At 43.9% G+C, this 117,500-nt stretch overlaps 2 protein-coding genes and 26 gene segments (V, D, J or C); 1 reads left to right on the forward strand and 27 right to left on the reverse strand.

The window, feature by feature from the left end:
• Positions 1 to 6,368, forward strand: part of LOC117826736 (NACHT, LRR and PYD domains-containing protein 3-like) — a 13,049-nt gene extending 6,681 nt beyond the window's left edge. Inside the window, exons 5-10 of the mRNA XM_034703018.1 lie at positions 921 to 1,094; positions 2,099 to 2,272; positions 3,549 to 3,722; positions 4,555 to 4,728; positions 5,173 to 5,373; positions 6,124 to 6,368. Of these exons, the coding sequence (XP_034558909.1) occupies positions 921 to 1,094; positions 2,099 to 2,272; positions 3,549 to 3,722; positions 4,555 to 4,728; positions 5,173 to 5,373; positions 6,124 to 6,136 (910 nt within the window). The 3' untranslated portion in view covers positions 6,137 to 6,368. The remainder of the gene's footprint in view (positions 1 to 920; positions 1,095 to 2,098; positions 2,273 to 3,548; positions 3,723 to 4,554; positions 4,729 to 5,172; positions 5,374 to 6,123) is intronic.
• Positions 6,369 to 7,840: 1,472 nt separating this feature from the next.
• Positions 7,841 to 8,578, reverse strand: LOC117826986. The segment is given in 2 exon segments: positions 7,841 to 8,372; positions 8,464 to 8,578. Coding segments are annotated over 2 exon segments (441 nt in total).
• Positions 8,579 to 10,202: 1,624 nt separating this feature from the next.
• Positions 10,203 to 21,225, reverse strand: LOC117826737. Its single transcript, XM_034703019.1, has 7 exons — positions 20,980 to 21,225; positions 20,368 to 20,718; positions 16,480 to 16,668; positions 15,784 to 15,954; positions 14,512 to 14,589; positions 10,940 to 11,056; positions 10,203 to 10,703 (listed from the first exon to the last, which is right to left on the reverse strand). The coding sequence occupies exons 1-7, from the start codon at positions 21,026 to 21,028 to the stop codon at positions 10,333 to 10,335; spliced, it is 1,326 nt and encodes a 441-aa protein (XP_034558910.1). The 5' UTR covers positions 21,029 to 21,225; the 3' UTR covers positions 10,203 to 10,332.
• LOC117826990 lies at positions 14,080 to 15,386 on the reverse strand. The segment is given in 2 exon segments: positions 14,080 to 14,589; positions 15,081 to 15,386. Coding segments are annotated over 2 exon segments (423 nt in total).
• On the reverse strand, positions 15,574 to 16,305 carry LOC117826987. The segment is given in 2 exon segments: positions 15,574 to 15,954; positions 16,083 to 16,305. Coding segments are annotated over 2 exon segments (435 nt in total).
• LOC117826989 lies at positions 19,303 to 20,352 on the reverse strand. The segment is given in 2 exon segments: positions 19,303 to 19,814; positions 20,121 to 20,352. Coding segments are annotated over 2 exon segments (423 nt in total).
• A 2,030-nt stretch (positions 21,226 to 23,255) lies between the features above and the next one.
• On the reverse strand, positions 23,256 to 24,118 carry LOC117826988. The segment is given in 2 exon segments: positions 23,256 to 23,767; positions 23,896 to 24,118. Coding segments are annotated over 2 exon segments (435 nt in total).
• A 5,078-nt stretch (positions 24,119 to 29,196) lies between these two features.
• Positions 29,197 to 30,041, reverse strand: LOC117826739. The segment is given in 2 exon segments: positions 29,197 to 29,576; positions 29,883 to 30,041. Coding segments are annotated over 2 exon segments (423 nt in total).
• Positions 30,042 to 33,756: 3,715 nt separating this feature from the next.
• Positions 33,757 to 34,456, reverse strand: LOC117827084. The segment is given in 2 exon segments: positions 33,757 to 34,250; positions 34,342 to 34,456. Coding segments are annotated over 2 exon segments (441 nt in total).
• A 2,226-nt stretch (positions 34,457 to 36,682) lies between these two features.
• On the reverse strand, positions 36,683 to 37,589 carry LOC117827089. The segment is given in 2 exon segments: positions 36,683 to 37,242; positions 37,479 to 37,589. Coding segments are annotated over 2 exon segments (411 nt in total).
• Positions 37,590 to 40,064: 2,475 nt separating this feature from the next.
• LOC117827085 lies at positions 40,065 to 41,288 on the reverse strand. The segment is given in 2 exon segments: positions 40,065 to 40,937; positions 41,066 to 41,288. Coding segments are annotated over 2 exon segments (435 nt in total).
• LOC117826740 lies at positions 41,269 to 42,071 on the reverse strand. The segment is given in 2 exon segments: positions 41,269 to 41,654; positions 41,815 to 42,071. Coding segments are annotated over 2 exon segments (435 nt in total).
• A 2,936-nt stretch (positions 42,072 to 45,007) lies between these two features.
• On the reverse strand, positions 45,008 to 45,740 carry LOC117827086. The segment is given in 2 exon segments: positions 45,008 to 45,389; positions 45,518 to 45,740. Coding segments are annotated over 2 exon segments (435 nt in total).
• LOC117826742 lies at positions 45,721 to 46,512 on the reverse strand. The segment is given in 2 exon segments: positions 45,721 to 46,106; positions 46,267 to 46,512. Coding segments are annotated over 2 exon segments (435 nt in total).
• Positions 46,513 to 52,865: 6,353 nt separating this feature from the next.
• On the reverse strand, positions 52,866 to 53,721 carry LOC117827088. The segment is given in 2 exon segments: positions 52,866 to 53,256; positions 53,563 to 53,721. Coding segments are annotated over 2 exon segments (423 nt in total).
• LOC117827083 lies at positions 53,603 to 54,504 on the reverse strand. The segment is given in 2 exon segments: positions 53,603 to 54,156; positions 54,366 to 54,504. Coding segments are annotated over 2 exon segments (483 nt in total).
• Positions 54,505 to 61,523: 7,019 nt separating this feature from the next.
• On the reverse strand, positions 61,524 to 67,135 carry LOC117827090. The segment is given in 4 exon segments: positions 61,524 to 61,660; positions 61,814 to 62,152; positions 66,530 to 66,745; positions 66,843 to 67,135. Coding segments are annotated over 3 exon segments (426 nt in total).
• On the reverse strand, positions 62,641 to 63,523 carry LOC117827082. The segment is given in 2 exon segments: positions 62,641 to 63,346; positions 63,443 to 63,523. Coding segments are annotated over 2 exon segments (489 nt in total).
• Positions 65,335 to 66,313, reverse strand: LOC117827087. The segment is given in 2 exon segments: positions 65,335 to 65,848; positions 66,155 to 66,313. Coding segments are annotated over 2 exon segments (423 nt in total).
• Positions 67,136 to 68,671: 1,536 nt separating the features above from the next.
• Positions 68,672 to 69,506, reverse strand: LOC117826969. The segment is given in 2 exon segments: positions 68,672 to 69,160; positions 69,289 to 69,506. Coding segments are annotated over 2 exon segments (435 nt in total).
• Positions 69,507 to 71,697: 2,191 nt separating this feature from the next.
• On the reverse strand, positions 71,698 to 72,428 carry LOC117827248. The segment is given in 2 exon segments: positions 71,698 to 72,077; positions 72,206 to 72,428. Coding segments are annotated over 2 exon segments (435 nt in total).
• Positions 72,429 to 76,878: 4,450 nt separating this feature from the next.
• LOC117827249 lies at positions 76,879 to 78,187 on the reverse strand. The segment is given in 2 exon segments: positions 76,879 to 77,390; positions 77,882 to 78,187. Coding segments are annotated over 2 exon segments (423 nt in total).
• Positions 78,188 to 80,051: 1,864 nt separating this feature from the next.
• On the reverse strand, positions 80,052 to 80,828 carry LOC117827247. The segment is given in 2 exon segments: positions 80,052 to 80,477; positions 80,606 to 80,828. Coding segments are annotated over 2 exon segments (435 nt in total).
• An 11,622-nt stretch (positions 80,829 to 92,450) lies between these two features.
• LOC117827250 lies at positions 92,451 to 93,432 on the reverse strand. The segment is given in 2 exon segments: positions 92,451 to 92,967; positions 93,274 to 93,432. Coding segments are annotated over 2 exon segments (423 nt in total).
• Positions 93,433 to 100,876: 7,444 nt separating this feature from the next.
• Positions 100,877 to 101,738, reverse strand: LOC117827183. The segment is given in 2 exon segments: positions 100,877 to 101,256; positions 101,563 to 101,738. Coding segments are annotated over 2 exon segments (423 nt in total).
• LOC117826744 lies at positions 101,717 to 102,674 on the reverse strand. The segment is given in 2 exon segments: positions 101,717 to 102,168; positions 102,429 to 102,674. Coding segments are annotated over 2 exon segments (501 nt in total).
• Positions 102,675 to 106,913: 4,239 nt separating this feature from the next.
• Positions 106,914 to 107,646, reverse strand: LOC117827180. The segment is given in 2 exon segments: positions 106,914 to 107,440; positions 107,532 to 107,646. Coding segments are annotated over 2 exon segments (441 nt in total).
• Positions 107,647 to 109,125: 1,479 nt separating this feature from the next.
• LOC117827182 lies at positions 109,126 to 110,536 on the reverse strand. The segment is given in 2 exon segments: positions 109,126 to 109,998; positions 110,305 to 110,536. Coding segments are annotated over 2 exon segments (423 nt in total).
• Between the last annotated feature and the right edge of the window lie 6,964 nt (positions 110,537 to 117,500).

A 117,500-nucleotide genomic window follows, 5' to 3' on the forward strand; every position in this document is an offset into this window, starting at 1 on the left:
CAAATAATGTTTTTGAACATAGTTTTGTTTTTAACAGTCATGGATGTTTATTTTTCACTCAGAGGTATATTAAAGCTTAATGACACACTGTTTTTCATATTCTATATACATTTTTAATCTTACTAGTCATGTTACCAGAGGCTTGAAGCTCTTTCTGAAAGTCTGAAATGATGTTCTGCTGGCTTTAATAGTTTGGCTGAACAACATGAGTCTGTATAGATGGAGATAATAACCATCATCATCTATATAGCCAATCACAAAACAGGGTTACAAAGTGCTTTACAAATAAGAAAGAAAGTGAAAGACAATAAAAGAGAAATGTGAGGGAGGACAATGACTAAAAGGTTAAGAATAGAAAACTGCAAGGAAGTAACAGCAATAAGAAGTGAGAGAGATATAAAGGTAGATAAAAAGATTATGACCGCCAACAGATAAAAGGAAATAAAACAACAAGAAGAATTAAGAATAAAAACAACAAAAGATAAAAGAGTTATTTTAAACCTGTCGGTCTTTACTGGCTGTCACTGTGGTTATTAGGTATATACATGTATGTTCCTACCTGTCTGTCTCACTGTACAACAAGTTTGTGGGAGGGGGGGGGGGTGTTCCTGTTCATGGATGTTTAAGAAAAACAAAAAACCACTGTATGGAACTACACTGTGATTTCTACCTGCTTTTTGAAAAATAAAAATTATTTTAAAAAAAAGATAAAAGATTTAAACAATCAGAAGATCAGAAATATGAAATACAAAATTATTCACATATTTGAACGTGCATCCTGCTGAGTTCAGGTGTTTGGAGTTTCCATTTTCTAAACGTCTTCATTCTTAACCTTCTTCAGCTCTGAACAGATTTAAACATGAAATAATGTCAAACAGGTTCATTGTGTTCTAAAGGTTCATCATTTATTCTTTATGCAGATTGAGGATCTGCAATTTGTCAGAGATCAGCTGTGCTTCTCTGGCCTCTGCTCTGACGTCCAACCCCTCCCATCTGAGAGATCTGAACCTGAGTAACAACAAGCTGCAGGATTCAGGAGTGGAGCATCTGTGTGGTTTTCTGGAGAGTCCTGACTGCAGACTGGAGATTCTGAGGTCAGACTCCATCTTTTACCTCTGTGCTGAGATGAATCTGATGTGAAAGCTTTGTGGACTCTAGATTTCAGACATAAGGCTGCTATTATCCACTCTGAGAGTCTTTGTGCTAAAGTCTGTTTTCTTCCTCTCTGGTTGAGTCCAGTGACTGGCAGAGAAATGTTGAGTTCATCATACAGACCATACAGATGTTTGTTCTCTTTAAATGTCCTCATCATACAGACCATACAGATGTTTGTTCCCTTTAAATGTCCTCATCATACAGACCATACAGATGTTTGTTCTCTTTAAATGTCCTCATCATACAGAACATACAGATGTTTGTTCTCTTTAAATGTCCTCATCATACAGAACATACAGATGTTTGTTCTCTTTAAATGTCCTCATCATACAGACCATACAGATGTTTGTTCTCTTTAAATGTCCTCATCATACAGAACATACAGATGTTTGTTCTCTTTAAATGTCCTCATCATACAGACCATACAGATGTTTGTTCCCTTTAAATGTCCTCATCATACAGAACATACAGATGTTTGTTCTCTTTAAATGTCCTCATCATACAGAACATACAGATGTTTGTTCTCTTTAAATGTCCTCATCATACAGAACATACAGATGTTTGTTCTCTTTAAATGTCCTCATCATACAGACCATACAGATGTTTGTTCTCTTTAAATGTCCTCATCATACAGAACATACAGCAGCAGACTTTAACTTGAAGCTCAGGTTTGATGTTGACTCTTCAACACGTGCAGTGATGAGGAGCTGAAGTCAGTAACTCTTTATTGAAGTAGCAGCATATTGTCTGTAATATTAATGAGAGCTCTGTTTTTGTACTTCACATATTTGAACGTGCATCCTGCTGAGTTCAGGTGTTTGGAGTTTCCATTTTCTAAACGTCTTCATTCTTAACCTTCTTCAGCTCTGAACAGATTTAAACATGAAATAATGTCAAACAGGTTCATTGTGTTCTAAAGGTTCATCATTTATTCTTTATGCAGATTGATGGACTGCAGTTTGTCAGAGATCAGCTGTGCTTCTCTGGCCTCTGCTCTGAAGTCCAACCCCTCCCATCTGAGACACCTGAACCTGGTAGAAAACAAGCTGCAGGATTCAGGAGTGGAGCAGCTGTGTGGTTTTCTGGAGAGTCCTGACTGCAGACTGGAGACTCTGAGGTCAGACTCCATCTTTGACGTCTGTGCTGAGATGAATCTGATGTGAAAGCTTTGTGAACTCTAGATTTCAGACATAAGGCTGATATTTAAATGTCCTCATCATACAGACCATACAGATGTTTGTTCTCTTTAAATGTCCTCATCATACAGACCATACAGATGTTTGTTCTCTTTAAATGTCCTCATCATACAGACCATACAGATGTTTGTTCTCTTTAAATGTCCTCATCATACAGACCATACAGATGTTTGTTCTCTTTAAATGTCCTCATCATACAGAACATACAGATGTTTGTTCTCTTTAAATGTCCTCATCATACAGACCATACAGATGTTTGTTCCCTTTAAATGTCCTCATCATACAGACCATACAGATGTTTGTTCTCTTTAAATGTCCTCATCATACAGACCATACAGATGTTTGTTCTCTTTAAATGTCCTCATCATACAGACCATACAGATGTTTGTTCTCTTTAAATGTCCTCATCATACAGACCATACAGATGTTTGTTCTCTTTAAATGTCCTCATCATACAGACCATACAGATGTTTGTTCTCTTTAAATGTCCTCATCATACAGACCATACAGATGTTTGTTCCCTTTAAATGTCCTCATCATACAGACCATACAGATGTTTGTTCCCTTTAAATGTCCTCATCATACAGACCATACAGATGTTTGTTCCCTTTAAATGTCCTCATCATACAGACCATACAGATGTTTGTTCTCTTTAAATGTCCTCATCATACAGACCATACAGATGTTTGTTCCCTTTAAATGTCCTCATCATACAGACCATACAGATGTTTGTTCTCTTTAAATGTCCTCATCATACAGACCATACAGATGTTTGTTCCCTTTAAATGTCCTCATCATACAGACCATACAGATGTTTGTTCCCTTTAAATGTCCTCATCATACAGACCATACAGATGTTTGTTCTCTTTAAATGTCCTCATCATACAGACCATACAGCAGCAGACTTTAACTTGAAGCTCAGGTTTGATGTTGACTCTTCAACACGTGCAGAGATGAGGAGCTGAAGTCAGTAACTCTTTATTGAAGTAGCAGCATATTGTCTGTAATATTAATGAGAGCTCTGTTTCTGTACTTCACATATTTGAACGTGCATCCTGCTGAGTTCAGGTGTTTGGAGTTTCCATTTTCTAAACGTCTTCATTCTTAACCTTCTTCAGCTCTGAACAGATTTAAACATGAAATAATGTCAAACAGGTTCATTGTGTTCTAAAGGTTCATCATTTATTCTTTATGCAGATTGATGGACTGCAGTTTGTCAGAGATCAGCTGTGCTTCTCTGGCCTCTGCTCTGAAGTCCAACCCCTCCCATCTGAGACACCTGGACCTGACTAACAACGAGCTGCAGGATTCAGGAGTGGAGCAGCTGTGTGGTTTTCTGGAGAGTCCTGACTGCAGACTGGAGACTGTGGGGTCAGACTCCATCTTTTACCTCTGTGCTGAGATGAATCTAATGTGAAAGCTTTGTGGACTCTAGATTTCAGACATAAGGCTGATATTATCCACTCTGAGAGTCTTTGTGCTAAAGTCTGTTTTCTTCCTCTCTGGTTGAGTCCAGTGACTGGCAGAGAAATGTTGAGTTCATCATACAGACAATACAGATGTTTGTTCCCTTTAAATGTCCTCATCATACAGACCATACAGATGTTTGTTCCCTTTAAATGTCCTCATCATACAGACCATACAGATGTTTGTTCTCTTTAAATGTCCTCATCATACAGACCATACAGATGTTTGTTCCCTTTAAATGTCCTCATCATACAGACAATACAGATGTTTGTTCCCTTTAAATGTCCTCATCATACAGACCATACAGATGTTTGTTCTCTTTAAATGTCCTCATCATACAGACCATACAGATGTTTGTTCCCTTTAAATGTCCTCATCATACAGACCATACAGATGTTTGTTCTCTTTAAATGTCCTCATCATACAGACCATACAGCAGCAGACTTTAACTTGAAGCTCAGGTTTGATGTTGACTCTTCAACACGTGCAGTGATGAGGAGCTGAAGTCAGTAACTCTTTATTGAAGTAGTAGCATATTGTCTGTAATATTAATGAGAGCTCTGTTTCTGTACTTCACATATTTGAACGTGCATCCTGCTGAGTTCAGGTGTTTGGAGTTTCCATTTTCTAAACGTCTTCATTCTTAACCTTCTTCAGCTCTGAACAGATTTAAACATGAAATAATGTCAAACAGGTTCATTGTGTTCTAAAGGTTCATCAATTATTCTTTATGCAGATTGATGGACTGCAGTTTGTCAGAGATCAGCTGTGCTTCTCTGGCCTCTGCTCTGAAGTCCAACCCCTCCCATCTGAGACACCTGGACCTGGGTCACAACGATCCGCAGGATTCAGGAGTGGAGCAGCTGTGTGGTTTTCTGGAGAGTCCTGACTGCAGACTGGAGACTGTGGGGTCAGACTCCATCTTTTACCTCTGTGCTGAGATGAATCTAATGTGAAAGCTTTGTGGACTCTAGATTTCAGACATAAGGCTGATATTATCCACTCTGAGAGTCTTTGTGCTAAAGTCTGTTTTCTTCCTCTCTGGTTGAGTCCAGTGACTGGCAGAAACATGTTGAGTTCCACATTTAACCCTTTGATATCAGAGGAAAGTCCTGCCCTGTTTCATTGACTCTGAGCCTCTTAAACAGCTGACTCATGTTTTATTCCATCTCCAACATATTGATGAAACGCTTTGATTGCTCCTGACTGAAGAGTTCAACTGAAAGTGTTTAAAGTTCATGACTTCACTTTTTATGAAGACATGTTGTAGATGTTTACTGAACAGATTTAAACATGAAATAATGTCAAACAGGTTCATTGTGTTCTAAAGGTTCATCATTTATTCTCTATGCAGATTGAGGCTCTGCAGTTTGTCAGAGATCGGCTGTGCTTCTCTGGCCTCTGCTCTGAAGTCCAACCCCTCCCATCTGAGAGAGCTGGACCTGTGGGGAAACGATCTGCAGGATTCAGGAGTGGAGCATCTTTCTGATCTTGTGAAGAGTCCTGACTTCAGACTGGAGACTCTGGGGTCAGTACATCGTTCCACTCAGTTCAGGTTGGTGTTTTTTAAAGTTATATTTTTGGACATTTTAATGGACAGGACAGATGAAGGAGACGTGGTGAGGAGAGAGAGGAGGAGGACATGCAGTAAAAGGTTGAGGCTGGAATCAAACCTGCGACGAGGGCTATAGCCTCTGTACGTGGGGCGCGTTCTTAGACCACCAGGCCAACGGCGCCCCCAGTCCTTGTTGTTGTTGTTTTTTATGAAGGTATATTTTTGGGCTTTTTCTCCTTTAATGGACAGGACAGCTGAAGAGAGACGGGAGATGTTGGGAGAAGAGAGAGGAGGAGGCTGGAATCGAACCTGTGTCCTCTGTGACCAGGGGGACTCCCAAAGGTCCAGAGGCTCTGTTGGTACCAAGTCTCACTCGTGACAGGAAGTAGTTTTCTCTGTTTGTTAGCATTAGCTCGCGGTTTACACACCTGCTCCACCAGGTGACTCTGGGTCTCTCCTGCTCTCCAGTTAGCCTCCTTCTCCTCCTTAAAGTCCGGCTCATGAAGGAGTCCACGTGTGTCCCAGTAAACATCGTTGTCTCTGTCAGAGTCACCTTTGAAGCTGCAGACCTGAACAGCTGATCAGTGCGCTGCAGGCGGAGGAGCACGTCTGTGATGCGTCTGCAAATAGTGCAAACACAAAGTTTCTGCTGCTCATCCTGAAGGCCTCAGATCTGCCTGACAGCTGATGAAGGGACTCTCTGTGAACACTGATTTATGTCTTCTGTTGTCCGTCTTCTTCTCTCACCAGGTGGAGTGATTGATCTCTGTCAGGGTGTGAGAGGTCAGAGAGGAGGATGTGTCCACAGAGGATCAGCTGAGTCCTGGTGATCCAGAGAGGTTGGAGCAGCAGCATCTTGTGTTCAGTAAACAAACTGAACTGACTGTGATCTGGAGTCTCTTAAATACTTCTTACCCTGCAGAGTCCTTCTCACCTGTGTGCTCAAAGTGATCAATGTCCTCCTCCGTTTGAAACTCACAGGTGTACTCCTCTTTAACGCCCTGTGGAATCTTGATTAATATCCTCTATTATAATCATGCATTTTCCTTAAATATAATCATGTTTTTCTTATTATGCTCATGTATTCTTCTTTTAACAATTATATTCATATGTTTTTCATTTTATATGTTTTATTGAAGAAACCAGCAAATAGTAAGGCATAAGGCCAGAGATCTGTGCAGATCTCTGAATAAAGGTGAGACTGAGGTCAGAGCCCCAGCTTCTGCAAGATTCAATGTAGGTTCAGCTTAGAGGTGGAAAAGTTCATCTATTTATAAGTTGTATTGCAAAGATCAAAGAACCAATCCTAGCTTTATATTACATTTAAAGGTAAGCGAAGGGGATTTTTGGTAACTATGCTAAACGTGTTGTTAGGTAAAAAAGCCGACGTACGCTTTTAAGAATTGTTGATATGTGCTTTTGATAACCAAATGTCATAAGATGAATAGGAATATGTGCAGACGTGTGCTTTTTGAAAATCACTAGACTAAGGTAAATGTCTCTGTTGCTTCCTGAGTATTGTATTTACCCGACATGACCTTTGTCTCACCCTTGATTGCAATTCACCCACACCTGTTCCCCCCCCTTTTTCCCCCCCTTTCTTTTGTTTTTCCTTACATATGAACAACTGTATTAAAGGTCATACGTACACATGTTTTCCCCCCTCCCTTTTTCCTCCCTTATGTTTGAAGAACTATAAAGTATTGATCATCTCTGTCACTCAGCGGAGAACTTCAGATGCTCTTGAGTATGCTGTAACTTCTCTCTCATGCTGCATGAATAAACTTTGTGTGTAAACTTTGATACTGAGTTCGAAGCCTCATTTCTGGTCACTGCTCCGCTGGACGATCGCCTCACGGCCGGGTCACCCTACCACAGCCCATATAAGGGCATGAGCCTGCAGAGCCTCACAGAGAGATCCACAGGCTCCAGAGGAGGGACGGCAGGGCTGCACAGATGAAATAATAATCCCATCAGACGCTCTGAGTGAGAAGAGTTCAGACACCAAGGAGCTGCTTTGTTTTTATATTCAGGCTTCAGTCACCAAGAGGGACGTTAACGTTCTATATATAAATTCATATATAGATCACCTGTATTATATTGATCATTTCTATATAAATTGTATTGAATTAAAAAAAAGAAACATCAGTAATCTGAGAACACCGTCTCAGTTCTGTTAATCCTCCATCATCTGTTCTTTTAGTCTTTGTTTATCCTTCCCTGCATGTCGTCTCTGAACTCAGTCATGAATAAAGTCACCAAACAAAGCTTCCTTCAACCGTATCAAAAGCAGCACTGAGATCAAGTGATACCAAAACTGAAATTCTGCCATTGTCTGTGTTTAAATGAATATCATTGAGGACCTTGACAAGAGCGGTCTCTGTGCTGTGATGGGAATCCTGATTGGAAGACATCAGAACAGTCATTTATCATTAGATCATTGTTCAATTGTTGAAAAACTGCTTTTTCAATACACAACAAAACCTTCTGTAGCTCTGTGTTTGAACCATTCTTCATTTCCCTTTTTACATCGACAGAAAAATACACTCATGATTTAGTCTCCATCACCACACTCAATTTAAGTTGGAGAGGGAGAGACGCCCTCTAGTGGATGTTGTGGAGTATTGTGTTGTGTTTGCTCCAAAGGTTTTTGTACAGAGTGTTGGTGTTTCCTGTCACAGTGGGCCTCAGAGCACAGTAGTACACAGCAGAGTCAGTCAGCTGAAGCTTCTGGATCTTCAGAGGAACTGATCCTGAGTTGGACGAGGAATTCAGTGTGGAGGAAAATCTCTTCTTAAACTCATCTGGTGTGTTTCCTTCATCTCCTTTGAAGCGACTCAGGATGAATGTGGGGCTGTTGTTTCCCTCCTGTTTGTACCAGAAGAGATAACTATTTGAAAAGCTGCTGGTATATTGACAGCTCAGTGTGACTGTCTCTCCTTCAGGAGCAGTCACATCTCCTTCTGGTTGCAGCACGTTGTCTTTTTGTCCTCTGCATTCTGTTAAACAGCAACAAGTAATATTAGATCAGTGTTAAAGATTGATGTCAGTGCTGGAATGATATCAAATAAACAGAGTTAGAGTTCATACCAAGACACACAGCAGCCAGCAACACTGAGATAAACAGAGGCATCATATCTGCAGTGTTAATAACTCTGAGCTACAGCAAGTCTAAAGAAGGCTGTGATCTCTCTGTTGAGTCTACATCAACACTAAGTTGGAGGATTAGGAGGAGGAGCCTGATCACAGTGACAGGTCTCATTCTCAGCCCTGAGTTATTCCATCAACTAACAGCTGTAACCAATCACAGCCTGACCTCAGTATTTATGAAAGGTTTAGAGAAACTGGTTAGGTCTGAGATCCTGAGGCAAGCTGAACATGTACTGGATCCCATGCAGTTTGCATACAGGCCTCACAGAGGAGGAGAGGATGCTGCAGTCACTCTGCTGAACAAGCTTCTCAGACCTTTGGATGGTAATGGACTCATGCCAGGACTCTTGTTTGTGCTCCTCTGCTTTTAATACCATCCAACCCCCCATTTCAGCTCCAAGGCTTTAGATGAGTTTGATTTCAGGAACAGTCTGGTGGGCTGGATCCTTGACTTTGGAACTAACAGGACACACAGAGTGAGCGTAAACGGTTCCTTGTCTGACCCCGAGTGCTCCTCTACAGGCTCCCCACGAGGGTTCCTGCTGTCTCCTCTACTGTCCATCCTTTATACAAACATGTGCCAGAGCAGATGTAACAATAGGACCATTCTAAAAGATGCAGATGGTTCTGTTGTTGTTAGTCTGGTTCACGATGATGAGACCAGCCACGGCCCGGTCATTGATCAGTCTGTACAGTGGTGTGAGGAGTCTTACCTGCAGCTCAACATATCAACAACCAAAGATATGCTCATTGATCTCAGGAGGACACTCACACCAGCTAAATGTTTTATCTTTACTATATTATTCTCTTGGATAAACATTGCACACGTTGATTTAGAACCAGCAATAATCATCTTGAGATGTTGAAGTATTAGACCGTAATGATTTAGTGTTTTCAGACAGAGTGCTGAGCAGAGTGAACTCTGGGAGAAGTTTATTTGACATGTTTGTGGTTTGTCTTTGAAGGTTCATCCAGTAGGTTATTCATGAATGTGTATTTGGTCCTCCCTCAGTGTGTGATGAGCAGCTGGAACCACAGTGACTCTGATAAAACACAATCCTTCTGATATCAAGCTGTGGTTTGAATACCACTTCCCTCCTCTTTGAAGAGCAGTCAGATATCTGTGTTCAGGTTTTTGTACAGCCTCTTCTACACTTTGTATCACTGTGTGTCTAAAGCACAGTAGTAGAGAGCTGTGTCTGCCAGGGTTAGCTTCTTTATGGTCAGTTCAGTTGAGCTTCTTGTTGTTGCAGATTCATATCGTGTGTCTGGAATATATTTGGAACTGCTATATGATCTCGCTCCTTTCCAGAGTATAAACTGAGGTGCCTGAAGGTCAGACTGATGTCTGTACCAGTGGAGCTCAGGATAATCTGATGTTGTCTCATAGATACATGAGAGTTTCACAGGTTGTCCTTCTGTTCCTCTGACTTCTTCTCTGACAGGAGAGATTGTGTCTGCAGTTATAAACCCTGTAAAGTAGAGGAAATGAAGCAGTTATACTAACACTGTTAATCAGTGCAAACTGTCAAATGTACAGTGTTGCTGTGAACCATCTCAGCTGTTCAGAGATTTGTGCTCTGAACCCCAGTTTACATCAATGTTTAGAAATCTTTCTATCACACCAAATAAAAGAGCGCTCAGAATAATCCACGGCCAACGCCCCATCTCTACCAGGTTTGAATCTACAGGAGGAACAGGCTGATGTTCATCATTCAGAGTGACAACTGTTCTCTTCACAGCAGCCTTTTTATTGTCAGGATGGTTGAACACAGAGGAAGAGCAACACCTGCTTGATGATGTCTCCCTCTAGTGGATGTTGTGGAGTATTGTGTTGTGTTTGCTCCAAAGGTTTTTGTACAGAGTGTTGGTGTTTCCTGTCACTGTGGGCCTCAGAGCACAGTAGTACACAGCAGAGTCAGTCAGTGCAGCAGAGGAGATCTCCAGATCTACACGTTTCTCCTCTTTGTTAATGTCAGCTAAGAAACCAGAGTCAGGTGGATGAATGGATCTGTCCTCTGTGATGTAGAGCAGGAACTCTGGTCTGGTTCCCTGGTTTTGTCTGTACCACTGGATGTTGTTGATAAGACCTTCATATGAACAGGTCAGGTTGATGTTTCTCCCCTCTTCAACATGTTCTTCAGTTGATTCTGGTTTTATAGTGACCATGGAGGCCAGGGCTGTAAAATGAGTATTGTTCATGTCAGTCTGTTAGCCACATCAAGAGACTTCAGAAACAGTTCCTTCCTTCATTTGTTTTCTTTGATCATTGTGAGTTTCTTCCTAAACTAAAAGTCTTCTTCTGTCTCTTGAAAATGTAGCTCACACAGAAATATCTGCACGTACACATTGTTGATCAGATATGTGTTTGATACAGCAGGTGAAATTACAGTCAGAAGCTTTTTGTAACACTCACCTATAAAGTGATAGAAAAGTAGAAAGGAGTAAAGGAACATGTCTTCAGAGTTCCAACAGATGATGATGATGATGTTCTTCCACTGCTCCAGGATGTTAAAGCCAAGACGCCTCCTTGCTGCAGAGGCGTTCCCTCAACATGAAGCTGAGTGGGATTTTACATCCTCCATCATTTCTGCTCTGGTGAGAGAGATCATCTCATTGGTTGAGGCAAGGGGAAATGGGCGGGCCAGAGAAAAAGCTTTGAGATTGTCTGTCAGTTCATTCAGTGGGATTATTTCTGCATCCAGAGATAGAACATGTCTTCATTTCCATCTTAGAGCACAACAATAAAGCAACAGAGCACTTGTTCTGAGGGGATGGAGGGCTGAACATGAAGAAGTTACAAAGTGAGACCAAACTGGACCATCAGCATTTAAGGGCCCAATTACTGCTTTCTTCCAAAGCATTTGATCATGAATTTATTCCACTGATGTGAAACTGGACTGTGGCTGACCAGGGAAATCCCAATGCAACAGCCTTACAGATTTGAACCAGGAGGGACACACTGCAAATTCAGAAGTTATTTAACATCTGAGATTACAAAGTGTCAGAATGAGAGAGAAATACCAGACATTGGATGGACTGATTCTCTGGGTTTATGGGCTTTGTCCTTTTGACTGTTAAATATGTGCCCATGACAGACGTTCTCCAAGAACAGACCTCTCACTCAGTTCAGACCATGTTCGTTTTGTGCAGCCAGTTATACAACCCCAATTCCAATGAAGTTGGGACGTTGTGTTAAACATAAATAAAAACAGAATACAATGATTTGCAAATCATGTTCAACCTATATTTAATTGAATACACTCCAAATACAAGATATTTAATGTTCAAACTGATAAACTTTATTGTTTTTAGCAAATAATCATTAACTTAGAATTTTATGGCTGCAACACGTTCCAAAAGAGCTGGGACAGGTGGCAAAAAAGACTGAGAAAGTTGAGGAATGCTCATCAAACACCTGTTTGGAACATCCCACAGGTGAACAGGCTAATTGGGAACAGGTGGGCGCCATGATTGGGTATAAAAGGAGCTTCCCTGAATTGCTCGGTCATTCACAAGCAAAGATGGGGCGAGGTTCACCTCTTTGTGAACAAGTGCGTGAGAAAATAGTCGAACAGTTTAAGGACAATGTTCCTCAACGTACAACTGCAAGGCATTTAGGGATTTCATCATCTACAGTCCATAATATCATCAAAAGGTTCAGAGAATCTGGAGAAATCACTGCATGTAAGCGGCAAGGCCCAAAACCAACATTGAATGCCCGTGACCTTCGATCCCTCAGGCGGCACTGCATCAAAAACCGACATCAATGTGTAAAGGATATCACCACATGGGCTCAGGAACACTTCAGAAAACCACTGGCAGTAAACACAGTTCGGGGCTACATCCGTAAGTGCAACTTAAAACTCTACTATGCAAAGCAAAAGCCATTTATCAACAACACCCAGAAACACCGCCGGCTTCTCTGGGCCCGAGCTCATCTAAGATGGACTGAGTGGAAAAGTGTTCTGTGGTCTGACGAGTCCACATTAGTGGACGTCGAGTCCTCCAGGCCAAAGAGACAAAGAACCATCCGGACTGTTATGGATGCAAAGTTCAAAAGCCAGCATCTGTGATGGTATGGGGCTGTGTTAGTGCCAATGACATGGGTAACTTACACATCTGTGATGGTATGGGGCTGTGTTAGTGCCAATGGCATGGGTGACTTATACATCTGTGATGGTATGGGGCTGTGTTAGTGCCAATGGCATGGGTAACTTATACATCTGTGATGGTATGGGGCTGTGTTAGTGCCAATGGCATGGGTGACTTACACATCTGTGATGGTATGGGGCTGTGTTAGTGCCAATGGCATGGGTAACTTACTCATCTGTGATGGTATGGGGCTGTGTTAGTGCCAATGACATGGGTAACTTACACATCTGTGATGGTATGGGGCTGTGTTAGTGCCAATGACATGGGTAACTTACTCATCTGTGATGGTATGGGGCTGTGTTAGTGCCAATGACATGGGTAACTTACTCATCTGTGATGGTATGGGGCTGTGTTAGTGCCAATGACATGGGTAACTTACTCATCTGTGATGGTATGGGGCTGTGTTAGAGCCAATGACATGGGTAACTTACACATCTGTGATGGTATGGGGCTGTGTTAGTGCCAATGGCATGGGTAACTTACTCATCTGTGATGGTATGGGGCTGTGTTAGTGCCAATGACATGGGTAACTTACACATCTGTGAAGGTATGGGGCTGTGTTAGTGCCAATGAACGACTTGTTTTGAGAGTCCTGTGAACAGACCGTTGCAGTAATCTAACCTGCTAGAAATAAATGCATGTACCTCAGCATTCCTCTAACTGACTCTTAGCTGCCAGGGAGAGAAAGTGAAGATGAGAGCTGACACTATGTCTTTCTTTACGTTCTCTACTCAGTGTGTGATGAGCAGCTGGAACCACAGTGACTCTGATAAAACACAATCCTTCTGATATGAAGCTGTGGTTTGAATACCACTTCCCTCCTCTTGAAGAGCAGTCAGATATCTGTGTTCAGGTTTTTGTACAGCCTCTTCTACACTTTGTATCACTGTGTGTCTAAAGCACAGTAGTAGAGAGCTGTGTCTGCCAGGGTTAGCTTCTTTATGGTCAGTTCAGTTGAGCTTCTTGTTGTTTCAGATTCATATCGTGTGTCTGGAATATATTTCCAGTCACTCCGTGATCTCGCTCCTTTCCAGAGTATAAACTGAGGTGCCTGAAGGTCAGACTGATGTCTGTACCAGTGGAGGAGAACATAATCATCTGTTGTCTGATAGTTACATGAGAGTGTCACAGGTTGTCCTTCTGTTCCTCTGACTTCTTCTCTGACAGGAGAGATTGTGTCTGCAGTTATAAACCCTGTAAAGTAGAGGAAATGAAGCAGTTATACTAACACTGTTAATCAGTGCAAACTGTCAAATGTACAGTGTTGCTGTGAACCATCTCAGCTGTTCAGAGATTTGTGCTCTGAACCCCAGTTTACATCAATGTTTAGAAATCTTTCTATCTCACCAAATAAAAGAGCGCTCAGAATAATCCACGGCCAACGCCCCATCTCTACCAGGTTTGAATCTACAGGAGGAACAGGCTGATGTTCATCATTCAGAGTGACAACTGTTCTCTTCACAGCAGCCTTTTTATTGTCAGGATGGTTGAACACAGAGGAAGAGCAACACCTGCTTGATGATGTCTCCCTCTAGTGGATGTTGTGGAGTATTGTGTTGTGTTTGCTCCAAAGGTTTTTGTACAGAGTGTTGGTGTTTCCTGTCACTGTGGGCCTCAGAGCACAGTAGTACACAGCAGAGTCAGTCAGCTGAAGCTTCTGGATCTTCAGAGGAACTGATTTCTCCTTGATTGCAGCATTAAATCTGTCTTTGTCGAACTCAAGAGCAAATTCTGTTGTATCTGCATAAAGTTTCAGCATGTACTTTGGGAAATCACCAACTTTTTGTTTGTACCAGAACAAACTGGGATTCGTTCTAGTTGTCTCAAAAGTACATTCAAGTGTGACGTTGTCTCCTTCAGTAGCAACGACCTCTCCTGATGGCTGGGTCGCTCTCTCTTCTCCTTTACACTCTGAGGAGACGAGAACAGAAACAGATGAAGAGATGAATTCAAAGATTTTCAGGGAGAAACATCAGAAGGTTTAAAGAATCCCCAAACTAGACCGTCTGAAACACAGACATGTTTAATATTCAGGATTTGAACTCTCAATAATAAAGTGAAGAAAAGGAGTTTTACAGAGAGACATGCTGACAGAATTATTTTCCTTCTATTGATCCATCAAACTTAATCAAGCAGTTAATGTTTAACACGTCAATGCCAGTTTATTTAATAAAGCACATATCAGCAACAAGGAAATCAAAGTGCTTCACAGCAGACATGAAGACATCCTGACACCGGGCAGAAGAAAGACTTTAAAAGAGGACATTTAAAAACTCTGAAAGGGAACCATGAAACATCAAAGACAGGTTCAAAGTAAAACAGTTCAAACTGAAGGTTTTAAAGCTGAACGTGTTCCCTTCAGCTAAAACAGAAGGTCACACATGTCATGTTTTCTCTCTCACCAAAGAAAAGAGCAGCCAGAATGATCCACAGCCAACGTTTCATCTCTCCAACAAGGATTCAATCAACAGGAGGAACGAGCTGGAGCTCAGTGTTCACTGTGACAGTACCTGTGTCCTCAGCAGCACTTCTTATTATTGGAGAGAGGTTCAACTCAGTGCTCACAAAGTGCATCCCTTCTGGATGATGACGCCCTCTGGTGGAGGTTAAAAGATCAGCAGCACAGTTTGGAGGAGAGGCTCCTATCAACCTGTCTCTGAACAGTCTCTCAGTTTGAAACACTGTTATTACACGTGTAATAACCTGGTTAAATTCAACACTACATCTTATTACTTTATGTAGTTACATACATTTAACATCACAAATGACAGAGTTGATATCATTATTTTAAAAACACCAAAGTCAGAACTTAATTTATCTTATCTTATCAAACAACAGCAATCTGATCTTTATTAGAACATTCTGTCAAAGTTTACCAGAGAGAGAGAGACGCCCTCTAGTGGATGTTGTGGAGTATTGTGTTGTGTTTGCTCCAAAGGTTTTTGTACAGAGTGTTGGTGTTTCCTGTCACTGTGGGCCTCAGAGCACAGTAGTACACAGCAGAGTCAGTCAGCTGAAGCTTCTGGATCTTCAGAGGAACTGATTTCTCCTTGATTGCAGCATTAAATCTGTCTTTGTCGATCCCAGGAGCAAATTCTGTTGTACCTGCGTAAAGTTTCAGCATGTACTTTGGGAAATCACCAACTCCTTGTTTGTACCAGAACAAAGTTGGACTCCCACTAGAGGTCTCAAATGAACATTCAAGTGTGACTGGATCTCCTTCCAAAGCAGTGACATCTCCTGCTGTCTGAATGACTCTGTCTTCTCCTTTACACTCTGGAGAAGAAGAGAACATAAAAAGAAGAGTTCAATTCAAAATGTATCAAAAGAAAAACTAGTTTGAAGAAGTAATCAGTTTGTAAAAAACACAGCAACATGCAAAAAGGAATCAAATCATCTTGTACTTTGTGACTGAGCAAAGAAAAGAGCAGCCAGAATGATCCACAGCCAACGCTCCATCTCTACAACAAGGATTCAATCAACAGGAGGAACTAGCTGAAGCTCTTTAATCCAGAGTGACTAGAACTCTCTTCTCAGCAGCAGTTATTTGAAGGCAGGTGCTGGAGAAGTGGAGCAACTACTTGATCATTTGGCCCTCTAGTGGAGGTTAAAGCACATGAAGACAATGTTCCACCAGCATGTCAGAGAGACACGTTGTGTTTTTGTACAGAGTGTTGGTGTTTCCTGTCACTGTGGGCCTCACAGCACAGTAGTACACAGCAGAGTCAGTCAGTGCAGCAGAGGAGATCTGGAGATCCACACGATCCCCACTTACTGTAAAAGACAGTCCAGGAACTGGACCTGATAATGGTGTTCCTGTCCCTAAGTGAGAGATGAGGAACTGTGGTGGTTCTCCTGGATCTTGATGATACCAGTAAAGTTCATCTGCAGCAGTTGCTTGTCTGGAGTATCTGAAGGACAGAGTAACAGAGCTGTTCTCTAAAGCGGACTCTTCTTTCCTCTCTGCAGTGAGATCTTCACAGCTCACACCTGGAGACACAAGGCAGTGCATCAATTGAATCTTCATCAGATGTTACTGAAATGAACTCTTTTCATAAAGCATAACTTATCTTAACTTTAACATACAAAATGTCATCAGTAGAGTTCTTTTCAAAGTTAGATATCTTTCTTATCAAACATTCACACATACTGAAAATGACTGAAACCATGAACACAGCAGCAGCAGCAAGTTTGTCCATGTTAGCAGAGAGAAATGCTGGAACTGAAGGATCAGTAGGAGTCACTTTGGTGAGCTGTGTTTGGTCTGATGATCACAGCTTCAATCACACAGGTCTCTGTCATGAAGCTCCTCTGCAGTCAGGAGGAGGAGACTCATATGTTCAAACTATTCATTTCTGAAGCTCTTCATCACAAATGTCTCATGAGGGAGAAGACTCTAGACCAGGGGGTCTCAAACTGTTTGGAGCCAGGGACCCCTTACAGGTGAGGAAACTGTCCAAGGACCCCCTCATGATTGTAACACAGATTAAACACATTAGTGATGTGTCCTGATCAGAAGCTGCGGCTCTGAGAGTCCATGCTTTATAGTGGATCAGAAGAGCCGGCTCACATCCAGAGAGAGCCGGCTCCCAGTTAGTTCCTGTCCCTGCTTAGCTCTCTCAGTGCTCAGCCCCAGCTCTGCTCACAGCAGAACTTTGTTTTGATTGGTCAGCATGGCGGCCATGCGGCCAATCACGTGTGAGGATATAGGATCCAGGTGATGGAGGGGAGGCTGTGTATCGTGGCTTCATCTGTTCCTTCAGAGAGGGTTAGGGTTAGGGTTCTTCTCAAAGACCGGGCAAATACTCACTGAGAGGAGAAACCGGATCAGACCATCCAAGCTGAGGACATTAATAATGTTTGATCCAGTTTGGTTCTGGTTCTGTTTGCTTGAGTTCAGTTCTGGATTGGTTCTGGCCCGATTCTGGTTTGGTCCGGTTCTGGTTCGGTTCTGGTTCGGATCTGGTCCGGTTCTGGTTCGGTTCTGGTTCGGTTCTGGTTTGGTTTGGTTCGGTTCTGGTCCGGTTCTGGTTTGGTTCTGGTTCGGTTCTGGTTCGGTTCTGGTTTGGTTCTGGTTCGGTTCTGGTTCGGATCTGGTCCGGTTCTGGTTCGGTTCTGGTTCGGTTCTGGTTTGGTTTGGTTCGGTACTGGTTCAGTTCTGGTTCAGTCCTGGTTCAGTTCTGGTAGGGTTCTGGTTCGGTTCTGGTTCGGTTCTGGTTCGGTTCGGTTTAGTTTGGTTCTCGTTCGGTTCTGGTACGGTTCTGGTACGGTCCGGTTCTGGTCCGGTTCTGGTTCGGTCCGGTTCTGGTTCGGTCCGGTTCTGGTTCATTTCTGGTTCGGTTCTGGTTCGGTTCTGGTCCGGTTCTGGTACGGTCCGGTTCTGGTTCGGTCCGGTTCTTGTTCGGTTCTGGTTCTCTTTGGTTCTGGTTCTCTTTGGTTCTGGTTCTAACCCTAACCCACCCTAACCCTAACCCTAACCCTAATCCTAATCCTAATCCTAACCCTAACCCTAATCCAAACCCTAACCCTAATCCAAACCCTAATCTAAACCCTAACCCTAACCCTAATCCAAACCCTAACCCTAATCCAAACCCTAACCCTAACCCTAATCCTAATCCTAACCCTAACCCTAATCCAAACCCTAACCCTAATCCAAACCCTAATCCAAACCCTAATCTAAACCCTAACCCTAACCCTAACCCTAACCCTAACCCTAATCCTAACCCTAATCCAAACCCTAACCCTAATCCTAACCCTAATCCAAACCCTAACCCTAACCCTAACCCTAACCCTAACCCTAACCCTAATCCAAACCCTAATCCAAACCCTAACCCTAACCCTAAACCTAACCCCTAACCCTAACCCTAATCCAAACCCTAACCCTAATCTAAACCCTAACCCTAACCCTAACCCTAACCCTAACCCTAATCCTAACCCTAACCCTAACCCTAAACCTAACCCCTAACCCTAACCCTAACCCTAACCCAAACCCTAATCCAAACCCTAACCCTAACCCTAAACCTAACCCCTAACCCTAACCCTAATCCAAACCCTAATCCTAATCCTAACCCTAACCCTAATCCTAACCCTAATCCTAACCCTAACCCAAACCCAAACCCAAACCCAAACCCAAACCCAAACCCTAACCCTAACCCAAACCCTAACCCAAATCCTAACCCTAGAGTCGGCTCTTCTTTGGGAGTCGAGTTCAAAGAGCCGGCTCTCTGTAAAGAGCTGAACTTCCCATCACTAAAGCTCATGCTTCCTACCATTTGCACTCTTAGTTCCTCTTGGAACTATTTGTATTGTAAAAGGTATCAATGTAAATCCTTCAGACCTGTACCATAGTGATAAACAGAGAACACTTCAATCTGAATCCAGTAAATCCCACTTGTATCCTTTAAAACAGAGGGTCATTTCATTCCTTGTGGACTCAACATGACAGCATTTAGACTTTTCAACTAATTGATCTGAAACACTTTCAGAACATTAACAGGAGCAAGACTCACATATCCCTTCAGACACCAGATGGTATCAGAACAATGGTGGATCTGCTGTTTGTAATGACTCAGCACAATTTATCATTTATTAGAAATGTATTCTAATTATTTCACAGACCCCCACGCTATGGTTCAAGGACCCCCAGGGGTCCCAGGACCCCACTTTGAGAACCACTGTTCTCTTCACAGCAGCCTTTTTATTGTCAGGATGGTTGAACACAGAGGAAGAGCAACACCTGCTTGATGATGTCTCCCTCTAGTGGATGTTGTGGAGTATTGTGTTGTGTTTGCTCCAAAGGTTTTTGTACAGAGTGTTGGTGTTTCCTGTCACTGTGGGCCTCAGAGCACAGTAGTACACAGCAGAGTCAGTCAGCTGAAGCTTCTGGATCTTCAGAGGAACTGATTTCTCCTTGATTGCAGCATTAAATCTGTCTTTGTCGGTCCCAGGAGCAAATTCTGTTGTATCTGCATAAAGTTTCAGCATGTACTTTGGGAAATCACCAACTTCTTGTTTGTACCAGAACAAATAGGGATTCGTTCTAGTTGTCTCAAACATACAGCCAAGTGTGACTGGATCTCCTTCAGAAGCAACAACATCCTCTGCTGGCTGGGTCACTGTGTCTTCTCCTTTACACCCTGAAGAGGAACAGAGCATGCAGAGGAAGAGATGAATAATAAAAACAGTTGACTGAAGGAGAACAAACAGAAGGTTTGAAGAATTAGCTGACCCTAGAGGTACACAGACACAAAGAATAGCATGATGGAATAGCTATGGTAACAACTGACTCATGGAGGTTAATACTAGTGACGTTTGCAAAGTGAGAAATACTGAAGAAATATCCTTTTCTGCTTTTTGTCCAGGTCACTTCAATCAAATCAGTAAATGTGTAGCTCTGTAGAAAGGTCAAGTGTTCTGGGAGGAAACATGTGGAGTTATCTTACCAAAGAAAAGAGCAGCCAGAATGATCCACAGCCAACGCTCCATCTCTACAACAAGGATTCAATCAACAGGAGGAACTAGCTGAAGTTTGTCAGTCTGTCAGTGTGACAGTACTTCTCTTCTCAGCAGCAGTTCAGAATGAGCCAATGGATGAACTCAGTGTTGATGTGGAGTATGAACTACTTGATGATGTCTCCCTCTGGTGGAGGTAAAAGTATCAACACAAGCAGAAGCTGTTAGCAGAGAGACACGTTGTGTTTTTGTACAGAGTGTTGGTGTTTCCTGTCACTGTGGGCCTCAGAGCACAGTAGTACACAGCAGAGTCACTCAGTGCAGCAGAGGAGATCTGGAGGTTGACTCTATTTCTCTCCTCATTCAGGTTCACAGTCAGTCCAGGGTGTGGAGGTTTAGCTGTCACCACAGAAGGGTCTGGAGTGTTTGTGATCAGGAGAAGGAACTTAGGAGGTGATCCAGGATCCTGTTGATACCACTGGAGATCATTAGCTTTAACTGAGTAGTTACAGGACAGAGTAACATCATCACCCTCTGATGACAACACTTCAGCACTGCTGGCAGTAATATCATCCTCCAAGGTGTTACCTAGTGAGGGAAAAATACATGATCATCAACACAACATCAGGAATCCTTTGGTTTAAAGACATCACACAGTGGATCTCTTTAGTGCAAACTAATGATGCTGTGAGCTCTTTAGTCAGCAGGGATCTGTGAAGAAGTGATCATATCTAAATGAGTGTTTTTGAAATGTTTCATGGATCTACGGCTCAACCAAAGTCTAAAGTGGATCTGTAATACTTTAAAAAGCTCTTTATATCTCAGCTTTCTTATAAAAAACATACGCACCAAGGAGAGTTAACACCATGAACACAGCAGCAGCAGCAAGTTTGTCCATGTTAGCAGAGAGAAATGCTGGAACTGAAGGATCAGTAGGAGTCACTTTGGTGAGCTGTGTTTGGTCTGATGATCACAGCTTCAATCACACAGGTCTCTGTCATGAAGCTCCTCTGCAGTCAGGAGGAGGAGACTCATATGTTCAAACTATTCATTTCTGAAGCTCTTCATCACAAATGTCTCATGAGGGAGAAGACTCTAGACCAGGGGGTCTCAAACTGTTTGGAGCCAGGGACCCCTTACAGGTGAGGAAACTGTCCAAGGACCCCCTCATGATTGTAACACAGATTAAACACATTAGTGATGTGTCATGATCAGAAGCTGCGGCTCTGAGAGTCCATGCTTTATAGTGGATCAGAAGAGCCGGCTCACATCCAGAGAGAGCCGGCTCCCAGTTAGTTCCTGTCCCTGCTTAGCTCTCTCAGTGCTCAGCCCCAGCTCTGCTCACAGCAGGACTTTGTTTTGATTGGTCAGCATGGCGGCCATGCGGCCAATCACATGTGAGGATACAGGATCCAGGTGATGGAGGGGAGGCTGTGTATCGTGGCTTCATCTGTTCCTTCAGAGAGGGTTAGGGTTAGGGTTCTTCTCAAAGACCGGGCAGATACTCACTGAGAGGAGAAACCGGATCAGACCATCCAAGCTGAGGACATTAATAATGTTTGATCCAGTTTGGTTCTGGTTCTGGTTCTGTTTGCTTGAGTTCAGCTCTGGATTGGTTCTGGCAAGATTCTGGTTTGGTCCGGTTCTGGTTCGGTTCGGATCTGGTCCGGTTCTGGTTCGGTTCTGGTTCGGATCTGGTTCGGTTCTGGTTCGGATCTGGTCCGGTTCTGGTTCAGTTCTGGTTCAGGTCTGGTTCAGTCCTGGTTCAGTTCTGGTAGGGTTCTGGTTCGGTTCTGGTTTTGTTCGGTTTGGTTTGGTTCTGGTCCGGTTCGGTCCGGTTCTGGTTCATTTCTGGTTCGGTTCTGGTCCGGTTCTAGTCCGGTTCTGATACGGTCCGGTTCTGGTTCGGTCCGGTTCTTGTTTGGTTCTGGTTCTCTTTGGTTCTGGTTCTAACCCTAACCCACCCTAACCCTAACCCTAACCCTAATCCTAACCCTAATCCTAACCCTAATCCTAACACTAACCCTAATCCAAACCCTAACCCTAACCCTAATCCTAACCCTAACCCTAACCCTAATCCTAACCCTAATCCTAACCCTAACCCTAACCCTAATCCAAACCCTAACCCTAACCCCACCCCTAACCCTAACCCTAATCCTAACCCTAACCCTAATCCTAACCCTAATCCTAACACTAACCCTAATCCAAACCCTAACCCTAACCCTAACCCCTCTAACCCTAACCCTAACCCTAATCCAAACCCTAACCCTAACCCTAACCCCACCCCTAACCCTAACCCTAACCCTAACCCTAACCCTAATCCTAACCCTAACCCTAACCCTAATCCTAACCCTAATCCTAACCCTAACCCTAACCCTAACCCTAATCCAAACCCTAACCCTAACCCTAACCCTAACCCTAATCCTAACCCCTAACCCTAACCCTAACCCTAATCCTAACCCCTAACCCTAACCCTAACCCTAACCCTAACCCTAACCCTAACCCTAATCCTAACCCCTAACCCTAACCCTAACCCTAACCCTAACCCTAACCCTAACCCTAACCCTAACCCTAATCCTAACCCTAACCCTAACCCTAACCCTAATCCTAACCCTAATCTTAACCCTAACCCTAACCCTAACCCTAACCCTAACCCTAACCCTAATCCTAATCCTAACCCTAGAGTCGGCTCTTCTTTGGGAGTCGAGTTCAAAGAGCCGGCTCTCTGTAAAGAGCTGAACTTCCCATCACTAAAGCTCATGCTTCCTACCATTTGCACTCTTAGTTCCTCTTGGAACTATTTGTATTGTAAAAGGTATCAATGTAAATCCTTCAGACCTGTACCATAGTGATAAACAGAGAACACTTCAATCTGAATCCAGTAAATCCCACTTGTATCCTTTAAAACAGAGGGTCATTTCATTCCTTGTGGACTCAACATGACAGCATTTAGACTTTTCAACTAATTGATCTGAAACACTTTCAGAACATTAACAGGAGCAAGACTCACATATCCCTTCAGACACCAGATGGTATCAGAACAATGGTGGATCTGCTGTTTGTAATGACTCAGCACAATTTATCATTTATTAGAAATGTATTCTAATTATTTCACAGACCCCCACGCTATGGTTCAAGGACCCCCAGGGGTCCCAGGACCCCACTTTGAGAACCACTGTTCTCTTCACAGCAGCCTTTTTATTGTCAGGATGGTTGAACACAGAGGAAGAGCAACACCTGCTTGATGATGTCTCCCTCTAGTGGATGTTGTGGAGTATTGTGTTGTGTTTGCTCCAAAGGTTTTTGTACAGAGTGTTGGTGTTTCCTGTCACTGTGGGCCTCAGAGCACAGTAGTACACAGCAGAGTCAGTCAGCTGAAGCTTCTGGATCTTCAGAGGAACTGATTTCTCCTTGATTGCAGCATTAAATCTGTCTTTGTCGGTCCCAGGAGCAAAATCTGTTGTATCTGCGTAAAGTTTCAGCATGTACTTTGGGAAATCACCAACTTCTTGTTTGTACCAGAACAAATAGGGGTATGGGTCAGAGGTCTCAAATGAACATTCAAGTGTGACTGGATCTCCTTCCAAAGCAGTGACATCTCCTGCTGTCTGAATGACTCTGTCTTCTCCTTTACACTCTGGAGAAGAAGAGAACATAAAAAGAAGAGTTCAATTCAAAATGTATCAAAAGAAAAACTAGTTTGAAGAAGTAATCAGTTTGTAAAAAACACAGCAACATGCAAAAAGGAATCAAATCATCTTGTACTTTGTGACTGAGCAAAGAAAAGAGCAGCCAGAATGATCCACAGCCAACGCTCCATCTCTACAACAAGGATTCAATCAACAGGAGGAACTAGCTGAAGCTCTTTAATCCAGAGTGACTAGAACTCTCTTCTCAGCAGCAGTTATTTGAAGGCAGGTGCTGGAGAAGTGGAGCAACTACTTGATCATTTGGCCCTCTAGTGGAGGTTAAAGCACATGAAGACAATGTTCCACCAGCATGTCAGAGAGACACGTTGTGTTTTTGTACAGAGTGTTGGTGTTTCCTGTCACTGTGGGCCTCACAGCACAGTAGTACACAGCAGAGTCACTCAGTGCAGCAGAGGAGATCTGGAGATCCACACGATGGTTTTTGTCACTCATTGCAGCAGACAGTCTAGGAACTGGATCTGATATTATCCCAGCTGATGTGTGAGAGATGAGGAACTGTGGTGGTTCTCCTGGATCTTGTCTATACCAGTAGAAATAATCATCTCCAGCAGCAGCTCTGGAGTATCTGAAGGACAGAGTAACAGAGCTGTTCTCTAAAGCGGACTCTTCTTTCCTCTCTGGAGTGAGATCTTCACAGCTCACACCTGGAGGAAGAAATGAACTCTCTGTGATTTCCTGCTTTAAAGGGTTGTCCTGTTAAAGTGAAGGATTGATCTGTGTAGGATTAGTAGTCTCACCTACCTGTTAGTAGGATCAGAAACACTCTGGAGAGCAGACTGAAGTGCACTGACTCCATCTCAGAGATGTGAGCTGACTGTTAGAACCAACACTGTGAATGTTCTGAAGCTCACTCAGAGTGTGTCTCCTCCCTTCACCTCCTCCTCAGATACAGAGTGTACCCTGCTGTGATGCTTCTTCTTCTAATGATGGAAGAAGTCAGGTGATTGGCTGGCAGGATGATGCTTGTTCAGCATGAATGTCTTTTATTTGGGTCAGTGTGTTTATTTCTGGCTTCAGCCTCCATCTTTTCTGTCTCTGCTTCCATCTGTGTTTGACATTTACTCTTATTATTGGCCTTTTCAAAGACAGCTGACTTCAGCATTAGAGTCACCATTAATCTGTTCATAGAAAAGACGGATTATTACTCACTTATTATTATTTACAAAGTTAGATTTTTGGCCTTTTTGCCTTCACCGTATGGGACAGCTGAAGAGAGACAGGACATGTGTGGAGCAGAGAGCGGGGGAAGACATGCAGGAGATGGTCGACCGGCCGGGAATGGAACCAGATCTCCTTTGGAACTAAAGGGAGACTAAGCTGAGACTTTTTACAACTTCTTTCTGGAGGCAAGAATGAGAAACAGGAGACATAAGCTATCGTCTCATTGTGCTTTCAAACAGATCTCCTTGTTGTCTAGGAGACAGAAATGAAACACTTAATCTCGCCCTTCCGATGGGCAATGCAGGGCTTTGTATACCTAGGTATATTTGTTACTCCTGTGCTTCAGAATATGTACAAAACCAACTTCCATCCTCTGTTGAAACGTATCCATGATGACTTAGAAAGATGGGCCTCTTTACCTCTTTCAATGTTGGGAAGGATCTCTCTGATTAAGATGAATATCTTGCCACGGCTTATTTATAAATTCCAAATGATTCCTATTATGCTAAATAATAACACCATTAAGGCAGTTAATAGTTGGTTTAGAACTTTTATTTGGAACCGTAAAAGACCACGGCTTAAACTTCCAAAACTGCAACTGCCACTAGATAAAGGAGGGCTGGGAGTCCCCAATATTAAACTATACCAGCTAGCTTGTCAATTTCGATACTTAGTAGACTGGGTACAAAATGATCCAACGTCTGTCTGGTTAGATATTGAATCCTTCAATCTGGGCAAACCTTTGACACTGGCCAGTCTACCTTTTATTTTAAATCGGAAGCAACTGGACATCGCAGATGGTAACTTTCTCATTAAATCTACACTTAAAGCATGGGACATGATTAGGAAATGGGAACGTAGAACTGATGTTCTATCACCAATTACTCCAATGAGAGACAACATAGATTTTGTCCCAGGCCTGACAGATAGTGGGTTCTCTGTTTGGGAAAAGGCAGGCATTAAAATTTTGACAGATCTGTTTGAAGGAGACATTATGATGTCATTTGACCAACTGAGGTTAAAATATAGACTACCTTCAACACATTTCTTTAGGTTCCTACAGGTTAGACATTTCATTCAGAACACAGCTGGTTGTAGATTTGTACTTGAAAGATCACCAACTGAGAAACTACTTTATAACACAGATGGTAATAGGTTTATAGTGAGGCGATGCTATGAAGCACTTAACATATCCTGTAAAGCAGTGTTTTTCAACCTTTTTTGAGCCAAGGCACATTTCTTACATCAAAAAAATCTGGAGTCACACCACCAACCAAAAGTGTTACAAAATGACACATTTAGTCTCTCAATTTATGAATCTATTTATCTGAGAGAGAGACTTTAGCTACTTCTTTAACTGCATCAGGGCGAAGCATCTCATTTACAATGGCTTTTGCAGGTAGTTTTAATATCTCTGCCACAGTGTGTGGCTTTTTGATTTGGCTACTAATTCAGTTACTAAGTAGCTAGCTTTGAGAGCTCTCTCAGACACCGTATAGTTTTTCTCATAAAAGTTGCCTTTTCCACAACCCATATTACGCTCTTCATCCAGGTTAGAATTTTGTCCAGGGCCAAGTTTGGAGTTTACATTTTTCCTTTTTGAATATTGATCCATCACTGTTGTACGCCTACGTCTTATCACATACACCTCTCAAGCACATCATTAATTCTATTGTCTTAAATTAACAAGGTCATTAGTGTGCTTTATTGCCACCCAGTGGGTGGGTAGTGCAGGTCAGTATGAAGAGTATTGAATTACTCCGGCAGTCACTACACTGCGGGCACAGGCGCACTACATGGCAAATTATTTGCAGTATATGAATAATATATTTTTTGGACTAATTAAGTGAAATTGGGAAATGTCCCACGGCACACCTGACGATCTGTCACGGCACACTAGTGTTCCACGGCACAGTGGTTGACAATCACTGCTGTAAAGTACAAGATACTATTTTGCAGACATGGGCTCATGATCTTGGACTAGAGTTTGATGAGGCTACAGAGGCTAATATATGGAAGTCGGCAAGTAACATATCTATATGTAATAGGGCTAAAGAATTACAGTTCAGATTGCTGCATCGCCTTCAGATTTCACCTCAACTCAGACATAAGATGAACCCTGATAAGTCGGCATTGTGTATAAAGTGTAACAAAGAGGTTGGAAGTTTTTTACACATGATTTTGACTTGTGTACATATACAGGATTTCTGGGCGAATATAGTCTTGAAACTAAGTTTGATCTTCAACAAAGAGCTGGATTCTGACCCTGCCTGTTTCCTATTGGGAACACCACACCCTCAAGTCAAGGGGATTCATAGTCAAAAAGAGCATACTGCTGAAATGGATCTCAAATAAACCACCAACTATTTTAGAGTGGCATAAAGTTGTATTTGATCTTCTACCCATGGAGTATCTGACTTATTGGTCGAGGGGCAAAATTGGTGTTTTTTATCTTGTATGGACTCCATTCCTTGAATACGTGGGACCAAGGATAGCTAACATATTCTGGAAGGTCCTCCCCAGACCAAGAAATAGTCTCTGAGTGCCGCTAGATGGTCTTGTTGTCTGTGTTTTTTATTATTATTGATTTTATTTTATTATTATTATTATTTTATTTTTTTCTCTCTTCTTTCTCTTTTTAATATTGATATTATTGTGTTTGTGTTTATTCCTCCATCTCATTTGTATATCTGCTAAATTGATGGGTTTTTTCTCTTGTTACTTATGATGTCTCATCCTGCCTGTTAACTGGGACTGTGCTGTGACCTTCAACCTGGTTGGGAGGGTGATAAAAATGGAAATTTTTTCTATATCTCTGTATGCATATTGACTTTACAATGATCAATAAAGATATGTTTAAAAAAAAAAAGAAATGAAACACTTTGAGATCTCTCTAAATGTCTTTTCCTCTGGGGACTCGTGCAGCAGCATTTTGAATACGCTGAAGTTGCTGAACGACTTGTTTTGAGAGTCCTGTGAACAGACCGTTGCAGTAATCTAACCTGCTAGAAATAAATGCATGTACCTCAGCATTCCTCTAACTGACTCTTAGCTGCCAGGGAGAGAAAGTGAAGATGAGAGCTGACACTCTGTCTTTCTTTACGTTCTCTACTCAGTGTGTGATGAGCAGCTGGAACCACAGTGACTCTGATAAAACACAATCCTTCTGATATGAAGCTGTGGTTTGAATACCACTTCCCTCCTCTTTGAAGAGCAGTCAGATATCTGTGTTCAGGTTTTTGTACAGCCTCTTCTACACTTTGTATCACTGTGTGTCTAAAGCACAGTAGTAGAGAGCTGTGTCTGCCAGGGTTAGCTTCTTTATGGTCAGTTCAGTTGAGCTTCTTGTTGTTGCAGATTCATATCGTGTGTCTGGAATATATTCATCACTCCATGATCTCGCTCTTTTCCAGAGTATAAACTGAGGTGCCTGAAGGTCAGACTGATGTCTGTACCAGTGGAGCTCAGGATAATCTGATGAAGTCTCATAGATACATGAGAGTTTCACAGGTTGTCCTTCTGTTCCTCTGACTTCTTCTCCTCCAGGAGAGATTGTGTTTCCATCTATTCGTCCTGTAAAGTAGAGGAAATGAAGTCATTGAAGTTCCTCTGTCCATGTGGCTCAGAGGAGAGAAGAGTGTTACTGTGAGGACAGAAACAACTCAACTCTGAAGTCAAGTTTCTATAAATATGAGTCAAATAATAAAGCGTGTCCTTTCTATCTTACCAAAGAAAAGAGCAGCCAGAATCATCCAGAGACAACGTTCCATCTCTACAACAAGGTTGAAATCAACAGGAGGAGCTAGCTGATGTTCAACATTCACTGTGAGAAGTGTTGTGTTCTCAGCAGCAGGTTTTATTAACAGAGTCTTTGATGGTACAGACGTAGTGCACCACCTTCCTGATAATGTCTCCCTCTGGTGGAGATGAACATTTGAGTCCAACAGTGTGGACAAAGGACTGAGAGCAGGCTGTCTTTGAACTGTGTGAAGGTCTGTAACAGCAGCACTTCAAATGTTGTTTACCAGTTTAATATTGAACTGATTTTAATAAGAGCCTAAAAATCAACAATCAATAACATGGAGATAAAACTAAGAGGACCTAGAACATAGCTCTGTAGTACACACATCATACTGCTGCTCTGCTTTCTAGTTGTTGGCCTCAGTGGAGTTTCTTTACCAGAGAGAGACGCCCTCTAGTGGATGTTGTGGAGTATTGTGTTGTGTTTGCTCCAAAGGTTTTTGTACAGAGTGTTGGTGTTTCCTGTCACTGTGGGCCTCAGAGCACAGTAGTACACAGCAGAGTCAGTCAGCTGAAGCTTCTGGATCTTCAGAGGAACTGATTTCTCCTTGATTGCAGCATTAAATCTGTCTTTGTCGGTCCCAGGAGCAAAATCTGTTGTATCTGCATAAAGTTTCAGCATGTACTTTGGGAAATCACCAACTTCTTGTTTGTACCAGAACAAAGTTGGACTCCTATCAGAGGTCTCAAATGTACATCTAAGTGTGACTGGATCTCCTTCAGAAGCAACAACATCCTCTGCTGGCTGGGTCACTGTGTCTTCTCCTTTACACCCTGAAGAGGAACAGAGCATGCAGAGGAAGAGATGAATAATAAAAACAGTTGACTGAAGGAGAACAAACAGAAGGTTTGAAGAATTAGCTGACCCTAGAGGTACACAGACACAAAGAATAGCATGATGGAATAGCTATGGTAACAACTGACTCATGGAGGTTAATACTAGTGACGTTTGCAAAGTGAGAAATACTGAAGAAATATCCTTTTCTGCTTTTTGTCCAGGTCACTTCAATCAAATCAGTAAATGTGTAGCTCTGTAGAAAGGTCAAGTGTTCTGGGAGGAAACATGTGGAGTTATCTTACCAAAGAAAAGAGCAGCCAGAATGATCCACAGCCAACGCTCCATCTCTACAACAAGGATTCAATCAACAGGAGGAACTAGCTGAAGTTTGTCAGTCTGTCAGTGTGACAGTACTTCTCTTCTCAGCAGCAGTTCAGAATGAGCCAATGGATGAACTCAGTGTTGATGTGGAGTATGAACTACTTGATGATGTCTCCCTCTGGTGGAGGTAAAAGTATCAACACAAGCAGAAGCTGTTAGCAGCATGTCAGAGAGACACGTTGTGTTTTTGTACAGAGTGTTGGTGTTTCCTGTCACTGTGGGCCTCACAGCACAGTAGTACACAGCAGAGTCACTCAGTGCAGCAGAGGAGATCTGGAGGTTGACTCTATTCCTCTCCTCATTCAGGTTCACAGTCAGTCCAGGGTGTGGAGGTTTAGCTTTCACCACATAAGGGTCTGGAGCGTCTGTGATCAGGAGAAGGAACTTAGGAGGTGATCCAGGATCCTGTTGATACCACTGGAGATCATTAGCTTTAACTGAGTAGTTACAGGACAGAGTAACATCATCACCCTCTGATGACAACACTTCAGCACTGCTGGCAGTAATATCATCCTCCAAGGTGTTACCTAGTGAGGGAAAAATACATGATCATCAACACAACATCAGGAATCCTTTGGTTTAAAGACATCACACAGTGGATCTCTTTAGTGCAAACTAATGATGCTGTGAGCTCTTTAGTCAGCAGGGATCTGTGAAGAAGTGATCATATCTAAATGAGTGTTTTTGAAATGTTTCATGGATCTACGGCTCAACCAAAGTCTAAAGTGGATCTGTAATACTTTAAAAAGCTCTTTATATCTCAGCTTTCTTATAAAAACATACGCACCAAGGAGAGTTAACACCATGAACACAGCAGCAGCAGCAAGTTTGTCCATGTTAGCAGAGAGAAATGCTGGAACTGAAGGATCAGTAGGAGTCACTTTGGTGAGCTGTGTTTGGTCTGATGATCACAGCTTCAATCACACAGGTCTCTGTCATGAAGCTCCTCTGCAGTCAGGAGGAGGAGACTCATATGTTCAAACTATTCATTTCTGAAGCTCTTCATCACAAATGTCTCATGAGGGAGAAGACTCTAGACCAGGGGGTCTCAAACCTTTTGGATCCAGGGACCCCTTACAGGTGAGGAAACTGTCCAAGGACCCCCTCATGATTGTAACACAGATTAAACACATTAGTGATATGTCCTGATCAGAAGCTGCGGCTCTGAGAGTCCATGCTTTATAGTGGATCAGAAGAGCCGGCTCACATCCAGAGAGAGCCGGCTCCCAGTTAGTTCCTGTCCCTGCTTAGCTCTCTCAGTGCTCAGCCCCAGCTCTGCTCACAGCAGAACTTTGTTTTGATTGGTCAGCATGGCGGCCATGCGGCCAATCACGTGTGAGGATATAGGATCCAGGTGATGGAGGGGAGGCTGTGTATCGTGGCTTCATCTGTTCCTTCAGAGAGGGTTAGGGTTAGGGTTCTTCTCAAAGACCGGGCAAATACTCACTGAGAGGAGAAACCAGATCAGACCATCCAAGCTGAGGACATTAATAATGTTTGATCCAGTTTGGTTCTGGTTCTGGTTCTGTTTGCTTGAGTTCAGTTCTGGATTGGTTCTGGCCCGATTCTGGTTTGGTCCGGTTCTGGTTCGGTTCTGGTTTGGATCTGGTCCGGTTCTGGTTCTGGTTCGGTTCTGGTTCGGTTCTGGTTTGGTTTGGTTCGGTTCTGGTTCAGTTCTGGTTCAGTTCTGGTAGGGTTCTGGTTCGGTTCTGGTTCGGTTCGGTTTGGTTTGGTTCTGATTCGGTTCTGGTCCGGTTCTGGTACGGTCCGGTTCTGGTTCGGTCCGGTTCTGGTTCATTTCTGGTTCGGTTCTGGTTCGGTTCTGGTCCGGTTCTGGTCCGGTTCGAGTACGGTCCGGTTCTGGTACGGTCCGGTTCTGGTTCGGTCCGGTTCTTGTTCGGTTCTGGTTTAGTTTGGTTCTGGTTCTCTTTGGTTCTGGTTCTAACCCTAACCCACCCTAACCCTAACCCTAACCCTAATCCAAACCCTAACCCTAACCCTAATCCTAACCCTTACCCTAACCCTAACCCTAACCCTAATCCTAACCCTTACCCTAACCCTAACCCTAACCCCACCCCCAATACTAAATTTGATATTAACTAATAATTTTAAATATAATAAACAAATATATAAATTAATTTGAGTTATGTCCATATATTAATAGTCTTTAAAAATAGCTTATAAATAATTAATGTATTTATTTCATTAATTCATTATAGTAATAGAAATTAAAAACAGTTGGCAACTATGGGGTTAACATTACTGGGTTAAAGCAAGTTGGTTAATGCATAAAATAAACTTGTGTTGCATTTGCCTTTTTAGAAAGGCCTATAAATTAAAAGGAAAGGGAGAGCCTTTCTCACTTTTGCTCTGGCCTTTTATAGGAGAACTGCTCCATTTTTGCCTGCATTCATTTTAGTACTTTATGCCCTGGCCTGAAGAAGACCCAAGGGGTCGAAACGTTGCGCATGGGCATAAATTAATTTAGTTTTATGGAATTCAATTTTGTTTAAAAACTCTTGCAATTTAATTTTAATTGCATTATTTTATTTTGGATTTCATTTTTTGATAAAAAGTTCAGAAAAACACTAAAAAAATAATAAAATAATAAAAAATATATTAAAAAATATAAAAAATAACAAAAAAGACAAAAAAATTATATAGTTTAAAAACGATAAAAGCGTCACCATGAGCTCGGCTCATGGTGAGTGGCAGGAAGTACGGTATGGGAAGAGGGGTGGTCGCCCCCAGTACCGTACTGACCACGATGACCGTAGACCACCACCATACCGGCCCCGGCCGACTTGGGGAGGGTGGGGTGGGGCACCTTGGGGGAAGGACCGTGCACCTCCTGCCCCCCGTTACGGGGGACAGGTTCGCTTCCCCTCACCTAACCCTAATCCTAACCCTAACCCTAACCCTAATCCTAATCCTAATCCTAACCCTAACCCTAACCCTAACCCTAATCCTAACCCTAACCCTAACCCTAATCCTAACCCTAACCCTAACCCTAACCCTAACCCTAATCCTAACCCTAATCCTAACCCTAACCCTAATCCTAACCCTAACCCTAACCCTAACCCTAACCCTAATCCTAACCCTAACCCTAACCCTAACCCTAACCCTAATCCTAACCCTAATCCTAACCCTAACCCTAACCCTAATCCTAACCCTAACCCTAACCCTAACCCTAATCCTAACCCTAACCCTAACCCTAACCCTAACCCTAATCCTAACCCTAATCCTAACCCTAACCCTAACCCTAATCCTAACCCTAACCCTAACCCTAACCCTAATCCTAATCCTAACCCTAACCCTAGAGTCGGCTCTTCTTTGGGAGTGGAGTTCAAAGAGCCGGCTCTCTGTAAAGAGCTGAACTTCCCATCACTAAAGCTCATGCTTCCTACCATTTGCACTCTTAGTTCCTCTTGGAACTATTTGTATTGTAAAAGGTATCAATGTAAATCCTTCAGACCTGTACCATAGTGATAAACAGAGAACACTTCAATCTGAATCCAGTAAATCCCACTTGTATCCTTTAAAACAGAGGGTCATTTCATTCCTTGTGGACTCAACATGACAGCATTTAGACTTTTCAACTAATTGATCTGAAACACTTTCAGAACATTAACAGGAGCAAGACTCACATATCCCTTCAGACACCAGATGGTATCAGAACAATGGTGGATCTGCTGTTTGTAATGACTCAGCACAATTTATCATTTATTAGAAATGTATTCAAATTATTTCACAGACCCCCACGCTATGGTTCAAGGACCCCCAGGGGTCCCAGGACCCCACTTTGAGAACCACTGTTCTCTTCACAGCAGCCTTTTTATTGTCAGGATGGTTGAACACAGAGGAAGAGCAACACCTGCTTGATGATGTCTCCCTCTAGTGGATGTTGTGGAGTATTGTGTTGTGTTTGCTCCAAAGGTTTTTGTACAGAGTGTTGGTGTTTCCTGTCACTGTGGGCCTCAGAGCACAGTAGTACACAGCAGAGTCAGTCAGCTGAAGCTTCTGGATCTTCAGAGGAACTGATCCTGAGTAGGACGAGGAATTCAGTGTGGAGGAAAATCTCTTCTTAAACTCATCTGGTGTGTTTCCTTCATCTCCTCTGACGCGACTCAGGATGAATGTGGGGCTGTTGTTTCCCTCCTGTTTGTACCAGAAGAGATTATTACTTGTTGAACTGCTGGTATATTGACATCTAAGTGTGACGGTGTCTCCTTCAGGAGCAGTCACATCTCCTTCTGGTTGCAGCACGTTGTCTTTTTGTCCTCTGCATTCTGTTAAACAGCAACAAGTAATATTAGATCAGTGTTAAAGATTGATGTCAGTGCTGGAATGATATCAAATAAACAGAGTTAGAGTTCATACCAAGACACACAGCAGCCAGCAACACTGAGATAAACAGAGGCATCATATCTGCAGTGTTAATAACTCTGAGCTACAGCAAGTCTAAAGAAGGCTGTGATCTCTCTGTTGAGTCTACATCAACACTAAGTTGGAGGATTAGGAGGAGGAGCCTGATCACAGTGACAGGTCTCATTCTCAGCCCTGAGTTATTCCATCAACTAACAGCTCTACACTAAACACATCATCCTGCTTGTGGTGGATTCTTGGATTATTAACTTGACTCTCATACAATGAAGACTCAGGAGACTCTGATGGCTTACGTTCTGATAGTTCGTGTCGAGCTCTGCAGAGGAGAAATGACATTAACAGCACACAGGCAGGAGAGTGCAGAGCAATGCAAAGTCCGTTCTTTCAGAGCATCCCTCTGGTCTGGTATTTCTCCCCTCAGATGAAGCTACAGTGAGATACTCAGACCTAGACTATGGTTATCATCAGAGTTTGTAGAGGCGGCGGTGTTCTAGCTTGGAGACTCTGAGTCTCACCAACAGATATGATCAGGATTGACTTTTTAGACCATTCAGTTTATTCATTGTTCTTCATTCTTATTCAGACAAACAGTGACCAAAACACAACAGAGTAGAACAAAACATAGAACAAAACCATGCCATGACAGGAAGAGCTGCACCTACATTTACAATGTAACATGCACATACACATACAGGGAAGGGGGTGGGATAGGATCCCAGTGTGTCAGTCTAAGCCTATAGCAGCAGAACTAAGACCTGGTCCAAGCCTGATCCAGCTCTAACTATAAGCTTTATCAAAAAGGAAAGTTTGAAGCCTACTCTTAAAAGTAGAGAGGGGGTCTGCCTCCCGGACCCTGACTGGTACATGATTCCAAAGGAGAGGGGCCTGATAACTGAAGGCTCTACCTCCCATACTACTTTTAGAGACTTCAGGTACGATGAGCAGGCCTGCATGTTGGGAGCGTAGTGGTCTAGAGGGGTCACTATGAGGTCTTTAAGATATGAGGGGGGCTGATTTTTAAGATCTTTGTAGGTTAAAAGAAGGATTTTAAATTCTGTTCTAGATTTTAAAAGGAGCCAGTGTAGATCTTCCCCTTACACCTTACTCACACATCTACAGGTTGCTGACGTCTGAATACAGATGAAGTATCTATAAGGTAAATATTGTGTTGACCGGACTCTCTAAAGGCCACCCAGGGGTCCCAGGTCTTGTGAAACAGCTGTGGGCTACCTCTGATGGAGCAGGTTGTTTTCTCCAAAGGAGCACATGAACTGACCTCATTAATCCATTGAATAATGTTTGGAGGGTGGACATGATTCCACTGAGACGTGATGCATTTCTTGGCAGCTGTAGTGGCTAGGCTCACCAAACCCTTTAAACTTTGGGAGGGGAGCTTGAAGTGGGTCAAGTCCCCGAGCATCACTATCATAGGTGTGTGATCAGGATTTAGGAAGAGGACCTTGATTGTTATGGCAGCTTTCTCTTATCACCCAGCTCTGTCTTCTGACTCTGAGAGACTCTACAACTCCTAGGAGAGAGGATACTCTGCTCCTAAAGAGGCCTGGGACCTGAAGATGGACCTAGCAGGCCTCAGCATAATCTTACACCAGGAGACACTCAGATCTGAACATGAATAGATCCAGAACGCTACCAAGATCCCATCACACCAATCATTGGAGGTTTTCTTTTCAGGGGTGTGTCTCCCTCTAGTGGATGTTGTGGAGTATTGTGTTGTGTTTGCTCCAAAGGTTTTTGTACAGAGTGTTGGTGTTTCCTGTCACTGTGGGCCTCAGAGCACAGTAGTACACAGCAGAGTCAGTCAGTGCAGCAGAGGAGATCTGGAGATCCACACGATCCCCACTTACTGTAAAAGACAGTCCAAGAACTGGACCTGATAATGGTGTTCCTGTCCCTGTGTGAGAGATGAGGAACTGTGGTGGTTCTCCTGGATCTTGATGATACCAGTAAAGTTCATCTGCAGCAGTTGCTTGTCTGGAGTATCTGAAGGACAGAGTAACAGAGCTGTTCTCTAAAGCGGACTCTTCTTTCCTCTCTGCAGTGAGATCTTCACAGCTCACACCTGAACAAAAGAAGAATAAATCAGTCTTTCTAGTTGTTCAAACAATCATTAATGATTACCAATGAGGTTATTCTGATATCAAAGTGGTTCAAGAAGCATCAAATCAAATATTTGAAGAATACTGGACAACAACAAGTAAGAGTTAGAGCTCTGTTCTAAAATGAGTTCTCATTTGGAAAACCATTCCACGTTGGTAACTCCACACGTACCCATGACAGAAGACAAAAGCAGAACAGCAATGAGTTTGTCCATGCCTCATAGGGAAGATACTGTAACTGAAGGATCAGTATGAATACAGTTTAGTGAGTTGTGTTCAGTCTGACGGTCTCAGCTGGAACCAAAGTGTTCTCTGTCATGAAGCTCCTCTGAAGTCAGGAGGAGGAGATTCAGACTCTAGACTGGATCATCACATACCAGGAACACTTGAACAGAGAGAGACGCCCTCTAGTGGATGTTGTGGAGTATTGTGTTGTGTTTGCTCCAAAGGTTTTTGTACAGAGTGTTGGTGTTTCCTGTCACTGTGGGCCTCACAGCACAGTAGTACACAGCAGAGTCAGTCAGTGCAGCAGAGGAGATCTCCAGATCTACACGTTTCTCCTCTTTGTTAATGTCAGCTAAGAAACCAGAGTCAAGTGGATGAATGGATCCGTACTCTCTGATGGAGAGCAGGAACTCTGGTCTGGTTCCCTGGTTTTGTCTGTACCACTGGATGTTGTTGATAACACCTTCATATGAACAGGTCAGGTTGATGTTTCTCCCCTCTTCAACATGTTCTTCAGTTGATTCTGGTTTTATAGTGACCATGGAGGCCAGGGCTGTAAAATGAGTATTGTTCATGTCAGTCTGTTAGCCACATCAAGAGACTTCAGAAACAGTTCCTTCCTTCATTTGTTTTCTTTGATCATTGTGAGTTTCTTCCTAAACTAAAAGTCTTCTTCTGTCTCTTGAAAATGTAGCTCACACAGAAATATCTGCACGTACACATTGTTGATCAGATATGTGTTTGATACAGCAGGTGAAATTACAGTCAGAAGCTTTTTGTAACACTCACCTATAAAGTGATAGAAAAGTAGAAAGGAGTAAAGGAACATGTCTTCAGAGTTCCAACAGATGATGATGATGATGTTCTTCCACTGCTCCAGGATGTTAAAGCCAAGACGCCTCCTTGCTGCAGAGGCGTTCCCTCAACATGAAGCTGAGTGGGATTTTACATCCTCCATCATTTCTGCTCTGGTGAGAGAGATCATCTCATTGGTTGAGGCAAGGGGAAATGGGCGGGCCAGAGAAAAAGCTTTGAGATTGTCTGTCAGTTCATTCAGTGGGATTATTTCTGCATCCAGAGATAGAACATGTCTTCATTTCCATCTTAGAGCACAACAATAAAGCAACAGAGCACTTGTTCTGAGGTGATGGAGGGCTGAACATGAAGAAGTTACAAAGTGAGACCAAACTGGACCATCAGCATTTAAGGGCCCAATTACTGCTTTCTTCCAAAGCATTTGATCATGAATTTATTCCACTGATGTGAAACTGGACTGTGGCTGACCAGGGAAATCCCAATGCAACAGCCTTACAGATTTGAACCAGGAGGGACACACTGCAAATTCAGAAGTTATTTAACATCTGAGATTACAAAGTGTCAGAATGAGAGAGAAATACCAGACATTGGATGGACTGATTCTCTGGGTTTATGGGCTTTGTCCTTTTGACTGTTAAATATGTGCCCATGACAGACGTTCTCCAAGAACAGACATCTCACTCAGTTCAGACCATGTTCGTTTTGTGCAGCCAGTTATACAACCCCAATTCCAATGAAGTTGGGACGTTGTGTTAAACATAAATAAAAACAGAATACAATGATTTGCAAATCATGTTCAACCTATATTTAATTGAATACACTCCAAATACAAGATATTTAATGTTCAAACTGATAAACTTTATTGTTTTTAGCAAATAATCATTAACTTAGAATTTTATGGCTGCAACACGTTCCAAAAGAGCTGGGACAGGTGGCAAAAAAGACTGAGAAAGTTGAGGAATGCTCATCAAACACCTGTTTGGAACATCCCACAGGTGAACAGGCTAATTGGGAACAGGTGGGCGCCATGATTGGGTATAAAAGGAGCTTCCCTGAATTGCTCGGTCATTCACAAGCAAAGATGGGGCGAGGTTCACCTCTTTGTGAACAAGTGCGTGAGAAAATAGTTGAACAGTTTAAGGACAATGTTCCTCAACGTACAACTGCAAGGCATTTAGGGATTTCATCATCTACGGTCCATAATATCATCAAAAGGTTCAGAGAATCTGGAGAAATCACTGCATGTAAGCGGCAAGGCCCAAAACCAACATTGAATGCCCGTGACCTTCGATCCCTCAGGCGGCACCGCATCAAAAACCGACATCAATGTGTAAAGGATATCACCACATGGGCTCAGGAACACTTCAGAAAACCACTGGCAGTAAACACAGTTCGGGGCTACATCCGTAAGTGCAACTTAAAACTCTACTATGCAAAGCAAAAGCCATTTATCAACAACACCCAGAAACACCGCCGGCTTCTCTGGGCCCGAGCTCATCTAAGATGGACTGAGTGGAAAAGTGTTCTGTGGTCTGACGAGTCCACATTAGTGGACGTCGAGTCCTCCGGGCCAAAGAGGAAAAGAACCATCCGGACTGTTATGGATGCAAAGTTCAAAAGCCAGCATCTGTGAAGGAATGGGGCTGTGTTAGTGCCAATGGCATGGGTAACTTACACATCTGTGATGGTATGGGGCTGTGTTAGTGCCAATGGCATGGGTAACTTACACATCTGTGATGGTATGGGGCTGTGTTAGTGCCAATGACATGGGTAACTTACTCATCTGTGATGGTATGGGGCTGTAATGAACGACTTGTTTTGAGAGTCCTGTGAACAGACCGTTGCAGTAATCTAACCTGCTAGAAATAAATGCATGTACCTCAGCATTCCTCTAACTGACTCTTAGCTGCCAGGGAGAGAAAGTGAAGATGAGAGCTGACACTCTGTCTTTCTTTACGTTCTCTACTCAGTGTGTGATGAGCAGCTGGAACCACAGTGACTCTGATAAAACACAATCCTTCTGATATGAAGCTGTGGTTTGAATACCACTTCCCTCCTCTTTGAAGAGCAGTCAGATATCTGTGTTCAGGTTTTTGTACAGCCTCTTCTACACTTTGTATCACTGTGTGTCTAAAGCACAGTAGTAGAGAGCTGTGTCTGCCAGGGTTAGCTTCTTTATGGTCAGTTCAGTTGAGCTTCTTGTTGTTGCAGATTCATATCGTGTGTCTGGAATATATTTGTGACTGCTATATGATCTCGCTCCTTTCCAGAGTATAAACTGAGGTGCCTGAAGGTCAGACTGATGTCTGTACCAGTGGAGGAGAACATTCTCCTCTGTTGTCTGGTAGTTACATGAGAGTTTCACAGGTTGTCCTTCTGTTCCTCTGACTTCTTCTCCTCCAGGAGAGATTGTGTTTCCATCTATTCGTCCTGTAAAGTAGAGGAAATGAAGTCATTGAAGTTCCTCTGTCCATGTGGCTCAGAGGAGAGAAGAGTGTTACTGTGAGGACAGAAACAACTCAACTCTGAAGTCAAGTTTCTATAAATATGAGTCAAATAATAAAGCGTGTCCTTTCTATCTTACCAAAGAAAAGAGCAGCCAGAATCATCCAGAGACAACGTTCCATCTCTACAACAAGGTTGAAATCAACAGGAGGAGCTAGCTGATGTTCAACATTCACTGTGAGAAGTGTTGTGTTCTCAGCAGCAGGTTTTATTAACAGAGTCTTTGATGGTACAGACGTAGTGCACCACCTTCCTGATAATGTCTCCCTCTGGTGGAGATGAACATTTGAGTCCAACAGTGTGGACAAAGGACTGAGAGCAGGCTGTCTTTGAACTGTGTGAAGGTCTGTAACAGCAGCACTTCAAATGTTGTTTACCAGTTTAATATTGAACTGATTTTAATAAGAGCCTAAAAATCAACAATCAATAACATGGAGATAAAACTAAGAGGACCTAGAACATAGCTCTGTAGTACACACATCATACTGCTGCTCTGCTTTCTAGTTGTTGGCCTCAGTGGAGTTTCTTTAACAGAGAGAGACGCCCTCTAGTGGATGTTGTGGAGTATTGTGTTGTGTTTGCTCCAAAGGTTTTTGTACAGAGTGTTGGTGTTTCCTGTCACTGTGGGCCTCAGAGCACAGTAGTACACAGCAGAGTCAGTCAGCTGAAGCTTCTGGATCTTCAGAGGAACTGATTTCTCGTTCATTGCAGCATTAAATCTGTCTTTGTCGAACTCAAGAGCAAATTCTGTTGTATCTGCATAAAGTTTCAGCATGTACTTTGGGAAATCACCAACTTCTTGTTTGTACCAGAACAAAGTTGGACTCCCAATAGCGGTCTCAAATGAACATTCAAGTGTGACTGGATCTCCTTCCAAAGCAGTGACATCTCCTGCTGTCTGAATGACTCTGTCTTCTCCTTTACACTCTGGAGAAGAAGAGAACATAAAAAGAAGAGTTCAATTCAAAATGTATCAAAAGAAAAACTAGTTTGAAGAAGTAATCAGTTTGTAAAAAACACAGCAACATGCAAAAAGGAATCAAATCATCTTGTACTTTGTGACTGAGCAAAGAAAAGAGCAGCCAGAATGATCCACAGCCAACGCTCCATCTCTACAACAAGGATTCAATCAACAGGAGGAACTAGCTGAAGCTCTTTAATCCAGAGTGACTAGAACTCTCTTCTCAGCAGCAGTTATTTGAAGGCAGGTGCTGGAGAAGTGGAGCAACTACTTGATCATTTGGCCCTCTAGTGGAGGTTAAAGCACATGAAGACAATGTTCCACCAGCATGTCAGAGAGACACGTTGTGTTTTTGTACAGAGTGTTGGTGTTTCCTGTCACTGTGGGCCTCACAGCACAGTAGTACACAGCAGAGTCACTCAGTGCAGCAGAGGAGATCTGGAGATCCACACGATGGTTTTTGTCACTCATTGCAGCAGACAGTCTAGGATCTGGATCTGATATTATCCCAGCTGATGTGTGAGAGATGAGGAACTGTGGTGGTTCTCCTGGATCTTGTCTATACCAGTAGAAATAATCACTGAGAGCAGCAGCTCTGGAGTATCTGAAGGACAGAGTAACAGAGCTGTTCTCTAGAGCGGACTCTTCTTTCCTCTCTGCAGTGAGATCTTCACAGCTCACACCTGGAGACACAAGGCAGTGCATCAATTGAATCTTCATCAGATGTTACTGAAATGAACTCTTTTCATAAAGCATAACTTATCTTAACTTTAACATACAAAATGTCATCAGTAGAGTTCTTTTCAAAGTTAGATATCTTTCTTATCAAACATTCACACATACTGAAAATGACTGAAACCATGAACACAGCAGCAGCAGCAAGTTTGTCCATGTTAGCAGAGAGAAATGCTGGAACTGAAGGATCAGTAGGAGTCACTTTGGTGAGCTGTGTTTGGTCTGATGATCACAGCTTCAATCACACAGGTCTCTGTCATGAAGCTCCTCTGCAGTCAGGAGGAGGAGACTCATATGTTCAAACTATTCATTTCTGAAGCTCTTCATCACAAATGTCTCATGAGGGAGAAGACTCTAGACCAGGGGGTCTCAAACTGTTTGGATCCAGGGACCCCTTACAGGTGAGGAAACTGTCCAAGGACCCCCTCATGATTGTAACACAGATTAAACACATTAGTGATGTGTCCTGATCAGAAGCTGCGGCTCTGAGAGTCCATGCTTTATAGTGGATCAGAAGAGCCGGCTCACATCCAGAGAGAGCCGGCTCCCAGTTAGTTCCTGTCCCTGCTTAGCTCTCTCAGTGCTCAGCCCCAGCTCTGCTCACAGCAGAACTTTGTTTTGATTGGTCAGCATGGCGGCCATGCGGCCAATCACGTGTGAGGATATAGGATCCAGGTGATGGAGGGGAGGCTGTGTATCGTGGCTTCATCTGTTCCTTCAGAGAGGGTTAGGGTTAGGGTTCTTCTCAAAGACCGGGCAAATACTCACTGAGAGGAGAAACCGGATCAGACCATCCAAGCTGAGGACATTAATAATGTTTGATCCAGTTTGGTTCTGGTTCTGGTTCTGTAAGTTCGGATCTGGTTCGGTTCTGGTTCGGTTCTGGTTCGGTCCGGTTCTGGTTCGGTCCGGTTCTGGTTCGGTCCGGTTCTGGTTCTGGTTCTGGTTCGGTTCTGGTTCTGGTTCGGTACTGGTTCGGTTCTGATTCGGTTCTGGTTTGGTTTGGTTCAGTTCTGGTTCAGTTCTGGTTCGCCTCTGGTTCGGTTCGGTTTGGTTCTGGTCCGGTTCCGGTTCTGGTTCGGTTCTGGTTCGGTTCTGGTTCGGTTCTGGTTCGGTTCTGGTTTGGTTTGGTTCAGTTCTGGTTCAGTTCTGGTTCGGTTCTGGTTCGGTTCTGGTTCGGTTCTGGTCCGGTTCCGGTCCGGTTCCGGTTCAGGTTCGGTTCTGGTTCGGTTCTGGTTCGGTTCTGGTTTGGTTTGGTTCAGTTCTGGTTCAGTTCTGGTTCGCCTCTGGTTCGGTTCGGTTTGGTTCTGGTCCGGTTCCGGTTCAGGTTCGGTTCTGGTTCGGTTCTGGTTCGGTTCTGGTTCGGTTCTGGTTCGGTTCTGGTTTGGTTTGGTTCAGTTCTGGTTCAGTTCTGGTTCGCCTCTGATTCGGTTCGGTTTGGTTCTGGTTCGGTCCGGTTCTGGTTCGGTTCTGGTTCTGTTTTGGTTTAGTTTGGTTCTGGTTCTGGTTCTTTTTGGTTCTGGTTCTAACCCTAACCCTAATCCAAACCCTAACCCTAACCCTAATCCTAACCCTAACCCTAATCCAAACCCTAACCCTAACCCTAATCCAAACCCTAACCTTAACCCTAACCCTAACCCTAACCCTAATCCAAACCCTAACCCTAACCCTAACCCTAACCCTAATCCAAACCCTAACCCTAATCCAAACCCTAAACTTAACCCTAACCCTAATACAAACCCTAACCCTAACCCTAACCCTAATCCAAACCCTAACCCTAATCCAAACCCTAACCTTAACCCTAACCCTAATACAAACCCTAATCCTAACCCTAACCCTAATCCAAACCCTAACCCTAACCCTAACCCTAACCCTAATCCAAACCCTAACCCTAACCCTAATCCAAACCCTAACCTTAACCCTAACCCTAACCCTAGCCCTAACCCTAACCCTAATCCAAACCCTAACCCTAACCCTAACCCTAACCCTAACCCTAATCCAAACCCTAACCCTAACCCTAACCCTAACCCTAATCCAAACCCTAACCCTAACCCTAATCCAAACCCTAACCTTAACCCTAACCCTAATACAAACCCTAATCCTAACCCTAACCCTAATCCAAACCCTAACCCTAACCCTAACCCTAACCCTAATCCAAACCCTAACCCTAACCCTAATCCAAACCCTAACCTTAACCCTAACCCTAACCCTAATCCAAACCCTAACCCTAACCCTAACCCTAACCCTAATCCAAACCCTAACCCTAACCCTAACCCTAACCCTAACCCTAATCCAAACCCTAACCCTAACCCTAATCCAAACCCTAACCTTAACCCTAACCCTAACCCTAACCCTAACCCTAACCCTAACCCTAACCCTAATCCAAACCCTAACCCTAACCCTAACCCTAACCCTAACCCTAACCCTAATCCTAACCCTAATTGTAATCTAAACCCTAATCCTAACCCTAACCCTAACCCTAATCCAAACCCTAACCCTAACCCAAACCCTCACCCTAACCCTAATCCAAACCCTAACCCTAACCCTAACCCTAACCCTAATCCTAATCCTAACCCTAACCCTAACCCTAACCCTAACCCTAATCCTAACCCTAACCCTAACCCTAACCCTAACCCTAACCCTAATCCTAATCCTAATCCTAACCCTAACCCTAACCCTAACCCTAACCCTAATCCTAACCCTAACCCTAACCCTAACCCTAACCCTAGAGTCGGCTCTTCTTTGGGAGTCGAGTTCAAAGAGCCGGTTCTCTGTAAAGAGCTGAACTTCCCATCACTAAAGCTCATGCTTCCTACCATTTGCACTCTTAGTTCCTCTTGGAACTATTTGTATTGTAAAAGGTATCAATGTAAATCCTTCAGACCTGTACCATAGTGATAAACAGAGAACACTTCAATCTGAATCCAGTAAATCCCACTTGTATCCTTTAAAACAGAGGGTCATTTCATTCCTTGTGGACTCAACATGACAGCATTTAGACTTTTCAACTAATTGATCTGAAACACTTTCAGAACATTAACAGGAGCAAGACTCACATATCCCTTCAGACACCAGATGGTATCAGAACAATGGTGGATCTGCTGTTTGTAATGACTCAGCACAATTTATCATTTATTAGAAATGTATTCTAATTATTTCACAGACCCCCACGCTATGGTTCAAGGACCCCCAGGGGTCCCAGGACCCCACTTTGAGAACCACTGTTCTCTTCACAGCAGCCTTTTTATTGCCAGGATGGTTGAACACAGAGGAAGAGCAACACCTGCTTGATGATGTCTCCCTCTAGTGGATGTTGTGGAGTATTGTGTTGTGTTTGCTCCAAAGGTTTTTGTACAGAGTGTTGGTGTTTCCTGTCACTGTGGGCCTCAGAGCACAGTAGTACACAGCAGAGTCAGTCAGCTGAAGCTTCTGGATCTTCAGAGGAACTGATTTCTCCTTGATTGCAGCATTAAATCTGTCTTCGTCGGTCCCAGGAGCAAATTCTGTTGTATCTGCGTTAAGTTTCAGCATGTACTTTGGGAAATCACCAACTTCTTGTTTGTACCAGAACAAATAGGGGTATGTGTCAGTGGTCTCAAATGAACATTCAAGTGTGACTGGATCTCCTTCCAAAGCAGTGACATCTCCTGCTGTCTGAATGACTCTGTCTTCTCCTTTACACTCTGGAGAAGAAGAGAACATAAAAAGAAGAGTTCAATTCAAAATGTATCAAAAGAAAAACTAGTTTGAAGAAGTAATCAGTTTGTAAAAAACACAGCAACATGCAAAAAGGAATCAAATCATCTTGTACTTTGTGACTGAGCAAAGAAAAGAGCAGCCAGAATGATCCACAGCCAACGCTCCATCTCTACAACAAGGATTCAATCAACAGGAGGAACTAGCTGAAGCTCTTTAATCCAGAGTGACTAGAACTCTCTTCTCAGCAGCAGTTATTTGAAGGCAGGTGCTGGAGAAGTGGAGCAACTACTTGATCATTTGGCCCTCTAGTGGAGGTTAAAGCACATGAAGACAATGTTCCACCAGCATGTCAGAGAGACACGTTGTGTTTTTGTACAGAGTGTTGGTGTTTCCTGTCACTGTGGGCCTCACAGCACAGTAGTACACAGCAGAGTCAGTCAGTGCAGCAGAGGAGATCTGGAGATCCACACGATGGTTTTTGTCACTCATTGCAGCAGACAGTCCAGGAACTGGATCTGATATTATCCCAGCTGATGTGTGAGAGATGAGGAACTGTGGTGGTTCTCCTGGATCTTGTCTATACCAGAAGAAATAATCACTGAGAGCAGCAGCTCTGGAGTATCTGAAGGACAGAGTAACAGAGCTGTTCTCTAAAGCGGACTCTTCTTTCCTCTCTGCAGTGAGATCTTCACAGCTCACACCTGGAGACACAAGGCAGTGCATCAATTGAATCTTCATCAGATGTTACTGAAATGAACTCTTTTCATAAAGCATAACTTATCTTAACTTTAACATACAAAATGTCATCAGTAGAGTTCTTTTCAAAGTTAGATATCTTTCTTATCAAACATTCACACATACTGAAAATGACTGAAACCATGAACACAGCAGCAGCAGCAAGTTTGTCCATGTTAGCAGAGAGAAATGCTGGAACTGAAGGATCAGTAGGAGTCACTTTGGTGAGCTGTGTTTGGTCTGATGATCACAGCTTCAATCACACAGGTCTCTGTCATGAAGCTCCTCTGCAGTCAGGAGGAGGAGACTCATATGTTCAAACTATTCATTTCTGAAGCTCTTCATCACAAATGTCTCATGAGGGAGAAGACTCTAGACCAGGGGGTCTCAAACCTTTTGGAGCCAGGGACCCCTTACAGGTGAGGAAACTGTCCAAGGACCCCCTCATGATTGTAACACAGATTAAACACATTAGTGATGTCATGATCAGAAGCTGCGGCTCTGAGAGTCCATGCTTTATAGTGGATCAGAAGAGCCGGCTCACATCCAGAGAGAGCCGGCTCCCAGTTAGTTCCTGTCCCTGCTTAGCTCTCTCAGTGCTCAGCCCCAGCTCTGCTCACAGCAGAACTTTGTTTTGATTGGTCAGCATGGCGGCCATGCGGCCAATCACGTGTGAGGATATAGGATACAGGTGATGGAGGGGAGGCTGTGTATCGTGGCTTCATCTGTTCCTTCAGAGAGGGTTAGGGTTAGGGTTCTTCTCAAAGACCGGGCAAATACTCACTGAGAGGAGAAACCGGATCAGACCATCCAAGCTGAGGACATTAATAATGTTTGATCCAGTTTGGTTCTGGTTCTGGTTCTGTTTGCTTGAGTTCAGTTCGGGATTGGTTCTGGCCCGATTCTGGTTTGGTCCGGTTCTGGTTCGGTTCTGGTTTGGATCTGGTCCGGTTCTGGTTCTGGTTCGGTTCTGGTTCGGTTCTGGTTTGGTTTGGTTTGGTTCTGGTTCAGTTCTGGTTCAGTTCTGGTAGGGTTCTGGTTCGGTTCTGGTTCGGTTCGGTTTGGTTCTGATTCGGTTCTGGTCCGGTTCTGGTACGGTTCTGGTACGGTCCGGTTCTGGTTCGGTCCGGTTCTGGTTCATTTCTGGTTCGGTTCTGGTTCGGTTCTGGTCCGGTTCTGGTCCGATTCGAGTACGGTCCGGTTCTGGTACGGTCCGGTTCTGGTTCGGTCCGGTTCTGGTTCGGTCCGGTTCTGGTTCGGTCCGGTTCTGGTTCGGTCCGGTTCTGGTTCGGTCCGGTTCTTGTTCGGTTCTGGTTTAGTTTGGTTGTGGTTCTCTTTGGTTCTGGTTCTAACCCTTACCCTAACCCTAATCCTAACCCTAATCCTAACCCTAATCCTAACCCTAACCCTAATCCTAACCCTAACCCCAACCCTAACCCTAACCCTAACCCTAATCCTAACCCTAACCCTAATCCAAACCCTAACCCTAATCCTAACCCTAACCCTAATCCTAACCCTAACCCTAACCCTAACCCTAACCCTAACCCTAATCCTAACCCTAACCCTAATCCTAACCCTAACCCTAACCCTAACCCTAATCCAAACCCTAACCCTAACCCTAACCCTAACCCTAATCCTAACCCTAACCCTAACCCTAATCTTAACCCTAATCCAAACCCTAACCCTAACCCTAACCCTAACCCTAATCCTAACCCTAACCCTAACCCTAACCCTAACCCTAATCCTAACCCTAACCCTAACCCTAACCCTAATCCTAACCCTAACCCTAACCCTAACCCTAATCCTAACCCTAACCCTAACCCTAATCCAAACCCTAACCCTAACCTTAATCTTAACCCTAATCCTAACCCTAATCCTAACCCTAACCCTAACCCTAACCCTAACCCTAATCCTAATCCAAACCCTAACCCTAACCCTAATCCTAACCCTAACCCTAACCCTAATCCTAACCCTAATCCTAACCCTAACCCTAACCCTAATCCTAATCCTAACCCTAACCCTAATCCTAACCCTAACCCTAACCCTAATCCTAACCCTAATCCTAACCCTAACCCTAATCCTAACCCTAATCCTAACCCTAACCCTAATCCCAACCCTAATCCTAACCCTAACCCTAATCCTAACCCTAATCCTAACCCTAACCCTAACCCTAATCCTAACCCTAACCCTAACCCTAACCCTAATCCTAACCCTAATCCTAACCCTAATCCTAACCCTAACCCTAACCCTAACCCTAACCCTAATCCTAACCCTAATCCTAACCCTAACCCTAACCCTAATCCTAACCCTAACCCTAACCCTAACCCTAATCCTAACCCTAATCCTAACCCTAATCCTAACCCTAACCCTAACCCTAACCCTAACCCTAATCCTAACCCTAATCCTAACCCTAACCCTAATCCTAACCCTAATCCTAATCCTAACCCTAATCCTAATCCTAACCCTAACCCTAATCCTAATCCTAACCCTAACCCTAATCCTAATCCTAACCCTAATCCTAATCCTAACCCTAACCCTAATCCTAACCCTAATCCTAACCCTAATCCTAACCCTAACCCTAACCCTAATCCTAATCCTAACCCTAATCCTAATCCTAACCCTAACCCTAACCCTAACCCTAATCCTAACCCTAATCCTAACCCTAATCCTAACCCTAACCCTAATCCTAATCCTAACCCTAACCCTAATCCTAACCCTAACCCTAACCCTAACCCTAATCCTAACCCTAACCCTAATCCTAACCCTAACCCTAATCCTAACCCTAATCCTAACCCTAATCCTAACCCTAACCCTAATCCTAATCCTAACCCTAACCCACCCTAATCCTAACCCTAATCCTAATCCTAACCCTAACCCTAACCCTAGAGTCGGCTCTTCTTTGGGAGTCGAGTTCAAAGAGCCGGCTCTCTGTAAAGAGCTGAACTTCCCATCACTAAAGCTCATGCTTCCTACCATTTGCACTCTTAGTTCCTCTTGGAACTATTTGGATTGTAAAAGGTATCAATGTAAATCCTTCAGACCTGTACCATAGTGATAAACAGAGAACACTTCAATCTGGATCCAGTAAATCCCACTTGTATCCTTTAAAACAGAGGGTCATTTCATTCCTTGTGGACTCAACATGACAGCATTTAGACTTTTCAACTAATTGATCTGAAACACTTTCAGAACATTAACAGGAGCAAGACTCACATATCCCTTCAGACACCAGATGGTATCAGAACAATGGTGGATCTGCTGTTTGTAATGACTCAGCACAATTTATCATTTATTAGAAATGTATTCTAATTATTTCACAGACCCCCACGCTATGGTTCAAGGACCCCCAGGGGTCCCAGGACCCCACTTTGAGAACCACTGTTCTCTTCACAGCAGCCTTTTTATTGTCAGGATGGTTGAACACAGAGGAAGAGCAACACCTGCTTGATGATGTCTCCCTCTAGTGGATGTTGTGGAGTATTGTGTTGTGTTTGCTCCAAAGGTTTTTGTACAGAGTGTTGGTGTTTCCTGTCACTGTGGGCCTCAGAGCACAGTAGTACACAGCAGAGTCAGTCAGTGCAGCAGAGGAGATCTTCAGGTCAAACTGCTTTGAGTCTTTGTCATGTTTGGAAGACATCCCTGCTGGTCCCTCTGAATGTTCTCCTATTAGTAAATGTGGATATGATCTGGACTTGTGTTGATACCAGAAGAGGTAAGTTGAAGAGCCAGAATACTTGCAGGAGAGAGTCACACTGTCTCCCTCAGAAACCAGCATTGTATCTCTGAGTGGTCGTATTAAATCCTCAGAGGATCCTAGAAAAGAAAGAAAGTAACATCTTACTGTGACGCTAAATATAAATTCATATACTTAGTTTCTGTTTTAAAGAGATGTGTTTATCAAATCAGGTCCAAGTTTTCCAATGTCCTCCATCAGGCTCCATCTTCTCAGCACTTACCAGTATGAAAGGAGATGATCATCATCCAAATGAAATGAAGCTGCATTGTTGTCACTTGTAGTTAATGAACAGTAGAGACAGCAGTAGAGGGAACACAGCTGCTCTTCAGTTCCAACATGAAACAGTTCATATTCTTTGTGTTGCTCCTCCTCCTCCTCTGACTCTGTCATCAGAGGAGGTCAAACTGAAGCAGAAATCTGTACACAACACCTGACTGAGTCTGTAGAGAGACAACTTTACAGAGTGTGTGTCTGAACCCAGTTTAACAGTCTGGAAGAGTCCAATGTTTCAAGTCATTGAGAGCAGATCTTCAAATAACAGGTACCATCCTCTAACTGGGACTAGGACTGTCTTTATACTGAGGGGTTGTGTGTTTATGGCTTTTTGAAATGATATCAATCAGTGTTGAACTTGGCTGTCAGCCATCCTCAAATGTAGCAGAGAGTAGACAAGAAGAGAGAGAGGAACAAATAGAAACATACACAAACATCATGTATATCATGGTTTCAGCCCCCTTTACTCTGATCCCCCCTAAATGAAATCCAGTGCCACCACCTTCCTCCAGAAGTCACCTTACTACTAAATAGAGTCCACCTGTGTATACTTGAATCTCAGTATAAATACAGCTGCTCTCTGAAGGCCTCAGAGGTTTGTTAGAGAACATTAGTGAACCATCAGCATCTTGAAGACTAAGGAACACACCAGACAGCTCAGCAATAGAGTTCTGGAGAAGTTTAAAGCAGGGTGAGATTATTCAAACATATCCCAAGCTTTGAACTTCTCCCAGAGCACTGTTCAATCCATCATCCAGAAATGGAAAGCGTATGGCATAACTGCAAACCTCCCAAGACGTGGCCGTCCACCTAAACTGACAGGATGAGCAAGGAGAGCCTCGATCAGAGACGGTAACTCTGGAGGAGCTGCAGGGACCCACAGCTCAGGTGGGAGGATCTGTCCACAGGACAAAGATTAGTCGTGCACTCCACAAGTCTGGCTTTTATGGAAGAGTGTCATTGTTGAAATAAAGCAATGACATATCCTGTTTGCAGTTTGCCAAATGCCATGTAGGGGACACAGCAAACATGTGGAAGAAGGTGCTCTGCTCAGCTGATCCCAAAAGGGGACTTTTTGGTCTCCATGCAAACATGATGTGTGGCAGAAACAGAACACTGTGCATCATCCTGAACATGACATCTCCACCGTGAAGCATGGTGGAGGCAGCATCAAGCTGTGGGGAGGCTTTTCTTCAGCAGGGACAGGGAAGCTGTCAGAGCTGATGGGAGGATGGATGGAGCTGAAGACAGGACCATGCTGGAAGAAAACCTGTTAGAGGTTCTAAAAGACTTGAGACTGAGCCGGAGAATCACCTTCCAGCTGGACAACAACCCTAAACACACAGCCAGAGCTACAATGGGATGGTCTAGATCAAATGTACTCATGTGTTAGAATGACCCAGACAAAGTCCAGACCTGAATCCTGTTGAGGATCTGTGGCAAGTCCTGAAGTCCATTCTGACTGAAGTGGATCTGTTTTCTAAGAAGAATGGGCAAAGATTGCATTCTCTAGAGATGTGCAGAGCTGCTAGAGACAAACCCCAAAAGACCTGCAGCTGTAACTGCAGCGTAAGGGGGTTCAACAAAGTCTTGAGTCAGGGGGTCTGAATACATATGCACGCCACACTTTACAGATTTTAATTTGTACAAAGACATGAACACCACATATCAATATCCTTTCACTTCACACTCATGCACTACTTTGTTTTGATCTATCACATAAAATACCAATACAATACATTTCAGTTTGTGCTTGTGACATGAGGAAATGTGGAGAAGTTCAAGAGGCAGGAATACTTTTACAAGGCTCTGTAAATAGGCAGACAACAACTTTGATGTTTCCACCATCTATTTCTTCTTGTGTGCTGATTTGTTCTGTTGAAGAATATTCCACTCTGATTGTCATGAATGTGTATTTGGTCCTCCCTCAGTGTGTGATGAGCAGCTGGAACCACAGTGACTCTGATAAAACACAATCCTTCTGATATGAAGCTGTGGTTTGAATACCACTTCCCTCCTCTTTGAAGAGCAGTCAGATATCTGTGTTCAGGTTTTTGTACAGCCTCTTCTACACTTTGTATCACTGTGTGTCTAAAGCACAGTAGTAGAGAGCTGTGTCTGCCAGGGTTAGCTTCTTTATGGTCAGTTCAGTTGAGCTTCTTGTTGTTGCAGATTCATATCGTGTGTCTGGAATATATTTGTAACTGCTCTGTGATCTCGCTCCTTTCAAGAGTATAAACTGAGGTGCCTGAAGGTCAGACTGATGTCTGTACCAGTGGAGCGCAGGATAATCATATGTTGTCTCATAGATACATGAGAGTTTCACAGGTTGTCCTTCTGTTCCTCTGACTTCTTCTCTGACAGGAGAGATTGTGTCTGCAGTTATAAACCCTGTAAAGTAGAGGAAATGAAGCAGTTATACTAACACTGTTAATCAGTGCAAACTGTCAAATGTACAGTGTTGCTGTGAACCATCTCAGCTGTTCAGAGATTTGTGCTCTGAACCCCAGTTTACATCAATGTTTAGAAATCTTTCTATCTCACCAAATAAAAGAGCGCTCAGAATAATCCACGGCCAACGCCCCATCTCTACCAGGTTTGAATCTACAGGAGGAACAGGCTGATGTTCATCATTCAGAGTGACAACTGTTCTCTTCACAGCAGCCTTTTATTGTCAGGATGGTTGAACACAGAGGAAGAGCAACACCTGCTTGATGATGTCTCCCTCTAGTGGATGTTGTGGAGTATTGTGTTGTGTTTGCTCCAAAGGTTTTTGTACAGAGTGTTGGTGTTTCCTGTCACTGTGGGCCTCAGAGCACAGTAGTACACAGCAGAGTCAGTCAGCTGAAGCTTCTGGATCTTCAGAGGAACTGATTTCTCGTTGATTGCAGCATTAAATCTGTCTTTGTCGATCCCAGGAGCAAATTCTTTTGTATCTGCATAAAGTTTCAGCATGTACTTTGGGAAATCACCAACTTCTTGTTTGTACCAGAACAAAGTTGGACTCCTATCAGAGGTCTCAAATGTACATCTAAGTGTGACTGGATCTCCTTCAGAAGCAACAACATCCTCTGCTGGCTGGGTCACTGTGTCTTCTCCTTTACACCCTGAAGAGGAACAGAGCATGCAGAGGAAGAGATGAATAATAAAAACAGTTGACTGAAGGAGAACAAACAGAAGGTTTGAAGAATTAGCTGACCCTAGAGGTACACAGACACAAAGAATAGCATGATGGAATAGCTATGGTAACAACTGACTCATGGAGGTTAATACTAGTGACGTTTGCAAAGTGAGAAATACTGAAGAAATATCCTTTTCTGCTTTTTGTCCAGGTCACTTCAATCAAATCAGTAAATGTGTAGCTCTGTAGAAAGGTCAAGTGTTCTGGGAGGAAACATGTGGAGTTATCTTACCAAAGAAAAGAGCAGCCAGAATGATCCACAGCCAACGCTCCATCTCTACAACAAGGATTCAATCAACAGGAGGAACTAGCTGAAGTTTGTCAGTCTGTCAGTGTGACAGTACTTCTCTTCTCAGCAGCAGTTCAGAATGAGCCAATGGATGAACTCAGTGTTGATGTGGAGTATGAACTACTTGATGATGTCTCCCTCTGGTGGAGGTAAAAGTATCAACACAAGCAGAAGCTGTTAGCAGCATGTCAGAGAGACACGTTGTGTTTTTGTACAGAGTGTTGGTGTTTCCTGTCACTGTGGGCCTCACAGCACAGTAGTACACAGCAGAGTCACTCAGTGCAGCAGAGGAGATCTGGAGATCCACACGATCCCCACTTACTGTAAAAGACAGTCCAGGAACTGGATCTGATAATGGTGTTCCTGTCCCTGTGTGAGAGATGAGGAACTGTGGTGGTTCTCCTGGATCTTGATGATACCAGTAAAGTTCATCTCCAGCAGTTGCTTGTTTGGAGTATCTGAAGGACAGAGTAACAGAGCTGTTCTCTAAAGCGGACTCTTCTTTCCTCTCTGCAGTGAGATCTTCACAGCTCACACCTGAACAAAAGAAGAATAAATCAGTCTTTCTAGTTGTTCAAACAATCATTAATGATTACCAATGAGGTTATTCTGATATCAAAGTGGTTCAAGAAGCATCAAATCAAATATTTGAAGAATACTGGACAACAACAAGTAAGAGTTAGAGCTCTGTTCTAAAATGAGTTCTCATTTGGAAAACCATTCCACGTTGGTAACTCCACACGTACCCATGACAGAAGACAAAAGCAGAACAGCAATGAGTTTGTCCATGCCTCATAGGGAAGATACTGTAACTGAAGGATCAGTATGAATACAGTTTAGTGAGTTGTGTTCAGTCTGACGGTCTCAGCTGGAACCAAAGTGTTCTCTGTCATGAAGCTCCTCTGCAGTCAGGAGGAAATTCAGACTCTAGACTGGATCATCACATACCAGGAACACTTGAACAGAGAGAGACGCCCTCTAGTGGATGTTGTGGAGTATTGTGTTGTGTTTGCTCCAAAGGTTTTTGTACAGAGTGTTGGTGTTTCCTGTCACTGTGGGCCTCAGAGCACAGTAGTACACAGCAGAGTCAGTCAGTGCAGCAGAGGAGATCTCCAGGTCAAACTGCTTTGAGTCTTTGTCATGTTTGGAAGACATCCCTGCTGGTCCCTCTGAATGTTCTCCTATTAGTAAATGTGGATATGATCTGGACTTGTGTTGATACCAGAAGAGGTTTGTTGAAGAGCCAGAATACTTGCAGGAGAGAGTCACACTGTCTCCCTCAGAAACCAGCATTGTATCTCTGAGTGGTCGTATTAAATCCTCAGAGGATCCTAGAAAAGAAAGAAAGAAACATCTTACTGTGACGCTAAATATAAATTCATATACTTAGTTTCTGTTTTAAAGAGATGTGTTTATCAAATCAGGTCCAAGTTTTCCAATGTCCTCCATCAGGCTCCATCTTCTCAGCACTTACCAGTATGAAAGGAGATGATCATCATCCAAATGAAATGAAGCTGCATTGTTGTCACTTGTAGTTAATGAACAGTAGAGACAGCAGTAGAGGGAACACAGCTGCTCTTCAGTTCCAACATGAAACAGTTCATATTCTTTGTGTTGCTCCTCCTCCTCCTCTGACTCTGTCATCAGAGGAGGTCAAACTGAAGCAGAAATCTGTACACAACACCTGACTGAGTCTGTAGAGAGACAACTTTACAGAGTGTGTGTCTGAACCCAGTTTAACAGTCTGGAAGAGTCCAATGTTTCAAGTCATTGAGAGCAGATCTTCAAATAACAGGTACCATCCTCTAACTGGGACTAGGACTGTCTTTATACTGAGGGGTTGTGTGTTTATGGCTTTTTGAAATGATATCAATCAGTGTTGAACTTGGCTGTCAGCCATCCTCAAATGTAGCAGAGAGTAGACAAGAAGAGAGAGAGGAACAAATAGAAACATACACAAACATCATGTCCCAGTAGAAACAACAACACCATCAAATCTTGTTGCAGATTCACTGAAACATGAAATCAATAGGCAGACAGCAGCTTTGATGTTTCCACCATCTATTTCTTCTTGTGTGCTGATTTGTTCTGTTGAAGAATATTCCACTCTGATTGTCATGAATGTGTATTTGGTCCTCCCTCAGTGTGTGATGAGCAGCTGGAACCACAGTGACTCTGATAAAACACAATCCTTCTGATATGAAGCTGTGGTTTGAATACCACTTCCCTCCTCTTTGAAGAGCAGTCAGATATCTGTGTTCAGGTTTTTGTACAGCCTCTTCTACACTTTGTATCACTGTGTGTCTAAAGCACAGTAGTAGAGAGCTGTGTCTGCCAGGGTTAGCTTCTTTATGGTCAGTTCAGTTGAGCTTCTTGTTGTTGCAGATTCATATCGTGTGTCTGGAATATATTTCTCATCAATCCATGATCTCGCTCTTTTCCAGAGTATAAACTGAGGTGCCTGAAGGTCAGACTGATGTCTGTACCAGTAGAGGTAAACTATCTCCTCTGCTGTCTGATAGTTACATGAGAGTTTCACAGGTTGTCCTTCTGTTCCTCTGACTTCTTCTCTGACAGGAGAGATTGTGTTTCCATCTATTCGTCCTGTAAAGTAGAGGAAATGAAGTCATTGAAGTTCCTCTGTCCATGTGGCTCAGAGGAGAGAAGAGTGTTACTGTGAGGACAGAAACAACTCAACTCTGAAGTCAAGTTTCTATAAATATGAGTCAAATAATAAAGCGTGTCCTTTCTATCTTACCAAAGAAAAGAGCAGCCAGAATCATCCAGAGACAACGTTCCATCTCTACAACAAGGTTGAAATCAACAGGAGGAGCTAGCTGATGTTCAACATTCACTGTGAGAAGTGTTGTGTTCTCAGCAGCAGGTTTTATTAACAGAGTCTTTGATGGTACAGACGTAGTGCACCACCTTCCTGATAATGTCTCCCTCTGGTGGAGATGAACATTTGAGTCCAACAGTGTGGACAAAGGACTGAGAGCAGGCTGTCTTTGAACTGTGTGAAGGTCTGTAACAGCAGCACTTCAAATGTTGTTTACCAGTTTAATATTGAACTGATTTTAATAAGAGCCTAAAAATCAACAATCAATAACATGGAGATAAAACTAAGAGGACCTAGAACATAGCTCTGTAGTACACACATCATACTGCTGCTCTGCTTTCTAGTTGTTGGCCTCAGTGGAGTTTCTTTAACAGAGAGAGACGCCCTCTAGTGGATGTTGTGGAGTATTGTGTTGTGTTTGCTCCAAAGGTTTTTGTACAGAGTGTTGGTGTTTCCTGTCACTGTGGGCCTCAGAGCACAGTAGTACACAGCAGAGTCAGTCAGCTGAAGCTTCTGGATCTTCAGAGGAACTGATTTCTCCTTGATTGCAGCATTAAATCTGTCTTTGTCGGTCCCAGGAGCAAAATCTGTTGTATCTGCGTAAAGTTTCAGCATGATTCATCTCATCCCGACCTACAGGCAGAAGTTAAAAACGGCTAAGCCTGTAGTTAGGACTGTGAAGAAGTGGACGGAGGAGTCAAAGCAGGAGTTACAAGCCTGCTTTGATTGCACTGATTGGAGTGTTTTTGAAGCTGCATCAGGAAACCTCAATGAACTCACTGACACTGTGACTTCATACATCAACTTCTGTGAGGACATGTGTGTGCAGACCAGGACCTTCCGCACATACAACAACAACAAGCCCTGGTTCACACCTCAACTGAGGAAGCTGCGTCAGGCCAAAGAAGAGGCCTACAGGAGTGGGGACCGGGACCTGTTCAAGCAGGCCAGAAACAAACTGACGAGGGGGATCAAGGTAGCTAAGAGGAGCTACACTGAGAAGTTAAAACAGAGCTTCTCTGCCAACGACCCCTCAGAAGTTTGGAGAGGCCTGCGTGAAGTTACAAGCTACAGGAGACCCTCCCCCCACCCTGAAGGTAACAAAAGACTAGCTGACGACCTGAACAGCTTCTACTGCAGGTTTTCACACCCCACACCCGAACACTCTGATTTACCTGGCCCCCCCACAAGCCCCTCCCCACCCCCCTCTGACCCCCCACCTGCGCTGACGATCTGTGAAGATGAGGTAATCCAGCTCTTCCAGAGACAAAAGACCAAGAAGGCTCCAGGACCAGACGGCGTGTCCCCCTCCTGCCTGAGAGTCTGTGCTGAGCAGCTGGCCCCCATCTTCACAAAGATCTTCAACACATCGCTGGAGCTGTGTGAAGTGCCCTCATGCTTCAAAAGCTCCACCATCATCCCAGTCCCAAAGAAACCCACCATCACAGGACTCAATGACTACAGGCCTGTCGCCCTGACGTCTGTGGTCATGAAGTCCTTCGAGAGACTAGTGTTGAGCCACCTGAAAGACATCACAGGCCCCCTGCTGGACCCCCTGCAGTTTGCCTATCGGGCAAACAGGTCGGTGGAGGATGCAGTCAACATGGGTCTTAACTACATCCTGCATCACCTGGACTCCCCCAGGACCTACGCTAGGATCCTGTTTGTGGACTTCAGCTCAGCGTTCAACACCATCATACCAGACATCCTGCACCAGAAACTCACCCAGCTCACAGTGCCGGCCTCCATCTGTCAGTGGATCACCAACTTCCTGACGGACAGGAGACAGCAGGTGAGGCTGGGGAGCATCAAATCCAGCACCCGGACCATCAGCACTGGCGCCCCACAGGGATGTGTTCTCTCCCCACTGCTCTTCTCCCTCTACACCAATGACTGCACCTCAGGAGACCCTTCGGTGAAACTCCTGAAGTTTGCAGACGACACCACCGTCATCGGTCTCATCCAGGACGGAGACGAGTCTGCTTACAGACAGGAGGTGGAACAGCTGGCCCTCTGGTGTAGTCAGAACCATCTGGAGCTGAACCCGCTCAAGACGGTAGAGATGACAGTGGACTTCAGGAGAAGCCCCCCCCCACTCCCCCCCCTCACCATCCTGAACAGCACTGTGTCTACTGTGGACTCTTTCAGGTTCCTGGGATCCACTATTTCCCGGTACCTGAGGTGGACCTCCCACATAGACACAATCAGGAAAAAGGCCCAGCAGAGGATGTACTTCCTGCGTCAGCTCAGGAAGTTCAACCTGCCCCAGGAGCTGCTGATCATGTTCTACACCTCCATCATCCAGTCTGTTCTGTGTACCTCCATCACTGTCTGGTTTGGCTCTGCAACCAAACTAGACAAACACAGACTGCAGCGGACTATAAGGACTGCAGAGAAAATCATCGGTGTCGACCTGCCCCCGATCCAGGACTTGTACCGGTCCTGGGCCAGGAAACGGGCAGGTAGCATCACCGCTGACCCCTCACACCCTGGACACAAATTCTTTAAACTCCTCCCCTCCGGCAGGCGCTACAGATCACTGTGCGCCAAAACAACCCGCCATAAGAACAGTTTCTTCCCCCAGGCTGTCACTCTGATGAACACTAAACCATAACAGTGTCAGACCTGTCAGATAAATACTCTCTGTAAATATACATGTAGATATACAATGCAACAATTCTCAAGCAGAATTCCATATTTCTATTTTTTGTATTATTTAACTACTATTTTATAATGTAAAACTACCTCTGCAACTCACCACTGCACTTTATCATATTATTCTAGCCTGTACATATTAGTCAAGCTATTTGTTGTTTCTTTGTATTTATAGCTAAGGTTATTGTTATTATATTTTATTTTATTTTTTATTGTAGTTCTTATTCTTATTCTTATTCTGCCTTGTACAAAGAGAGCACAGTTTACTGAAGTCAAATTCCTTGTGTGTTCAAGCATACTTGGCGAATAAAGCTGATTCTGATCCTTGTTGTCTAGGAGACAGAAATGAAACACTTTGAGATCTCTCTAAATGTCTTTTCCTCTGGGGACTCGTGCAGCAGCATTTTGAATACGCTGAAGTTGCTGAACGACTTGTTTTGAGAGTCCTGTGAACAGACCGTTGCAGTAATCTAACCTGCTAGAAATAAATGCATGTACCTCAGCATTCCTCTAACTGACTCTTAGCTGCCAGGGAGAGAAAGTGAAGATGAGAGCTGACACTCTGTCTTTCTTTACGTTCTCTACTCAGTGTGTGATGAGCAGCTGGAACCACAGTGACTCTGATAAAACACAATCCTTCTGATATGAAGCTGTGGTTTGAATACCACTTCCCTCCTCTTTGAAGAGCAGTCAGATATCTGTGTTCAGGTTTTTGTACAGCCTCTTCTACACTTTGTATCACTGTGTGTCTAAAGCACAGTAGTAGAGAGCTGTGTCTGCCAGGGTTAGCTTCTTTATGGTCAGTTCAGTTGAGCTTCTTGTTGTTGCAGATTCATATCGTGTGTCTGGAATATATTCACCACTCCATGATCCCGCTCTTTTCCAGAGTATAAACTGAGGAAGCACTCTATTAATTTTCATTGTTATGCTGATGACACTCAGCTCTATTTATCAGTGAAGCCAGAAGAAACCAATCAGTTATCTAAATTAGGAGCTTGTCTAAAAGACATAAAGACCTGGATGACCAGAAATTTCTTACTGCTAAACTCAGGAAAAACTGAAGTGATTGTTATTGGCCCCAAACACCTCAGAGAGACTTTTTCTAATAATATAAGTACCTTAGACGGCATTAGTCTGGCATCCAGCACCTCGGCTAGGAATCTAGGAGTCCTATTTGATCAAGATTTATCCTTCAAGTCCCAAATTCAGCAAATCTCAAGGTCAGCCTGTTTTCACTTGCGCAATATTTCTAAAATTAGAAACTTCCTATCTCAGAGCGACGCAGAAAAACTAGTCCATGCATTTGTTACCTCCAGGTTAGATTACTGTAACTCCCTCTTATCAGGCTGCCCCAATAAGTCTCTAAAGATTCTTCAGCTAGTTCAAAACGCTGCAGCTCGAGTATTGACTAAAACTAGGAAGAGAGAGCACATCTCTCCAGTGTTAGCTTCTCTACACTGGCTCCCAATAAAATGTAGAATAGAATTTAAAATCCTTCTTTTAACCTACAAAGCCCTTAAAAATCAGGCACCCTCGTATCTTAAAGAGCTCATAGTGCCCTATTACCCCTCTAGAACTCTACGCTCCCAACATGCAGGCTTGCTAGTTGTACCTAAAATCTCTAAAAGTAGTATGGGAGGTAGAACCTTCAGTTATCAGGCCCCTCTCCTTTGGAATCATCTACCAGTCAGGGTCCGGGAGGCAGACACCCTCTCCACTTTTAAGAGTAGACTTAAAACTTTCCTTTTTGATAAAGCTTATAGTTAGAGCTGGATCAGGCTTGGACCAGCTTTTGTCATGCTGCTATAGGCCTAGACTGCCGGGGGAACTGGCACACTGACACACTGGGATCCTAGCTCACCTTCTTCCCCCCAACCCCTTCATCACTTACTTTAACTCTGCCTGTCCCATTAAAGTTACTAACCATAGACCTTTCTGGAGTCCCTGAGCTCCATTGTCTCGTAGATTCCTCTGAGCTGCCGTTGACGTCCTCCTGCTGTGGACGATCTGGACTCCAGCTGATACGGACGTGCTGGACTCCAGCGGCAACAGCTTCTACGACTCGTCTCATCACTATCACCTCTCTCTCTTACTCCCCTCTATCTGTCTTTCCAGACCCAACTCAGTCGAGGCATGATGGCTGTCTAACATGAGTCTGGTTCTGCCTGTTAAAAGGAAGTTTTTCCTCACCACTGTAACTAGCTAAATACTGCGATGTGCAATGCTCATGGTGGATTAAGGTGGGGTCAGACTGAGTCTTACCCTGTCTTGGTGTTGGGTCTCTGTTCATAATTTGACATAGTGTGGTCTAGACCTCCTATGTTTGTAAAAGCGTCTTGAGATAACGTTTGTTGTGATTTGGCGCTATACAAATAAAGATTGATTGATTGATTGATTGAGGTGCCTGAAGGTCAGACTGATGTCTGTACCAGTAGAGGTAAACATAATCATCTCCTGTCTGATAGTTACATGAGAGTTTCACAGGTTGTCCTTCTGTTCCTCTGACTTCTTCTCTGACAGGAGAGATTGTGTCTGCAGTTATAAACCCTGTAAAGTAGAGGAAATGAAGCAGTTATACTAACACTGTTAATCAGTGCAAACTGTCAAATGTACAGTGTTGCTGTGAACCATCTCAGCTGTTCAGAGATTTGTGCTCTGAACCCCAGTTTACATCAATGTTTAGAAATCTTTCTATCTCACCAAATAAAAGAGCGCTCAGAATAATCCACGGCCAACGCCCCATCTCTACCAGGTTTGAATCTACAGGAGGAACAGGCTGATGTTCATCATTCAGAGTGACAACTGTTCTCTTCACAGCAGCCTTTTTATTGTCAGGATGGTTGAACACAGAGGAAGAGCAACACCTGCTTGATGATGTCTCCCTCTAGTGGATGTTGTGGAGTATTGTGTTGTGTTTGCTCCAAAGGTTTTTGTACAGAGTGTTGGTGTTTCCTGTCACTGTGGGCCTCAGAGCACAGTAGTACACAGCAGAGTCAGTCAGTGCAGCAGAGGAGATCTCCAGATCTACACGTTTCTCCTCTTTGTTAATGTCAGCTAAGAAACCAGAGTCAGGTGGATGAATGGATCTGTCCTCTCTGATGGAGAGCAGGAACTCTGGTCTGGTTCCCTGGTTTTGTCTGTACCACTGGATGTTGTAAATAGCACCTTCATATGAACAGGTCAGTTTGATGTTTCTCCCCTCTTCAACATGTTCTTCAGTCCTGTTTGGTGTTATGATGCTCATGGAGGCCAGGGCTGTAAAATGAGTATTATTCATGTCAGTTGGTCTCCCAGAGATTGTGACACCAAGAGAGTGAAAAACAGTCCTTTACTTGATCTGTTATCCTGGAACATTGTGAGAGTGTTCAAAGAGCAAACGTCTCTCTCAGTCACTGAAAACGTCACCTTACCCAGTTCAACCTGTTCTTATGAAATGTTGACCAAATATCTGGTTCCAGCAGTGAAAGTTTGATGTGTGTTCTAACACTTACCTATGAAAGTAGAGGAAAGTAAAAAGAGGTAAAGCCACATGTCTTTGGAGGAGTTGAAACAGACAGCAGGAGAGTAATGTTCTTCTACTGTTATAGAATGAAAACACAAAGAAGCCTCTTTGCTGCTCAGCTCTTCTCCTCAACGCTGAGCTGACTGAGCTCTCAGTTTCTCCTTTCTGATCTGGAGAGAGAGGGATTCTCATTGGTTGAGTTCCACAGCAGTGGGCGGGGCCAGAGAAGAACTTTTAAAGAGATGGTCTGCCTTCCAAAGAAACACCTCTAGTTGGTTTGATTTCAGAAACTTCATCTCAGAAAGATTGATTCATTGGAGAGTGAATCACTGATGTTTGACAGTGTACCACGCCCTCTAGTGGACCTCCTGGAGGTCTGGTTCCTTTGCTCCAAAGGTTTTTGTACAGAGTGTTGGTGTTTCCTGTCACTGTGGGCCTCACAGCACAGTAGTACACAGCAGAGTCACTCAGTGCAGCAGAGGAGATCTGGAGATCCACACGATGGTTTTTGTCACTCATTGCAGCAGACAGTCTAGGATCTGGATCTGATATTATCCCAGCTGATGTGTGAGAGATGAGGAACTGTGGTGGTTCTCCTGGATCTTGTCTATACCAGAAGAAATAATCATCTCCAGCAGCAGCTCTGGAGTATCTGAAGGACAGAGTAACAGAGCTGTTCTCTAAAGCGGACTCTTCTTTCCTCTCTGCAGTGAGATCTTCACAGCTCACACCTGGAGGAAGAAACATCATTATATTATTACTTTTGAAAGTCAAAGATTGATGGTTCAGCAGATGATATTATGGTCATGCTGATTAATCCAACATACCTGATAGAATAGAGAGATAAAGCAGTGAAACAACACAAGTGTGTAACGTCTGCATGTTGACTCAGTGTTTGTGTTTTTAGTCTTGCTGTCTGCTGATGTTGAAGTTCCTCTCTCTGCTATAGTTCAGTAACAGCTTAGCTCCTCCTTGGATCAGTCTGTCTGCTCTTAGATCTGTGATTCTCACTCCTTCACTTACACTCAGTGTCAGAGAGATAGCTGCAATGATTTAGAGTCCAACTCCTCTTCTTTGTTTTACAAACACAAGACAGACTGTAGCTGTGCATCTGAAGTCTTTTGATTTGATCCTCAATGATATAAAGTCTGTGGATGAACATGAAATGAGCTGAAAGAAAGTCTTCAGCTCTACATCACAGAATGAGAAGGACCTGATTTCCTGAGACCCTTACTTTGATGCTGAAGTAAGGACAACATTTTAGGCAAGGCAAGGCAAGGCAGCTTTATTTCTATAGAACATTTCATACCTGAGGGCAACTCAATGTGCTTTACATTCAAACATTAACAGCATTGGAAACATTCAGACAGGCATTAAAGAACAGAATTAAAATGACAAATATAATAAAACAGAAAAGAAAAGGAACATTAGAAATATATTTCAAACAATACAATAAATCAATAATGAGCTAAGATAGGAAGGCAGTGGGAAATCAAAAGGTCTTAGTCTTTGATTTAAAGAGGTGAGAGTTGGAGCAGACCTGCAGCTTTCAGGGAGTGTGTTCCAGATATGTGGAGCAGAATGACTAAACGCTGCTTCACCATGTTTCCTTCTGACTCTAGGGACTGAAAGCAGACCAGGACCTGAGGACCTCAGAGGTCCAGGTGGTTCATACAGTAGCAGCAGATCAGCCTAACCCATTCAGGTCTTTATAAACCATCAGCAGGATTTTAAAGTCTATTCTCTGACAGACAGGAAGCCAGTGTAGAGATCTAAGAACTGGAGTGATGTGGTCTACTTTGTTGGTCCTTGTTAGGACTGGAGCAGCAGCATTCTGTATGAGCTGCAGTCCTCTGATGGACTCTTTAGGGAGTCCTGTAAAGACCCCGTTACAGTAGTCTAGTCTGCTAAAGAGAAACACATGGAGGAGTTTTTCTGCATCCTGCTGAGACATGAGTCCTTTAACCCTTGATATATTCTGAAGGTGATAGTAGGCGGACTTTGTAATGGTCTTCATGTGGCTGCTGAAATGAAGGTCTGAGTCTAAGACTACACCAAGGTTTCTGGCTTGGTTTGAACATTTCATCTGTGCAGATTGGAGCTGAGCAGTAACCTTTAACCTTTCTTCCTCCAAAAACAATCATTTCAGTTTCTTCTTTGTTGAACTGAAGAAAGTTCTGTCTGGTCCAGTCCTTGATTTGTTCAATGCATTTCCTCAGTGTTTGTATGGGACTATAATCCCCTGGTGATATGGTGATGTAAATGTGTGTGTCATCTGCATAGCTGTGGTATTTTATTTGGTTGTTTCTTATTATCTGACCTAAGGGGAGCATGGAGATGTTGATCAGCAGAGGCCCCAGAATGGATCCCTGAGGTACTCCACACACCATTTTCATCCACTCAGATGTGTGATTACCTTTAGACACAAAATAGTCCCGCTCATTTAAATAGGACTTAAACCAATTTAGTACTGCACCAGAGAGTCCCACCCAGTGTTCAAGTCTGTCCAGTAGTATCTTGTGGTCAACCGTATCAAAAGCAGCACTGAGATCAAGTCATACCAAAACTGAAATTCTGCCATTGTCTGTGTTTAAATGAATATCATTGAGGACCTTGACAAGAGCGGTCTCTGTGCTGTGATGGGAATCCTGATTGGAAGACATCAGAACAGTCATTTATCATTAGATCATTGTTCAATTGTTGAAAAACTGCTTTTTCAATACACAACAAAACCTTCTGTAGCTCTGTGTTTGAACCATTCTTCATTTCCCTTTTTACATCGACAGAAAAATACACTCATGATTTAGTCTCCATCACCACACTCAATTTAAGTTGGAGAGGGAGAGACGCCCTCTAGTGGATGTTGTGGAGTATTGTGTTGTGTTTGCTCCAAAGGTTTTTGTACAGAGTGTTGGTGTTTCCTGTCACTGTGGGCCTCAGAGCACAGTAGTACACAGCAGAGTCAGTCAGCTGAAGCTTCTGGATCTTCAGAGGAACTGATTTCTCCTTGATTGCAGCATTAAATCTGTCTTTGTCGGTCCCAGGAGCAAATTCTGTTGTACCTGCGTAAAGTTTCAGCATGTACTTTGGGAAATCACCAACTTCTTGTTTGTACCAGAACAAACTGGGGTATGTAACAGTGGTCTCAAATGAACATCTAAGTGTGACTGGATCTCCTTCAGAAGCAACAACATCCTCTGCTGGCTGGGTCACTGTGTCTTCTCCTTTACACCCTGAAGAGGAACAGAGCATGCAGAGGAAGAGATGAATAATAAAAACAGTTGACTGAAGGAGAACAAACAGAAGGTTTGAAGAATTAGCTGACCCTAGAGGTACACAGACACAAAGAATAGCATGATGGAATAGCTATGGTAACAACTGACTCATGGAGGTTAATACTAGTGACGTTTGCAAAGTGAGAAATACTGAAGAAATATCCTTTTCTGCTTTTTGTCCAGGTCACTTCAATCAAATCAGTAAATGTGTAGCTCTGTAGAAAGGTCAAGTGTTCTGGGAGGAAACATGTGGAGTTATCTTACCAAAGAAAAGAGCAGCCAGAATGATCCACAGCCAACGCTCCATCTCTACAACAAGGATTCAATCAACAGGAGGAACTAGCTGAAGTTTGTCAGTCTGTCAGTGTGACAGTACTTCTCTTCTCAGCAGCAGTTCAGAATGAGCCAATGGATGAACTCAGTGTTGATGTGGAGTATGAACTACTTGATGATGTCTCCCTCTGGTGGAGGTAAAAGTATCAACACAAGCAGAAGCTGTTAGCAGCATGTCAGAGAGACACGTTGTGTTTTTGTACAGAGTGTTGGTGTTTCCTGTCACTGTGGGCCTCACAGCACAGTAGTACACAGCAGAGTCACTCAGTGCAGCAGAGGAGATCTGGAGATCCACACGATCCCCACTTACTGTAAAAGACAGTCCAAGAACTGGACCTGATAATGGTGTTCCTGTCCCTGTGTGAGAGATGAGGAACTGTGGTGGTTCTCCTGGATCTTGTCTATACCAGTAGAAATAATCTCCAGCAGCAGCTCTGGAGTATCTGAAGGACAGAGTAACAGAGCTGTTCTCTAAAGCGGACTCTTCTTTCCTCTCTGCAGTGAGATCTTCACAGCTCACACCTGGAGGAAGAAATGAACTCTCTGTGATTTCCTGCTTTAAAGGGTTGTCCTGTTAAAGTGAAGGATTGATCTGTGTAGGATTAGTAGTCTCACCTACCTGTTAGTAGGATCAGAAACACTCTGGAGAGCAGACTGAAGTGCACTGACTCCATCTCAGAGATGTGAGCTGACTGTTAGAACCAACACTGTGAATGTTCTGAAGCTCACTCAGAGTGTGTCTCCTCCCTTCACCTCCTCCTCAGATACAGAGTGTACCCTGCTGTGATGCTTCTTCTTCTAATGATGGAAGAAGTCAGGTGATTGGCTGGCAGGATGATGCTTGTTCAGCATGAATGTCTTTTATTTGGGTCAGTGTGTTTATTTCTGGCTTCAGCCTCCATCTTTTCTGTCTCTGCTTCCATCTGTGTTTGACATTTACTCTTATTATTGGCCTTTTCAAAGACAGCTGACTTCAGCATTAGAGTCACCATTAATCTGTTCATAGAAAAGACGGATTATTACTCACTTATTATTATTTACAAAGTTAGATTTTTGGCCTTTTTGCCTTCACCGTATGGGACAGCTGAAGAGAGACAGGACATGTGTGGAGCAGAGAGCGGGGGAAGACATGCAGGAGATGGTCGACCGGCCGGGAATGGAACCAGATCTCCTTTGGAACTAAAGGGAGACTAAGCTGAGACTTTTTACAACTTCTTTCTGGAGGCAAGAATGAGAAACAGGAGACATAAGCTATCGTCTCATTGTGCTTTCAAACAGATCTCCTTGTTGTCTAGGAGACAGAAATGAAACACTTTGAGATCTCTCTAAATGTCTTTTCCTCTGGGGACTCGTGCAGCAGCATTTTGAATACGCTGAAGTTGCTGAACGACTTGTTTTGAGAGTCCTGTGAACAGACCGTTGCAGTAATCTAACCTGCTAGAAATAAATGCATGTACCTCAGCATTCCTCTAACTGACTCTTAGCTGCCAGGGAGAGAAAGTGAAGATGAGAGCTGACACTCTGTCTTTCTTTACGTTCTCTACTCAGTGTGTGATGAGCAGCTGGAACCACAGTGACTCTGATAAAACACAATCCTTCTGATATGAAGCTGTGGTTTGAATACCACTTCCCTCCTCTTTGAAGAGCAGTCAGATATCTGTGTTCAGGTTTTTGTACAGCCTCTTCTACACTTTGTATCACTGTGTGTCTAAAGCACAGTAGTAGAGAGCTGTGTCTGCCAGGGTTAGCTTCTTTATGGTCAGTTCAGTTGAGCTTCTTGTTGTTGCAGATTCATATCGTGTGTCTGGAATATATTTGGAACTGCTATATGATCTCGCTCCTTTCCAGAGTATAAACTGAGGTGCCTGAAGGTCAGACTGATGTCTGTACCAGTGGAGTGAAACACCTTCATCTCCTGTCTGATAGTTACATGAGAGTTTCACAGGTTGTCCTTCTGTTCCTCTGACTTCTTCTCTGACAGGAGAGATTGTGTCTGCAGTTATAAACCCTGTAAAGTAGAGGAAATGAAGCAGTTATACTAACACTGTTAATCAGTGCAAACTGTCAAATGTACAGTGTTGCTGTGAACCATCTCAGCTGTTCAGAGATTTGTGCTCTGAACCCCAGTTTACATCAATGTTTAGAAATCTTTCTATCTCACCAAATAAAAGAGCGCTCAGAATAATCCACGGCCAACGCCCCATCTCTACCAGGTTTGAATCTACAGGAGGAACAGGCTGATGTTCATCATTCAGAGTGACAACTGTTCTCTTCACAGCAGCCTTTTTATTGTCAGGATGGTTGAACACAGAGGAAGAGCAACACCTGCTTGATGATGTCTCCCTCTAGTGGATGTTGTGGAGTATTGTGTTGTGTTTGCTATCATTAGATCATTGTTCAATTGTTGAAAAACTGCTTTTTCAATACACAACAAAACCTTCTGTAGCTCTGTGTTTGAACCATTCTTCATTTCCCTTTTTACATCGACAGAAAAATACACTCATGATTTAGTCTCCATCACCACACTCAATTTAAGTTGGAGAGGGAGAGACGCCCTCTAGTGGATGTTGTGGAGTATTGTGTTGTGTTTGCTCCAAAGGTTTTTGTACAGAGTGTTGGTGTTTCCTGTCACTGTGGGCCTCAGAGCACAGTAGTACACAGCAGAGTCAGTCAGCTGAAGCTTCTGGATCTTCAGAGGAACTGATTTCTCCTTGATTGCAGCATTAAATCTGTCTTTGTCGAACTCAGGAGCAAATTCTGTTGTATCTGCATAAAGTTTCAGCATGTACTTTGGGAAATCACCAACTTCTTGTTTGTACCAGAACAAAGTTGGACTCCCAAAAGAGGTCTCAAATGAACATTCAAGTGTGACTGGATCTCCTTCCAAAGCAGTGACATCTCCTGCTGTCTGAATGACTCTGTCTTCTCCTTTACACTCTGGAGAAGAAGAGAACATAAAAAGAAGAGTTCAATTCAAAATGTATCAAAAGAAAAACTAGTTTGAAGAAGTAATCAGTTTGTAAAAAACACAGCAACATGCAAAAAGGAATCAAATCATCTTGTACTTTGTGACTGAGCAAAGAAAAGAGCAGCCAGAATGATCCACAGCCAACGCTCCATCTCTACAACAAGGATTCAATCAACAGGAGGAACTAGCTGAAGCTCTTTAATCCAGAGTGACTAGAACTCTCTTCTCAGCAGCAGTTATTTGAAGGCAGGTGCTGGAGAAGTGGAGCAACTACTTGATCATTTGGCCCTCTAGTGGAGGTTAAAGCACATGAAGACAATGTTCCACCAGCATGTCAGAGAGACACGTTGTGTTTTTGTACAGAGTGTTGGTGTTTCCTGTCACTGTGGGCCTCAGAGCACAGTAGTACACAGCAGAGTCACTCAGCTGAAGCTTCTGGATCTTCAGAGGAACTGATCCTGAGTAGGACGAGGAATTCAGTGTGGAGGAAAATCTCTTCTTAAACTCATCTGGTGTGTTTCCTTCATCTCCTCTGACGCGACTCAGGATGAATGTGGGGCTGTTGTTTCCCTCCTGTTTGTACCAGTAGAGATAATTATTTGTTGAACTGCTGGTATATTGACATCTAAGTGTGACTGTCTCTCCTTCAGGAGCAGTCACATCTCCTTCTGGTTGCAGCACGTTGTCTTTTTGTCCTCTGCATTCTGTTAAACAGCAACAAGTAATATTAGATCAGTGTTAAAGATTGATGTCAGTGCTGGAATGATATCAAATAAACAGAGTTAGAGTTCATACCAAGACACACAGCAGCCAGCAACACTGAGATAAACAGAGGCATCATATCTGCAGTGTTAATAACTCTGAGCTACAGCAAGTCTAAAGAAGGCTGTGATCTCTCTGTTGAGTCTACATCAACACTAAGTTGGAGGATTAGGAGGAGGAGCCTGATCACAGTGACAGGTCTCATTCTCAGCCCTGAGTTATTCCATCAACTAACAGCTCTACACTAAACACATCATCCTGCTTGTGGTGGATTCTTGGATTATTAACTTGACTCTCATACAATGAAGACTCAGGAGACTCTGATGGCTTACGTTCTGATAGTTCGTGTCGAGCTCTGCAGAGGAGAAATGACATTAACAGCACACAGGCAGGAGAGTGCAGAGCAATGCAAAGTCCGTTCTTTCAGAGCATCCCTCTGGTCTGGTATTTCTCCCCTCAGATGAAGCTACAGTGAGATACTCAGACCTAGACTATGGTTATCATCAGAGTTTGTAGAGGCGGCGGTGTTCTAGCTTGGAGACTCTGAGTCTCACCAACAGATATGATCAGGATTGACTTTTTAGACCATTCAGTTTATTCATTGTTCTTCATTCTTATTCAGACAAACAGTGACCAAAACACAACAGAGTAGAACAAAACATAGAACAAAACCATGCCATGACAGGAAGAGCTGCACCTACATTTACAATGTAACATGCACATACACATACAGGGAAGGGGTGGGATAGGATCCCAGTGTGTCAGTCTAAGCCTATAGCAGCAGAACTAAGACCTGGTCCAAGCCTGATCCAGCTCTAACTATAAGCTTTATCAAAAAGGAAAGTTTGAAGCCTACTCTTAAAAGTAGAGAGGGTGTCTGCCTCCCGGACCCTGACTGGTAGATGATTCCAAAGGAGAGGGGCCTGAGAACTGAAGGCTCTACCTCCCATACTACTTTTAGAGACTTCAGGTACGATGAGCAGGCCTGCATGTTGGGAGCGTAGTGGTCTAGAGGGGTCACTATGAGGTCTTTAAGATATGAGGGGGGCTGATTTTTAAGATCTTTGTAGGTTAAAAGAAGGATTTTAAATTCTGTTCTAGATTTTAAAAGGAGCCAGTGTAGATCTTCCCCTTACACCTTACTCACACATCTACAGGTTGCTGACGTCTGAATACAGATGAAGTATCTATAAGGTAAATATTGTGTTGACCGGACTCTCTAAATGCCACCCAGGGGTCCCAGGTCTTGTGAAACAGCTGTGGGCTACCTCTGATGGAGCAGGTTGTTTTCTCCAAAGGAGCACATGAACTGACCTCATTAATCCATTGAATAATGTTTGGAGGGTGGACATGATTCCACTGAGACGTGATGCATTTCTTGGCAGCTGTAGTGGCTAGGCTCACCAAACCCTTTAAACTTTGGGAGGGGAGCTTGAAGTGGGTCAAGTCCCCGAGCATCACTATCATAGGTGTGTGATCAGGATTTAGGAAGAGGACCTTGACTGTTATGGCAGCTTTCTCTTATCACCCAGCTCTGTCTTCTGACTCTGAGAGACTCTACAACTCCTAGGAGAGAGGATACTCTGCTCCTAAAGAGGCCTGGGACCTGAAGATGGACCTAGCAGGCCTCAGCATAATCTTACACCAGGAGACACTCAGATCTGAACATGAATAGATCCAGAACGCTACCAAGATCCCATCACACCAATCATTGGAGGTTTTCTTTTCAGGGGTGTGTCTCCCTCTAGTGGATGTTGTGGAGTATTGTGTTGTGTTTGCTCCAAAGGTTTTTGTACAGAGTGTTGGTGTTTCCTGTCACTGTGGGCCTCAGAGCACAGTAGTACACAGCAGAGTCAGTCAGCTGAAGCTTCTGGATCTTCAGAGGAACTGATTTCTCCTTGATTGCAGCATTAAATCTGTCTTTGTCGGTCCCAGGAGCAAATTCTGTTGTATCTGCATAAAGTTTCAGCATGTACTTTGGGAAATCACCAACTTCTTGTTTGTACCAGAACAAAGTTGGACTCCCAAAAGAGGTCTCAAATGAACATTCAAGTGTGACTGGATCTCCTTCCAAAGCAGTGACATCTCCTGCTGTCTGAATGACTCTGTCTTCTCCTTTACACTCTGGAGAAGAAGAGAACATAAAAAGAAGAGTTCAATTCAAAATGTATCAAAAGAAAAACTAGTTTGAAGAAGTAATCAGTTTGTAAAAAACACAGCAACATGCAAAAAGGAATCAAATCATCTTGTACTTTGTGACTGAGCAAAGAAAAGAGCAGCCAGAATGATCCACAGCCAACGCTCCATCTCTACAACAAGGATTCAATCAACAGGAGGAACTAGCTGAAGCTCTTTAATCCAGAGTGACTAGAACTCTCTTCTCAGCAGCAGTTATTTGAAGGCAGGTGCTGGAGAAGTGGAGCAACTACTTGATCATTTGGCCCTCTAGTGGAGGTTAAAGCACATGAAGACAATGTTCCACCAGCATGTCAGAGAGACACGTTGTGTTTTTGTACAGAGTGTTGGTGTTTCCTGTCACTGTGGGCCTCACAGCACAGTAGTACACAGCAGAGTCACTCAGTGCAGCAGAGGAGATCTGGAGATCCACACGATGGTTTTTGTCACTCATTGCAGCAGACAGTCCAGGAACTGGATCTGATATTATCCCAGCTGATGTGTGAGAGATGAGGAACTGTGGTGGTTCTCCTGGATCTTGTCTATACCAGAAGAAATAATCACTGAGAGCAGCAGCTCTGGAGTATCTGAAGGACAGAGTAACAGAGCTGTTCTCTAAAGCGGACTCTTCTTTCCTCTCTGCAGTGAGATCTTCACAGCTCACACCTGGAGACACAAGGCAGTGCATCAATTGAATCTTCATCAGATGTTACTGAAATGAACTCTTTTCATAAAGCATAACTTATCTTAACTTTAACATACAAAATGTCATCAGTAGAGTTCTTTTCAAAGTTAGATATCTTTCTTATCAAACATTCACACATACTGAAAATGACTGAAACCATGAACACAGCAGCAGCAGCAGCAAGTTTGTCCATGTTAGCAGAGAGAAATGCTGGAACTGAAGGATCAGTAGGAGTCACTTTGGTGAGCTGTGTTTGGTCTGATGATCACAGCTTCAATCACACAGGTCTCTGTCATGAAGCTCCTCTGCAGTCAGGAGGAGGAGACTCATATGTTCAAACTATTCATTTCTGAAGCTCTTCATCACAAATGTCTCATGAGGGAGAAGACTCTAGACCAGGGGGTCTCAAACCTTTTGGAGCCAGGGACCCCTTACAGGTGAGGAAACTGTCCAAGGACCCCCTCATGATTGTAACCCAGATTAAACACATTAGTGATGTGTCCTGATCAGAAGCTGCGGCTCTGAGAGTCCATGCTTTATAGTGGATCAGAAGAGCCGGCTCACATCCAGAGAGAGCCGGCTCCCAGTTAGTTCCTGTCCCTGCTTAGCTCTCTCAGTGCTCAGCCCCAGCTCTGCTCACAGCAGAACTTTGTTTTGATTGGTCAGCATGGCGGCCATGCGGCCAATCACGTGTGAGGATATAGGATCCAGGTGATGGAGGGGAGGCTGTGTATCGTGGCTTCATCTGTTCCTTCAGAGAGGGTTAGGGTTAGGGTTCTTCTCAAAGACCGGGCAAATACTCACTGAGAGGAGAAACCGGATCAGACCATCAAAGCTGAGGACATTAGTAATGTTTGATCCAGTTTGGTTCTGGTTCTGGTTCTGTTTGCTTGAGTTCAGTTCTGGATTGGTTCTGGCCCGATTCTGGTTTGGTCCGGTTCTGGTTCGGTTCTGGTTTGGATCTGGTCCGGTTCTGGTTCGGTTCTGGTTCGGTTCTGGTTTGGTTTGGTTCGGTTCTGGTTCAGTTCTGGTGCAGTTCTGGTTCAGTTCTGGTAGGGTTCTGGTTCGGTTCTGGTTCGGTTCGGTTTGGTTTGGTTCTGGTTCGGTTCTGGTCCGGTTCTGGTCCGGTTCTGGTACGGTCCGGTTCTGGTTCGGTCCGGTTTTGGTTCATTTCTGGTTCGGTTCTGGTTCGGTTCTGGTCCAGTTCTGGTACGGTCTGGTTCTGGTTTGGTCCGGTTCTGGTTCGGTTCTGGTTTGGATCTGGTCCGGTTCTGGTTCTGGTTCAGTTCTGGTTCGGTTCTGGTTTGGTTTGGTTCGGTTCTGGTTCAGTTCTGGTTCAGTTCTGGTAGGGTTCTGGTTCGGTTCTGGTTCGGTTCGGTTTGGTTTGGTTCTGGTTCGGTTCTGGTCCGGTTCTGGTACGGTCCGGTTCTGGTTCAGTCCGGTTCTGGTTCGGTCCGGTTCTGGTTCATTTCTGGCTCTGTTCTGGTTCGGTTCTGGTCCGGTTCTGGTACGGTCCGGTTCTGGTACGGTCCGGTTCTGGTTTTGTCCGGTTCTTGTTCGGTTCTGGTTTAGTTTGGTTCTGGTTCTCTTTGGTTCTGGTTCTAACCCTAACCCACCCTAACCCTAACCCTAACCCACCCTAACCCTAACCCTAATCCTAATCCAAACCCTAACCCTAACCCAAACCCTAACCCTAACCCTAACCCTAACCCAAACCCTAACCCTAACCCTAATCCAAACCCTAATCCAAACCCTAATCCAAACCCTAATCCAAACCCTAACCCTAACCCTAATCCAAACCCTAATCCAAACCCTAACCCTAATCCAAACCCTAACCCTAACCCTAACCCTAATCCAAACCCTAACCCTAATCCAAACCCTAACCCTAATCCAAACCCTAACCCTAACCCTAACCCTAATCCTAACCCTAATCCAAACCCTAACCCTAACCCTAATCCAAACCCTAATCCAAACCCTAACCCTAACCCTAACCCTAACCCTAATCCTAATCCAAACCCTAACCCTAATCCAAACCCTAACCCTAACCCTAACCCTAATCCAAAACCAAACCCAAACCCTAACCCTAACCCTAACCCTAACCCTAACCCTAACCCTAATCCCAACCCTAACCCTAACCCTAACCCTAACCCTAACCCTAATCCAAACCCTAATCCAAACCCTAACCCTAACCCTAACCCTAACCCTAATCCAAACCCTAATCCCAACCCTAACCCTAATCCTAACCCTAACCCTAACCCTAATCCCAACCCTAACCCTAACCCTAACCCTAATCCAAACCCTAATCCTAATCCAAACCCTAACCCTAGTCCAAACCCTAATCCTAACCCTAACCCTAACCCTAACCCTAACCCTAACCCTAATTCAAACCCTAACCCTAACCCTAATCCAAACCCTAATCCAAACCCTAACCCTAACCCTAACCCTAACCCTAACCCTAACCCTAATCCAAACCCTAACCCTAACCCTAACCCTAACCCTAACCCTAATCCCAACCCTAACCCTAACCCTAACCCTAACCCTAATCCCAACCCTAACCCTAACCCTAACCCTAACCCTAACCCTAATCCTAACCCTAACCCTAACCCTAACCCTAATCCTAATCCTAACCCTAACCCTAACCCTAACCCTAACCCTAATCCTAACCCTAATCCTAACCCTAACCCTAACCCTAACCCCAACCCTAACCCTAACCCTAACCCTAACCCTAACCCTAACCCTAATCCTAACCCTAACCCTAACCCTAATCCTAACCCTAACCCTAACCCTAACCCTAACCCTAATCCAAACCCTAATCCTAACCCTAACCCTAACCCTAAGCCTAACCCTAACCCTAACCCTAATCCAAACCCTAATCCTAACCCTAACCCTAACCCTAACCCTAATCCAAACCCTAACCCTAACCCTAACCCTAACCCTAACCCTAAGCCTAACCCTAACCCTAAGCCTAACCCTAACCCTAACCCTAATCCAAACCCTAATCCTAACCCTAATCCTAACCCTAACCCTAACCCTAATCCTAACCCTAACCCTAACCCTAACCCTAACCCTAACCCTAATCCAAACCCTAACCCTAACCCTAACCCTAACCCTAAGCCTAACCCTAACCCTAACCCTAACCCTAAGCCTAACCCTAACCCTAACCCTAATCCAAACCCTAATCCTAACCCTAATCCTAACCCTAACCCTAACCCTAATCCTAACCCTAACCCTAACCCTAACCCTAACCCTAAGCCTAACCCTAACCCTAAGCCTAACCCTAACCCTAACCCTAATCCAAACCCTAATCCTAACCCTAATCCTAACCCTAACCCTAACCCTAATCCTAACCCTAACCCTAACCCTAACCCTAACCCTAAGCCTAACCCTAACCCTAAGCCTAACCCTAACCCTAACCCTAACCCTAATCCAAACCCTAACCCTAACCCTAACCCTAACCCTAACCCTAACCCTAAGCCTAACCCTAACCCTAACCCTAAGCCTAACCCTAACCCTAACCCTAATCCAAACCCTAATCCTAACCCTAATCCTAACCCTAACCCTAACCCTAACCCTAACCCTAATCCTAATCCTAACCCTAACCCTTATCCTAACCCTAACCCTAGAGTCGGCTCTTCTTTGGGAGTCGAGTTCAAAGAGCCGGCTCTCTGTAAAGAGCTGAACTTCCCATCACTAAAGCTCATGCTTCCTACCATTTGCACTCTTAGTTCCTCTTGGAACTATTTGTATTGTAAAAGGTATCAATGTAAATCCTTCAGACCTGTACCATAGTGATAAACAGAGAACACTTCAATCTGAATCCAGTAAATCCCACTTGTATCCTTTAAAACAGAGGGTCATTTCATTCCTTGTGGACTCAACATGACAGCATTTAGACTTTTCAACTAATTGATCTGAAACACTTTCAGAACATTAACAGGAGCAAGACTCACATATCCCTTCAGACACCAGATGGTATCAGAACAATGGTGGATCTGCTGTTTGTAATGACTCAGCACAATTTATCATTTATTAGAAATGTATTCTAATTATTTCACAGACCCCCACGCTATGGTTCAAGGACCCCCAGGGGTCCCAGGACCCCACTTTGAGAACCACTGTTCTCTTCACAGCAGCCTTTTTATTGTCAGGATGGTTGAACACAGAGGAAGAGCAACACCTGCTTGATGATGTCTCCCTCTAGTGGATGTTGTGGAGTATTGTGTTGTGTTTGCTCCAAAGGTTTTTGTACAGAGTGTTGGTGTTTCCTGTCACTGTGGGCCTCAGAGCACAGTAGTACACAGCAGAGTCAGTCAGCTGAAGCTTCTGGATCTTCAGAGGAACTGATTTCTCCTTGATTGCAGCATTAAATCTGTCTTTGTCGGTCCCAGGAGCAAAATCTGTGTTTTCTGAGAAACATCTCAGCATGTACTTTGGGAAATCACCAACTTCTTGTTTGTACCAGAACAAAGTTGAACTCCCATAAGAGGTCTCAAATGAACATTCAAGTGTGACGTTGTCTCCTTCAGTAGCAACGACCTCTCCTGATGGCTGGGTCGCTCTCTCTTCTCCTTTACACTCTGAGGAGACGAGAACAGAAACAGATGAAGAGATGAATTCAAAGATTTTCAGGGAGAAACATCAGAAGGTTTAAAGAATCCCCAAACTAGACCGTCTGAAACACAGACATGTTTAATATTCAGGATTTGAACTCTCAATAATAAAGTGAAGAAAAGGAGTTTTACAGAGAGACATGCTGACAGAATTATTTTCCTTCTATTGATCCATCAAACTTAATCAAGCAGTTAATGTTTAACACGTCAATGCCAGTTTATTTAATAAAGCACATATCAGCAACAAGGAAATCAAAGTGCTTCACAGCAGACATGAAGACATCCTGACACCGGGCAGAAGAAAGACTTTAAAAGAGGACATTTAAAAACTCTGAAAGGGAACCATGAAACATCAAAGACAGGTTCAAAGTAAAACAGTTCAAACTGAAGGTTTTAAAGCTGAACGTGTTCCCTTCAGCTAAAACAGAAGGTCACACATGTCATGTTTTCTCTCTCACCAAAGAAAAGAGCAGCCAGAATGATCCACAGCCAACGTTTCATCTCTCCAACAAGGATTCAATCAACAGGAGGAACGAGCTGGAGCTCAGTGTTCACTGTGACAGTACCTGTGTCCTCAGCAGCACTTCTTATTATTGGAGAGAGGTTCAACTCAGTGCTCACAAAGTGCATCCCTTCTGGATGATGACGCCCTCTGGTGGAGGTTAAAAGATCAGCAGCACAGTTTGGAGGAGAGGCTCCTATCAACCTGTCTCTGAACAGTCTCTCAGTTTGAAACACTGTTATTACACGTGTAATAACCTGGTTAAATTCAACACTACATCTTATTACTTTATGTAGTTACATACATTTAACATCACAAATGACAGAGTTGATATCATTATTTTAAAAACACCAAAGTCAGAACTTAATTTATCTTATCTTATCAAACAACAGCAATCTGATCTTTATTAGAACATTCTGTCAAAGTTTACCAGAGAGAGAGAGAGACGCCCTCTAGTGGATGTTGTGGAGTATTGTGTTGTGTTTGCTCCAAAGGTTTTTGTACAGAGTGTTGGTGTTTCCTGTCACTGTGGGCCTCAGAGCACAGTAGTACACAGCAGAGTCACTCAGTGCAGCAGAGGAGATCTCCAGATCTACACGTTTCTCCTCTTTGTTAATGTCAGCTAAGAAACCAGAGTCAAGTGGATGAATTAATCTGCTCTCTGTGATGGAGAGCAGGAACTCTGGTCTGGTTCCCTGGTTTTGTCTGTACCACTGGATGTTGTTGATAACACCTTCATATGAACAGGTCAGGTTGATGTTTCTCCCCTCTTCAACATGTTCTTCAGTTGATTCTGGTTTTATAGTGACCATGGAGGCCAGGGCTGTAAAATGAGTATTGTTCATGTCAGTCTGTTAGCCACATCAAGAGACTTCAGAAACAGTTCCTTCCTTCATTTGTTTTCTTTGATCATTGTGAGTTTCTTCCTAAACTAAAAGTCTTCTTCTGTCTCTTGAAAATGTAGCTCACACAGAAATATCTGCACGTACACATTGTTGATCAGATATGTGTTTGATACAGCAGGTGAAATTACAGTCAGAAGCTTTTTGTAACACTCACCTATAAAGTGATAGAAAAGTAGAAAGGAGTAAAGGAACATGTCTTCAGAGTTCCAACAGATGATGATGATGATGTTCTTCCACTGCTCCAGGATGTTAAAGCCAAGACGCCTCCTTGCTGCAGAGGCGTTCCCTCAACATGAAGCTGAGTGGGATTTTACATCCTCCATCATTTCTGCTCTGGTGAGAGAGATCATCTCATTGGTTGAGGCAAGGGGAAATGGGCGGGCCAGAGAAAAAGCTTTGAGATTGTCTGTCAGTTCATTCAGTGGGATTATTTCTGCATCCAGAGATAGAACATGTCTTCATTTCCATCTTAGAGCACAACAATAAAGCAACAGAGCACTTGTTCTGAGGGGATGGAGGGCTGGGATGGGATTTTCTGTGCTGTGCTGGGGACTGAAGCCAGATTGAAATGGTTCAAAATGAATGTTATTGGTGAGGTGGGAGGGACTGGATTTAAAGGGGAGGTTGGAGATGGGCTGAAAGTTACACATATTGTCAGGATGGAGTACAGGTTTCTTCAGGATGGGGGTAATGGCGGCAGGTTTACTTCTGAATACTTGTGAAAGCTTTTCTTTGGACTCATGTGTCCATGTTTGGACCATTTCACCCTGTACTTGCTGTTTGAGCAGCAATGGGTTTCAAAGTTAGTAGAATCCATCCTGGGGCAGGATGGCCATTATATAGTTTGAGAGACTCTGTTTGATATGAGGGTATAAGTGGAGGAGACCCATCTGGATTGAGGCACAGCCAAGGTCCCCATCCAGCTCCAGTGTATCTTGTGACCTCTGGACTTCACTGAGGAGAAGAAATCCTCTGATGAATGTTGCCTGACTCACTCCAGCCCGTTCTCTGCCTTCTGGGCTCAAAGTGTTACCAGGGATGGTCTTTGTCTTTGAATGAGTCTTCAGCTTTACGGGGGCCTTCAGCTGGGTCTACATGTCGTCTCCCTCCTCCATCTTGTTGGGATTAAGGACGAGCATGCGTGTTTACCTCTCCTACACATTAGACGTTAGCCAATCAGATGAACAGTTTCAAACAGTCAAAGGATTTTATTGTCAGGATGGTTGAACACAGAGGAAGAGCAACACCTGCTTGATGATGTCTCCCTCTAGTGGATGTTGTGGAGTATTGTGTTGTGTTTGCTCCAAAGGTTTTTGTACAGAGTGTTGGTGTTTCCTGTCACTGTGGGCCTCAGAGCACAGTAGTACACAGCAGAGTCAGTCAGCTGAAGCTTCTGGATCTTCAGAGGAACTGATTTCTCCTTGATTGAAGCATTAAATCTGTCTTTGTCGGTCCCAGGAGCAAATTCTTTTGTACCTGCGTAAAGTTTCAGCATGTACTTTGGGAAATCACCAACTTCTTGTTTGTACCAGAACAAATAGGGGTATGGGTCAGTGGTCTCAAATGAACATCCAAGTGTGACTGGATCTCCTTCCAAAGCAGTGACATCTCCTGCTGTCTGAATGACTCTGTCTTCTCCTTTACACTCTGGAGAAGAAGAGAACATAAAAAGAAGAGTTCAATTCAAAATGTATCAAAAGAAAAACTAGTTTGAAGAAGTAATCAGTTTGTAAAAAACACAGCAACATGCAAAAAGGAATCAAATCATCTTGTACTTTGTGACTGAGCAAAGAAAAGAGCAGCCAGAATGATCCACAGCCAACGCTCCATCTCTACAACAAGGATTCAATCAACAGGAGGAACTAGCTGAAGCTCTTTAATCCAGAGTGACTAGAACTCTCTTCTCAGCAGCAGTTATTTGAAGGCAGGTGCTGGAGAAGTGGAGCAACTACTTGATCATTTGGCCCTCTAGTGGAGGTTAAAGCACATGAAGACAATGTTCCACCAGCATGTCAGAGAGACACGTTGTGTTTTTGTACAGAGTGTTGGTGTTTCCTGTCACTGTGGGCCTCACAGCACAGTAGTACACAGCAGAGTCACTCAGTGCAGCAGAGGAGATCTGGAGATCCACACGATCCCCACTTACTGTAAAAGACAGTCTAGGATCTGGATCTGATATTATCCCAGCTGATGTGTGAGAGATGAGGAACTGTGGTGGTTCTCCTGGATCTTGTCTATACCAGAAGAAATAATCACTGAGAGCAGCAGCTCTGGAGTATCTGAAGGACAGAGTAACAGAGCTGTTCTCTAAAGCGGACTCTTCTTTCCTCTCTGCAGTGAGATCTTCACAGCTCACACCTGGAGACACAAGGCAGTGCATCAATTGAATCTTCATCAGATGTTACTGAAATGAACTCTTTTCATAAAGCATAACTTATCTTAACTTTAACATACAAAATGTCATCACTAGAGTTCTTTTCAAAGTTAGATATCTTTCTTATCAAACATTCACACATACTGAAAATGACTGAAACCATGAACACAGCAGCAGCAGCAAGTTTGTCCATGTTAGCAGAGAGAAATGCTGGAACTGAAGGATCAGTAGGAGTCACTTTGGTGAGCTGTGTTTGGTCTGATGATCACAGCTTCAATCACACAGGTCTCTGTCATGAAGCTCCTCTGCAGTCAGGAGGAGGAGACTCATATGTTCAAACTATTCATTTCTGAAGCTCTTCATCACAAATGTCTCATGAGGGAGAAGACTCTAGACCAGGGGGTCTCAAACCTTTTGGAGCCAGGGACCCCTTACAGGTGAGGAAACTGTCCAAGGACCCCCTCATGATTGTAACACAGATTAAACACATTAGTGATGTGTCCTGATCAGAAGCTGCGGCTCTGAGAGTCCATGCTTTATAGTGGATCAGAAGAGCCGGCTCACATCCAGAGAGAGCCGGCTCCCAGTTAGTTCCTGTCCCTGCTTAGCTCTCTCAGTGCTCAGCCCCAGCTCTGCTCACAGCAGAACTTTGTTTTGATTGGTCAGCATGGCGGCCATGCGGCCAATCACGTGTGAGGATATAGGATCCAGGTGATGGAGGGGAGGCTGTGTATCGTGGCTTCATCTGTTCCTTCAGAGAGGGTTAGGGTTAGGGTTCTTCTCAAAGACCGGGCAAATACTCACTGAGAGGAGAAACCGGATCAGACCATCCAAGCTGAGGACATTAATGATGTTTGATCCAGTTTGGTTCTGGTTCGGTTGCCGTGAGTTCGGATCTGGTTCGGTTCTGGTTTGGTCCGGTTCTGGTTCGGTTCTGGTTCGGTTCTGGTTCTGGTTCGGTACTGGTTCGGTTCTGATTCGGTTCTGGTTCAGTTCTGGTTCAGTTCTGGTAGGGTTCTAGTTCGGTTCTGGTTCGGTTCGGTTTGGTTCAGTTCTGGTTCGGTTCTGGTCCGGTTCTGGTACGGTCCAGTTCTGGTTCGGTTCTGGTCCGGTTCGGTTTTGTTTGGTTCTGGTTCGGTTCTGGTTTGGATCTGGTCCCGTTCTGGTTCTAGTTCGGTTCTGGTTCGGTTCGGTTTGGTTTGGTTCTGGTTCATTTCTGGTTCGGTTCTGGTTCGGTTCTGGTCCGGTTCTGGTACGATCCGGTTCTGGTACGGTCCGGTTCTGGTTCGGTTCGGTCCGGTTCTTGTTCGGTTCTGGTTTAGTTTGGCTCTGGTTCTCTTTGGTTCTGGTTCTAACCATAACCCACCCTAACCCTAACCCTAACCCTAACCCTAATCCTAATCCAAACCCTAATCCCAACCCTAACCCTAACCCTAATCCAAACCCTAACCCTAATCCAAACCCTAATCCAAACCCTAATCCAAACCCTAACCCTAACCCTAACCCTAACCCTAATCCAAACCCTAATCCCAACCCTAACCCTAACCCTAACCCTAATCCAAACCCTTACCCTACCCCTAACCTCAATCCAAACCCTAACCCTAACCCTAACCCTAATCCAAACCCTAACCCTAACCCTAACCCTAACCCTAATCCAAACCCTAACCCTAATCCAAACCCTAACCCTAACCCTAACCCTAACCCTAACCCTAATCCAAACCCTAACCCTAACTCTAACCCTAATCCAAACCCTAACCCTAACCCTAACCCTAACCCTAACCCTAATCCAAACCCTTACCCTACCCCTAACCTCAATCCAAACCCTAACCCTAACCCTAACCCTACCCCTAACCCTAATCCAAACCCTAACCCTAACCCTAACCCTAATCCTAACCCTAACCCTAACCCTAACCCTAGCCCTAACCCTAACCCTAATCCTAACCCTAACCCTAACCCTAACCCTAATCCTAACCCTAACCCTAACCCTAACCCTAGCCCTAATCCTAACCCTAATCCTAACCCTAACCCTAACCCTAACCCTAACCCTAATCCAAACCCAAACCCTAACCCTAATCCTAACCCTAATCCTAACCCTAACCCTAACCCTAATCCTAACCCTAACCCTAACCCTAACCCTAACCCTAATCCTAACCCTAACCCTAACCCTAATCCTAACCCTAACCCTAACCCTAACCCTAACCCTAATCCTAACCCTAACCCTAACCCTAACCCTAATCCTAACCCTAACCCTAACCCTAATCCTAATCCTAACCCTAACCCTAACCCTAACCCTAATCCTAACCCTAACCCTAACCCTAATCCTAACCCTAACCCTAACCCTAATCCTAACCCTAATCCTAACCCTAACCCTAACCCTAATCCTAACCCTAACCCTAACCCTACCCCTAACCTCAATCCAAACCCTAACCCTAACCCTAACCCTACCCCTAACCCTAATCCAAACCCTAACCCTAACCCTAACCCTAATCCTAACCCTAACCCTAACCCTAACCCTAGCCCTAACCCTAATCCTAACCCTAATCCTAACCCTAACCCTAACCCTAACCCTAACCCTAACCCTAATCCAAACCCAAACCCTAACCCTAATCCTAACCCTAATCCTAACCCTAACCCTAACCCTAATCCTAACCCTAACCCTAACCCTAACCCTAACCCTAACCCTAACCCTAATCCTAACCCTAACCCTAACCCTAACCCTAACCCTAATCCTAACCCTAACCCTAACCCTAACCCTAACCCTAATCCTAACCCTAACCCTAACCCTAATCCTAACCCTAACCCTAACCCTAATCCTAACCCTAATCCTAACCCTAACCCTAACCCTAATCCTAACCCTAACCCTAACCCTACCCCTAACCTCAATCCAAACCCTAACCCTAACCCTAACCCTACCCCTAACCCTAATCCAAACCCTAACCCTAACCCTAACCCTAATCCTAACCCTAACCCTAACCCTAACCCTAACCCTAACCCTAACCCTAACCCTAATCCAAACCCAAACCCTAACCCTAATCCTAACCCTAATCCTAACCCTAACCCTAACCCTAATCCTAACCCTAACCCTAACCCTAACCCTAACCCTAACCCTAACCCTAACCCTAACCCTAACCCTAACCCTAACCCTAACCCTAATCCTAACCCTAACCCTAACCCTAACCCTAACCCTAATCCTAACCCTAACCCTAACCCTAGAGTCGGCTCTTCTTTGGGAGTCGAGTTCAAAGAGCCGGTTCTCTGTAAAGAGCTGAACTTCCCATCACTAAAGCTCATGCTTCCTACCATTTGCACTCTTAGTTCCTCTTGGAACTATTTGTATTGTAAAAGGTATCAATGTAAATCCTTCAGACCTGTACCATAGTGATAAACAGAGAACACTTCAATCTGAATCCAGTAAATCCCACTTGTATCCTTTAAAACAGAGGGTCATTTCATTCCTTGTGGACTCAACATGACAGCATTTAGACTTTTCAACTAATTGATCTGAAACACTTTCAGAACATTAACAGGAGCAAGACTCACATATCCCTTCAGACACCAGATGGTATCAGAACAATGGTGGATCTGCTGTTTGTAATGACTCAGCACAATTTATCATTTATTAGAAATGTATTCTAATTATTTCACAGACCCCCACGCTATGGTTCAAGGACCCCCAGGGGTCCCAGGACCCCACTTTGAGAACCACTGTTCTCTTCACAGCAGCCTTTTTATTGTCAGGATGGTTGAACACAGAGGAAGAGCAACACCTGCTTGATGATGTCTCCCTCTAGTGGATGTTGTGGAGTATTGTGTTGTGTTTGCTCCAAAGGTTTTTTGTACAGAGTGTTGGTGTTTCCTGTCACTGTGGGCCTCAGAGCACAGTAGTACACAGCAGAGTCAGTCAGCTGAAGCTTCTGGATCTTCAGAGGAACTGATCCTGATTTGGACGAGGAATTCAGTGTGGAGGAAAACCTCTTCTTAAACTCATCTGGTGTGTTTCCTTCATCTCCTCTGACGCGACTCAGGATGAATGTGGGGCTGTTGTTTCCCTCCTGTTTGTACCAGTAGAGATAATTATTTGAAAAGCTGCTGGTATATTGACAGCTCAGTGTGACAGTCTCTCCTTCAGGAGCAGTCACATCTCCTTCTGGTTGCAGCACGTTGTCTTTTTGTCCTCTGCATTCTGTTAAACAGCAACAAGTAATATTAGATCAGTGTTAAAGATTGATGTCAGTGCTGGAATGATATCAAATAAACAGAGTTAGAGTTCATACCAAGACACACAGCAGCCAGCAACACTGAGATAAACAGAGGCATCATATCTGCAGTGTTAATAACTCTGAGCTACAGCAAGTCTAAAGAAGGCTGTGATCTCTCTGTTGAGTCTACATCAACACTAAGTTGGAGGATTAGGAGGAGGAGCCTGATCACAGTGACAGGTCTCATTCTCAGCCCTGAGTTATTCCATCAACTAACAGCTGTAACCAATCACAGCCTGACCTCAGTATTTATGAAAGGTTTAGAGAAACTGGTTAGGTCTGAGATCCTGAGGCAAGCTGAACATGTACTGGATCCCATGCAGTTTGCATACAGGCCTCACAGAGGAGGAGAGGATGCTGCAGTCACTCTGCTGAACAAGCTTCTCAGACCTTTGGATGGTAATGGACTCATGCCAGGACTCTTGTTTGTGCTCCTCTGCTTTTAATACCATCCAACCCCCCATTTCAGCTCCAAGGCTTTAGATGAGTTTGATTTCAGGAACAGTCTGGTGGGCTGGATCCTTGACTTTGGAACTAACAGGACACACAGAGGAGGAGAGGATGCTGCAGTCTAGGGGTGACCCTGATTAAGGATTTCCTTGGTCGTATCAGATCCTTCAGGTTTTGCTCATGGTGGTGATTCATAGTCTGCATCATGGTGACCATATGATGATATTACACAACCATACACATTAAGAGGCTCATAGCTTGAAGTCAAATGGACAACAGAAAGGTGTAGAACTTGTATTTCTTCATCTACAGTGCTCAGCATTAAAGAGCACACTCTCTTTGAAAAGTAAGATTTTAATACATTTCTCAATTAACACAAGAATCATTTTAAAATGTTGGCAAAACTGAGTGTCATAGAACATTGTTTAATTCATATCATGACAGTAAGGTTAATAATATAACTTTCATTACAAAATCTTCAGTTTTACTCAAAATAATTGCAGCATAAATGAATACACAACAAAAACTGCTAGATGTAATATTTTGTTTGACCTCCATGATTTTAAGGACAGCACCGAGTCTTCTCGACAAGTTGCCGACATATTGCTTCATCAATCTTTTTCCATTCTTGGAGGATGACCTCTTTCAGTGCCTTGATGCCTGATGGAGAGTGATGCTCAGGTTTTCTCTTCAGAATTCCCCACATGTGTTCCATGGGGTTCAGATCAGGAGACATACTTGGCCCCTGAATCACTTTCACCCTGTTCTTCTTCAGACCTCCAGCTGTGGCCTTAGACGTGTGTTTAGATCATTGTCATGTTGGAAAGGTGCATGATGACCGAGGGCACGGAGTGATGGCAGCATCTTCTCTTTCAGTACAGAGCAGTACATCTGTGAACTCATGATTCCATCAGTGAAGTGAAGCTCCCTGACCCCAGCAGCACTCATGCAGCCCCACATGAGGACACTAACACCTCCATGTTTTACAGTAGGCACTATGCATTTCTCCTTACACTCCTCACCTTCAGACACCAGACACTTTTGAAGCCATCAGTTCCAAAAACATTCATTTTGGTCTCATCACTCCAGAGTACAGGGTCCCAGTCGTCCTCACCTTTATCAGCCTGGTCCCTGGCAAATCCTAGGCGGGCTTTTTTTTGTGCACGGGCCTCAGGAGAGGCTTCCTTCGGGGGCGACACCCATGCGGGCCATTCCTCTGCAGTGTGTGCCGTATTGTGTCTCGGGAAACGGTCACTCCAGTTTGACTTTCTACCTCTTCAGCTAACTGCAGTGAACTTGCACGGCGGTTTCCTTCAACCCTTCTCACCAGAAGACGCTCCTGTCAGGGTGTTAACTACCTGGGACGGCCTGGACGTCTCTGAGGGACTGTTGCAAATCCATCCTCTTTAAATGTCTGGATCCCTTTGGCTCCAGTATTCTGACTGATGAGTAAAGCTTTGCTGATCTTCTTGTAGCCTTCACCTTTCTTGTGAAAAGAAATGATCTTCTTTCTCAGGTCTTGTGAAAGTTCTCTTCCATGTGGAGCCATTACTGACAGCATGAAATGGGAGGGGTTTTCTCTGTTAAGTAAAGTCCTTTTATAGTCAGGGGTCTGCTGATAAATGATTAGACTCACCTGGGGTTGAATTCTTGTCTATTAGAATTTTGTAGTCCAAGATGTAGCTTAGCTCCTAAGACTTTCATTGGGGTGTACTCATTTTTGCAACATGGTCTTTGATGAATTTGTGAGAAAAAATACTTTTTTCTGTGCACAAATGAACAAATCTTGTTTTCAATCAATGGCCCACATGTGTGGGAGTAGTTCATAGTATTGTATCCCAAAAAACTACTGATCCTGAAAGGAAACTAAAGGTTCCTAACACATCTGTTAGGGGTGTACTCATTTATACTGAGCACTGTATACTGCACACAAAAACAACAAAGTGATGAAGGAGAAAAACTCAACTGAGGCCACCGCCCCATAAACATCAAAGTGACATTGTTAAATAAGGAAGAGGTCTTTCATCAGGTCTTTGTCCCCTCCAGTCTTTTCAATCAGTGCATGAAGGAAACCCTGGTGTTCACAGGCAGAGGTGCGCTCCATGCTTTGTTGACAGTCAGTCCTGCCTTTGAGAATATCCTCTCTGATGGTGTGGAGGTGGATGGGATGCCGTGGATTGTCTTTGTGGCTCCGGACAGCTTTGGGTACCCTTCCTCACGGTCCAGAACTGTTTTTTGTGTGGCCCGGTAAGCCTTGATCTCACAGCCCTCTTCATGAAGCTGCTCCTCATCTTCATCACTTTTTTAAAGGATCATCTGAAGTTTATTTTCCTGACATGTTGAGCTGCTATGAAGAAAGATTGAATGGCCAGATGAGGTCCCCCTGCTCCACAGGTCCTGCTGAATGGGATGGTCCACCTTTAATTACCAGGGGAGATTTAATGACCACATTAAGGAGATTTAACACTTCAACAGCTATTTCTAGAAATACATGAAATATTAATACCTTTATTTTGATATCCAAATAGGCCACATGAGACATGATTATTATGGAAACAGGAAGATGATATAGAATTAGATAGATATAGAATTAGACATTCCCCTACTGCAGTCACTCTACTGAACAAGTAGGTTATTCATGAATGTGTATTTGGTCCTCCCTCAGTGTGTGATGAGCAGCTGGAACCACAGTGACTCTGATAAAACACAATCCTTCTGATATGAAGCTGTGGTTTGAATACCACTTCCCTCCTCTTTGAAGAGCAGTCAGATATCTGTGTTCAGGTTTTTGTACAGCCTCTTCTACACTTTGTATCACTGTGTGTCTAAAGCACAGTAGTAGAGAGCTGTGTCTGCCAGGGTTAGCTTCTTTATGGTCAGTTCAGTTGAGCTACTTGTTGTTGCAGATTCATATCGTGTGTCTGGAATATATTTGTAACTGCTATATGATCTCGCTCCTTTCCAGAGTATAAACTGAGGTGCCTGAAGGTCAGACTGATGTCTGTACCAGTGGAGGAGAACATTCTCCTCTGTTGTCTGATAGATACATGAGAGTGTCACAGGTTGTCCTTCTGTTCCTCTGACTTCTTCTCTGACAGGAGAGATTGTGTCTGCAGTTATAAACCCTGTAAAGTAGAGGAAATGAAGCAGTTATACTAACACTGTTAATCAGTGCAAACTGTCAAATGTACAGTGTTGCTGTGAACCATCTCAGCTGTTCAGAGATTTGTGCTCTGAACCCCAGTTTACATCAATGTTTAGAAATCTTTCTATCTCACCAAATAAAAGAGCGCTCAGAATAATCCACGGCCAACGCCCCATCTCTACCAGGTTTGAATCTACAGGAGGAACAGGCTGATGTTCATCATTCAGAGTGACAACTGTTCTCTTCACAGCAGCCTTTTTATTGTCAGGATGGTTGAACACAGAGGAAGAGCAACACCTGCTTGATGATGTCTCCCTCTAGTGGATGTTGTGGAGTATTGTGTTGTGTTTGCTCCAAAGGTTTTTGTACAGAGTGTTGGTGTTTCCTGTCACTGTGGGCCTCAGAGCACAGTAGTACACAGCAGAGTCAGTCAGCTGAAGCTTCTGGATCTTCAGAGGAACTGATTTCTCCTTGATTGAAGCATTAAATCTGTCTTTGTCGGTCTCAGGAGCAAATTCTGTTGTTGTTGAGAAACATTTCAGCATGTACTTTGGGAAATCACCAACTTCTTGTTTGTACCAGAACAAAGTTGGACTCCCAAAAGAGGTCTCAAATGAACATTCAAGTGTGACTGGATCTCCTTCCAAAGCAGTGACATCTCCTGCTGTCTGAATGACTCTGTCTTCTCCTTTACACTCTGGAGAAGAAGAGAACATAAAAGAAGAGTTCAATTCAAAATGTATCAAAGAAAAACTAGTTTGAAGAAGTAATCAGTTTGTAAAAAACACAGCAACATGCAAAAAGGAATCAAATCATCTTGTACTTTGTGACTGAGCAAAGAAAAGAGCAGCCAGAATGATCCACAGCCAACGCTCCATCTCTACAACAAGGATTCAATCAACAGGAGGAACTAGCTGAAGCTCTTTAATCCAGAGTGACTAGAACTCTCTTCTCAGCAGCAGTTATTTGAAGGCAGGTGCTGGAGAAGTGGAGCAACTACTTGATCATTTGGCCCTCTAGTGGAGGTTAAAGCACATGAAGACAATGTTCCACCAGCATGTCAGAGAGACACGTTGTGTTTTTGTACAGAGTGTTGGTGTTTCCTGTCACTGTGGGCCTCACAGCACAGTAGTACACAGCAGAGTCACTCAGTGCAGCAGAGGAGATCTGGAGATCCACACGATCCCCACTTACTGTAAAAGACAGTCCAAGAACTGGACCTGATAATGGTGTTCCTGTCCCTGTGTGAGAGATGAGGAACTGTGGTGGTTCTCCTGGATCTTGTCTATACCAGAAGAAATAATCACTGAGAGCAGCAGCTCTGGAGTATCTGAAGGACAGAGTAACAGAGCTGTTCTCTAAAGCGGACTCTTCTTTCCTCTCTGCAGTGAGATCTTCACAGCTCACACCTGGAGGAAGAAACATCATTATATTATTACTTTTGAAAGTCAAAGATTGATGGTTCAGCAGATGATATTATGGTCATGCTGATTAATCCAACATACCTGATAGAATAGAGAGATAAAGCAGTGAAACAACACAAGTGTGTAACGTCTGCATGTTGACTCAGTGTTTGTGTTTTAGTCTTGCTGTCTGCTGATGTTGAAGTTCCTCTCTCTGCTATAGTTCAGTAACAGCTTAGCTCCTCCTTGGATCAGTCTGTCTGCTCTTAGATCTGTGATTCTCACTCCTTCACTTACACTCAGTGTCAGAGAGATAGCTGCAATGATTTAGAGTCCAACTCCTCTTCTTTGTTTTACAAACACAAGACAGACTGTAGCTGTGCATCTGAAGTCTTTTGATTTGATCCTCAATGATATAAAGTCTGTGGATGAACATGAAATGAGCTGAAAGAAAGTCTTCAGCTCTACATCACAGAATGAGAAGGACCTGATTTCCTGAGACCCTTACTTTGATGCTGAAGTAAGGACAACATTTTAGGCAAGGCAAGGCAAGGCAGCTTTATTTCTATAGAACATTTCATACCTGAGGGCAACTCAATGTGCTTTACATTCAAACATTAACAGCATTGGAAACATTCAGACAGGCATTAAAGAACAGAATTAAAATGACAAATATAATAAAACAGAAAAGAAAAGGAACATTAGAAATATATTTCAAACAATACAATAAATCAATAATGAGCTAAGATAGGAAGGCAGTGGGAAATAAAAGGTCTTAGTCTTTGATTTAAAGAGGTGAGAGTTGGAGCAGACCTGCAGCTTTCAGGGAGTGTGTTCCAGATATGTGGAGCAGAATGACTAAACGCTGCTTCACCATGTTTCCTTCTGACTCTAGGGACTGAAAGCAGACCAGGACCTGAGGACCTCAGAGGTCCAGGTGGTTCATACAGTAGCAGCAGATCAGCCTAACCCATTCAGGTCTTTATAAACCATCAGCAGGATTTTAAAGTCTACTCTCTGACAGACAGGAAGCCAGTGTAGAGATCTAAGAACTGGAGTGATGTGGTCTACTTTGTTGGTCCTTGTTAGGACTGGAGCAGCAGCATTCTGTATGAGCTGCAGTCCTCTGATGGACTTCTTAGGGAGTCCTGTAAAGACCTCGTTACAGTAGTCTAGTCTGCTAAAGATAAATGCATGGAGGAGTTTTCCTGCATCCTGCTGAGACATGAGTCCTTTAACCCTTGATATATTCTGAAGGTGATAGTAGGCGGACTTTGTAATGGTCTTAATGTGGCTGCTGAAATGAAGGTCTGAGTCTAAGACTACACCAAGGTTTCTGGCTTGGTTTGAACATTTCATCTGTGCAGATTGGAGCTGAGCAGTAACCTTTAACCTTTCTTCCTCCAAAAACAATCATTTCAGTTTCTTCTTTGTTGAACTGAAGAAAGTTCTGTCTCGTCCAGTCCTTGATTTGTTCAATGCATTTCCTCAGTGTTTGTATGGGACTATAATCCCCTGGTGATATGCTGATGTAAATGTGTGTGTCATCTGCATAGCTATGGTGTTTTATTTTGTTGTTTCTTATTATCTGACCTAAGGGGAGCATGTAGATGTTGATCAGCAGAGGCCCCAGAATGGATCCCTGAGGTACTCCACACACCATTTTCATCCACTCAGATGTGTGATTACCTTTAGACACAAAATAGTCCCAGTCATTTAAATAGGACTTAAACCAATTTAGTACTGCACCAGAGAGTCCCACCCAGTGTTCAAGTCTGTCCAGTAGTATCTTGTGGTCAACCGTATCAAAAGCAGCACTGAGATCAAGTGATACCAAAACTGAAATTTTGCCATTGTCTGTGTTTAAATGAATATCATTGAGGACCTTGACAAGAGCGGTCTCTGTGCTGTGATCGGAATCCTGATTGGAAGACATCAGAACAGTCATTTATCATGAGATCATTGTTCAATTGTTGAAAAACTGCTTTTTCAATACACAACAAAACCTTCTGTAGCTCTGTGTTTGAACCATTCTTCATTTCCCTTTTTACATCGACAGAAAAATACACTCATGATTTAGTCTCCATCACCACACTCAATTTAAGTTGGAGAGGGAGAGACGCCCTCTAGTGGATGTTGTGGAGTATTGTGTTGTGTTTGCTCCAAAGGTTTTTGTACAGAGTGTTGGTGTTTCCTGTCACTGTGGGCCTCAGAGCACAGTAGTACACAGCAGAGTCAGTCAGCTGAAGCTTCTGGATCTTCAGAGGAACTGATTTCTCGTTGATTGCAGCATTAAATCTGTCCTCGTTGATCCCAGGAGCAAAATATGTGTTTTCTGAGAAACATCTCAGCATGTACTTTGGGAAATCACCAACTTCTTGTCTGTACCAGAACAAATAGGGATTCGTTCTAGTTGTCTCAAACGTACAGCCAAGTGTGACAGTGTCTCCCTCTGAAGCAACAACATCCTCTGCTGGCTGGGTCACTGTGTCTTCTCCTTTACACCCTGAAGAGGAACAGAGCATGCAGAGGAAGAGATGAATAATAAAAACAGTTGACTGAAGGAGAACAAACAGAAGGTTTGAAGAATTAGCTGACCCTAGAGGTACACAGACACAAAGAATAGCATGATGGAATAGCTATGGTAACAACTGACTCATGGAGGTTAATACTAGTGACGTTTGCAAAGTGAGAAATACTGAAGAAATATCCTTTTCTGCTTTTTGTCCAGGTCACTTCAATCAAATCAGTAAATGTGTAGCTCTGTAGAAAGGTCAAGTGTTCTGGGAGGAAACATGTGGAGTTATCTTACCAAAGAAAAGAGCAGCCAGAATGATCCACAGCCAACGCTCCATCTCTACAACAAGGATTCAATCAACAGGAGGAACTAGCTGAAGTTTGTCAGTCTGTCAGTGTGACAGTACTTCTCTTCTCAGCAGCAGTTCAGAATGAGCCAATGGATGAACTCAGTGTTGATGTGGAGTATGAACTACTTGATGTCTCCCTCTGGTGGAGGTAAAAGTATCAACACAAGCAGAAGCTGTTAGCAGCATGTCAGAGAGACACGTTGTGTTTTTGTACAGAGTGTTGGTGTTTCCTGTCACTGTGGGCCTCACAGCACAGTAGTACACAGCAGAGTCACTCAGTGCAGCAGAGGAGATCTCCAGGTCAAACTGCTTTGAGTCTCTGTCATGTTTGGAAGACATCCCTGCTGGTCCCTCTGAATATTCTCCTATTAGTAAATGTGGATATGATCTGGACTTGTGTTGATACCAGAAGAGGTTTTGTGAAGAGCCAGAATACTTGCAGGAGAGAGTCACACTGTCTCCCTCAGAAACCAGCATTGTATCTCTGAGTGGTCGTATTAAATCCTCAGAGGATCCTAGAAAAGAAAGAAAGAAACATCTTACTGTGACGCTAAATATAAATTCATATACTTAGTTTCTGTTTTAAAGAGATGTGTTTATCAAATCAGGTCCAAGTTTTCCAATGTCCTCCATCAGGCTCCATCTTCTCAGCACTTACCAGTATGAAAGGAGATGATCATCATCCAAATGAAATGAAGCTGCATTGTTGTCACTTGTAGTTAATGAACAGTAGAGACAGCAGTAGAGGGAACACAGCTGCTCTTCAGTTCCAACATGAAACAGTTCATATTCTTTGTGTTGCTCCTCCTCCTCCTCCTCCTCTGTCATCAGAGGAGGTCAAACTGAAGCAGAAATCTGTACACAACACCTGACTGAGTCTGTAGAGAGACAACTTTACAGAGTGTGTGTCTGAACCCAGTTTAACAGTCTGGAAGAGTCCAATGTTTCAAGTCATTGAGAGCAGATCTTCAAATAACAGGTACCATCCTCTAACTGGGACTAGGACTGTCTTTATACTGAGGGGTTGTGTGTTTATGGCTTTTTGAAATGATATCAATCAGTGTTGAACTTGGCTGTCAGCCATCCTCAAATGTAGCAGAGAGTAGACAAGAAGAGAGAGAGGAACAAATAGAAACATACACAAACATCATGTCCCAGTAGAAACAACAACACCATCAAATCTGGTTGCAGATTCACTGAAACATGAAATCAATAGGCAGACAACAACTTTGATGTTTCCACCATCTACAGTGCTGTGAAAAAGGATTTGCCCCCTTCTTGATTTCTTATATTTTTGCACATTTTTCACACTTAAATGTTTCAGATCATCAAACAAATTTTAATATGAGACAAAGATAACCAGAGTAAACATTAAATGCTGTTTTGAAATGATGATTTTATTTCTAAAGGGAATAAAGTGATCCAGACCCTCCTGACCCTGTGTGAAAAAGGATTTGCCCCCTAAACCTAATAAGTGGTTGTGCCTCCCTTGGAGGAAATAACTGTAATCAAGTGTTTGTGATAACTGGGGATGAGTCTTTAACATCACTCTGGATGAGTTTTGGCCGACTCCTCTTCACAGAATTGTTTTCATTCAGCCACACTGGAGGGTTCCAGCATGGACGGCCTGTTTAAGGTCATACCACAGCATCTCAATCGGATTCAAGTCCGGACTTTGACCAGGCCACTCCAAAACCTTCTTTTTGTTTTTAAGCCATTCAGAGGTGGACTTGGTGGTGAGTTTAAGAATAATAATAATAATAATACATTTTATTTAGAAGCGCCTTTCAAAACACTCAAGGTCACTTTACAGACAGATTAAAACACAACAAATAAAACAACAGGATAAAATAAATCAAAACAACAAGCAGAGTAACACCAAGTTCAAATGAAGCAGGGAATGCAGATTGGAACAGATGGGTTTTGAGTTTTGATTTGAAGAGGGGTAGTGAGTCAGAGTTTGTGATGTCTGGTGGGAGTGAGTTCCAGAGTTGGGGAGCAGAGCGACTGAAAGCTCTGCTCCCCATGGTGCTGAGACGGGCAGGGGGCACAGAGAGGTGGAGGGAGGAGGAGGACCTGAGGGAGCGAGAGGGGGTGACGATGTGGAGGAGATCAGAGAGATACGGGGGGAGGGAGTGGTTGTGGACGGCCTTGAATGTGTAAAGGAGGATTTTGAAATTGATTCTGAGTTTGACCTGGAGCCAGTGGAGCTGCTGGAGGACGGGGGTGATGTGGTGAATGGAGGGGGTTCTGGTGATGATGCGGGCTGCAGAGTTTTGGACCAGTTGAAGTTTATGGAGGGATTTGTGAGGGACACCGAAGAGGAGTGAGTTACAATAATCCATACGGGAAGTGACGAGACTGTGGACCAGGATGGTGTGAGGGGTGAGAGAGGGGCGGAGACGGTTGATGTTGCAGAGATGGAAGTATGCAGACCGGGTTATGATATTGATGTGAGAGTTGAAAGAAAGTGAGCTGTGGAGGATCACACCCAGACCCTTTACCTGAGGGGAGGGGGACACTGACACCCAGACTCTTTACCTGAGGGGAGGGGGACACTGACACCCAGACTCTTTACCTGAGGGAAGGGGGACACTGACACCCAGACTCTTTACCTGAGGGGAGGGGGACACTGACACCCAGACTCTTTACCTGAGGGGAGGGGGACACTGACACCCAGACTCTTTACCTGAGGGGAGGGGGACACTGACACCCAGACTCTTTACCTGAGGGGAGGGGGACACTGACACCCAGACTCTTTACCTGAGGGGAGGGGGACACTGACACCCAGACTCTTTACCTGAGGGGAGGGGGACACTGACACCCAGACTCTTCACCTGAGGGGAGGGGGACACTGACACCCAGACTCTTTACCTGAGGGGAGGGGGACACTGACACCCAGACTCTTTACCTGAGGGAAGGGGGACACTGACACCCAGACTCTTTACCTGAGGGGAGGGGGACACTGACACCCAGACTCTTTACCTGAGGGGAGGGGGACACTGACACCCAGACTCTTTACCTGAGGGGAGGGGGACACTGACACCCAGACTCTTTACCTGAGGGGAGGGGGACACTGACACCCAGACTCTTTACCTGAGGGGAGGGGGACACTGACACCCAGACTCTTTACCTGAGGGGAGGGGGACACTGACACCCAGACTCTTTACCTGAGGGGAGGGGGACACTGACACCCAGACTCTTTACCTGAGGGAAGGGGGACACTGTTGAACTGTCGATGGAGAGGGAGAAACTGTCGGCTTTGGATAAGGTGGATTTGGTGCCTACAAGGAGGAGTTCTGTTTTATTGCTGTTGAGTTGAAGGAAGTTGGAGGTGAACCAGGACTTGATCTCAGAGAGGCAGAACGGGTGAAGAAAACGGAACGGGACAGGTGCGAGTGAGTTTAAGATCATTGTCCTGCTGAATAACCCAAGTGGGCTTAAGCTTGAGGTATGGAACTGATGGCCGGACATTCTCCTTCAGGATCTTCTGGTAGAGAGCAGAATTCATGGTTCCATCAGTTACAGCAGGTCGTCCAGGTCCAGACCCAGCACAGCAGGTCCAGAACATCACTCTACCTCCACCATGGTTGACTGTTGGTATGATGTTCTTTTGATCAAACGCTGTGTTGGTTTTATGCCAGATGTAACGAGACACACACCTTCCAAAGAGTTCAACTTCTGTCTCGTCAGTCCACAGAATGTTTTCCCAGAAGTCTCGGGGATCATCAAGATGTCTTTGGTGAATGTGAGACGAGCCTTTGTGTTCTTTTTGGTCAGCAGTGGTTTATGCCTTTGAACTCTCCCATGGATGCTGTTTCTGCCCGGTCTTATTGTGGACTCGTGGACACTGACCTGAACTGAGGAAGTGAGGCCTGCAGTTCTTCAGAGGTGGTTCTGGGTTCTTTTGTGACCTGGATGAGTCGTCGCTCTTGGAGTCATTTTGGTTGGCCGGTCACTCCTGGGAAGGTTCATCACTGTTCCAAGCCTTCTCCATTTGTGGATCATGTCTCTCACTGTGGTTCTCTGGAGTCCCAAAGCCTTAGAGATGGCTTTGTAACCCCTTCCAGACTGATAGATGTCAATGACTTAGTTTCTCATCTGTTCTGGAATTGATTTGGATCACAGCATGATGTGTTGAGATCTTTTAGCCCACTTCACTTTGTCAGACAGGTTCTCTTTAAGAGACTTCTTGGTTGAACAGGTCTGTCAGTAATCAGGTCTAGGTGTGGAGAGTGAAATCAGGTTTATCACAGTTAAGTTGTGATTTAGCAAGAGGGGGGCAAATCCTTTTTCACACAGGGTCAGGAGGGTCTGGATCACTTTATTCCCTTAAGAAATAAAATCATCATTTCAAAACAGCATTTAATGTTTACTCTGGTTATCTTTGTCTCATATTAAAATTTGTTTGATGATCTGAAACATTATAGTGTGAAAAATGTGCAAAAATATGAGAAATCAAGAAGCACTGTATTTCTTCTTGTGTGCTGATTTGTTCTGTTGAAGAATATTCCACTCTGATTGTCATGAATGTGTATTTGGTCCTCCCTCAGTGTGTGATGAGCAGCTGGAACCACAGTGACTCTGATAAAACACAATCCTTCTGATATGAAGCTGTGGTTTGAATACCACTTCCCTCCTCTTTGAAGAGCAGTCAGATATCTGTGTTCAGGTTTTTGTACAGCCTCTTCTACACTTTGTATCACTGTGTGTCTAAAGCACAGTAGTAGAGAGCTGTGTCTGCCAGGGTTAGCTTCTTTATGGTCAGTTCAGTTGAGCTTCTTGTTGTTGCAGATTCATATCGTGTGTCTGGAATATATTTGTGACTGCTCCATGATCTCGCTCCTTTCCAGAGTATAAACTGAGGTGCCTGAAGGTCAGACTGATGTCTGTACCAGTGGAGCTCAACATCTTCATATCCTGTCTGATAGTTACATGAGAGTTTCACAGGTTGTCCTTCTGTTCCTCTGACTTCTTCTCTGACAGGAGAGATTGTGTCTGCAGTTATAAACCCTGTAAAGTAGAGGAAATGAAGCAGTTATACTAACACTGTTAATCAGTGCAAACTGTCAAATGTACAGTGTTGCTGTGAACCATCTCAGCTGTTCAGAGATTTGTGCTCTGAACCCCAGTTTACATCAATGTTTAGAAATCTTTCTATCTCACCAAATAAAAGAGCGCTCAGAATAATCCACGGCCAACGCCCCATCTCTACCAGGTTTGAATCTACAGGAGGAACAGGCTGATGTTCATCATTCAGAGTGACAACTGTTCTCTTCACAGCAGCCTTTTTATTGTCAGGATGGTTGAACACAGAGGAAGAGCAACACCTGCTTGATGATGTCTCCCTCTAGTGGATGTTGTGGAGTATTGTGTTGTGTTTGCTCCAAAGGTTTTTGTACAGAGTGTTGGTGTTTCCTGTCACTGTGGGCCTCAGAGCACAGTAGTACACAGCAGAGTCAGTCAGCTGAAGCTTCTGGATCTTCAGAGGAACTGATCCTGAGTAGGACGAGGAATTCAGTGTGGAGGAAAATCTCTCCTTAAACTCATCTGGTGTGTTTCCTTCATCTCCTCTGACGCGACTCAGGATGAATGTGGGGCTGTTGTTTCCCTCCTGTTTGTACCAGAAGAGATTATTATTTGTTGAACTGCTGGTATATTGACATCTAAGTGTGACTGTCTCTCCTTCAGGAGCAGTCACATCTCCTTCTGGTTGCAGCACGTTGTCTTTTTGTCCTCTGCATTCTGTTAAACAGCAACAAGTAATATTAGATCAGTGTTAAAGATTGATGTCAGTGCTGGAATGATATCAAATAAACAGAGTTAGAGTTCATACCAAGACACACAGCAGCCAGCAACACTGAGATAAACAGAGGCATCATATCTGCAGTGTTAATAACTCTGAGCTACAGCAAGTCTAAAGAAGGCTGTGATCTCTCTGTTGAGTCTACATCAACACTAAGTTGGAGGATTAGGAGGAGGAGCCTGATCACAGTGACAGGTCTCATTCTCAGCCCTGAGTTATTCCATCAACTAACAGCTCTACACTAAACACATCATCCTGCTTGTGGTGGATTCTTGGATTATTAACTTGACTCTCATACAATGAAGACTCAGGAGACTCTGATGGCTTACGTTCTGATAGTTCGTGTCGAGCTCTGCAGAGGAGAAATGACATTAACAGCACACAGGCAGGAGAGTGCAGAGCAATGCAAAGTCCGTTCTTTCAGAGCATCCCTCTGGTCTGGTATTTCTCCCCTCAGATGAAGCTACAGTGAGATACTCAGACCTAGACTATGGTTATCATCAGAGTTTGTAGAGGCGGCGGTGTTCTAGCTTGGAGACTCTGAGTCTCACCAACAGATATGATCAGGATTGACTTTTTAGACCATTCAGTTTATTCATTGTTCTTCATTCTTATTCAGACAAACAGTGACCAAAACACAACAGAGTAGAACAAAACATAGAACAAAACCATGCCATGACAGGAAGAGCTGCACCTACATTTACAATGTAACATGCACATACACATACAGGGAAGGGGTGGGATAGGATCCCAGTGTGTCAGTCTAAGCCTATAGCAGCAGAACTAAGACCTGGTCCAAGCCTGATCCAGCTCTAACTATAAGCTTTATCAAAAAGGAAAGTTTGAAGCCTACTCTTAAAAGTAGAGAGGGTGTCTGCCTCCCGGACCCTGACTGGTAGATGATTCCAAAGGAGAGGGGCCTGAGAACTGAAGGCTCTACCTCCCATACTACTTTTAGAGACTTCAGGTACGATGAGCAGGCCTGCATGTTGGGAGCGTAGTGGTCTAGAGGGGTCACTATGAGGTCTTTAAGATATGAAGGGGGGCTGATTTTTAAGATATTTGTAGGTTAAAAGAAGGATTTTAAATTCTGTTCTAGATTTTAAAAGGAGCCAGTGTAGATCTTCCCCTTACACCTTACTCACACATCTACAGGTTGCTGACGTCTGAATACAGATGAAGTATCTATAAGGTAAATATTGTGTTGACCGGACTCTCTAAAGGCCACCCAGGGGTCCCAGGTCTTGTGAAACAGCTGTGGGCTACCTCTGATGGAGCAGGTTGTTTTCTCCAAAGGAGCACATGAACTGACCTCATTAATCCATTGAATAATGTTTGGAGGGTGGACATGATTCCACTGAGACGTGATGCATTTCTTGGCAGCTGTAGTGGCTAGGCTCACCAAACCCTTTAAACTTTGGGAGGGGAGCTTGAAGTGGGTCAAGTCCCCGAGCATCACTATCATAGGTGTGTGATCAGGATTTAGGAAGAGGACCTTGATTGTTATGGCAGCTTTCTCTTATCACCCAGCTCTGTCTTCTGACTCTGAGAGACTCTACAACTCCTAGGAGAGAGGATACTCTGCTCCTAAAGAGGCCTGGGACCTGAAGATGGACCTAGCAGGCCTCAGCATAATCTTACACCAGGAGACACTCAGATCTGAACATGAATAGATCCAGAACGCTACCAAGATCCCATCACACCAATCATTGGAGGTTTTCTTTTCAGGGGTGTGTCTCCCTCTAGTGGATGTTGTGGAGTATTGTGTTGTGTTTGCTCCAAAGGTTTTTGTACAGAGTGTTGGTGTTTCCTGTCACTGTGGGCCTCAGAGCACAGTAGTACACAGCAGAGTCAGTCAGCTGAAGCTTCTGGATCTTCAGAGGAACTGATTTCTCCTTGATTGCAGCATTAAATCTGTCTTTGTCGATCCCAGGAGCAAATTCTGTGTTTTCTGAGAAACATCTCAGCATGTACTTTGGGAAATCACCAACTTTTTGTTTGTACCAGAACAAAGTTGGACTCCCACTAGAGGTCTCAAATGAACATTCAAGTGTGACGTTGTCTCCTTCAGTAGCAACGACCTCTCCTGATGGCTGGGTCGCTCTCTCTTCTCCTTTACACCCTGAGGAGGAACAGAGCATGCAGAGGAAGAGATGAATAATAAAAACAGTTGACTGAAGGAGAACAAACAGAAGGTTTGAAGAATTAGCTGACCCTAGAGGTACACAGACACAAAGAATAGCATGATGGAATAGCTATGGTAACAACTGACTCATGGAGGTTAATACTAGTGACGTTTGCAAAGTGAGAAATACTGAAGAAATATCCTTTTCTGCTTTTTGTCCAGGTCACTTCAATCAAATCAGTAAATGTGTAGCTCTGTAGAAAGGTCAAGTGTTCTGGGAGGAAACATGTGGAGTTATCTTACCAAAGAAAAGAGCAGCCAGAATGATCCACAGCCAACGCTCCATCTCTACAACAAGGATTCAATCAACAGGAGGAACTAGCTGAAGTTTGTCAGTCTGTCAGTGTGACAGTACTTCTCTTCTCAGCAGCAGTTCAGAATGAGCCAATGGATGAACTCAGTGTTGATGTGGAGTATGAACTACTTGATGATGTCTCCCTCTGGTGGAGGTAAAAGTATCAACACAAGCAGAAGCTGCTAGCAGCATGTCAGAGAGACACGTTGTGTTTTTGTACAGAGTGTTGGTGTTTCCTGTCACTGTGGGCCTCACAGCACAGTAGTACACAGCAGAGTCACTCAGTGCAGCAGAGGAGATCTGGAGGTTGACTCTATTCCTCTCCTCATTCAGGTTCACAGTCAGTCCAGGGTGTGGAGGTTTAGCTGTCACCACAGAAGGGTCTGGAGTGTTTGTGATCAGGAGAAGGAACTTAGGAGGTGATCCAGGATCCTGTTGATACCACTGGAGATCATTAGCTTTAACTGAGTAGTTACAGGACAGAGTAACATCATCACCCTCTGATGACAACACTTCAGCACTGCTGGCAGTAATATCATCCTCCAAGGTGTTACCTAGTGAGGGAAAAATACATGATCATCAACACAACATCAGGAATCCTTTGGTTTAAAGACATCACACAGTGGATCTCTTTAGTGCAAACTAATGATGCTGTGAGCTCTTTAGTCAGCAGGGATCTGTGAAGAAGTGATCATATCTAAATGAGTGTTTTTGAAATGTTTCATGGATCTACGGCTCAACCAAAGTCTAAAGTGGATCTGTAATACTTTATAAAGCTCTTTATATCTCAGCTTTCTTATAAAAACATACGCACCAAGGAGAGTTAACACCATGAACACAGCAGCAGCAGCAAGTTTGTCCATGTTAGCAGAGAGAAATGCTGGAACTGAAGGATCAGTAGGAGTCACTTTGGTGAGCTGTGTTTGGTCTGATGATCACAGCTTCAATCACACAGGTCTCTGTCATGAAGCTCCTCTGCAGTCAGGAGGAGGAGACTCATATGTTCAAACTATTCATTTCTGAAGCTCTTCATCACAAATGTCTCATGAGGGAGAAGACTCTAGACCAGGGGGTCTCAAACCTTTTGGAGCCAGGGACCCCTTACAGGTGAGGAAACTGTCCAAGGACCCCCTCATGATTGTAACACAGATTAAACACATTAGTGATGTGTCCTGATCAGAAGCTGCGGCTCTGAGAGTCCATGCTTTATAGTGGATCAGAAGAGCCGGCTCACATCCAGAGAGAGCCGGCTCCCAGTTAGTTCCTGTCCCTGCTTAGCTCTCTCAGTGCTCAGCCCCAGCTCTGCTCACAGCAGAACTTTGTTTTGATTGGTCAGCATGGCGGCCATGCGGCCAATCACGTGTGAGGATATAGGATCCAGGTGATGGAGGGGAGGCTGTGTATCGTGGCTTCATCTGTTCCTTCAGAGAGGGTTAGGGTTAGGGTTCTTCTCAAAGACCGGGCAAATACTCACTGAGAGGAGAAACCGGATCAGACCATCCAAGCTGAGGACATTAATAATGTTTGATCCAGTTTGGTTCTGGTTCTGGTTCTGTTTGCTTGAGTTCAGTTCTGGATTGGTTCTGGCCCGATTCTGGTTTGGTCCGGTTCTGGTTCGGTTCTGGTTCGGATCTGGTCCGGTTCTGGTTCGGTTCTGGTTCGGTTCGGGTTTGGTTTGGTTCGGTTCTGGTTCAGTTCTGGTTCAGTCCTGGTTCAGTTCTGGTAGGGTTCTGGTTCGGTTCTGGTTCGGTTCTGGTTCGGTTCGGTTTGGTTTGGTTCTTGTTCAGTTCTGGTCCGGTTCTGGTACGGTCCGGTTCTGGTTCGGTCCGGTTCTGGTTCGGTCCGGTTCTGGTTCGGTCCGGTTCTGGTTCTGGTCCGGTTCTGGTACGGTCCGGTTCTGGTACGGTCCGGTTCTGGTTCGGTCCGGTTCTTGTTCGGTTCTGGTTCTCTTTGGTTCTGGTTCTCTTTGGTTCTGGTTCTAACCCTAACCCACCCTAACCCTAACCCTAACCCTAACCCTAACCCTAACCCTAATCCTAACCCTAACCCTAACCCTAACCCTAACCCTAACCCTAATCCAAACCCTAACCCTAACCCTAATCCAAACCCTAACCCTAACCCTAACCCTAACCCTAACCCTAACCCTAATCCAAACCCTAACTCTAACCCTAATCCTAACCCTAACCCTAACCCAAACCCTAACCCTAACCCTAATCCTAACCCTAACCCTAACTCTAACCCTAACCCTAACCCTAATCCAAACCCTAACCCTAACCCTAATCCTAACCCTAACCCTAACTCTAACCCTAACCCTAACCCTAACCCTAATCCAAACCCTAACCCTAACCCTAATCCAAACCCTAACCCTAACCCTAACCCTAATCCTAACCCTAACCCTAACCCTAACCCTAACCCTAACCCTAATCCAAACCCTAACCCTAACCCTAACCCTAACCCTAATCCTAACCCTAACCCTAACCCTAATCCAAACCCTGACCCTAACCCTAACCCTAACCCTAACCCTAATCCAAACCCTAACCCTAACCCTAACCCTAACCCTAATCCTAACCCTAACCCTAATCCAAACCCTAACCCTAACCCTAACCCTAACCCTAATCCAAACCCTAACTCTAACCCTAATCCTAACCCTAACCCTAACCCTAATCCAAACCCTAACCCTAACCCTAATCCTAACCCTAACCCTAACCCTAATCCAAACCCTAACCCTAACCCTAACCCTAACCCTAACCCTAATCCTAACCCTAACCCTAATCCTAACCCTAACCCTAACCCTAACCCTAACCCTAATCCAAACCCTAACCCTAACCCTAACCCTAACCCTAACCCTAATCCAAACCCTAACCCTAACCCTAACCCTAACCCTAACCCTAACCCTAACCCTAACCCTAACCCTAACCCTAACCCTAACCCTAATCCTAACCCCTAACCCTAATCCTAACCCTAACCCTAACCCTAACCCTAACCCTAATCCTAACCCTAACGCTAATCCTAACCCCTAACCCTAACCCTAACCCTAACCCTAATCCTAACCCCTAACCCTAAGCCTAAGCCTAACCCTAATCCTAATCCTAATCCTAACCCTAACCCTAATCCTAACCCTAACCCTAACCCTAATCCTAACCCTAACCCTAACCCTAATCCTAACCCTAACCCTAATCCTAACCCTAATCCAAACCCTAACCCTAATCCTAACCCTAACCCTAATCCTAACCCCTAACCCTAACCCTAACCCTAATCCTAATCCTAACCCTAACCCTAATCCTAACCCTAACCCTAATCCTAACCCCTAACCCTAAGCCTAACCCTAATCCTAACCCTAATCCTAACCCTAACCCTAATCCTAACCCCTAACCCTAACCCTAACCCTAATCCTAATCCTAACCCTAACCCTAACCCTAATCCTAACCCCTAACCCTAATCCTAACCCCTAACCCTAATCCAAACCCTAACCCTAATCCTAACCCTAACCCTAACCCTAACCCTACCCCTAACCCTAATCCTAACCCTAACCCTAATCCAAACCCTAACCCTAACCCTAAGCCTAACCCTAACCCTAACCCTACCCCTAACCCTAATCCTAACCCCTAACCCTAACCCTAACCCTAACCCTAACCCTAACCCTACCCCTAACCCTAACCCTAACCCTAACCCTAATCCTAACCCTAACCCTAACCCTAATCCTAACCCCTAACCCTAATCCTAACCCTAACCCTAACCCTAACCCTAATCCTAACCCTAACCCTAATCCTAACCCCTAACCCTAACCCTAACCCTAACCCTAACCCTAATCCTAACCCCTAACCCTAAGCCTAAGCCTAACCCTAATCCTAATCCTAATCCTAACCCTAACCCTAATCCTAACCCTAACCCTAACCCTAATCCTAACCCTAACCCTAACCCTAATCCTAACCCTAACCCTAATCCTAACCCTAATCCTAACCCCTAACCCTAACCCTAACCCTAATCCTAATCCTAACCCTAACCCTAATCCTAACCCTAACCCTAACCCTAACCCCTAACCCTAAGCCTAACCCTAATCCTAACCCTAATCCTAACCCTAACCCTAATCCTAACCCCTAACCCTAACCCTAATCCTAATCCTAACCCTAACCCTAACCCTAATCCTAACCCCTAACCCTAATCCTAACCCCTAACCCTAATCCAAACCCTAACCCTAATCCTAACCCTAACCCTAACCCTACCCCTAACCCTAATCCTAACCCTAACCCTAATCCAAACCCTAACCCTAACCCTAAGCCTAACCCTAACCCTAACCCTACCCCTAACCCTAATCCTAACCCCTAACCCTAACCCTAAGCCTAACCCTAACCCTAACCCTACCCCTAACCCTAATCCTAACCCTAACCCTAATCCAAACCCTAACCCTAACCCTAAGCCTAACCCTAACCCTAACCCTACCCCTAACCCTAATCCTAACCCCTAACCCTAATCCTAACCCTAACCCTAACCCTAACCCTACCCCTAACCCTAATCCAAACCCTAACCCTAATCCAAACCCTAATCCTAACCCTAACCCTAACCCTAATCCTAATCCTAATCCTAACCCTAACCCTAACCATAATCCTAACCCTACCCCTAACCCTAATCCAAACCCTAACCCTAACCCTAATCCTAACCCTAATCCTAACCCTAACCCTAATCCTAACCCTAACCCTAACCCCTAACCCTAACCCTAACCCTAATCCTAACCCTAACCCTAACCCTAATCCTAACCCCTAACCCTAACCCTAACCCTAACCCTAATCCTAACCCTAATCCTAATCCAAACCCTAACCCTAACCCTAACCCTAATCCTAATCCTAACCCTAACCCTAGAGTCGGCTCTTCTTTGGGAGTCGAGTTCAAAGAGCCGGCTCTCTGTAAAGAGCTGAACTTCCCATCACTAAAGCTCATGCTTCCTACCATTTGCACTCTTAGTTCCTCTTGGAACTATTTGTATTGTAAAAGGTATCAATGTAAATCCTTCAGACCTGTACCATAGTGATAAACAGAGAACACTTCAATCTGAATCCAGTAAATCCCACTTGTATCCTTTAAAACAGAGGGTCATTTCATTCCTTGTGGACTCAACATGACAGCATTTAGACTTTTCAACTAATTGATCTGAAACACTTTCAGAACATTAACAGGAGCAAGACTCACATATCCCTTCAGACACCAAATGGTATCAGAACAATGGTGGATCTGCTGTTTGTAATGACTCAGCACAATTTATCATTTATTAGAAATGTATTCTAATTATTTCACAGACCCCCACGCTATGGTTCAAGGACCCCCAGGGGTCCCAGGACCCCACTTTGAGAACCACTGTTCTCTTCACAGCAGCCTTTTTATTGTCAGGATGGTTGAACACAGAGGAAGAGCAACACCTGCTTGATGATGTCTCCCTCTAGTGGATGTTGTGGAGTATTGTGTTGTGTTTGCTCCAAAGGTTTTTGTACAGAGTGTTGGTGTTTCCTGTCACTGTGGGCCTCAGAGCACAGTAGTACACAGCAGAGTCAGTCAGCTGAAGCTTCTGGATCTTCAGAGGAACTGATCCTGAGTAGGACGAGGAATTCAGTGTGGAGGAAAATCTCTTCTTAAACTCATCTGGTGTGTTTCCTTCATCTCCTCTGACGCGACTCAGGATGAATGTGGGGCTGTTGTTTCCCTCCTGTTTGTACCAGAAGAGATAATTACTTGTTGAACTGCTGGTAAATTGACAGCTCAGTGTGACTGGATCTCCTTCAGGAGCAGTCACATCTCCTTCTGGTTGCAGCACGTTGTCTTTTTGTCCTCTGCATTCTGTTAAACAGCAACAAGTAATATTAGATCAGTGTTAAAGATTGATGTCAGTGCTGGAATGATATCAAATAAACAGAGTTAGAGTTCATACCAAGACACACAGCAGCCAGCAACACTGAGATAAACAGAGGCATCATATCTGCAGTGTTAATAACTCTGAGCTACAGCAAGTCTAAAGAAGGCTGTGATCTCTCTGTTGAGTCTACATCAACACTAAGTTGGAGGATTAGGAGGAGGAGCCTGATCACAGTGACAGGTCTCATTCTCAGCCCTGAGTTATTCCATCAACTAACAGCTGTAACCAATCACAGCCTGACCTCAGTATTTATGAAAGGTTTAGAGAAACTGGTTAGGTCTGAGATCCTGAGGCAAGCTGAACATGTACTGGATCCCATGCAGTTTGCATACAGGCCTCACAGAGGAGGAGAGGATGCTGCAGTCACTCTGCTGAACAAGCTTCTCAGACCTTTGGATGGTAATGGACTCATGCCAGGACTCTTGTTTGTGCTCCTCTGCTTTTAATACCATCCAACCCCCCATTTCAGCTCCAAGGCTTTAGATGAGTTTGATTTCAGGAACAGTCTGGTGGGCTGGATCCTTGACTTTGGAACTAACAGGACACACAGAGTGAGCGTAAACGGTTCCTTGTCTGACCCCGAGTGCTCCTCTACAGGCTCCCCACGAGGGTTCCTGCTGTCTCCTCTACTGTCCATCCTTTATACAAACATGTGCCAGAGCAGATGTAACAATAGGACCATTCTAAAAGATGCAGATGGTTCTGTTGTTGTTAGTCTGGTTCACGATGATGAGACCAGCCACGGCCCGGTCATTGATCAGATCTCAGGAGGACACTCACACCAGCTAAATGTTTTATCTTTACTATATTATTCTCTTGGATAAACATTGCACACGTTGATTTAGAACCAGCAATAATCATCTTGAGATGTTGAAGTATTAGACCGTAATGATTTAGTGTTTTCAGACAGAGTGCTGAGCAGAGTGAACTCTGGGAGAAGTTTATTTGACATGTTTGTGGTTTGTCTTTGAAGGTTCATCCAGTAGGTTATTCATGAATGTGTATTTGGTCCTCCCTCAGTGTGTGATGAGCAGCTGGAACCACAGTGACTCTGATAAAACACAATCCTTCTGATATGAAGCTGTGGTTTGAATACCACTTCCCTCCTCTTTGAAGAGCAGTCAGATATCTGTGTTCAGGTTTTTGTACAGCCTCTTCTACACTTTGTATCACTGTGTGTCTAAAGCACAGTAGTAGAGAGCTGTGTCTGCCAGGGTTAGCTTCTTTATGGTCAGTTCAGTTGAGCTTCTTGTTGTTGCAGATTCATATCGTGTGTCTGGAATATATTTCCTGTCACTCCGTGATCTCGCTCCTTTCCAGAGTATAAACTGAGGTGCCTGAAGGTCAGACTGATGTCTGTACCAGTGGAGGTAAACTATCTCCTCTGCTGTCTGATAGTTACATGAGAGTTTCACAGGTTGTCCTTCTGTTCCTCTGACTTCTTCTCTGACAGGAGAGATTGTGTTTCCATCTATTCGTCCTGTAAAGTAGAGGAAATGAAGTCATTGAAGTTCCTCTGTCCATGTGGCTCAGAGGAGAGAAGAGTGTTACTGTGAGGACAGAAACAACTCAACTCTGAAGTCAAGTTTCTATAAATATGAGTCAAATAATAAAGCGTGTCCTTTCTATCTTACCAAAGAAAAGAGCAGCCAGAATCATCCAGAGACAACGTTCCATCTCTACAACAAGGTTGAAATCAACAGGAGGAGCTAGCTGATGTTCAACATTCACTGTGAGAAGTGTTGTGTTCTCAGCAGCAGGTTTTATTAACAGAGTCTTTGATGGTACAGACGTAGTGCACCACCTTCCTGATAATGTCTCCCTCTGGTGGAGATGAACATTTGAGTCCAACAGTGTGGACAAAGGACTGAGAGCAGGCTGTCTTTGAACTGTGTGAAGGTCTGTAACAGCAGCACTTCAAATGTTGTTTACCAGTTTAATATTGAACTGATTTTAATAAGAGCCTAAAAATCAACAATCAATAACATGGAGATAAAACTAAGAGGACCTAGAACATAGCTCTGTAGTACACACATCATACTGCTGCTCTGCTTTCTAGTTGTTGGCCTCAGTGGAGTTTCTTTAACAGAGAGAGACGCCCTCTAGTGGATGTTGTGGAGTATTGTGTTGTGTTTGCTCCAAAGGTTTTTGTACAGAGTGTTGGTGTTTCCTGTCACTGTGGGCCTCAGAGCACAGTAGTACACAGCAGAGTCAGTCAGCTGAAGCTTCTGGATCTTCAGAGGAACTGATTTCTCCTTGATTGCAGCATTAAATCTGTCTTTGTCGAACTCAGGAGCAAATTCTGTTGTACCTGCGTAAAGTTTCAGCATGTACTTTGGGAAATCACCAACTTCTTGTTTGTACCAGAACAAATAGGGATTCGTTCTAGTGGTCTCAAATGTACAGCCAAGTGTGACTGGATCTCCTTCAGAAGCAACAACATCCTCTGCTGGCTGGGTCACTGTGTCTTCTCCTTTACACCCTGAAGAGGAACAGAGCATGCAGAGGAAGAGATGAATAATAAAAACAGTTGACTGAAGGAGAACAAACAGAAGGTTTGAAGAATTAGCTGACCCTAGAGGTACACAGACACAAAGAATAGCATGATGGAATAGCTATGGTAACAACTGACTCATGGAGGTTAATACTAGTGACGTTTGCAAAGTGAGAAATACTGAAGAAATATCCTTTTCTGCTTTTTGTCCAGGTCACTTCAATCAAATCAGTAAATGTGTAGCTCTGTAGAAAGGTCAAGTGTTCTGGGAGGAAACATGTGGAGTTATCTTACCAAAGAAAAGAGCAGCCAGAATGATCCACAGCCAACGCTCCATCTCTACAACAAGGATTCAATCAACAGGAGGAACTAGCTGAAGTTTGTCAGTCTGTCAGTGTGACAGTACTTCTCTTCTCAGCAGCAGTTCAGAATGAGCCAATGGATGAACTCAGTGTTGATGTGGAGTATGAACTACTTGATGATGTCTCCCTCTGGTGGAGGTAAAAGTATCAACACAAGCAGAAGCTGTTAGCAGCATGTCAGAGAGACACGTTGTGTTTTTGTACAGTGTTGGTGTTTCCTGTCACTGTGGGCCTCACAGCACAGTAGTACACAGCAGAGTCACTCAGTGCAGCAGAGGAGATCTGGAGATCCAGATGGTTTCCTTCAGACAGCTTTGTAGAGACCTTAGAGTCTGGTTGTAGAGATTCTGCTGGTCTTGAATAATTACCTCCTGAGATATAGTAAAGAAACTCTGGTGGTTCTCCTGAGTATTGTCTGTACCAGAAGAATTCATCTCCAGCAGAAAACGTCTTATAGTATCTGAAGGACAGAGTAACAGAGCTGTTCTCTAAAGCGGACTCTTCTTTCCTCTCTGCAGTGAGATCTTCACAGCTCACACCTGAACAAAAGAAGAATAAATCAGTCTTTCTAGTTGTTCAAACAATCATTAATGATTACCAATGAGGTTATTCTGATATCAAAGTGGTTCAAGAAGCATCAAATCAAATATTTGAAGAATACTGGACAACAACAAGTAAGAGTTAGAGCTCTGTTCTAAAATGAGTTCTCATTTGGAAAACCATTCCACGTTGGTAACTCCACACGTACCCATGACAGAAGACAAAAGCAGAACAGCAATGAGTTTGTCCATGCCTCATAGGGAAGATACTGTAACTGAAGGATCAGTATGAATACAGTTTAGTGAGTTGTGTTCAGTCTGACGGTCTCAGCTGGAACCAAAGTGTTCTCTGTCATGAAGCTCCTCTGAAGTCAGGAGGAGGAGATTCAGACTCTAGACTGGATCATCACATACCAGGAACACTTGAACAGAGAGAGACGCCCTCTAGTGGATGTTGTGGAGTATTGTGTTGTGTTTGCTCCAAAGGTTTTTGTACAGAGTGTTGGTGTTTCCTGTCACTGTGGGCCTCAGAGCACAGTAGTACACAGCAGAGTCAGTCAGTGCAGCAGAGGAGATCTTCAGGTCAAACTGCTTTGAGTCTCTGTCATGTTTGGAAGACATCCCTTCTGGTCCCTCTGAATGTTCTCCTATTAGTAAATGTGGATATGATCTGGACTTGTGTTGATACCAGAAGAGGGTTGTTACAGAGCCAGAATACTTGCAGGAGAGAGTCACACTGTCTCCCTCAGAAACCAGCATTGTATCTCTGAGTGGTCGTATTAAATCCTCAGAGGATCCTAGAAAAGAAAGAAAGAAACATCTTACTGTGACGCTAAATATAAATTCATATACTTAGTTTCTGTTTTAAAGAGATGTGTTTATCAAATCAGGTCCAAGTTTTCCAATGTCCTCCATCAGGCTCCATCTTCTCAGCACTTACCAGTATGAAAGGAGATGATCATCATCCAAATGAAATGAAGCTGCATTGTTGTCACTTGTAGTTAATGAACAGTAGAGACAGCAGTAGAGGGAACACAGCTGCTCTTCAGTTCCAACATGAAACAGTTCATATTCTTTGTGTTGCTCCTCCTCCTCCTCTGACTCTGTCATCAGAGGAGGTCAAACTGAAGCAGAAATCTGTACACAACACCTGACTGAGTCTGTAGAGAGACAACTTTACAGAGTGTGTGTCTGAACCCAGTTTAACAGTCTGGAAGAGTCCAATGTTTCAAGTCATTGAGAGCAGATCTTCAAATAACAGGTACCATCCTCTAACTGGGACTAGGACTGTCTTTATACTGAGGGGTTGTGTGTTTATGGCTTTTTGAAATGATATCAATCAGTGTTGAACTTGGCTGTCAGCCATCCTCAAATGTAGCAGAGAGTAGACAAGAAGAGAGAGAGGAACAAATAGAAACATACACAAACATCATGTATATCATGGTTACCCTGTCTCTGGTAACACAGAGGAGCTCAGCTCTTGGTTTGACTCCTCCTGTCTGACCATACTGGACTCTGTGGCTCCATTAAAAGCTGTGAAACCCAGGGCTAAATCTGAGCCCTGGTTGAACGAGGACACTCGCGCAACCAGACGGGAATGCCGCAAGGCTGAGCGAAGGTGGAAGAAGGACAAGCTGCAGGTTTCATTCCAAATCCTACAGAACTGTTGGCGATGCTACCAGAACACTGTTAAAGAGGCTAGAAGGGAATATTTGTCAAACCTTTTTGAGTCCAACCGTCATAATCTGCGTGTGTTCTTTAAAACCATTGACACTGTTCTTAATGCCCCACAGCCTGTCAACTTGGAGGCATCTCATGCATCATGCAATAGCTTCCTACACTTTTTTATTGATAAGGTGGCTGCTGCAAGGTCTCTCATCTCCGCTCCTGTTCTTGACCCCTCTGACCCTGTTCCCTGTTCTACAGCTCTTGATAGGTTTGAGTCTGTGTCTCTGTCATTTTTAGAAGATCTGGTTGACCATCTTCAGCCTTCGGGTTCTCCCTGTGATGCTGTCTCTCCTCGCCTGTTTAAAGAGGTTTTCCCTAGTATAGGGCAGTCAGTCTTGGCTATCATCAATAGCAGTCTGTCCTCTGGTATTGTTCCCCTAAGTTTTAAACATGCAGTGGTGCAGCCCCTACTTAAGAAACCTGGCCTGGATCGCAGTGTGCTGGCCAACTATAGGCCCATCTCCAAGCTCCCTTTTATCTCAAAAATTTTAGAGAAAGTTATCCATGTCCAGCTGAAGTCATTCCTGGACGAGCATGAAGTCTTGGAAGTTTTTCAATCTGGTTTTAAAACACGCCATAGCACTGAGTCGGCTTTGTTAAGAGTTTGTAATGACATCCTCCTGGCAAATGACTCTGGTGACCATGTCATCCTTGTCCTTTTGGACCTAACTGCGGCTTTTGACACGGTGGACCACAGTATCCTAGTGGCTCGGCTAAGCCATCTAGTGGGCATCTGTGGTACCGCACTTGAATGGTTCAAATCATATTTGTCCAACAGGTCTATGAGTGTACGCATTGGAAACTCTGTTTCTGACTCAGCTCCGCTTCTGTATGGGGTTCCACAGGGGTCCATTTTAGGTCCACTGCTGTTCTCACTGTATCTACTGCCTCTGGGCTCCATCCTGAGAAAGCATGGCATCTCCTTCCACTGCTACGCTGATGACAGTCAAATATATGTGCCCCTGAAAAAGAAAAATGCCTTTTCCCTCTCACCACTTCTTGCGTGCCTTGAAGACATCAAAGCATGGATGGCTTTGAACTTTCTAAACTTCAATGAAAAAAAGACAGAAGTAATGGTGTTTGGTCCCAGTGGCCCTTGTGAACTCCCTCCGGTTGATCTGGACCCTTTGGCCGTGTATTTTAAGTGGAAAGTCTCAAACTTGGGTTTTAAGCTTGACAGTGATTTTAAGATGGATCAGCAGATCAGCTCTATAGTAAAGTCCAGCTTTTTTCACATTAGGCAGCTGGCAAAGGTGAAGCCTTTCCTTGCACGACAGCACTTTGAAACAGTAATCCATGCCTTTGTCACATCCCGGCTGGATTACTGCAATGCACTTTATTTAGGAATCAGTCAGTCCTCCCTCGCACGTCTCCAGTTGGTCCAGAATGCAGCCGCTCGCCTTTTAATTGGAGCACGTAAAAGGGAGCACATAACGCCCATTTTAGCCTCCCTCCACTGGTTGCCTGTGCATTTTAGAGTCCATTTTAAGATTCTTTTATTTGTTTTTAAATCTTTAAATGGTCTCGCCCCGCCCTACCTCTCTGAGCTGATCCATCTCTACGCCCCTGCTCGGTGCCTCAGGTCAGCTGATCAGCTGCTCCTGGAGGGACCGAGGTCCAAGCGGAAGCTCAGGGGGGATAGGGCTTTTTCTGTCGCTGCTCCCAAACTGTGGAACGATCTTCCTTTAGCCGTCAGACAAGCCCCCTCACTGTCCACTTTTAAAAGTCGTCTTAAAACCCATTTTTATTCCCTGGCTTTCGACTCAGCATGAGACCCTGCTCTTGTTTCAGTGCCTTTTTATTTTTATTTTTCAACTTTATTTTATCTTATTTTTCTTTTTGATTTTAAGATTTTATTGTTTGTTTTTATCCATTATGTTTCTGTACAGCACTTTGTGTCCAACTGCTGTTGTTCTTAAAGTGCTTTATAAATAAAGTTGAGTTGAGTTTCAGCCCCCTTTACTCTGATCCCCCCTAAATGAAATCCAGTGCCACCACCTTCCTCCAGAAGTCACCTTACTACTAAATAGAGTCCACCTGTGTATACTTGAATCTCAGTATAAATACAGCTGCTCTCTGAAGGCCTCAGAGGTTTGTTAGAGAACATTAGTGAACCATCAGCATCTTGAAGACTAAGGAACACACCAGACAGCTCAGCAATAGAGTTCTGGAGAAGTTTAAAGCAGGGTGAGATTATTCAAACATATCCCAAGCTTTGAACTTCTCCCAGAGCACTGTTCAATCCATCATCCAGAAATGGAAAGCGTATGGCATAACTGCAAACCTCCCAAGACGTGGCCGTCCACCTAAACTGACAGGATGAGCAAGGAGAGCCTCGATCAGAGACGGTAACTCTGGAGGAGCTGCAGGGACCCACAGCTCAGGTTGGAGGATCTGTCCACAGGACAAAGATTAGTCATGCACTCCACAAGTCTGGCTTTTATGGAAGAGTGTCATTGTTGAAATAAAGCAATGACATATCCTGTTTGCAGTTTGCCAAATGCCATGTAGGGGACACAGCAAACATGTGGAAGAAGGTGCTCTGCTCAGCTGATCCCAAAATGGGACTTTTTGGTCTCCATGCAAACATGATGTGTGGCAGAAACAGAACACTGTGCATCATCCTGAACATGACATCTCCACCGTGAAGCATGGTGGAGGCAGCATCAAGCTGTGGGGAGGCTTTTCTTCAGCAGGGACAGGGAAGCTGTCAGAGCTGATGGGAGGATGGATGGAGCTGAAGACAGGACCATGCTGGAAGAAAACCTGTTAGAGGTTCTAAAAGACTTGAGACTGAGCCGGAGAATCACCTTCCAGCTGGACAACAACCCTAAACACACAGCCAGAGCTACAATGGGATGTTCTAGATCAAATGTACTCATGTGTTAGAATGACTCAGCAAAGTCCAGACCTGAATCCTGTTGAGGATCTGTGGCAAGTCCTGAAGTCCATTCTGACTGAAGTGGATCTGTTTTCAAAGAAGAATGGGCAAAGATTGCATTCTCTAGAGATGTGCAGAGCTGCTAGAGACAAACCCCAAAAGACCTGCAGCTGTAACTGCAGCATAAGGGGGTTCAACAAAGTCTTGAGTCAGGGGGTCTGAATACATATGCACGCCACACTTTACAGATTTTAATTTGTACAAAGACATGAACACCACATATCAATATCCTTTCACTTCACACTCATGCACTACTTTGTTTTGATCTATCACATAAAATACCAATACAATACATTTCAGTTTGTGCTTGTGACATGAGGAAATGTGGAGAAGTTCAAGAGGCAGGAATACTTTTACAAGGCTCTGTAAATAGGCAGACAACAACTTTGATGTTTCCACCATCTATTTCTTCTTGTGTGCTGATTTGTTCTGTTGAAGAATATTCCACTCTGATTGTCATGAATGTGTATTTGGTCCTCCCTCAGTGTGTGATGAGCAGCTGGAACCACAGTGACTCTGATAAAACACAATCCTTCTGATATGAAGCTGTGGTTTGAATACCACTTCCCTCCTCTTTGAAGAGCAGTCAGATATCTGTGTTCAGGTTTTTGTACAGCCTCTTCTACACTTTGTATCACTGTGTGTCTAAAGCACAGTAGTAGAGAGCTGTGTCTGCCAGGGTTAGCTTCTTTATGGTCAGTTCAGTTGAGCTTCTTGTTGTTGCAGATTCATATCGTGTGTCTGGAATATATTTGTAACTGCTCTGTGATCTCGCTCCTTTCAAGAGTATAAACTGAGGTGCCTGAAGGTCAGACTGATGTCTGTACCAGTGGAGCGCAGGATAATCATATGTTGTCTCATAGATACATGAGAGTTTCCCAGGTTGTCCTTCTGTTCCTCTGACTTCTTCTCTGACAGGAGAGATTGTGTCTGCAGTTATAAACCCTGTAAAGTAGAGGAAATGAAGCAGTTATACTAACACTGTTAATCAGTGCAAACTGTCAAATGTACAGTGTTGCTGTGAACCATCTCAGCTGTTCAGAGATTTGTGCTCTGAACCCCAGTTTACATCAATGTTTAGAAATCTTTCTATCTCACCAAATAAAAGAGCGCTCAGAATAATCCACGGCCAACGCCCCATCTCTACCAGGTTTGAATCTACAGGAGGAACAGGCTGATGTTCATCATTCAGAGTGACAACTGTTCTCTTCACAGCAGCCTTTTTATTGTCAGGATGGTTGAACACAGAGGAAGAGCAACACCTGCTTGATGATGTCTCCCTCTAGTGGATGTTGTGGAGTATTGTGTTGTGTTTGCTCCAAAGGTTTTTGTACAGAGTGTTGGTGTTTCCTGTCACTGTGGGCCTCAGAGCACAGTAGTACACAGCAGAGTCAGTCAGCTGAAGCTTCTGGATCTTCAGAGGAACTGATTTCTCCTTGATTGCAGCATTAAATCTGTCTTTGTCGATCCCAGGAGCAACTTCTGTTGTATCTGCATAAAGTTTCAGCATGTACTTTGGGAAATCACCAACTTCTTGTTTGTACCAGAACAAAGTTGAACTCCCAATAGAGGTCTCAAATGAACATTCAAGTGTGACTGGATCTCCTTCCAAAGCAGTGACATCTCCTGCTGTCTGAATGACTCTGTCTTCTCCTTTACACTCTGGAGAAGAAGAGAACATAAAAAGAAGAGTTCAATTCAAAATGTATCAAAAGAAAAACTAGTTTGAAGAAGTAATCAGTTTGTAAAAAACACAGCAACATGCAAAAAGGAATCAAATCATCTTGTACTTTGTGACTGAGCAAAGAAAAGAGCAGCCAGAATGATCCACAGCCAACGCTCCATCTCTACAACAAGGATTCAATCAACAGGAGGAACTAGCTGAAGCTCTTTAATCCAGAGTGACTAGAACTCTCTTCT

Source organism: Notolabrus celidotus, chromosome 15, assembly GCF_009762535.1.
Source record: "Notolabrus celidotus isolate fNotCel1 chromosome 15, fNotCel1.pri, whole genome shotgun sequence".
NCBI lineage: Eukaryota > Metazoa > Chordata > Actinopteri > Labriformes > Labridae > Notolabrus > Notolabrus celidotus.

Coding starts and splice junctions, on each gene's coding strand:
- LOC117826737 (XM_034703019.1), bottom strand. CDS start 21,028: ATGGACAAACTTGCTGCTGCTGCTGTGTTCATGGTGTTAACTCTCCTT. Junction 20,719..20,979: donor CATGGTGTTAACTCTCCTTG/GTGCGTATGTTT, acceptor TTCCCTCACTAG/GTAACACCTTGGAGGATGAT. Junction 10,704..10,939: donor ACTTTTCTATCACTTTATAG/GTGAGTGTTACA, acceptor CTCATTTTACAG/CCCTGGCCTCCATGGTCACT.